Source organism: Triticum urartu, chromosome 2A (assembly GCF_056163025.1).
Source record: "Triticum urartu cultivar PI428250 chromosome 2A, HENAU_Tu73, whole genome shotgun sequence".
NCBI classification, from domain to species: Eukaryota; Viridiplantae; Streptophyta; class Magnoliopsida; order Poales; family Poaceae; genus Triticum; species Triticum urartu.
Genome location: NC_141874.1, coordinates 743627327 through 743771505, shown reverse-complemented (window position 1 = coordinate 743771505; position 144179 = coordinate 743627327). Strand labels below are relative to the sequence as shown.

The following is a 144179-nucleotide window of genomic DNA, read 5'->3' as shown; positions in this document are numbered from 1 at the left end:
CCAAATGTAGCGTAGTAGTTGCATCTACAAGATGACATAGAAATTTGCGAAGAACATACGGATCTGAATGTTGCAAACCCGTTGACTGAAACCTCTCTCACAAGCATAACATGATCAAACCCAGAACTCTTTGGGTGTTAGTCACATGGGGATGTGACCTTGAGTGTTAATCACATATCGATGTGAACTGGATTATTAACTCTAGTGCAAGTGGGAGACTGTTGGAAATATGCCCTAGAGGCAATAATAAATTGGTTATTATTATATTTCCTTGTTCATGATAATCGTTTATTATCCATGCTAGAATTGTATCGATGGGAAACTCAGATACATGTGTGGATACATAGACAACACCATGTCCCTAGTAAGCCTCTAGTTGACTAGCTCGTTGATCAATAGATGGTTACGGTTTCCTAACCATGGACATTGGATGTCGTTGATAACGGGATCACATCATTAGGAGAATGATGTGATGGACAAGACCCAATCCTAAGCCTAGCACAAAGATCGTGTAGTTCGTTTGCTAAAGCTTTTCTAATGTCAAGTATCATTTCCTTAGACCATGAGATTGTGCAACACCCGGATACTGTAGGAGTGCTTTGGGTGTGCCAAACGTCACAACGTAACTGGGTGGCTATAAAGGTTCACTACAGGTATCTCCAAAAGTGTCTGTTGGGTTGGCACGAATCGAGACTGGGATTTGTCACTCCGTGTGACGGAGAGGTATCTCTGGGCCCACTCGGTAGGACATCATCATAATGTGCACAATGTGATCAAGGAGTTGATCACGGGATGATGTGTTACGGAACGAGTAAAGAGACTTGCCGGTAACGAGATTGAACAAGGTATCGGGACACCGACGATCGAATCTCAGGCAAGTACAATACCGCTAGACAAAGGGAATTGTATACGGGATTGATCGAATCCTCGACATCGTGGTTCATCCGATGAGATCATCGTGGAACATGTGGGAACCAACATGGGTATCCAGATCCCGCTGTTGGTTATTGACCGGATGACGTCTCGGTCATCTCTGCATGGTTCCCGAACCCGTAGGGTCTACACACTTAAGGTTCGATGATGCTAGGGTTATAAAGGAAGTTTGTATGTGGTTACCGAATGTTGTTCGGAGTCCCGGATGAGATCCCGGACGTCACGAGGAGTTCCAGAATGGTCCGGAGGTAAAGATTTATATATGGGAAGTCCTGTTTTGGTCACCGGAAAAGTTTCGGGTTTTATCGGTAACGTACCGGGACCACCAGGAGGGTCCCGGGGGTCCACCAAGTGGGGCCACCGGCCCCGGAGGGCTGCATGGGCCAAGTGTGGGAGGGGACCAGCCCCAGGTGGGCTGGTGTGCCCCCCCACAAGGGCCCAAGGCGCCTAGTGTTTGGGGAGGGGGCGCCCCACCTAGCTTGGGGGGAAAGTTTCCCCTCTCCCCCCCCCTTGGCCGCCCCACCAGATGGGATCTGGGCTGGCCGCCGCCCCTAGGGTGGAACCCTAGGTGGGGGCGCAGCCCCCTCCCTCTCCCCTATATATAGTTGAGGTCTTTGGGGCTGCCAACAGATGAGTTTTGACCTCTCCCTGGCGCAGCCCTACCTCTCTCCCTCCTCGTCTCTTGCGGTGCTTGGCGAAGCCCTGCTGGAGTACCACGCTCCTCCACCACCACCACGCCGTCGTGCTGCTGCTGGATGGAATCTTCCCCAACCTCTCCTTCTCCCCTTGCTGGATCAAGGCGTAGGAGACGTCACCGGGCTGTACGTGTGTTGAACACGGAGGTGCCGTCCGTTCGGCACTAGGATCATCGGTGATTTGGATCACGACGAGTACGACTCCATCAACCCCGTTCACTTGAACGCTTCCGCTTAGCGATCTACAAGGGTATGTAGATGCACTCTCCTTCCCTCGTTGCTAGATTACTCCATAGATTGATCTTGGTGATGCGTAGAAAATTTTGAATTTCAGCTACGTTCCCAACAACTGTGCCACTAGGTGAATTTCTTGATGAACAACTTGCTAGGTTAGAGAGAATGAAATTATTGAAACTGATAATATTGTTGAAAGTGATGATGAAGATTCTCCCCCTAGATATGAATTTCCTGTTGTGCCTAAGGATTATGTTATGGATGAAGAAACTGCTAGAGACTTCTTAGCTTGAAATGATAGATCTGATCTTAAGAAATTATTAGCTAATCTTAAAGAAAAGTCTTTGAATGCTAGAATGAAATATGACCCTGCTTTTGCTACTTCACCTATCTTTATTACTGATAAGGATTATGATTTCTCTGTCGATCCTGAGTTAATTACTTTGCTTGAATCTGATCCTTTCTATGGCTATGAATCTGAAACTTTTGTGGCACATCTTACTAAATTAAATGATATAGCCACCTTGTTTACTCATGATGAGAAAACTCGCTATTACTTTATCCTTAAGTTGTTTCCATTCTCATTAAAGAGTGATGCTAAAACATGGTTTAATTCTCTTGATCCTGGTTGTGTGCGTAGTCCCTAGGATATGATTTATTACTTCTCTGCTAAATATTTCCCCGCTCATAAGAAACAAGCTGCTTTAAGGGAGATATATAATTTTGTGTAAATTGAAGAAGAGAGTCTCCCACAAGCTTGGGGGAGGCTTCTCCGATTACTTAATGCTTTGCCTGGTCATCCTCTCAAGAAAAATGAAATACTTGATATCTTTTATAATGGACTAACCGATGCTTCCAGAGACTACCTGGATAGTTGTGCTGGTAGTGTTTTAAGGGAAAGAATAGTTGATCAAGCTGAATTGCTATTGAATAATATGTTGAGTAATGAAAATGATTGGACACTTCCTGAACCAACTCCTAAGCTAACTCCGAAGAAAAGGGGTATTCTATTTCTCAGTCCTGAAGATATGCAAGAGGCAAACAAATCTATGAAAGAAAAAGGTATTAAAGCTGAAGATGTTAAGAATTTACCACCTATTGAAGAAATACATGGTCTTGATAACCCGACATAGGTAGTGAAGGTAAATTCTCTCTATAGATTTGATGAAGGTGATATTCCTCATTACAAGTCTGCTAACCAATGCTTAGATGAGTTTGATAATTTTATTGTTAAGCAAGAAAACTTCAATGCTTATGTTGGTAGACAATTGAAACGCAATGCTGATATGCTTGAACACTTGAGTGATTATATGGCTAGTGTTAAAGGTGAACTTAAACTTATTAGTAAACATGCTTCTATGGTTACCACTCAAGTAGAACAAGTACTTAAGGCTCAGAATGATTTGCTCAATGAATTAAATAATAAGAAAAATGATAATGTTGTTAGAGCTGTGACTAGAGGGGGTAAAATGACTCGGGAACATTTGTATCCTGAGGGCCACCCTAAGAGAATTGAGCAAGATTCTCAGAGAACTAATGTTGATGCACCTAGTTCTTCTATGAAGAAGAAAAAGAAAAATGATAGGACTTTGCATGCTTCTAGTGAACCTATTGTTGACACGGCTGAGAATACCAGTGATATTTCTATTTCTAATGCTGAAACACAATCTAGTAATGAACATGAACCTAGTGATAATGTTAATGATGATGTTCATGTTGATGCTCAACCTAGCAATGACAATCATGTAGGGATTGAACCTGCTATTGATCTTGATAACCCACAATTAAATAATCAACGTTATGATAAAATATATTTTATTGCTAGAAAGCGCGGTAAGGAAAAAGAACCATGGGTTCAGAAACCCATGCCTTTTCCTCCTAAACCATCCAAGAAAAAGGATGATGAGGATTTTGAGCGCTTTGCTGAAATGATTAGACCTATATTTTTGCGTAAGCGTTTGACTGATATGCTTAAAATGAATCCTTATGCTAAGTACATGAAAGAAATTGTTACAAATAAAAGAAAGATACCGAAAGCTGAAATTTCCACCATGCTTGCTAATTACACTTTTAAGGGTGGAATACCAAAGAAACTTGGAAATCCAGGAGTACCAACTATACCATGCTCCATTAAAAGAAACTATGTTAAAACTGCTTTATGTGATCTTAGAGCCGGTGTTAGTGTTATGCCTCTCTCTTTATATCATAGACTTGATTTGAATAAGTTGACACCTACTGAAATATCTTTGCAAATGGCTGACAAATCAGATGGAGTCGAAGAAGGGGGGAAGCAACTCATGCTGCCAAAGAGTGACCCCACTGCCGCCGCCACCACCGCCGGTTGGGCAGTTCTGAGTCGCTTCCACCCTCGGTGCCAAGAACAAAGGAAGGGCTTGTTCTAGAGCTAGGGGCGAGCGAGTAAATGGGGAGTGAGGCCATATTTCGCACTATCCCGTCTCCAATGATTTCCCTCTCCCACCATCTCTGCCCCGATTCCCCCTGCATTGCGGCGTACGCCGTGCTCCACTCTTGCGCCCGACTCAGCCTGGCTCACCGGAAACGACCGATTCGAGCGTTCCCAACAAGCCAGACTCTGGGCTGCTTTAAGGTTCATGCCCATGCGAGCTAGACCTCCCTATATGGAATCAAACAGACTTTTTTCTTTCCACATAGGACTGGTTGGGCTATATGCAGGTAACCAAATGCATCTTTAGATGTGCAATGACTAAGAGCATCTCCAACAGCGGCGGCAAAAACCCCGCGCACGCGGTAAATTGCCATTTTAGCGCGCGTGGGATGTTTTCGCACGCTCCAGCGGAGGCAGGAACCGATTGTGCGCGCGTGTGGGGGGGGAGCGGGAGGTCGCGCGCTAGATTTGACGCACCGCTTCCGGCGCGCCTATAAATTGATGCGCCCGCCACACGGCCTCCCATCGCTATCCACATTGCCACGCGCTCTCTCCCCGCTTCCTCTGCCACTTCCTCGCCCCGCCACTGACGCGCCACAACCACGCCACCATGCCGCCGCGCCGCCTGGGATCTTCGAGCTACCCCGGCGTCCGCCAGCGCCCCTCCGGCGCCTTCGACTCGGGCGATCCTCGTTGGGAAGACGCGTGGCTCGATACCTCAGACGACACCAGCGAGAATGACAATGATGACTCGGAGTAGGTTCTAGTTGCACCGTAGTTTTTATCTAGTTGCGCCATAGTTTTTATCTATCTATGCTATGATGAACTATGTGCGCATTGTGAAATATCTATGTATCATTTTTTATCTATTTTAATCTATGCATATGTTTTTTTATTAGTTCGGGGTTCATATGTTTGTGCGAGAGCGCGCACAGTATGTTTACAGTGGCCGCTGGAGCCAGCGCTCCGCGCCGCGCAAAAATAAGCGTTCGGCGCGCTGCAAACGCTTTTTTAGTGTGTCGCCGCCCTGTTAGAGATACTTTAAGAGCATCTCCAACAGAAGCACGATGTAAGCGACGCACGGTATAAAAACTACTTTTAGCGCACGCGGATCCAATTTGGAGTCTCCAGCAGCCGCACAAAAAGCTTATGCGCGCTATAACTAATGCACAGCGTGCGCGCTATAAGTAATGCAGCACGCGCATTAAAAAGACATCACGCGCAGCATATTTAGTGCGTCCAGTCGCGCGCGCTGCAAACTCTGTGCTGCTACAGATGGGACCGCTTGATTGGGACCGCTGGACTCGTGCGCGCAGTATATTTTACAGCGCGTGTTGGAGCAAACGTCTTCTAGCATCCTAAAAACCTACTTGCACGATGTAAATCCATTTTTTGGGCGCCGCGTATTGGGCGGCTGTTGAAGATGCTCCAATGCACATCTAGATATGTCCTATAAATTAACACGATGGCTAGATAGAGGCCAAACCATCCCAAGAGGGTGTACTCCTACTCTCTTCCTTTTCCTCGCGTACCGTACCGGCGTATGTAGCATCTTGAATCTTGTTTCTTGATCATGGACAATGGTATCGGATCGGTGGACCGGCCCAAGGCGGTAGGAAACGGCATGGTGGCGTGCCCCGCGGTCTTCCACACGTCATCACTGGCGCCCACGATCCCCTCCGCCGAGGCCACGCTGGGCAGTCACCTTGCACGGCGGCTGGTGGAGGTGGGCGTCAGCGACGTGTTCGCGGTGCCGGGCGACTTCAACCTGACCCTCCTCGACCACCTCATCGCCGAGCCCGGCCTGCGCCTCGTTAGCTGCTGCAACGAGCTCAACGCGGGCTATGCCGCCGACGGGTACGCGCGCGCCAAGGGCGTGGGCACCTGCGCCGTCACCTTCACCGTTGGCGGCCTCAGCGTGCTCAACGCCATCGCCGGCGCCTACAGCGAGAACCTTCCCGTGATCTGCGTCGTCGGCGGGCCCAACTCCAACGACCACGGCAGCAACCGCATCCTCCACCACACCATCGGCCTCCCCGACTTCTCCCAGGAGCTCCGCTGCTTCCAGCCCGTGACATGCCACCAGGTCGTCATCAACAACCTGGACGATGCTCACGAGCAGGTCGATAAGGCCATCGCGACGGCTCTCAAGGAGAGCAAGCCCGTCTACATCAGCGTCGCCTGCAACCTCCACGGCGTCTCCCACCCCACCTTCTTCGGCAACCCCATCCCCTACTGCATCGTCCCGAGGCAGAGTAGCCAGATGGGACTCGAGGCGGCGCTGGATGCGACGGTGGAGTTCCTCAGCAAGGCAGTGAAGCCGGTCATGGTGGCGGGGCCGAAGCTCCGGGTGGCCAAGGTGGCCGCGGCGTTCGCGGAGCTGGCGGACGCGAGCGGGTACGCGGTGGCGACGATGCCGTCGGCGAAGGGGCTGGTGCCGGAGACGCTGTCGCGGTTCATCGGGACCTACTGGGGCGCGGTCAGCACATGCTTCTGCGTGGAGATGGTGGAGTCGGCGGACGCGTACCTCATCGCCGGCCCCATCTTCAACGACCAGAGCTCCGTGGGGTACTCGTTCCTGCTCAACAAGGAGAAGGCGGTGATTGTGCAGCCCGAGCGCGTCACCGTCGGCAACGGCCCGACGTTCGGGTGCGTCATGATGAAGGACTTCCTGTCGGGGCTAGCCAAGCGCGTGAGCATGAAGAGGAACACCACGGCATTCGACAACTACAAGAGGATCTTTGTACCGCAGGGGCAGCCGCTGGAGACTGAGCCCGGCGAGCCGCTGCGCGTCAACGTGCTGTTCAAGCACATCCAGCAGATGTTCACCGGTGACAGCGCCGTGATCGCCGAGGCCGGCGACTCATGGTTCAACTGCCAGAAGCTCAAAAGCTCCCTGACGGCTGCGGGTAAGCATGCACGTTCTCCATCTGACTGACTGACACATCTCCACTGCCCGCTGAATTAACATGAGCTGTAGGTACGAGTTCCAGATGCAGTACGGGTCCATCGGGTGGTCCCTCGGGGCGTTGCTAGGGTACGCGCAGGCCGCCATGGACAAGCGCGTGATCGCCTGCATCGGCGACGGGAGCTTCCAGATGACGGCGCGGGAAGTGTCGACGATGCTGCGGTGCCAGCAGAAGAGCATCATCTTCCTCTCAAAGCAATGACATTCGAACCAAAATCATCATCTTCTGCATCATGCCTTATGGCAAAAGATGCTAAGGTAACTGAATACTATCTATCTGAATTCAGTGATGATGAATCTGGTGATGAATTTGGACCCAGCTATGCAAAACTTGCTTCCCTTGCCACTAAACAACAGAAAGCTATGGAACATATTCAAAAACTGTTAGACAAAAGCGATGACCTGTTGGACGCTGAAATGACTCGATCTCGGTCCTTAATTGAAGACATAAAAAATCTTCATGTTAAGTATGAGGAACTTGAAAGTCGTCATGAAACGCTCTCAACAACTCATGAAAATCTCTCCTATGATTATTTTCAAAAGAAACAAGAACTCGAGAAATTGAGAGCGGCTCATGAAGATCTTCAAAAGGAAAACGAGTCACTTCGCGCTGAACAGATCAGTCCCGCTCAGGAAGGATTTGAACCACCCTGTCTTAAATGCCTTGGGCGTGATGATGCTACTTCTGTTGCTGAATGTTCTACTGCTGCTACTGTTGCAATATCTTCAACTGTTGATGTGATAACTAACCCCTCTGTTGAGGATGCCACTTCTATTGCTGATGAGAATGCCAGGTTGAAGACATTGCTTGAAATAGGGATGTTCAAAAGTCTCAAAGGGCATCAGACACTATGTGATGTCCTCAAAAGGCAGATCCTGAACCGAAACCCTAGGAAAGAGGGTGTTGGGTTCAAAAGGAAAATGAATGCTGATGGCTCTTACTGGAAACCTGAGCAGTACCCCAAAACCACATGGGTTGCTGCAAAGGGACCTTCAGTGGATCCATCCACCCTATCTGGCTTCACTTGTGCTAATCCCATTGTTATTGATGAATCCTTTGATGCAAACTATAAACTGTTTAAGAATCAGAAGGGTGAAGTGTTTGCCAGGTATATTGGTACTAACTGCAGGAATGGACCACCTATGAAGAAGGTCTGGGTGCCGAAAAGGTGTTTGGAGAATCTTCCTGTGAATGTCATCATGACACCACAGGTGAAGAAGACAAACTCCAGACCACAGGCTTCATACGGTCCAAAGGCTTCATATAGACATAGGACGCACCTGAGTCGCACTAACGCAAATGTTTTGCAGGGAAGCCATACTCAGGCCTGTGAATATGAGCGTGTTTCATCAAACCGCCATGTTCATAAGACCAAGAACTATTCTGCTTATTCATATGAGTACTATTTGATGGGAACGTTGCAGAAAACAAAAATTTTCCTACGGTTTCACCAAGATCCATCTATGAGTTCATCTAGCAACGAGTGATTGGATTGCATCTACATACCTTTGTAGATCACGCGCGGAAGCGTTCAAAGAACGGGAATGAGGAAGGCGTACTCGACGTGATCCAAATCACCGGAGATCCTAGCGCCGAACGGACGGCACCTCTGCGTTCAACACACGTACAGTCAGCGTGACGTCTCCTTCTTCTTGATCCAGCAAGAGGGAAGGAGAGGTTGATGAAGATGGCTCCAGCAGCAGCACGACGGCGTGGTGGTGGTGGAGTTGCAGTACTCCGGCAGGGCTACGCCAAGCACTATGGAGGAGGAGGATGTGTTGGAGAGGGAGGCACCAAAGATCTGTCATGAGAGGCCCTCCTTCCCCACTATATATAGGGAGTCCAAGGGGGGGGGGGCGCCGGCCCTAGGAGATCTAATCTCCTAGGGGGGTGCGGCCAAGGGGAGGAATCCCTCCTCCCCAAGGCACCTAGGAGGTGCCTTCCCCCTTTGGGACTCTTCCCTTCTTGAACCCTAGGCGCATGGGCTTCTTGGGGCTGGTGCCCTTGGCCCATATAGGCCAAGGCGCACCCCCTACAGCCCATGTGGCCCCCGGGGCAGGTGGCCCCACCCGGTGGACCCCCGGGACCCTTCCGGTGGTCCCGGTACAATATCGGTGACCCCGAAACTTGTCCCGATGCCCGAAATAGCACTTCCTATATATAATTCTTTACCTCCGGACCATTCCGGAACTCCTCGTGACGTCCGGGATCTCATCCGGGACTCCGAACAACATTCGGGTTACTGCATATACATATCCCTACAACCCTAGCGTCACCGAACCTTAAGTGTGTAGACCCTACGGGTTCGGGAGACATGTAGACATGACCGAGATCGCTCTCCGGTCAATAACCAACAGCGGGATCTCGATACCCATGTTGGCTCCCACATGCTCCTCGATGATCTCATCGGATGAACCACGATGTCGAGGATTCAATCAATCCCGCATATAATTCCCTTCGTCAATCGGTATGTTACTTGCCCGAGATCCGATCGTCGGTATCCCAATACCTGGTTCAATCTCGTTACCGGCAAGTCACTTTACTCATACTGTAATGCATGATCCCGTGACCAGACACTTGATCACTTTGAGCTCATCATGATGATGCATTACCGAGTGGGCCCAGTGATACCTCTCCGTCATACGGAGTGACAAATCCCAGTCTTGATCCGTGTCAACCCAACAGACACTTTCGGAGATACCCGTAGCATACCTTTATAGTCACCCAGTTACGTTGTGACGTTTGGCACACCCAAAGCACTCCTACGGTATCCGGGAGTTACACGATCTCATGGTCTAAGGAAAAGATACTTGACATTGGAAAACTTTAGCAAACGAACTATACGATCTTGTGCTATGTTTAGGATTGGGTCTTGTCCATCACATCATTCTCCTAATGATGTGATCTCGTTATCAATGACATCCAATGTCCATAGTCAGGAAACCATGACTATCTGTTGATCAGCGAGCTAGTCAACTAGAGGCTTACTAGGGACATGTTGGTGTCTATTATTCACACATGTATTACGATTTCCGGATAACACAATTATAGCATGAATAAATACAATTATCATGAACAAGGAAATATAATAATAATGCTTTTATTATTGCCTGGCATATTTCCAACAGTCTCCCACTTGCACTAGAGTCAATAATCTAGTTACATGTGATGAATCGAACACCCATGGAATTCTGGTGTTGATCATGTTTTGCTCTAGGGAAAGGTTTAGTCAAGGATCTGCTAGATTCAGGTCCGTGTGTACTTTACAAATATCTATGTCTCCATCTTGAACATTTTCACGAATGGAGTTGAAGGGACGCTTGATGTGCCTTGTCTTCTTGTGAAACCTGGGCTCCTTGGCAAGAGCAATAGCTCCAGTGTTGTCACAGAAGAGCTTGATCGGCCCCGACGCATTGGGTATGACTCCTAGGTCGGTGATGAACTCCTTCACCCAAATTGCTTCATGTGCTACCTCCGAGGCTGCCATGTACTCTGCTTCACATGTAGATCCCGCCACGATGCTCTGCTTGCAACTGCACCAGCTTACTGCCCCACCATTCAAAATATACACGTATCCGGTTTGTGACTTTGAGTCATCCAGATCTGTGTCGAAGCTAGCGTCGACGTAACCTTTTACGATGAGCTCTTCGTCACCTCCATAAACGAGAAACATTTCCGTAGTCCTTTTCAGGTACTTCAGGATATTCTTGACTGCTGTCCGGTGTTCCTTGCCGGGATTACTTTGGTACCTACCTACCAAACTTACGGCAAGGTTTACATCAGGTCTGGTACACAGCATGGCATACATAATAGAACCTATGGCTGAGGCATAGGGGATGCCACTCATCTCTTCTATATCTTCTGCCGTGGTCGGACATTGAGCTGAGCTCAATTTCACACCTTGCAACACAGGCAAGAACCCCTTCTTAGACTGATCCATATTGAACTTCTTCAATATCTTATCAAGGTATGTGCTTTGTGAAAGACCTATGAGGCGTCTTGATCTATCTCTGTAGATCTTGATGCCTAATATATAAGCAGCTTCTCCAAGGTCCTTCATTGAAAAACTCTTATTCAAGTAGGCCTTTATGCTATCCAAGAGTTCTATATCATTTCCCATCAAAAGTATGTCATCTACATATAATATGAGAAATGCTACAGAGCTCCCACTCACTTTCTTGTAAACGCAGGCTTCTCCATAAGTCTGCGTAAACCCAAACACTTTGATCATCTCATCAAAGCGAATGTTCCAACTCCGAGATGCTTGCACCAGCCCATAAATCGAGCGTTGGAGCTTGCACACCTTGTTAGCATACTCAGGATCGACAAAACCTTCCGGCCGCATCATATACAATTCTTCCTTAAGGAAACCATTAAGGAATGCCGTTTTGACGTCCATTTGCCATATTTCATAATCATAGAATGCAGCAATTGCTAACATGATTCGGATGGACTTTAGCTTCGCTACCGGTGAGAAAGTCTCATCGTAGTCAACCCCTTGAACTAGTCCATAACCCTTAGCGACAAGCCGAGCTTTATAGATGGTCACATTACCATCCGCGTCTGTCTTCTTCTTAAAGATCCATTTATTTTCTATGGCTCGCCGCTCAACGGGCAAGTCAGTCAAAGTCCATACTTCGTTTTCATACATGGATCCTATCTCGGATTTCATGGCTTCTAGCCATTTGTCGGAATCCAGGCCTGCCATCGCTTCTTCATAGTTCGAAGGTTCACCATTGTCTAACAACATGATTTCCAAGACAGGGTTGCCGTACCACTCTGGTGCGGAACGTGTCCTTGTGGACCTTCGAATTTCAGTAGGAGCTTGATCAGAAGTATCTTGATCATCATCATTAACTTCCTCTCTAGTCGGTGCAGGCACCTCAGGAACATTTTCTTGAGTTGCGCCATTTTCCGGTTCAAGAGGTAATACTTCATCAAGTTCTACTTTCCTCCCACTTACTTCTTTCGAGAGAAACTCTTTCTCTAGAAAGGATCCATTCTTGGCAACAAAGATCTTGCCTTCGGATCTGAGGTAGAAGGTATACCCAATAGTTTCTTTAGGGTATCCTATGAAGACGCATTTTTCCGACTTGGGTTCGAGCTTTTCAGGTTGAAGTTTCTTGACATAAGCATCGCATCCCCAAACTTTTAGAAACGACAGCTTAGGTTTCTTCCCAAACCATAATTCATACGGTGTCGTCTCAACGGATTTCGACGGAGCCCTATTTAAAGTGAATGCGGCAGTCTCTAAAGCATAGCCCCAAAAAGATAGCGGTAAATCGGCAAGAGACATCATAGATCGCACCATATCTAATAGAGTGCGATTACGACGTTCGGACACACCATTACGCTGAGGTGTTCCAGGCGGCGTGAGTTGTGAAACTATTCCACATTTTCTTAAGTGTGTGCCAAACTTGTGACTCAAGTATTCTCCTCCACGATCTGATCGCAGGAACTTGATTTTCCTATCACGTTGATTCTCAACCTCACTCTGAAATTCTTTGAACCTTTCAAAGGTCTCAGACTTGTGTTTCATTAAGTAGACATACCCATATCTACTCAAGTCATCAGTGAGGGTGAGAACATAACGATAGCCACCGCGAGCCTCAACACTCATTGGACTGCACACATCAGTATGTATGATTTCCAATAAGTTGGTTGCTCGCTCCATTGTTCCTGAGAACGGAGTCTTGGTCATTTTACCCATGAGGCATGGTTCGCACGTGTCAAATGATTCGTAATCAAGAGACTCTAAAAGTCCATCAGCATGGAGCTTCTTCATGCGTTTGACACCTATGTGACCAAGGCGGCAGTGCCACAAGTATGTGGGACTATCATTATCAATCTTACATCTTTTGGTATTCACACTATGAATATGTGTAGCATTACGCTCGAGATTCATTAAGAATAAACCATTCACCATCGGAGCATGACCATAAAACATATCTCTCATATAAATAGAACAACCATTATTCTCGGATTTAAATGAGTAGCCATCTCGAATTAAACGAGATCCTGATACAATGTTCATGCTCAAACTTGGCACTAAATAACAATTATTAAGGTTCAAAACTAATCCCGTAGGTAAATGTAGAGGTAGCGTGCCGACGGCGATCACATCGACCTTGGAACCATTCCCGACGCGCATCGTCACCTCGTCCTTCGCCAGTCTCCGCTTATTCCGCAGCTCCTGCTTTGAGTTACAAATGTGAGCAACTGCACCGGTATCAAATACCCAGGAGCTACTACGAGTACTGGTAAGGTACACATCAATTACATGTATATCACATATACCTTTTGTTTTGCCGGCCTTCTTGTCCGCTAAGTATTTGGGGCAGTTCCGCTTCCAGTGACCACTTTCCTTGCAATAAAAGCACTCAGTCTCGGGCTTGGGTCCATTCTTTGGCTTCTTCCCGGCAGCTTGCTTGCCGGGCGCGGCAACTCCCTTGCCGTCTTTCTTGAAGGTTTTCTTACCCTTGCCTTTCTTGAACTTAGTGGTTTTATTCACCATCAACACTTGATGTTCCTTTTTGACTTCTACCTCTGCTGATTTCAGCATTGCAAATACTTCAAGAATGGTCTTTTCCATCCCCTGCATATTGAAGTTCATCACAAAGCTCTTGTAGCTCGGTGGAAGCGACTGAAGGATTCTGTCAATGACCGCGTCATCTGGGAGATTAACTCCCAGCTGAGTCAAGCGGTTATGCAACCCAGACATGGTGAGTATGTGCTCACTGACAGAACTGTTTTCCTCCATCTTCCAGCTGTAGAACTTGTCAGAGACTTGATATCCCTCAACCCGGGCATGAGCTTGGAAAACCATTTTCAGCTCTTCAAACATCTCATATGCTCCGTGTCCTTCAAAACGCTTTTGGAGCCCCGGCTCTAGGCTGTAAAGCATGCCGCACTGAACGAGGGAGTAGTCATCGGTACGTGCCTGCCAAGCGTTCATAACGTCTTGTTCTGCAGGGAGAATAGGTGCGTCACCTAGCGGTGCTTGTAGGGCATAATCTTTCTTGGCAGCTATGAGGATGATCCTCAGGTTCCGGACCTAGTCCGTGTAGTTGCTGCCATCGTCTTTCAGCTTGGTTTTCTCTAGGAACGCGTTGAAGTTGAGGACTACGTTGGCCATTTGGTCTACAAGACATATTGTAAATTTTTTAGACTAAGTTCATGATAATTAAGTTCATCTAATCAAATTATTCAATGAACTCCGACTTAGATAGACATCCCTCCTGTAATCTAAGTATAACATGATCCGAGTTAACTAGGCCGTGTCCGATCATCACGTGAGACGGACTAGTCAACGTCGGTGAACATCTTCATGTTGATCGTATCTTCTATATGACTCATGCTCGACCTTTCGGTCTTCTGTGTTCCGAGGCCATGTCTGTACATGCTAGGCTCGTCAAGTCAACCTAAGTGTTTTGCCTGTGTAAATCTGTCTTACACCCGTTGTATGTGAACGTTAGAATCTATCACACCCGATCATCACGTGGTGCTTCGAAACAACGAACTGTCGCAACGGTGCACAATTAGGGGGACACTTTCTTGAAATTATTATGAGGGATCATCTTATTTACTACCGTCGTTCTAAGCAAACAAGATGAAAAACATGATAAACATCACATGCAATCAAATAATAATAGTGACATGATATGGCCAATATCACATAGCTCCTTTGATCTCCATCTTGGGGCTCCATGATCATCTTGTCACCGGCATGACACCATGATCTCCATCATTGTGTCTCCATGAAGTTGCTCGCCAACTATTACTTCTACTACTATGGCTAACGCGTTTAGCAATAAAGTAAAGTAATTTACATGTCGTTTCTTAATGACACGCAGGTCATACAAAAAATAAAGACAACTCCTATGGCTCCTGCCGGTTGTCATACTCATCGTCATGCAAGTCGTGATTCCTATTACAATAGCATGAACATCTCATACATTACATATAGATCATTCATCATTCATCACAACTTTGGCCATATCATATCACAAAGCACTTGCTGCAAAAACAAGTTAGACGTCCTCTAATTGTTGTTGCAAGTTTTACGTGGCTGAAGTAGGGTTCTAGCAAGAACGTTTTCTTACCTACATGAAAGCCACAACGTGATTTGTCAACTTCTATTTACCCTTCATAAGGACCCTTTTCATCGAATCCGCTCCAACTAAAGTGGGAGAGACAGACACCCGCCAGCCACCTTATGCAACTTGTGCATGTTAGTCGATGGAACCGGTCTCACGTAAGCGTACGTGTAAGGTTGGTCCGGGCCGCTTCATCCCACAATACCGTTGAAGCAAGATAAGACTAGTAGCGGCAAGAAAGTTGACAACATCAACGCCCACAACAAATTGTGTTCTACTCGTGCAAGAGAACTACGCATAGACCTAGCTCAAGATGCCACTGATGGGAATGTTGCAGAAAACAAAAATTTTCCTACGGTTTCACCAAGATCCATCTATGAGTTCATCTAGCAACGAGTGATTGGATTGCATCTACATACCTTTGTAGATCACGCGCGGAAGCATTCAAAGAACGGGGATGAGGAAGGCGTACTCGACGTGATCCAAATCACCGGAGATTCTAGCGCCGAACGGACGGCACCTCCGTGTTCAACACACGTACGGTCAGCGTGACGTCTCCTTCTTCTTGATCTAGCAAGAGGGAAGGAGAGGTTGATGAAGATGGCTCCAGCAGCAGCACGACGGCATGGTGGTGGTGGAGCTGCAGTACTCCGACAGGGCTACGCCAAGCACTATGGAGGAGGAGGATGTGTTGGAGAGGGAGGCACCAAAGATCTGTCATGAGAGGCCCTCCTTCCCCACTATATATAGGGAGTCCAAGGGGGGGCGCCGGCCCTAGGAGATCCAATATCCTAGGAGGGTGCGGCCAAGGGGAGGAATCCCTCCTCCCCAAGGCACCTAGGAGGTGCCTTCCCCCTTTGGGACTCTTCCCTTCTTGAACCCTAGGTGCATGGGCTTCTTGGGGCTGGTGCCCTTGGCCCATATAGGCCAAGGCGCACCCCCTACAGCCCATGTGGCCCCCGGGGGCAGGTGGCCCCACCCAGTGGACCCCCGGGACCCTTCCGGTGGTCCCGGTACAATATCGGTGACCCCGAAACTTGTCCCGATGCCCGAAATAGCACTTCCTATATATAATTCTTTACCTCCGGACCATTCCGGAACTCCTCGTGACGTCCGGGATCTCATCCGGGACTCCGAACAACATTCGGGTTACTGCATATACATATCCCTACAACCCTAGCGTCACCGAACCTTAAGTGTGTAGACCCTACGGGTTCGGGAGACATGTAGACATGACCGAGATCGCTCTCCGGTCAATAACCAACAGTGGGATCTGGATACCCATGTTGGCTCCCACATGCTCCTCGATGATCTCATCGGATGAACCACGATGTCGAGGATTCAATCAATCCCGCATATAATTCCCTTCGTCAATCGGTATGTTACTTGCCCGAGATCCGATCGTCGGTATCCCAATACCTGGTTCAATCTCGTTACCGGCAAGTCACTTTACTCGTACTGTAATGCATGATCCCGTGACCAGACACTTGGTCACTTTGAGCTCATCATGATGATGCATTACCGAGTGGGCCCAGTGATACCTCTCCGTCATACGGAGTGACAAATCCCAGTCTTGATCCGTGTCAACCCAACAGACACTTTCGGAGATACCCGTAGCATACCTTTATAGTCACCCAGTTACGTTGTGACGTTTGGCACACCCAAAGCACTCCTACGGTATCCGGGAGTTACACGATCTCATGGTCTAAGGAAAAGATACTTGACATTGGAAAACTTTAGCAAATGAACTATACGATCTTGTGCTATGTTTAGGATTGGGTCTTGTCCATCACATCATTCTCCTAATGATGTGATCTCGTTATCAATGACATCCAATGTCCATAGTCAGGAAACCATGACTATCTGTTGATCAACGAGCTAGTCAACTAGAGGCTTACTAGGGACATGTTGGTGTCTATTATTCACACATGTATTACGATTTCCGGATAACACAATTATAGCATGAATAAAGACAAGTATCATGAACAAGGAAATATAATAATAATGCTTTTATTATTGCCTCTAGGGCATATTTCCAACACTATTGTCCACCTGCAAGACTTTTTGCTAGGGATCCAAAGCCAAAGTTCTCAGATGCTGCACTAGACTCATTGCTTCGAAGCCACCCTTGAAGATGTGGGTGGCTAAGAAAGCTTGACTCTCTTTTGCAGGAAAAGGTCTCCAGCCGGAAACCAAAATCCTCTGAAGCTATTGCTGGGGACCTTAAACATCTTGTTTTCCAACACTATTGTCCACCTGCAAGACTTTTTGCTAGGGATCCAAAGCCAAAGTTCTCAGATGCTGCACTAGACTCATTGCTTCGAAGCCACCCTTGAAGATGTGGGTGGCTAAGAAAGCTTGACTCTCTTTTGCAGGAAAAGGTCTCCAGCCGAAAACCAAAATCCTCTGAAGCTATTGCTGAGGACCTTAAACATCTTGTAGGGCGCAAGATCAAATGCCCAAATGGTCTTATTATGTACTTTGTTCCTAAGTCACTTGCTACTTTCCCTATCAGTCCTAATCTCGATCTAAGCTTTCATAATCCACTGGCTCGTCAAATGTTTTTGCTTCACAATTCTCTTCGTGAAGCCTATCCCCCTAACTGCACTGTAGGGTACGACACCAGCTGCTTCAGAATGGATTATTGATAGTGGGTGTACCAATCACATGACTGGCAAGCGAAGCCTTCTTATGGACTCAACCTTACGTCCATCTGACAAAAGTCACATCACATTTGCTGACACTGGTAAAAGTAAGTTATTGGGTCTAGGTAGAGTTGCAATCTCAAAGGATCAACACATGGATAAAGTCATGCTTATTGAATCCCTTGGTTTCAACTTAATGTCTGTCTCAATGCTTTGCGATTTAAACATGATTGTGATGTTTGGAAAATATCGTTGCCTTGTTTTAATGGAATCTGACAAGTCTCTAGTGTTTGAAGGGTATCGGAAAGATGATTTGTACGTGGTAGATTTCTCAGCAGGACCACAGCTTGTCGTATGTCTTCTAGCAAAAGCTTCAAAATGTTGGCTCTGGCATCGGAGGCTAGGCATGCTGGCATGAGGAACTTGCACACTCTTGCAAGAAAGAAGCATGTCATAGGCATCGAGGGCGTCAAGTTCAAGAAGGATCACTTATGCGGTGCCTGTGAAGCAGGAAAGATGACGAGGGCCAAGCATCTCTCGAAGACAATCATGACAACGACTCAACCCTTCGAACTGCTCCACATGGATCTTTTCAGTCCCACTCATTACTCAACTCTTACTACTACTGCTTTTCTCTATGGCTTTGTCATTGTTCATGATTATTCAAGATATACTTGGGTGCATATAATCCTCTACAAGACTGAAGTGCAGGATGTCTTCAGACGCTTCGCCAATCGAGCAATGAACAACTATGGCATCAAGATAAAGCACATCAGAAGTGACAATGGCACTGAATTCAAGAACACTGGCCTAGATACATATCTTGATACTTTAGGCATCACACATGAATTCTCCGCACCGTACACGCCATAGCAGAATGGCATCGTCGAACGCAAGAACAGAACACTTATTGAGATGGCTCGGACGATGCTTGATGAATACAAGACTCCAAGAAAATTCTGGCCTGAAGCCATTGATACTGCATGCCATATCATCAACCGTGTTTATCTTCACAAGCTTCTGAACAAGACATCCTATGAGCTCCTTACTGCCAAGAAGCCAAATGTCAGTTACTTCAGAGTATTTAGTGCCAGGTGCTGGATTAAGGATCCACATCACACTTCAAAATTTGCACCAAAAGCACATGAAGGTTTTATGCTTGGATATGGAAAGGATTCACACTCCTACAGAGTCTTCAACCTCTTTCACTATAAAGTGGTTGAAACTGTGGATGTGCGGTTCAATGAGACTAACGGCTCACAAAGAGAGCACCTGCCAAATGTGCTAGATGAAGTTCCATCCAGTGAATCAATCAAACTTATGGGAACTGGAGAAATCATACCTTCTGAAGCTCAGCCTGAAGAGGAACTTATCATCTCCGCACCTGATCAACCTGAAGACAATGCTCAGCCTGAAGACAATCCTTCTAACGATGACAATGATCAGCAAGAGCAAAATCTTTGTCTTGTACATCCTCGTGTTGCAAATGAAGTACAGATTGAGAGAATAATTGATAGCGTCAATGCACCAGGTCCACTCACTCGTTCAAGGGCAACACAGCTAGCAAATTTCTGTGGGCACTTTGCATTTGTCTCAATATCTGAACCCAAGAAAGTTGATGAAGCCTTCATGGAACCTGAATGGATTCAAGCTATGCAAGAAGAGCTTCAACAGTTTGAGCTGAATAATGTATGGGAACTGGTTAAGCATCCTGATCCTCGCAAGCACAATATAATAGGCACCAAATGGATATATCACAACAAGCAAGATGAGCATGGTCAAGTTGTCAGAAACAAAGCTCGTCTCGTTGCTCAAGGATATACTCAAGTTGAAGGGATTGACTTCGATGAGACATTTGCTCCTGTGGCTAGACTTGAAGCCATACGCATACTGCTGGCCTATGCAAATCATCATAACATTCTTCTGCATCAAATGGATGTGAAGAGCGCTTTTCTTAATGGCAAGATTGACGAAGAAGTGTATGTTGCACAACCGCCTGGCTTTGAAGATCCAAAACATCCTGATATGGTGTACAAGCTCAACAAGGCACTGTATGGCCTCAAACAAGCCCCTAGGGCTTGGTATGACACACTCAAAGACTTCCTGAAGAGCAAAGGCTTCAAACCTGGTTCCCTCGACCCCACTCTCTTCACGAAGACATATGATGGTGAACTATTTGTGTGCCAAATATATGTGGATGACATTATCTTCGGCTGCACCAATCAGAAATACACTGACGAGTTTGGATATATGATGCAAGAGCAATATCAGATGTCCATGATGGGTGAGCTGAAGTTCTTCCTTGGTCTTCAAATACGTCAGCAACGCAACGACATCTTTATATCTCAAGAGAAATACCTCAAATATTGCCTGAAGAAATTTGGAATGCAAGATTGCAAAGGCTACACGACGCCAATGCCAGCCAAACATCATCTGGGTCCCGACGACAATGGTAAAGAGTTCGATCAAAAGGTATACCGCTCCATGATTGGTTCCTTACTTTATTTATGTGCATCTAGGCCAGATATCATGCTTAGTGTTTGCATGTGTGCCCGGTTCCAAGCGGCACCAAAGGAATCGCATCACTTAGCTGTGAAGCGAATTCTCAGATATTTGGCTCACACCCCAACACTAGGATTATGGTATCCAAAGGGCTCAGAGTTTGATCTAGTTGGATTCTCGGATGCCGATTATGCTGGTGACAAGGTGGATCGCAAATCTACATCAGGCACATGTCATTTTCTGGGATGATCACTTGTATGTTGGTCTTCAAAGAAGCAGAACTGTGTATCTCTCTCCACTGCTGAATCTGAATACATTGCTGCTGGATCTTGCTGCGCTCAGCTTCTATGGATGAAGCAAACACTCAAAGACTATGGCATTCACCTGAAGCAAGTACCACTCTACTGCGACAACGAAAGCGCCATCAAGATTGCCAACAACCCAGTTCAGCACTCGAAGACAAAGCACATTGAAATTCGTCATCACTTTCTCAGAGATCATGTTGTGAAGGAAGATATTGATATCATACACGTCAACACTGAAGAGCAATTGGCAGATATCTTCACCAAGCCCTTGGATGAGAAGAGGTTTTGCAAGTTACGGTGTGAGCTAAATATCTTGGAATCCTCAAATGTCTTGTGATCAGGCACACATCCTAACACTTATACACGTTGATGACTTAGATGTGCAACACACGAAGTAAAGTATATCTTCAATCAATGAAGACTTACATTCTGAGTGTGAATACATTAACGTGGAATTTGACTTCGGAGCGCCACGATAATTGTGCGCCGTGTCTGGGTCTAATACTTCCTATACGGTGGGTAACGCCACCACCAAATTCTTCTGTTTGAAGTGTTTTACCCATGGCGTTACATGTGCTATGTCTTCACATTTTGTTTGTCTTCATTTTCAACTTGTCTTCATGATTATCTTCACTATGTTGACTTGATTATCTTCTGATATATACATACTAGTGTTCTATCCTCTACAGCATTCACTTATAGCTACGTCTTCCTTGTTGAATCTTTTGAACTAAGTGAATGTGATCGGACCCTAATCTCTCTATGCTTTCTATCTCAAACTCAATCTATCCAAATCATATGCATTCGATTGAAACTGTCGAATATCTTCTCTACGTCCTAGTCAGCAGAAGATACAGAGACAAACATTAAGTCCTTCACCTGAAACCCAGAGAAGTGGGAACGACCACCCGACAATCCAGGCGTGCGTGGGAACGTGGAATGTCGGGTGGTAGGTGCGACATATGCCAACGGGTGGCTTATCATTGTGGGAGCCAGTAAGACGTCGCCGGTGCCTGGAAACAGGAGGAGGCGAAGACATGCACGCCGGCGAATCTTACCCAGCTTCGGGGCTCTCCGTGGAGATAACACCCCTACTGCTGCTCTGCGGGGTCTCCGCATGATCACTTGATGAACAAGTAGCTACACAATGCTCCTTGAGCTGTTCGGTGGGAGGAGGAAGAAGGGCACGGCTGGCTTGCTTCCCCTCCCTGTGTGTGTCTAGATCTAGCTGAGGGTCGAGCCCTTTGCATGGGTGCCGCGGGGGGTTTATATAGGCCTACCCCCCAGGGGTACAATGGTAATCCGACTGGGCGCAGGGCCCAGCCGTCTGTGACCGCGCTCGCCGGCTTCTGCGCCGACTGTTGGGGCCCGCCGGCTGGTGGGTCCCGCCGGCTACCAACTCCTTGGCAACAGGCAGGCCCCACTGCCAAGGGTCTTGTCGATGGCTGGTTACTGTTGCCTCATCCTGATGACGAGGGCTTCGTCGAGGTAAGCGTGGCTACAGTGCCGCCGTCCGGCGGGCGATTACCGTAGCCTTACCGCGTCTTGTCTCCTTAATGGGGCGTCTTCTTCGAGGGGGGAAGTGAGCCGGCTGCGGGGAGCCGGCCCCGTCTCGGCCCGACTGGGGGAGGCCAGGCCGCCTTCGGGTCTCTCTGCCCGAAGGGGCCCACCGCCCGTGGGCCGTACTGGTAGCCCGTCGTGGATGACATCAGGGTCAACATGGCAACAGTGTCGCGTCGGACGGGTCATGGCCACTCCGTACGGCGCACTCTGCCAGGCGTGCTCCGGGATTCGGGGGTGGCAGGCTTTACTGTAGCCACGCCCCATCTCATTGCCGCTAGGTGGATGCAAACTTTGAGGGTACGGTCTCGACCGCTTTATGGGAGCCGGCTTCTTGGAGTCGGCCTCCTCATGGCCGGCTTCTTGGAGTCGGCATCTTGGAGCCGGCTTCTTCGAGTCGGCCTCCCATGGTTTTTTTCATGAGGGGTAAAGTCGGGCCGCCTTCTTCGAGCTGGCCTGGGTGACAGCCAGCAAGGGGAAGGCGGCCCCACGTCTTGGATTCCTGAGAGCCGGACGGGCTCGTAATTTTTTTAGAAGGGCCAGGGGAAGCCGGCTAGGCTACCCATGGCTATTTACTCCGACAGCAATCCCCGAAGCTGATCGAGCTTCGAGGCGGACAGAGGGAAAGAAGCTTGGTCAGCTTCCTATCCTGAAGAGCCGGCTTTGCTTGTGCACGCCGACTTCAGAGAGCTCTGGTTCTCATAGGCGGGAACGCGGACCACGCGGCCAGGAAATCCTGCCGACGCACGCGCGCAACGGGACGTCGCCGCAGGCTCGGGCCCTCCACTCGCAGGCCTCGGTCCGAGCGCGGATCTTCTGTGGCCCACATGGACCGCTCGCCTTCCCGCGGCGGTTTTATTCCGCCATCATGGCGTAGTAATCGCGGGACGTGGGGGAGTGGGCACGATCGATCCCCACGCTTCCCCACGCCGCGCCTCCTCGGTTCCGCCACGCGAGCCTATAAGTAGGGGGAAGAGGGGGAGCGACAGAGGTTCGCACGCTCTCTCTCGCTCCGCCCCTTCTCGTCCTCCTCTTTTCCTCTCGTTGCCGCCGCAACCTCCCGTCTCAGCGCCGCCGCGCCGCCACATCGTCTTGCTTCCATGGCGCTGTCGAGCTCATGGGACGGCTCCAACGTCCATGAGGACCATGTTGCGTTCCTCCACCAGACTCAGTGCCTGCCCGACGCCAACCTCGTGCGGGTCCGCCTGGCGCCGGAGACGGAGATCTCGCCGGCACTGGAGGAGGGCGAGCGGGTCGTCTTCCGCTCGCACTTCCTACGCGGCTTCGGCCTTCCTGCGAGCGGATTTATACGCTCCTTCCTCGAGTTCTACAACCTTCAGCCGCATCACCTCACGCCCAATGCGGTGATGCTGCTGTCGGCCTTCGTCTCCCTCTGCGAAGGCTTCTTGGGGCTGCTCCCCACACTGGAGCTCTGGGGGGAGTTCTTCCAGAGCAAACTCGGCACCGTCGTCGCCGGCGTGCCCGCCCCTTGCGGGGCCTTCATCGCCATGAGGAGGGCGGGCGAGAACAACCCGTTCCCGCCCATCCCCCTGATCCAGTCGGTGAACATCTGGCAGAAGTCATACTTCTACGTGAAGAACGTCGCCGAGCAAGGAGACCACGTCAACCTGCCGGCTTACGTAGCCGGCCCGCCGGCTGGGAGGCAGCCCTCATGGAGTTTCCGGTCCCGGTCACTGTCTCAGGCCGGGAATGCCGCCGTTTCCCGGCTTCGGGTGATGATCCAGTCGGAAGGTCTGAGCAGGGCCGACTTGGTGGCCGCCTTCGTGGAGCGCCGGATATCTCCTCTCCAAAGCCGGCCCCACATGATGTGCCAGATGAGCGGCCGGTTCGACCCATGCCGGCTGAGCACCAGGGAGATGCCTCATGCGGAGGTATCGTACATGGTAAACTACATCTCCAATTGCAAGCTCGCCGAGGACTGGCGATATGGCAAGGCGCCGTACTCTCGCGCCAACCCTCCGCCCGTGGTAAGTTTTCCTTTTCTTCTTCTTGTTGGTGGCCGGCTTTACGATGGCCGGCTCCTGATCAGTCGGTTATTCTTAGCAGAACCCTCTTCTCCTGCCGACGACCGGGGCAGCGGGGATAGAACGCCAGTATGCCCCCGACCGCACGACGGACGACGTCGACGACCCGGACTTGGGGGCGGCCGCCATGGAAGACACCGTCGTGGGGGACGACGCCGAACCCGGGGGCACAAGGCTCACCGCCAGCTTCGAGGACTGGCCGGATGATTTCGAAACCGAAGTTGCCCCGCGTCGCCAGCCGGCGGCCAACCATCAGGACGCGGGCTCGTCCATCGCGCCGGCTGCCGGCGGCGGTGCACAGAAGCGTCGGGCCGCTTCAGGCCTCTTCGGCAGTCGGCCGAAGAAGTCCAAAGCCTCCACCGCGGCAACCAAGCGAGACGAGGCGGCTGCGAAAGCGGCCCGCTTCCGCAAGGCGGTGAAGCAGCCTCAGGCGGTCTCAGCGTAAGTCGTCAATGCCTTGTCGAATGCTCTACATCATTCTCTTCTTGTTCGAGCATTCTTCTTAATTTCTTCCGCTTGCTGGACAGGGCGCCGCTTTCCCTTGAGCGTGGTCCGGGCGGCTCCGTAGTTGGGCCGGCTGGAGGTTCTTCAAGCTCCCACCGCGTGGACCCCCGCGCCGACCTCAGGGAGGCCACAGAGTGGAACGCCCGTGAAGCGCGGGAGGAGCGCGAGGCAGCGGAGAAAGCGGCCGCCCAGGCGGCGAGGGAGCAGGACGACGTGGCAGCCAAGGCCCGGATGGAGGCGGCGACCGCGGAGACGGAGGCGGAGGGTTCGCGCAACCAGCCTCCGCTGCTCGCCATTCCCCTCCGAGCCGTGGCCCCCGACACCCCATTGCCCTTGGCGGAGGAGATCGTCCAAGACCCGCCGCTGATGGAGAGGGGGGAGGACCCCGTGGCCTTTGCGAGGAAAGCGCCGCCAGCAGCGCCAACCGGAGCGGGCCAAGGCGGCCAATCGTCAGTGGCGCCAGAGGGGCCGACCGGGGACGAGCCGGGGAACAGAGCCGGCCTCGAGGTGCAGCCGGCGACGGGCCGGTGCGCAGGGGGAGGCGCCGCTCCGCTGGAGTTGCGCCGAGTCGCGGGCGCAGCCCAGTCGGCTGAATATCTGGAGGCAGCCAGCACCGCCACGTCCGAGTGGACTCCCAGCAGGGGGACTGGCGAGCTGAATGTGGCGGCTCAAGGGGTCCGGAGCCGGCTGCAAGCTCAGGCCGCCCTGCTGCAACAGTTCACCCAGGAGTTCCTATCGACGCGAGCCACCATCCGGGTGAATCCTTCATTCTTGGCCGCTTTGCTCTCTTAATTTCTTCCGTGGGGGCGCGTCAGCGCACCCACTGGGTGTAGTCCCCGAGATTCGGGCCGACTGCTGGGCAGTCGGGTCAGATCTTTCTTGACGGCTACCTTATTTTTGTCTCTTGTCTGAACTACCAGGAATATCACAACCTCCGTGCTGCCGCCTTCAACTCCCAGGCTCGGGAGTTGAGCCGGAGGACCGACGACCTGGCCGACAGTCGAAGTAAGTACTCGATCTTGTCTGTCTCCTGTGGGGGCGCGTCAGCGCACCCACTGGGTGTAGTCCCCGAGATTCGGGCCGACTGCTGAGCAGTCGGGTCGGATCTTTCTTGACGACTCTTTTCTTATTGGTTTTTCTTTTTCTTTGTCTTCAGGGGCCAACGCCGACTTGAGGAAGGAGCTCGGCGAAGTGAAAGCCGCCCTTCATACCAAGGATGTCGAGTACGCTGCCTTGGTCCAGGAGCGTGATCGCCTGGCCAAGAAGCTGGCCGACCAGGATAAGAGCCACAAGGCGGCCCTACAGGCGGCGCAGGATAGCGAAGCCGCCCTGAAGGCAGAGTATGAGACCGAGGCGGCGAGCTGGGCTGAGACCCGTTGAGCCCTGGATGGAGGCTTCGGCCGGATCGAGGATTTGATCGACGGTAAGCCGCCTTCCTCGCCCCTCTCCTGCTCCTTGCCGCCTGGGTCTTTGGCTTAACTTGAGCTGCTGCTTGTTTTTTGGTGCAGACTACTTCCCCGGCTACTCCGCCTTTGCCGCCCAAAGCATCGAGGACCATCGCGAGGCGCGCCGTCAGGCGGGGGCCAACATCGCGCCGGATGCAAACCGGACGCTTGAGGAGCAGCTCTTGGCTGTCCAGGCGCGGTTGCAGCCGGCTCATCGGATGCTTCGCCGGCTCCAACGTGTCGGGGCGCAAGTGTTGGCCGCCCTCTGGCCCGGCGAGACGATCCCCCGCACCCCAAGCCGGAATGCCAACTGGCTGGAGGTCGCAGTTGGTCGCTTTGAGGCTTGGAAGGCGTCGGTGGCCCGCCTCGGAGCCGGGCGGTCATTGGAGTTCGTTCAGGCTCGGTACCCAGGGCTGAGCCTGGACCAGCTGCGCACTTGGCGGATGGAGACCGACGCGGAGCTGGAAGAGGTGAGGCCGGCTATCGCCCAGCGGGCTTCAACGATCGCCGAGTGCACCGACATCAGCGTTTTTGCACCCGAGATCGATGATGACGGTGTTGCCCAGCCAGAGGAGTGGTTCGGGCTGAACCCGGTGGTGGGCGAGGACTCGGCGGAGGAGATCGCCTCCAGCGACGAGGGCGAGGATGACGAGGAGGAGGACGGCGAAGACGTCGAGCCGGCTGGTGGAACAACCGGCCGACCTCAGGCCGACCGTGCCTCCAGCAACGAGGCGCGTGGGAGCGCGCCTTCTGCGGGAGGCGGTGACCAAGCCGAGGTTCGCCAGCCGGTCGCTCCTTCAGCCGGCACAACCGTCTCCGCCAACCAGCCCGGCTCGTCGGTCGCTCCGCCGGCTTGACCTGTCGTCCTTATTTTTCCTGCTTGTTGTCTTTTGAACAATCTTCATTAAGTTTTCGCAGTTCCACCCACTGGGGGTGTATCCAAACTATGTTGAATGATGGCCTCTTGGAGGTCTTTTATGTAAATATTATTACGTGCATGTTTGGTTTCCATTCGCGTATGCTTTTTATCCTTAGGCTTTTTCCTTTGCCGCCTTCCCTCTTTGGGGAGGCAAGTACTTGAGCTTTCTTGGATTGAAGTGAAGTGAATGGAAACCGGCCGGCCGGCTACTCAGGTAGCCATTCGGCGGTGGGAGAAAAACCGGCTTTTGTTATATTAGTCCGTTAGTCCCTAGCCATTTTTCGTGTGGGCCCCCGTTCCTGCCTTTAACTCTTGCCAGTCGGACAGCCGGTTCTTCGAACTGCGACTTTTGGCAAGAAAAGCTTGGGAGCCGGCACACTACTTGTCTGACTGCGGGTAGGACTTCTAATATAACTCCAGTCGGCCAGTTCCCGGGCCGACTAGTCGAACCCGGTGCCGGACGGAACAAGTAAATGAAATGACAAAGTCATAAGCATGATATTTTTCATTCATAGATAAGAGATGGCATTCCCCGAGCCCTCCTCGGGGGGCCTATTGTCTCGTACTTAATACAAAAGTTAGCGTGATACATACTGCATTTCAACTGTAAAATCTTCGAAGGAGGTTGGCGTTCCATGGTCGTTCCGACTCCTTGCCGGAGTCGTCTCTCTTGCGTGCCTTCGGCTTCTGTGCGTCGATCAGGTAGTAGGAGTCGTTGCCTAGAGCTCTGCTAATGACGAAGGGGCCTTCCCAAGGGGCCGAGAGCTTGTGCTGGCCGGCTGTTCGCTGGATCAGCCGGAGCACAAGATCGCCCTCTTGAAAAGATCTTGGCCTGACCTTCCGGCTGTGGTAGCGGCGCAAACCCTGCTGGTAGATGGCAGACCGGCTGAGGGCTAACAGCCGGCTTTCCTCCAGCAGGTCTACGCCGTCTTCTCGTGCTTCCTTGGCCTCCGCTTCAGTGTACATGGTTACTCGAGGCGAGTCGAACTCGATGTCAGTTGGGATGACCGCCTCGGCACCATACACAAGGAAGAAAGGGGTGAAGCCGGTTGACTTGTTTGGTGTAGTGCGCAGACTCCAGAGGACAGCCGGCAGCTCATCGAGCCAACAGCCCACTGAACGCTCCAGAGGTACGACCAGTCGGGGCTTGATGCCGGAGAGGATGAGGCCGTTGGCTCGCTCGACCTGGCCGTTTGACTGCGGGTGGGCGACGGACGCTAAGTCCAGCCGAATACCTTGGGCTGCGCAGAAACGTGCCAAGGCTCCTTTGGCAAAATTCGTGCCATTGTCGGTGATGATGCTGTGTGGCACGCCGTACCGAGTTGTTATGTCTGCGATGAATGTTACAGCAGTCGGCCCATTTAGCTTCTTGATCGGCTTTGCCTCAATCCACTTGGTGAATTTGTCCACGGCGATGAGCAAATGCGTCATGCCGCCGCGCGCCCTCTTGAATGGGCCCACCATGTCCAGTCCCCAAACGGCGAAGAGCCAGGTGAGGGGAATGGTCTTGAGTGCCGAAGCCGGCATGTGTTGCTTGGAGCTGAAAAGTTGGCACCCTTTGCAATATTTAACTAATTCCTTGGCATCATCCAAGGCAGTCGGCCAAAAGAAACCATGGCGGAAGGCTTTGGCGACGAGTGATCTTGAGGCCGCATGGTGGCCGCATTCTCCTTGGTGAATGTCTCTGAGGATTGCAATGCCCTTCTCTTGCTCGACGCATCGCTGGAGAACTCCAGTGACACTGCGCTTGACGAGCTCTCTGTTGACGATTGTGTATGCTCCGGCTCGGCGTTGGACTTGTCTTGCCTCTGCTTCGTCAGCCGGCAGATCTTGGTTTACTAGGAAGTTGATGATGGACTGAGCCCATGACGGAGCAGCGACTTCTCCCACTGCCAATGTGGCTACAGCCACCAGGGTGGGCGGGCCGGGTGGTGAAATGCTGGAGTCGGCCGCAGGCTGTTGTGCTGGTGCAGTCCCCGGGCCGGCTACCGCAGTCCCCGAGCCAGCTACTGCAGTCCCCGAGCCGGTTGCCGAAGCCCCCGGGCCGACTACTGAAGTCCCGAGGTCGCCCGCTTGGTTCTTCGAGCCAGACCCGGCCGCGTCGGGGCCAGGCGGCACGAAGATGGAATCGGACTCTGGAGACGGCTTGATGGACGGCTTGAGGAGGCGTTGTAGAGCGACGCCGGTTGGTATTGCTTGCCGAGTGGAGCCTATTCGAGCCAGGGCATCGGCTGGCTCGTTGTCGGCTCGCGGTACGTGGAGGAACTCACATCCGTCAAAGTATCTGCTGAGTTGTTGGACCAGGAAGCGGTAGCTTGCCATATTTGCGTCCTTGGCGTCCCATTCGCTAGATGATTGCTGGACCACCAAGTCCGAGTCGCCATAACATAGGATCCGGCGGATGCTGAGTTCCTTGGCAAGCCGGAGCCCGTGTATGAGCGCCTCGTACTCGGCCACGTTGTTGGAGGTGGCAAAGTGAATTTGCAGCGTGTATCTGAGCTTGTCGCCCTTGGGAGAGGTAAGGACGATGCCGGCTCCCAAGCCGGTGCGCATCTTGGACCCATCAAAGTGCATGCGCCAATGGGTGGAGTCAGGAGCCGGCGGCAGGTACTGGGTCTCGGCCCAGTCGACGAGGAAGTCGGCCAATGCTTGGGACTTGATGGCGGTGCGGGGCTGGTAGAAGATCGTGTAAGGGGCCAGCTCGATGGCCCATTTCGCCACCCGGCTGGATGCGTCACGGCCGCCTATGATATCGGCCAGCGGGGCGGTGCATACGACCGTGACGGGGTGCTCTTGAAAGTAGGGCTTCAGCTTCTTGGCGGTGAAGTACACGCCGTAACACATCTTCTGGTAGTGCGGGTAGTTCTGCTTTGAAGTGGACAGCACCTCGCTCAAATAATACACCGGCCTCTGGACCGGCTGGGCTCGGCCTTCTTCTGGGCGTTGGACTACGATGACGGTGCTGACCACCCGGCTGGTTGCGGCAATGTAAAGGAGCATGGGCTCTTTCTCAGTCGGCGCCGCCAGGACGGGCGGCGTGGCCAGCATCTTCTTCAGCTCGTGAAAAGCTTGGTCGGCCTGGTCGTTCCACTCGAAGTGAGTGCTCTTCTTCATGAGGCGGTAGAGGGGGAGAGCCTTCTCTCCGAGCCGGCTGATGAAGCGGTTCAAGGAGGCCAAGCATCCGGTGAACTTTTGGATGTCTCGAAGCTTGGTGGGGATTGCCATCCTCTCGATGGCCTTGATCTTCACCGGGTTGCATTCGATGCCGCGTTCGGAGACCAGGAAGCCTAGGAGCTGGCCGGCTGGCACTCCGAACACGCATTTCTCGGGGTTGAGCTTGATTTGGAACCGGCGTAGGTTCTCAAACGTTTCCTTGAGGTCTTCCAGCAGAGTGCCGTGCTTCTCCGTCTTCACCACAATGTCGTCCATGTAGACGTGAGCGTTTTTGCCGAGTTGCTTGAGGAGGCACTTCTGCATGCAACGCTGAAAAGTGGCACCGGCATTTCTTAAGCCGAATGTCATAGTCAGGTAGCAGAAGGCTCCAAATGGCGTGATGAAGGCGGTCTTCAGGCGGTCGTCCGGATCTAGCTTTATCTGGTGATATCCTGTGTAAGCATCCAGGAAACTCAACAGCTCGCATCCGGTCGTGGAGTCTATCACTTGGTCAATCCTTGGTAGGGCAAAGGGATCTTTGGGGCAAGCCTTGTTGAGGCTCATGTAGTCTATACACATGCGCCACTTGTTATTCTTCTTTAGCACAAGGACCGGGTTGGCGAGCCATTCTGGAAAGAAAACTTCCATAATGAAGCCGGCTGCCAGAAGCCGGGCTATTTCCTCTCCCACAATCCTGCATTTCTCCTCCGACAGTCGGCGAAGGGGTTGTTTGACTGGCTTTGCGTCTTCTCGGACATGTAGTTTGTGCTCGGCGAATTTCCTCGGAACACCCGGCATGTCCTTGGGGGACCACGCAAAGATGTCCCAATTCTCACGGAGGAAATCGACGAGCTCGCCTTCCTATTTGCTGTTCAGGCTTGCCCCGATGACAGCAAACCTCTCTGGATGCTCAGGGTCAAGAGGTATCTTCTTCGTCTCCTTGGCCGGCTGGAAGGATCCTTGAGCATCGTGCTCCTTGGGGTCGGGGGACACGGCCGACTGCTTGCCGGCTATGGCCACGACTCGGTCCAGCATCTTCTTTTCTTCGGCAATCACAAGGGACTCGGCCAGCCGGCTGCTGGCTGCCGCGCACTCAGAGGACTTCTTGTAATCGCCGGCTACGGTGATGACGCCTTTGGTGCTCGGTATCTTCATCTTGAGGTATGCATAGTGGGGAACTGCCATGAATTTGGCCAAGGCAGGTCGGCCAAGCAATGCATGGTAAGGGCTCTCCAGGTCCACCACTTCAAACCAGATCGCCTCCCGGTGGAAATGCTCCTTGTCCCCAAAAAGTACATCAATCTTGATTTTGCCAATGGGGGCGCAGGACAGGCCGGGTACGATGCCATGGAACACTATTTGAGTAGGCATGAGCTGCTTCGTCTTGACATTTAGCTTCTCTCCAGGGTATCACGGTACAGGATGTTGATGCTGCTCCCGCCGTCTATCAGCACGCGGGAGAAGCGGGCAGCGCGTCTGTCCGTCGCGAGGGTGGCTTCCAGGACCAGCGCATAAGAGCCGGGAGACGGCATCACCTCTGGATGGTCGGCCCGGCTCCAGCTGATGGGCTTTTCTGACCAATGCATGTGTCCGGCGGGGTTGGCAGCGACCATGCTAACTTCCTGGTGCTCTCGGCGTTTGTTGCGCCGGTCTTCGGGCTGGCTCGTAAAGACGATGTAGGTTGCTTTCTCGTCAGGGAACTCGTCATGCACGGCTCCGACTACGGGCCGAGCCGCCGGAGGCGGCGGGCCGGCAGGCGGAGGCGGAGCGAGCCCCTCGCCTTTGGAAATTCGGGTGAGCCAATGGCACTTTCGGGTTGTGTGGTTGGACGGCTTCGCGCCGCTGTGGAACTTGCAGGGGGCGTCGAGAGTTTGCTCATAGGAGAAGGCCGGCTGCCAAGCCGGCCGGCCGCCCTTGGGTTTCTTGGGCATGGGCTGCCCTTCAGGCGGCACGTCTTCAACTGTGGCCACCTGCCGACTGGCGGAGGCGGCGCGGGGCCCTTGCGCTTGTGGTCATTCGGGTGTGTGCGTCGGCCGGGATCCCCAGCCGGCGTCTTGGGCGCCGGGTTGAGTACTTTTCCGGACGCGTCTACCTGAAGCTCGATCTTCATTGAGGAGTCGGCGGTCGCATATTTGTCCGCTATGTCCAGAAGCTCGTCGAGGGTAGCCGGCTCGTGGCAGAGAAGCTTGTGCTTGAGGAGGGTACCTTCTCGGCACCCGGCTGTGAAGTATTCTATGGCTTGCACCTCGTGCACCCCCTCGCAAGAATTGCGGAGCTCTGCCCAACGCGTGAGGTAGTCGCGAGTGGACTCGGCCGGGCCCTGTACGCACAGGGAGAGCTGCCTAGGCTTGGGGGCCCGCTTGTAGGTGCTGGTGAAGTTGCGGATGAAAGCTTCGGTGAAATCTAGCCAGCTGTTGATGCTGAGAGGCTTGAGGCTGTTGAGCCAGGTCCGCGTCGTGCCTTGCAGCATGAGAGGCACGTACTTCACGGCAACGCGCCGGTTGCCGTTGGCTATGCTGACCGCCGTGGAGTAGTCGATCAACCAATCTTCCGGCTTCACGGAGCCGTTGTACTTGGGCGTGTCTCTTGGGAGCGAGAACCCTTTGGGGAAAGGCTCGTCGCGGATGCGGGGGCCGAAACAAGGCGGGCCGACATCGTCTTCTTCTTCCAGTGCCAGGGATCGTGCTAGGCGGTCGATCCGATGGCGGGCGTCATTCTCGCCGACTCCTTCGCGGCGACCTAGTCGGCCGCTGAGAGTCGCGTGTGCCACTGGCGGCGGGGTGGGATATCTCTCTCCACGGGGTCGAGGCGGAGGCGGGTTGCCCCGCCATTCCATGGCTCGGGGATGGCCGTCCGCGTCTCGCTCGATGGAGATTCGGGTCCAGCTTCGGCTGGCCGCCGACTCTTTCTCGCGCCGCGCGCGGGTGTTGCTCGTAGTCGGTGTCCGGGACGTCGCGTCGTGATCTCGGCGCGGGGGAGGGCTTCCCGCGCGGGCGTCGGCTTCGTGCCGCTGTGCGGCTGCATCGATCAGCTGCTGGATGCGCCGGGTCATGTGGGGGAGGTCTTTGGCCTCCAAGCCGTCCAACTCGTCCACGGCCGCCTGGGCGGCGCGCAGGTTCTCGAGTGGAGTGGCGTAGACTGGGCGGTCGACTCCCAGCGTGTCGGCGATGACGGCGCCGCGTTGCTTGACAAGTCCGGCCCGGCTTGGCCCGCCCGGGGCCGGCGTGCCGAAGGCGGCGCGGTCAGCTTCGCGCTGGTAGGCCTCTGTGAGGCGTCTCACGGAAGCCAGCCTCCGGCCCTCTGCAAGGAGGGCGAGGCGGCGTGCCTCCAGTGCTTCATCATCGGCATTAGCCGGGAGTGGGGTGGACAAGTCGTGGGCCACCACGTGCGGGACGTCGTGGGCGCTCTCGCCGGCCGGGCCGCCGTGGCCGATGACCATCACTTCGGTGGTGACGGTATCGCGGCCGTCGGTCCGAGGAAGCGGGTGGTTGTAGATCGCGACGTTGGTGGGAAGGTGTCGAAGGAGGCCGTGTCGGAGTCGACAGGCATCGGGTCAGTGGAGCCAACCGACTCCAGATCCACAGCGGGCTCGCTGGAGACATGGAGCTGGCCGAGGAGGTTGGCGAGGTGATCGGTGCCCGCATCGGAGGCGAGCTCGTCGGAGATGAGGGTTTCGTCGGGGAGATCGGCGAGGCTGCTCGCCGCGCGGATGCTGGTGACGCCTCGCAGCGCGTCATGGCAAGCGCCATCGGGGGTGCCGGGCTGGCTACGCTCGCTGGGGAGGAAGAGGGTTCCCGTCCAGAACAGGTCTCCGGACGACGGTGCACCTGGCCCCACGGTGGGTGCCAAATGTCGGATGGTAGGTGCGACATATGCCAACGGGTGGCTTATCATTGTGGGAGCCAGTAAGACGTCGCCGGTGCCTGGAAACGGGAGGAGGCGAAGACATGCACGCCGGCGAATCTTAACCAGCTTCGGGGCTCTCCGTGGAGATAACACCCCTACTGCTGCTCTGCGGGGTCTCCGCATGATCACTTGATGAACAAGTAGCTACACAATGCTCCTTGAGCTGTTCGGTGGGAGGAGGAAGAAGGGCACGGCTGGCTTGCTTCCCCTCCCTGTGTGTGTCTAGATCTAGCTGAGGGTCGAACCCTTTGCATGGGTGCCCCGGGGGGTTTATATAGGCATACCCCCCGGGGGTACAATGGTAATCCGACTGGGCGCAGGGCCCAGCCGTCTGTGACCGCGCTCGCCGGCTTCTGCGCCGACTGTTGGGGCCCGCCGGCTGGTGGGTCCCGCCGGCTACCAACTCCTTGGCAACAGGCAGGCCCCACTGCCAAGGGTCTTGTCGATGGCTGGTTACTGTTGCCTCATCCTGATGACGAGGGCTTCATCGAGGTAAGCGTGGCTACAGTGCCGCCGTCCGGCGGGCGATTACCGTAGCCTTACCGCGTCTTGTCTCCTTAATGGGGCGTCTTCTTCGAGGGGGGAAGTGAGCCGGCTGCGGGGAGCCGGCCTCGTCTCGGGCCGACTGGGGGAGGCCAGGCCGCCTTCGGGTGTCTCTCTGCCCGAAGGGGCCCACCGCCCGTGGGCCGTACTGGTAGCCCGTCGTGGATGACATCAGGGTCAACATGGCAACAGTGCCGCGCGGGACGGTTCATGGCCACTCCGTACGGCGCACTGTGCCAGGCGTGCTCCGGGATTCGGGGGTGGCAGGCTTTACTGTAACCACGCCCCGTCTCATCGCCGCTAGGTGGATGCAAACTTTGAGGGTACGGTCTCGACCGCTTTATGGGAGCCGGCTTCTTGGAGTCGGCCTCCTCATCGCCGGCTTCTTGGAGTCGGCATCTTGGAGCCGGCTTCTTCGAGTCGGCCTCCCATGGTTTTCTTCATGAGGGGTAAAGTCGGGCCGCCTTCTTCGAGCTGGCCTGGGTGACAGCCAGCAAGGGGAAGGCGGCCCCACGTCTTGGATTCCTGAGAGCCGGACGGGCTCGTAATTTTTTCAGAAGGGCCAGGGGAAGCCGGCTAGGCTACCCATGGCTATTTACTCCGACATGGAACAACCTCCGATATGTTGCATGATGGCCACGTGTCCTTCAGATGTGAATCGCCAGGGGCACCTGTGTAATAACACTATGCCATCCCTGTCCCTATAAATACACGCCTCACCACAGTCATTATCCTTTCTTCCACTCGCACAAACCCTAGCGCCACCACTAGCCCTAGACAACGCCGGCGACGAAGCACTTAGCTGCCGTGACCTCACCGACACCGTCTTCACGCCGGCCGCGGACATCGTCTTCTCCGCCGTCTCCGTAGGTGTCCTCCGTCGCCAAGTTAGGGCAGGGACGATCGAACTGCTCGGCCTCCTCTCCCACTCCGTCCAGCAGTTCTTCGTGTGGTAAATAAAACTTCCTTTTTACGGCCCCTTTGATCCTATAGATTCATCACTTTCTACCACAAGAAGTTTCTATTCACACAAGTTGGATCTATTTCATACTGCATCTCATAATATGCCTAGTATGTTCACTTATGCTTCACAAAGAAGTTAGATTCCTCACTTGTACTTATTCGTGGATTCGTACAAATCTGGAACCAACTCTCTATCTATGAGTGAATGTCTTCGCACTATGAGGTCAATGTCTTCTAAACTGATTTATCTTCAAAATCTTCTGAGAATGCATATGACCTCTTCCCCTTCCCTCGCACCTTAATGCTGTCACAGGTACATGTCCGTGGGAGAATCCCTTGGTTCTCATAGTCTGCATTGCAGAATTCTTACAGCATCACATTAACTCTCGCGAAGCCAGTTCCTGTTTGACCAGAAAGTGGAAGCCTTTGAAGCCTTTAAACGTGTTGAAACCCTTCAGTTTAAGCTTCATGGCACCAGAGAAACCTACAAGAAAGGGTGGCAGATAGCGTCGTGGCAACACCTCAAGAGATTTGCCTCCTGACCTCTATGAGTTGTACAAGACAAATCCAGAGGAGGACTACAATCAGCGAAAAACTCGAATCCAATGGATTCGAAGATATTGGGCAGAACAGTGGTTCAAGTACAGGTTCGTGACCTAGGAGTATGCTGAGAAGAATGCCATCAAACGACTATGGGGAGACATTCTATACAGAAATCTTCAACCCAAGTCCAGAGCTGAAGCCATTGAACAAGGCTTCTATCCTTGCATGGTCCGTGGACCGCAGCCTACGGATGCAGACCCATCTTCATTACTGTGGTGCCGCGATGATAATCTGTTCAAGCGCAACCTTCAGTTTGCCAGGAACTCGGCCAAAGAGAACAAGAAGTCACGAGGCTTAGACTTCAATCCAGGCCCCTTTGCTCCTCGTGCTGATGGCACACGCGAAGCTGAACCCAATCTTGTTGGGCCCTTCTACAACCTGGAAGGTCTCATCACTCATATCATGGTTCAAGGGACAGTCGTGGATGAGCCTGCAGATGACGCTGAATCTGATGAAGCGCCTGCAACACCGAAGCCAAAGAAACTGAAGAAGCCTAAAGCTTCAAAGCCTGCTCTTGCACCAAAGGTCTTACAGGCGAAGCCTCTGGCCACTGCACCTCCTGAACATAGTGTGCAGTCTGAAGATTTGTCACGCATCTCCAAGCCCTCGAGAGTAAAGATGCCCTTGCAACCCACCAGCCAAGAACTGACTGCTGCTGCTATTCTGCACAACGACATCATTGATCTGTCCAGCGATGAAGATCTTGCAGATAACGCTCTTGAGCAACCGATCAAGAGCAAAGAAGAAGCAGAAATCTTCAATGAGTTGCCTCTCTTTGACGTAGCAATCCTTCACAACTTCATTGATGAGTGGTTTGAAACCCCCAATCTCAGCTTTGATGATCTGCAACTTCCAATTGGCCTCAGCGTCGCTTTCACTGGCGCCATTGCTTCTGAGCTAGCTCTAGCTCAGCGCATCGTTGAACTGAAGCAAAAGATCGACTATGAGAAAGCTCAGTTCAAGCAGCACATGGCAAAGCTCAGTGTGCAAGATGTCAAGAACTTCAAGACTATCCTGCACGAGCTCAAGGAAGCCTTCCTCAAGAAACGCGAAGAAGCTAAAGGTTCTCGTGAGCGCATGAAGAGTCTGGCTGACAAGTGCGTGCAAGCCTACAATGAAGCTGAAAAGCGCAAGGCTCTTGGGCGTCCTGGCATCGATCCCAGGATGGCTGCAACGAAGAAGAAGAAGCCAGCTGTGGCCGAACCCGAAGCAACAAGGCAAGAAGCACATCCCATTGTCTTCCCAGCCAGTATGACAGGCTCGAAGACTAAGGTCCCCACAGTGGCTTCAGAATTAAAGAAGACAAGGGCTGCCGAGGCTGAAGCCAGAAAGAGGAAACATCCTGGAGCTTCTGATGTCGCTCCCTCCAAGAAGAAGCGCAAAACCAAGAAAGATCAGGCTGCTCCCACAGAGCCCCTTATTGTTGAGCCCATCTCGGTTGCTCGTCCTGCCTCTTCGCATCAAGAACGACGGATGGTAATTCATGAGCCTGCTTCCACAGAGGCTCCTGAAGACATTCCAGCAGTTGACCCCACCGCTGCTGAAGACATTGGTCACCATGACAATGTTGAAGATGATGAAGTCCTTCCTCAGATCGAGCACCAACTGGTATCATCGCCTGTGCTCACGCATAGTGAACTCATCAGCATTGGTCGTCCTCTAACGCCAACTGCTCAGGATGCATCGTGGGCTGATCACCCACAGAGACAAGACACTCCAAGCTCTCCCCAACCGCAAACTACCCCAACAGTGCAAGATGATGATGACTTTGTGGCCCAGCACACTCCATCTCCACAAGCATCGTCCGCATTACGCAGGCTTCGCAAAGGACCAAGGCCCCAAGTCACTCCCACAATGCACGTGTCTGAATGCGAAGCCAAAATGGCTGAAGATGTTCCGGCTACATCAGCCGATGAAGAACAAGCCCCAAGAGTTGCTACACCCCCGTCTCACCAAGATGTTGTTCTCGAGGAGAACATGACCGACACTCCAGCTTCTGAAGTGGAGGTCAACAACCCTGAGGCGGCCACCAATATCGCCGCTGACGCCAATGACGTTGTCATGGCCGAAGCCAGTACGGCGCCAGAAGCCAATGTGGCACCAGAAGTCAATGCAGCACCTGAAGTCCACGCACGTGAAGCACATGTGGCCCCTGAAGCCCATGAAGACAACACCAATGCCCCGGTTCCCCCTCCAAGACCTCACACAATGGAACTGGCATTTGATCGTGGTCAGCCAGTTATGGTTCGATGGCCCATTCTGACTCCTCCGCCTGCTGCTGGTCCACAATTTGAGCACCACGTCGAGCACAGGCCTCAAGTCCAAAAGCCCAAGCCAAGACTTCCATGTTTCCCAGGCACTGCCACTTCACCTGGGGTCTTCAATGCGAATGGCTTCGTGGCACATAATACCTTCTTCAACAGCTCCAAGAACCCTTATACCAGACCGCGCATTTCCTCAGATCGGTTCTGGAGCTATCAGCAGTGCATCTACTATTCATGTGTCCTATACAATCAAGGGTGCATATTTCCACATATGTGCCTCGACTCTGAAGCTATAGCTGGTCTGCCCTGCCTCGAAGAAGCATTGGACTGTTTCAGAGATGCTGGTCTGTTGCAGTTCATCACTGACAAGGAGCACTAGAATGAAGAATTGCTACTTCAATTCTATGCCACTCTTCATATTCAAGGCTACAACAGGGATCCGAAGACTTGGGTCCTTGAGTGGATGACAGGCAATGTCCATCATAAAGCTAAAGCTCTTGATATCATTGAGCTCACAGGCCTGCACACTCCTGGTGAATACTATGAACAAGGTTGTCAACAACATCAAAATGCCTTGGAAAGCATCTTTCAGAAGCCAAAACCCAACATGAGTCAAATACTGAGCATGATGAAGCCTCTGCCTCACGATGCCGAATACCCATCTGAGTTCTTTGTTGAAGACCTAGAGTACCTGCCTTGCACCATTTACCACATCATCAGGAAGACTCTCTGGCCTATCAAAGGACACTCATCTGCAGCAAAGCTTGAAGGAGCAATGAAGACTTTGGTTTTCTATATCCTCAATGGCATCAGCTTCAATGCTCAAGACTTCTTCATCAGGCAGTTGGCTGCGTCTGGCTCTGACATCTTTGGGTTGAAATTCTATGCTCCATGGGTCATGCGTCTGATCAAGCGTCACTCAGCCTTCAACTATCAGCCGTCTGCGTGCAATCATCTTATATTCTTGCCCGAGGTTGATCTGTTAGTTGAAGCCATTTACCCAGAGCCTGCTAAGGATCCCATTTATCTTCACAATGTTGATCACCAAAACTTCACCCAGCCCATTGAAGGAATTCCAGCAGTGTCTCGTGTTTATCCCCTTGCTGGAAACACATGTGCCCCTCATGCTCAAACTGATGCCACTGGTAGCACCATTGCGAAAAGGCCTCAAAGACGATCTCATGTCCTCAATGACCGAGAGCTTCTCGTCGCGCTGCATCAGAAACATGACAAACATCACGACTGGCTTAAGCGTCAGATGCAAAGCCTCTTGGTGGGTGTCAACCGCATTCGCAATCTTGCCACCAAGAATGCCTTTGTCACTCATGAAACCTGTCGGAGGTCGTGGAAGAGTTTGACCCTACTGAGTGCTGAAGCTGATCTGCACGACGATGGCTTCACCGAATGCTTCAAGTTTGACTCAACTCCTCTCAGAAATGCTCACTTGCGTCGGACTCCCTCACTTCAAGACTCTGAATACTCGTCCTCAGCTGCGACCGTAAATGCCAGAGTCATCGATGACCAAGATGATGCAACTTCACCTCCTCCAACTTCAGCGTGTGACGACACTACACCAAGTTCCTCTGCACCACCGGATCTCATCGACGACCCTGCTGCCTCGCCTGCACCTCATGGGAACGAGTAGGAGCTCTATGTCTTCAAACCTTTTTGGTCCTCACTGACAAAAGGGGGAGAAGCATATGAGTTGATAGTCTTCAAGCGGGTCCATATGGGTGGTTGCTTTACTTTTTGCTACTTTTGCCAAGTGCTTACAACTCTCGTTTTCGATACATTTGGTTCTTTGAGTTGTAACACTTAAAATCGATGGTCGTCTGCTACTTATTTGCTATTCTGTGATGCGATGATAAATTCCGCATGTGCGATGATAAATTCTGCACTTAGATCATTTTGCAGACATCCATTTTTCATTATGCATGTCATTATCTTCACATACTTTTCTTGCATGATGAATTGTCATCATAAGTTGAAGAGGATCTCCACAAGTACAACCTGCCATGTGCATTTTCATACCAAAAGCAAATTACTTATATGCACATCTTCAGGGGGAGCCTTTGCCACTTATGATGACAATCCCCTATCCTTTACAATTTCACATATTTTATTCCCCATTGAAAACTTCAACTAGTTTGTCATCAATCACCAAAAAGGGGAAGATTGTAAGTGCATCTAGTGCCACCCCTAGTTGGTTTTGGAGTATTGATGACAAACCTAGTTGAGGGACTAATGTGTTTGTGAGAATTGCAGGATAACACAGGTAGAAGTCCCTCATTGATTCGGTTTTCCTACCAGAGATGACCCCTAAAAATGTAAGAAGACATTGAAGTCAAAGGTGGTATGTGAAGACATTCACATTGAAGACTATGACAAGAGAAGACATCGCATGAAGACTATGGAGCGCGAAGACTTAGTTCTTTCGTCGTTCTTTTTCTTCTTTATTGAGTCATAGGAACCACCGTACTGTTAAGTGGGGTCCAAGTGAACCAGTCAGAATGACTGAAGTGATGCTTAACCAAAATGCTATGTCTTCGAGTGAAGACTATGAGAGCAAATCTTGTCCAGAGTTGGATAAGTCAGCTTTGCTTGTAGCTCAAGTAAAGTTGTCATGTGTGTTTGAAATCTGACCGTTGGAACACGTGTCAGTTCCTTAGTGACCAAGAGTCATTTCGGACAAATCAGGTCGGGTTGCCTAGTGGCTATAAATAGCCCACCCCCTACAACCATAAACGGTTGGCTACTCAGAGTTAGTGCACGGCTTTTGTCGTTTGAGAGCAACCACCTCGAAGCCTTTGAGAGAGAATTCCTTGCGAGGATAAAGCCCTAAGCACCCAGAGCCAAAGAGTGTTAGGCATCACTTAAGTCTTCCTGTCTGTGTGATCTGAAGACTTATTACACTTGAGGACTGTGAATCCTCCAGCCGGTTAGGCGTCGCGTTCTGAGCATCCAAGAGTCATTGTGGATCGCCGGTGAATGAAGTCTGTGAAGGTTTGGAAGTCTACCTTGAAGACTTACCAGAGTGATTGGGCGAGGTCTGTGTGACCTTAGCTCAAGGGGAATACGGTGAGGACTGAGTGTCTTGAGCTGCGTGTTCAGGACTGGGTGTCCGGGACTGTGTGTCCTCAGGTTTAAATACCTAGCCGCCCTAACCAGACGTACAACTGTCACCGCAGTTGGAACTGGTCTACCAAACCTTTGTCTTCACCAAGCTCACTGGTTCTATCCTTCCCATCTCTTTATTTATAGTTGGTCCTGTTGGAAATATGCCCTAGAGGCAATAATAAAAGCATTATTATTATATTTCCTTGTTCATGATAATTGTCTTTATTCATGCTATAATTGTGTTATCCGGAAATCGTAATACATGTGTGAATAACAGACACCAACATGTCCCTAGTAAGCCTCTAGTTGACTAGCTCGTTGATCAACAGATAGTCATGGTTTCCTGACTATGGACATTGGATGTCATTGATAACGAGATCACATCATTAGGAGAATGATGTGATGGACAAGACCCAATCCTAAACATAGCACAAGATCGTATAGTTCGTTTGCTAGAGTTTTCCAATGTCAAAGTATCTTTCCTTAGACCATGAGATCGTGTAACTCCCGGATACCGTAGGAGTGCTTTGGGTATGCCAAACGTCACAACGTAACTGGGTGACTATAAAGGTATACTACGGGTATCTCCGAAAGTGTCTGTTGGGTTGACACGGATCAAGACTGGGATTTGTCACTCCGTATGACGGAGAGGTATCACTGGGCCCACTCGGTAATGCATCATCATAATGAGCTCAAAGTGACCAAGTGTCTGGTCACGGGATCATGCACTACGGTACGAGTAAAGTGACTTGCCGGTAATGAGATTGAACGAGGTATTGGGATACCGACGATCGAATCTCGGGCAAGTAACATATCGATTGACAAAGGGAATTGCATACGGGGTTGATTGAATCCTCGACATCGTGGTTCATCCAATGAAATCATCGTGGAGCATGTGGGAGCCAACATGGGTATCCAGATCCCGCTGTTGGTTATTGACCGGAGAGTCGTCTCGGTCATGTTTGCTTGTCTCCCGAACCCGTAGGGTCTACACACTTAAGGTTCGGTGACGCTAGGGTTGTGAAGATATGTATATGCAGAAATCCGAATGTTGTTCGGAGTCCCGGATGAGATCCCGGACGTCACGAGGAGTTCCGGAATGGTCCGGAGGTAAAGAATTATATATAGGAAATGCTGTTTCGGCCATCGGGACAAGTTTCGGGGTTATCGGTATTGTACCGGGACCACCGGATGGGTCCCGGGGGCCCACCGGGTGGGGCCACCTGTCCCGGGGGGGGGGCCACATGGGCTGTAGGGGGTGCTCCTTGGCCTACATGGGCCAAGGGCACCAGCCCCACTAGGCCCATGCGCCTAGGGTTTCCATGGGGAGGAGTCCAAGTGGTGGAAGGCACCTCTGGGTGCGTTGGGGGGGAGGGAATCCTCCCCCTGGCCGCCGCACCTAGGAGATCAGATCTCCTAGGCTGCGCACCACCCCCCCCCTTGGCCCTCCTATATATAGTGGGGGAGAGGAGGGACTTGATACACCAGCCCCTGGCGCCTCCCTCTCTCCCCGTTACGTCTCTCTCGCGTAGTATAGGCGAAGCCCTGCTACTGTGACGCCCTGCATCCACCACCACGCCGTCGTGCTGCTGGATCTTCACTAACCTCTCCTTCCCCCTTGCTGGATCAAGAAGTAGGAGACATCTCCCGTCCCGTACGTGTGTAGAACGCGGAGGTGCCGTCCGTTCGGCGCTTGGTCATCGGTGATTTGGATCACGTCGTGTTCGACTACATCATCACCGTTCTTTGAACGCTTCCGTGCGCGATCTACAAAGGTATGTAGATGCATCCAATGACTCGTTGCTAGATGAACTCCTAGATGATCTTGGTGAAACGAGTAGGAAAATTTTTGTTTTCTGCAACGTTCCCCAACAGTGGCATCATGAGCTAGGTCTATGCGTAGTTCTTCTTGCGCGAGTAGAACACAATTTGTTGTGGGCGTAGATTTGTCAACTTTCTTGCCGTTACTAGTCTTCTCTTGCTTCAGTGGTATTGTGGGATGAAGTGGCCCGGACCAACCTTACACGTACGCTTACGTGAGACCGGTTCCACCGACTAACATGCACTAGTTGCATAAGGTGGCTGGCGGGTGTCTGTCTCTCCCACTTTAGTTGGAGCGGATTCGATGAACAGGGTCCTTATGAAGGGTAAATAGAAGTTGACAAATCACGTTGTGGCTTTAACATAGGTAAGAAGACGTTCTTGCTAGAACCCTAATTCAGCCACGTAAAACTTGCAACAACAATTAGAGGACGTCTAACTTGTTTTTGCAGCAAGTGGTTTGTGATATGATATGGCCAAAGTTGTGATGAATGATGAATGATCTGTATGTGATGTATGATATGTTCATGCTATTGTAATAGGATTCACGACTTGCATGCCGATGAGTATGACAACCGGCAGGAGCCATAGGAGTTGTCTTTATTCTTTTATATGACCTGCGTATCATTGAGAAACGCCATGTAAATTACTTTACTTTATTGCTAAACGCGTTAGCCATAGTAGTAGAAGTAATAGTTGGCGAGCAACTTCATGGAGACACGATGACGGAGATCATGATGATGGAGATCATGGTGTCAAGCCGGAGACAAGATGATCATGGAGCCCCAAGATGGAGATCAAAGGAGCTATGTGATATTGGCCATATCATGTCACGTCTATTATTTGATTGCATGTGATGTTTATCATGTTTTTGCATCTTGTTTACTTAGAACGACGGTAGTAAATAAGATGATCTCTCATAACAATTTCAAGAAGTGTTCTCCCCTAACTGTGCACCGTTGCTAAAGTTCGTCGTTTCTAAGCACGCCATGATGATTGGGTGTGATGGATCCTTACGTTCACATACAACGGGTGTTGACGAGCCTAGCATGTACAGACATGGCCTCGGAACACATGCAAAACACTTAGGGTTAACTTGATGAGCCTAGCATGTATAGACATGGCCTCAGAACACAGAAGACCGAAAGGTCGAGCATGAGTCGTATAGAAGATACGATCAACATGAAGATGTTCACCGACGTTGACTAGTCCGTCTCACGTGATGATCGGACACGGTCTAGTTAACTCGGAACATGTAATACTTAAATGACTAGAGGGATGTCTAATCTAAGTGGGAGTTCATTAATAATTTGATTAGATGAACTTAATTATCATGAACTTAGTCTAAATATATTTTACACTATGTCTTGTAGATCAAATGGCCAACGTAGTCCTCAACTTCAACGCGTTCCTAGAGAAAACCAAGCTGAAAGACGATGGCAGCAATTATACGGACTGGGTCCGGAACCTGAGGATCATCCTCATAGCTTCCAAGAAAGATTATGTCCTACAAGCACCGCTAGGTGATCCACCCGTCCCACAGAACCAAGATGTTATGAACGCTTGGCAGACACGTGTTGACGACTACTCCCTCGTTCAGTGTGGCATGCTTTACAGCTTAGAGCCGGGGCTCCAAAAGCGTTTTGAGAGACATGGAGCATATGAGATGTTCGAAGAGCTGAAAATGGTTTTTCAAGCTCATGCCCGGATCGAGAGATATGAAGTCTCCGATAAGTTCTTCAGCTGTAAGATCGAGGAAAATAGTTCTGTCAGTGAGCACATACTCACTATGTATGGGTTACATAACCGCTTGTCTCGGCTGGGAGTTAATCTCCCGGATGATGCGGTCATTGACAGAATCCTCCAGTCGCTTCCACCTAGCTACAAGAGCTTTGTGATGAACTTCAACATGCAGGGGATGCAAAAGACCATTCCTGAGTTGTTCTCAATGCTGAAATCAGCGGAGGTAGAAGTCAAGAAGGAACATCAAGTGTTGATGGTCAATAAAACCACTAAGTTCAAGAAAGGCAAGGGTAAAAAGAACTCCAAGAAGGACGGCAAGGAAGTTGCCGCGCCCGGCAAGCAAGCTGCCGGGAAGAAGCCAAAGAATGGACCCAAGCCTGAGACAGAGTGCTTTTATTGCAAGGGAAGCGGTCACTGGAAGCGGAACTGCCCTAAGTACTTAGCATACAAGAAGGCCGGCAAAACAAAAGGTATATTTGATATACATGTAATTGATGTGTACCTTACCAGTACTCGTAGTGACTCCTGGGTATTTGATACCGGTGCCGTTGCTCATATTTGTAACTCACAACAGGAGCTGCGGAATAAACGGAGGCTGGCGAAGGACGAGGTGATGATGCGCGTCGGGAATGGTTCCAAGGTCGATGTGATCGCCGTCGGCACGCTGCCTCTACATTTACCTACGGGATTAGTTTTAAACCTCAATAATTGTTATTTAGTGCCAGCTTTGAGCATGAACATTGTATCGGGATCTCGTTTAATTCGAGATGGCTACTCATTTAAATCTGAGAATAATGGTTGTTCCATTTATATGAGAGATATGTTTTATGGTCATGCTCCTATGGTAAATGGTTTATTCTTAATGAATCTCGAGCGTATTGCTACACATATTCATAGTGTAAGTACCAAAAGATGTAAGATTGATAATGATAGTCCCACATACTTGTGGCACTGCCGCCTTGGTCACATAGGTGTCAAACGCATGAAGAAGCTCCATACAGATGCACTTTTGGAGTCTCTTGATTATGAATCATTTGACACGTGCGAACCATGCCTTATGGGTAAAATGACCAAGACTCCGTTCTCAGGAACAATGGAGCGAGCAACCGACTTATTGGAAATCATACATACTGATGTGTGCGGTCCAATGAGTGTTGAGGCTCGCGGTGGCTATCGTTATGTTCTCACCCTCACTGATGACTTGAGTAGATATGGGTATGTCTACTTGACGAAACACAAGTCTGAAACCTTTGAAAAGTTCAAGGAATTTCAGAGTGAGGTTGAAAATCAACGTGACAGGAAAATCAAGTTTCTACGATCAGATCGTGGAGGAGAATACTTGAGTCACGAATTTGGTGCACACTTAAGAAAATGTGGAATAGTTTCACAACTCACGCCGCCTGGAACACCTCAGCGTAACGGTGTGTCCGAATGTCGTAATCGCACTCTATTGGATATGGTGCGGTCTATGATGTCTCTTATTGATTTACCGCTATCTTTTTGGGGCTATGCTTTAGAGACTGCCGCATTCACTTTAAATAGGGCACCGTCGAAATCCGTTGAGACGACACCGTATGAATTATGGTTTGGGAAGAAACCTAAGCTGTCCTTTCTAAAAGTTTGGGGATGCGATGCTTATGTCAAGAAACTTCAACCTGAAAAGCTCGAACCCAAGTCGGAAAAATGCGTCTTCATAGGATACCCAAAAGAAACTATTGGGTACACCTTCTACCTCAGATCCGAAGGCAAGATCTTTGTTGCCAAGAATGGGTCCTTTCTAGAGAAAGAGTTTCTCTCGAAAGAAGTAAGTGGGAGGAAAGTAGAGCTTGATGAAGTATTACCTCTTGAACCGGAAAATGGCGCAACTCAAGAAAATGTTCCTGAGGTTCCTGCACCGACTAGAGAGGAAATTAATAAAAATGATCAAGCTCCTACTGAAATTCGAAGGTCCACAAGGACACGTTCCGCACCAGAGTGGTACGACAACCCTGTCTTGGAAATCATGTTGTTAGACAACGGTGAACCTTCGAACTATGAAGAAGCGATGGCGGGCCCGGATTCTGAAAAATGGCTAGAAGCCATGAAATCCGAGATAGGATCCATGTATGAAAACGAAGTATGGACTTTGACTGACTTGCCTGTTGAACGGCGAGCCATAGAAAATAAATGGATCTTTAAGAAGAAGACAGACGCGGATGGTAATGTGACCATCTATAAAGCTCGACTTGTTGCTAAGGGTTATCGACAAGTTCAAGGAGTTGACTACGATGAGACTTTCTCACCGGTAGCGAAGCTAAAGTCCGTCCGAATCATGTTAGCAATTGCCGCATTTTATGATTATGAAATTTGGCAAATGGACGTCAAAACGGCATTCCTTAATGGTTTCCTTAAGGAAGAATTGTATATGATGCAGCCGGAAGGTTTTGTCGATCCTAAGAATGCTGACAAGGTGTGCAAGCTCCAACGCTCGATTTATGGGCTGGTGCAAGCATCTCGGAGTTGGAACATTCGCTTTGATGAGATGATCAAAGCGTTTGCGTTTACGCAGACTTATGGAGAAGCCTGCGTTTACAAGAAAGTGAGTGGGAGCTCTGTAGCATTTCTCATATTATATGTGGATGACATACTTTTGATGGGAAATGATATAGAACTTTTGGACAGCATCAAGGCCTACTTGAATAAGAGTTTTTCAATGAAGGACCTTGGAGAAGCTGCTTATATATTAGGCATCAAAATCTATAGAGATAGATCAAGACGCCTCATAGGTCTTTCACAAAGCACATACCTTGATAAGATATTGAAGAAGTTCAATATGGATCATTCTAAGAAGGGGTTCTTACCTGTATTACAAGGTGTGAAATTGAGCTCAGCTCAATGTCCGACCACGGCGGAAGAAATAGAAGAGATGAGTGTCATCCCCTATGCCTCAGCCATAGGTTCTATTATGTATGCCATGCTGTGTACCAGACCTGATGTAAACCTTGCCGTAAGTTTGGTAGGAAGGTACCAAAGTAATCCCGGCAAGGAACACTGGACAGCGGTCAAGAATATCCTGAAGTACCTGAAAAGGACTAAGGAAATGTTTCTCGTTTATGGAGGTGACGAAGAGCTCGTCGTAAAGGGTTACGTCGACGCTAGCTTCGACAAATCTGGATGACTCTAAGTCACAAACCAGATACGTGTATATGTTGAATGGTGGAGCAGTGAGCTGGTGTAGCTGCAAGAAGAGCGTCGTGGCGGGATCTACATGTGAAGCGGAGTACATGGCAGCCTCGGAGGCAGCACATGAAGCAATATGGGTGAAGGAGTTCATCACCGACCTAGGAGTCATACCCAATGCGTCGGGGCCAATCAAACTCTTTTGTGACAACACTTGAGCTATTGCACTTGCCAAGGAGCCCAGGTTTCACAAGAAGACAAGGCACATCAAGCGTCGCTTCAACTCCATTCGTGAAAATGTTCAAAATGGAGACATAGAGATTTGTAAAGTACATACGGACCAGAATGTAGCGGATCCGTTGACTAAACCTCTCCCTAGAGCAAAACATGATCAACACCAGAATTCCATGGGTGTTCGATTCATCACAATGTAACTAGATTATTGACTCTAGTGCAAGTGGGAGACTGTTGGAAATATGCCCTAGAGGCAATAATAAAAGCATTATTATTATATTTCCTTGTTCATGATAATTGTCTTTATTCATGCTATAATTGTGTTATCCGGAAATCGTAATACATGTGTGAATAACAGACACCAACATGTCCCTAGTAAGCCTCTAGTTGACTAGCTCGTTGATCAACAGATAGTCATGGTTTCCTGACTATGGACATTGGATGTCATTGATAACGAGATCACATCATTAGGAGAATGATGTGATGGACAAGACCCAATCCTAAACATAGCACAAGATCGTATAGTTCGTTTGCTAGAGTTTTCCAATGTCAAAGTATCTTTCCTTAGACCATGAGATCATGTAACTCCCGGATACCGTAGGAGTGCTTTGGGTATGCCAAACGTCACAACGTAACTGGGTGACTATAAAGGTATACTACGGGTATCTCCGAAAGTGTCTGTTGGGTTGACACGGATCAAGACTGGGATTTGTCACTCCGTATGACGGAGAGGTATCACTGGGCCCACTCGGTAATGCATCATCATAATGAGCTCAAAGTGACCAAGTGTCTGGTCACGGGATCATGCACTACGGTACGAGTAAAGTGACTTGCCGGTAACGAGATTGAACGAGGTATTGGGATACCGACGATCGAATCTCGGGCAAGTAACATATCGATTGACAAAGGGAATTGCATACGGGGTTGATTGAATCCTCGACATCGTGGTTCATCCGATGAAATCATCGTGGAGCATGTGGGAGCCAACATGGGTATCCAGATCCCGCTGTTGGTTATTGACCGGAGAGTCGTCTCGGTCATGTCTGCTTGTCTCCCGAACCCGTAGGGTCTCACACTTAAGGTTCGGTGACGCTAGGGTTGTGAAGATATGTATATGCAGAAACCCGAATGTTGTTCGGAGTCCCGGATGAGATCCCGGACGTCACGAGGAGTTCCGGAATGGTCCGGAGGTAAAGAATTATATATAGGAAATGTTGTTTCGGCCGTCGGGACAAGTTTCGGGGTTATCGGTATTGTACCGGGACCACCGGAGGGGTCCCGGGGGCCCACCGGGTGGGGCCACCTGTCCTGGGGGGCCACATGGGCTGTAGGGGGTGCGCCTTGGCCTACATGGGCCAAGGGCACCAGCCCCACTAGGCCCATGCGCCTAGGGTTTCCATGGGGAGGAGTCCAAGTGGTGGTAGGCACCTCTGGGTGCCTTGGGGGGGAGGGAATCCTCCCCCTGGCCGCCGCACCTAGGAGATCAGATCTCCTAGGCTGCGCACCACCCCCCCTTGGCCCTCCTATATATAGTGGGGGAGAGGAGGGACTTGATACACCAGCCCCTGGCGCCTCCCTCTCTCCCCGTTACGTCTCTCTCGCGTAGTATAGGCGAAGCCCTGCTACTGTGACGCCCTGCATCCACCACCACGCCGTCGTGCTGCTGGATCTTCACCAACCTCTCCTTCCCCCTTGCTGGATCAAGAAGGAGGAGACGTCTCCCGTCCCGTACGTGTGTTGAACGCGGAGGTGCCGTCCGTTCAGCGCTTGGTCATCGGTGATTTGGATCACGTCGTGTTCGACTACATCATCACCGTTCTTTGAACGCTTCCGTGCGCGATCTACAAAGGTATGTAGATGCATCCAATGACTCGTTGCTAGATGAACTCCTAGATGATCTTGGTGAAACGAGTAGGAAAATTTTTGTTTTCTGCAACGTTCCCCAACAGGTCCTTGTGAAGTCATTGCTTATTTGCATTGTCCATTTGTCTTCACTGTGTGACTGTTTGTTCAGATTGATTTCATATTATCTTCCATCCTAATCCGTACTGCCTAGTTGTTGTTAGTCTTTGTGCTTTCACTTCATTGAATACTTGACTATGTCTTGTCTAGGGTAGTCTACCTTCCGCTGCATGGTTATAGGTTCGTTTCTATCGTTTGTCTTCAAAACTCCCATGTTTTGAAGACTTTCATAAAAATCGCCTATTCACCCCCCCCTCTAGTCGATATAACACACTTTCAATTATGTTCCGAGATTGATGTTGCTATGACTTTGCTATGCTTAATGCTTTGCACTAGGTCCCGAGTGCCATGATTTCAGATCTGAACCTATTATGTTTTCATGAATATATGTGAGTTCTTGATCCTATCTTCTAAGTCTATAGTCACCTATTATGTGTTATGATCTGTTAACCCCGAAGTGACAATAATCAGGATACTTTCCGGTGATGACCATAGTTTGAGGAGTTCATGTATTCACTATGTGTTAATGCTTTGGTCCGGTACTCTATTAAAAGGAGGCCTTAATATCCCTTAGTTTCCAATAGGACCCCGCTGCCACGGGAGGGTAGGACAAAAGATGGCATGCAAGTTCTTTTCCATAAGCACGCATGACTATATTCGAAATACATGCCTACATTACATTGATGAACTGGAGCTAGTTCCGTGTCACCCTATGTTATAACTGTTGCATGATTGATCGCATCCGACATAATTATCCATCACTGGTCCATTGCCTACGAGCTTTTCACATATTGTTCTTCGCTTATTTACTTTTCCGTTGCTACTATTACAATCACTATAAAAGCAAAACTGCTGTCGTTACTTTTGTCACCGTTACCACTACTATCATATTACTTTGCTACTAAATACCTTTTTGCAGATATTAAGTTATCCAGGTGTGGTTGAATTGACAACTCAGCTGCTAATACTTGAGAATATTCTTTGGCTCCCCTTGTGTCGAATCAATAAATTTGGGTTGAATACTCTACCCTCGAAAACAATTGCAATCCCCTATACTTGTGGGTTATCAAGACTATTTTCTGGTGCTGTTGCCGGGGAGCATAGCTCTATTCTTTAAGTCACTTGGGATTTATATCTGCTGATCACTATGAAGAACTTGAAAGATCAAAGAACCAAGATTTTTTTCCCCAACTACGAGGGGAGGTAAGGAACTGCCATCTAGCTCTGCACTTGATTCACCTTCTGTTTTGAGTAAACTTGCGACACCTACACCTGCTATTCATTCTGATATGTCGCATGTTATTGATGATGCCACTTCTGCTTTGCATGATACTTATGATGAAACTACTTCTATGCTTGATACTATTGTTGTTGGAAATATGCCCTAGAGGCAATAATAAATTGGTTATTATTATATTTCCTTGTTCATGATAATCGTTTATTATCCATGCTAGAATTGTATCGATAGGAAACTCAGATACATGTGTGGATACATAGACAACACCATGTCCCTAGTAAGCCTCTAGTTGACTAGCTCGTTGATCAATAGATGGTTACGGTTTCCTAACCATGGACATTGGATGTCGTTGATAACGGGATCACATCATTAGGAGAATGATGTGATGGACAAGACCCAATCCTAAGCCTAGCACAAAGATCGTGTAGTTCGTTTGCTAAAGCTTTTCTAATGTCAAGTATCATTTCCTTAGACCATGAGATTGTGCAACTCCCGGATACCGTAGGAGTGCTTTGGGTGTGCCAAACGTCACAACGTAACTGGGTGGCTATAAAGGTTCACTACAGGTATCTCCGAAAGTGTCTGTTGGGTTGGCACGAATCGAGACTGGGATTTGTCACTCCGTGTGACGGAGAGGTATCTCTGGGCCCACTCGGTAGGACATCATCATAATGTGCACAATGTGATCAAGGAGTTGATCATGGGATGATGTGTTACGGAACGAGTAAAGAGACTTGCCGGTAACGAGATTGAACAAGGTATTGGGACATCGACGATCGAATCTCAGACAAAGGGAATTGTATACGGGATTGATCGAATCCTCGACATCGTGGTTCATCCGATGAGATCATCGTGGAACATGTGGGAACCAACATGGGTATCCAGATCCCGCTGTTGGTTATTGACCGGATGACGTCTCGGTCATCTCTGCATGGTTCCCGAACCCGTAGGGTCTACACACTTAAGGTTCGATGACGCTAGGGTTATAAAGGAAGTTTGTATGTGGTTACCGAATGTTGTTCGGAGTCCTGGATGAGATCCCGGACGTCACGAGGAGTTCCAGAATGGTCCGGAGGTAAATATTTATATATGGGAAGTCCTGTTTTGGTCACCGGAAAAGTTTCGGGTTTTATCGGTAACGTACCGGGACCACCAGGAGGGTCCCGGGGGTCCACCAAGTGGGGCCACCGGCCCCGGAGGGCTGCATGGGCCAAGTGTGGGAGGGGACCAGCCCCAGGTGGGCTGGTGTGCCCCCCCCCCCACAAGGGCCCAAGGCGCCTAGGGTTTGGGGAGGGGGCGCCCCACCTAGCTTGGGGGCAAGTTTCCCCTCTCCCCCCCCTTGGCCGCCCCACCAGATGGGATCTGGGCTGGCGGCCGCCCTAGGGTGGAACCCTAGGTGGGGGCGCAGCCCCCTCCCTCTCCCCTATATATAGTTGAGGTCTTTGGGGCTGCCAACAGATGAATTTTGACCTCTCCCTGGCGCAGCCCTACCTCTCTCCCTCCTCGTCTCTTGCGGTGCTTGGCGAAGCCCTGCTGGAGTACCACGCTCCTCCACCACCACCACGCCGTCGTGCTGCTGCTGGATGGAGTCTTCCCCAACCTCTCCTTCTCCCCTTGCTGGATCAAGGCGTAGGATACGTCACCGGGCTGTACGTGTGTTGAACACGCAGGTGCTGTCCGTTCGGCACTAGGATCATCGGTGATTTGGATCACGACGAGTACGACTCCATCAACCCCGTTCACTTGAACGCTTCCGCTTAGCGATCTACAAGGGTATGTAGATGCACTCTCCTTCCCTCGTTGCTAGATTACTCCATAGATTGATCTTGGTGATGCGTAGAAAATTTTGAATTTCAGCTACGTTCCCCAACAGTGGCATCATGAGCTAGGTCTATGCGTAGTTACTATGCACGAGTAGAACACAAAGTAGTTGTGGGCGTCGATATTGTCAATTATCTTGCCGTTACTAGTCTTATCTTGATTCGGCGGCATCGTGGGATGAAGCGGCCCGGACCAACCTTACACGTACGCTTACGTGAGACTGGTTCCACCGACTGACATGCACTAGTTGCATAAGGTGGTTGGCGGGTGTCTGTCTCTCCCACTTTAGTCGGATCGGATTCGATGAACAGGGTCCTTATGAAGGGTAAATAGAAATTGGCAATTCACATTGTGGTTTTGGCGTAGGTAAGAAATGTTCTTGCTAGAAACCTATAGCAGCCACGTAAAAACTTGCAACAACAATTAGAGGACGTCTAACTTGTTTTTGCAGCAAGTGTTTTGTGATGTGATATGGCCAAAGGATGTGATGAATGATATATGTGATGTATGAGATTATCATGTTCTTGTAATAGGAATCACAACTTGCATGTCGATGAGTATGACAACCGGCAGGAGCCATAGGAGTTGTCTTAATTTATTTATGACCTGCGTGTCAATATAAACGTCATGTAATTACTTTACTTTATTGCTAACCGTTAGCTGTAGTAGTAGAAGTAATAGTTGGCGAGACAACTTCATGAAGACACGATGATGGAGATCATGATGATGGAGATCATGGTGTCATGCCGGTGACAGCGATGATCATGGAGCCCCGAAGATGGAGATCAAAAGGAGCAAAATGATATTGGCCATATCATGTCACTTTTTGATTGCATGTGATGTTTATCATGTTTTTGCATCTTATTTGCTTAGAACGACGGTAGTAAATAAGATGATCCCTCATTAAAATTTCAAGAAAGTGTTCCCCCTAACTGTGCACCGTTGCGAAGGTTCGTTGTTTCGAAGCACCACGTGATGATCGTGTGTGATAGATTCTAACGTTCGAATACAACGGGTGTTGACGAGCCTAGCATGTACCGACATGGCCTCGGGACACATGCGAAACACTTAGGTTGACTTGACGAGCCTAGCATGTACAGACATGGCCTCGGAACACAGAAGACCAAAAGGTCGAGCATGAGTCATATGGTAGATACGATCAACATGAAGATGTTCACCGATGATGACTAGTCCGTCTCACGTGATGATCGGACACGGCCTAGTTGACTCGGATCATGTAATCACTTAGATGACTAGAGGGATGTCTATCTGAGTGGGAGTTCATAAGATGAACTTAATTATCCTGAACATAGTCAAAAGTTCTTCGCAAATTATGTCGTGGCTCGCGCTTTAGTTCTACTGTTTAGATATGTTCCTAGAGAAAATTTAGTTGAAAGATGATAGTAGTGTTGGAAATATGCCCTAGAGGCAATAATAAATTGGTTATTATTATATTTCCTTGTTCATGATAATCGTTTATTATCCATGCTATAATTGTATTGATAGGAAACTCAGATACATGTGTGGATACATAGACAACACCATGTCCCTAGTAAGCCTCTAGTTGACTAGCTCGTTGATCAATAGATGGTTACGGTTTCCTAACCATGGACATTGGATGTCGTTGATAACGGGATCACATCATTAGGAGAATGATGTGATGGACAAGACCCAATCCTAAGCCTAGCACAAAGATCGTGTAGTTCGTATGCTAAAGCTTTTCTAATGTCAAGTATCATTTCCTTAGACCATGAGATTGTGCAACTCTCGGATACCGTAGGAATGCTTTGGGTGTATCAAACGTCACAACGTAACTGGGTGATTATAAAGGTGCACTACAGGTATCTCCGAAAGTGTCTGTTGGGTTGGCACGAATCGAGACTGGGATTTGTCACTCCGTGTAAGCGGAGAGGTATCTCTGGGCCCACTCGGTAGGACATCATCATATGCGCAATGTGACTAAGGAGTTGATCACGGGATGATGTGTTACGGAACGAGTAAAGAGACTTGCCGGTAACGAGATTGAACAAGGTATAGGGATACCGACGATCGAATCTCGGGCAAGTACAAATACCGCTAGACAAAGGGAATTGCATACGGGATTGATTAAGTCCTTGGCATCGTGGTTCATCCGATGAGATCATCGTGGAACATGTGGGAGCCAACATGGGTATCCAGATCCCACTGTTGGTTATTGACCGGAGAACGTCTCGGTCATGTCTGCATGTCTCCCGAACCCGTAGGGTCTACACACTTAAGGTTCGATGACGCTAGGGTTATAAAGGAAGCTTGTATGTGGTTACCGAATGTTGTTCGGAGTCCCGGATGAGATCCCGGACGTCACGAGGAGTTCCGGAATGGTCCGGAGGTAAAGATTTATATATAGGAAGTCCTATTTCGGCCATCGGGACAAGTTTCGGGGTCATCGGTATTGTGCCGGGACCACCGGAAGGGTCCCGAGGGCCCACCGGGTGGGGCCACCTATCCCGGAGGGTCCCATGGGCTGAAGTGGGAAGGGATCCAGCCCAAAGTGGGCTGGGGCGCCACTTCCCTTATGGCCCATGCGCCTAGGGTGAAGGGGGAACCCTAAGGAAGAGTCCCAAGGAGGGAAGGCACCTCGTAGGTGCCTTGGGGGGGAGGGAAACCTCCCCTGGCCGCCGCCCCTAGGAGATTGGATCTCCTAGGGCTGGCGCACCCCCCCCCCTTGGGCTCCCTATATATAGTGAGGGTAGGAGGGCCTCTTGAGACACCCCTTATGCCTTTTGTGCAGCCCTCTCCTCTCTCCCAAGTACTTCTCCTCTCCCGTGGTGCTTGGCGAAGCCCTGCAGGATTGCCACGCTCCTCCATCACCACCACGCCATTGTGCTGCTGCTGGATGGAGTCTTCCTCAACCTCTCCCTCTCTCCTTGCTGGATCAAGGCGTGGGAGACGTCACCGGGCTGTACGTGTGTTGAACGCGGAGGTGCCGTGCGTTCGGCACTTGGTCATCGGTGATTTGAATCACGACGAGTACGACTCCATCAACCCCGTTCACTTGAACGCTTCTGCTTAGCGATCTACAAGGGTATGTAGATGCACTCTCCTTCCCCTCGTTGCTGGTCTCTCCATAGATGGATCTTGGTGACACGTAGGAAAATTTTGAATTTATGTTACGTTCCCCGACAAGTAGCAATTATGCGGACTAGGTCCGTAAACTAAGGATTGTCCTCATTGCTTCACAGAAGGCTTATGTCCTTAATGCACCGCTCAGTGTGCTGAACCTCGAACGTTGTCTGTGGATGTTGCGAACATCTGACATACACATTTTGATAACTACGTGATAGTTCAGTTAAACGGTTTAGAGTTGAGGCACCGAAGACATTTTGAAACGTCGCGAAACATATGAGATGTTTCGAAGGCTGAAATTGGGATTTCAGGCTCGTGCCCACGTCAAGAGGTATAAAACCTCCGACGATTATCTTAGCCTGCAAACTAAGGGAGAAAAGCTCAATTGTTGAGCTTGTGCTCAGATTGTCTGAGTACAACAATCATTTGAATCGAGTGGGAGTTGATCTTCCAGATGAGATAGTGATGTTTCTCCGAAGTCATTACCACCAAGCTGCTAGAGCTTCATGACGAACTATGATATATCAGGGACATATATGATGATCCTTGAGATATTCGCGATGTTTGACACCGCGAAAGTAGAAATCAATAAGGAGCATCAATTGTTGATGGTTGGTGAAACCACTAGTTTCAAGAAGGGCAAGGGCAAGAAGGGATACTTCATGAAACGGCAAATCAGATGCTGCTCTAGTGAAGAAACCCAAGGTTGAACCCAAACCCGAGACTGAGTGCTTCTGTAATAAGGGGAACAGCCACTGGAGCAGAATTACCCTAGATACTTGGTAGATGAGAAGGCTGGCAAGGTCGATAGAAGTATATTGGATATACATTGTGTTAATGTGTACTTTACTAGTACTCCTAGTAGCACCATGGTATTAGATACCGGTTCGGCTGCTAAGTGTTAGTAAACTCGAAATAAAAGGTTGCGGAGTAAACGGAGACTAGCTAAAGGTGAGATGGTGATATGTGTTGGAAGTTTTTCCCAAGCTTGATGTGATCAAGCATCGCACGCTCCTCTACCATCGAGATTGGTGTTTGCATTGAGCATATACATGATTGGATTATGTCTATCGCAATACGGTTATTCATTTAAGGAGAATAATGGTTACTCTGTTTATTTGAATAATACCTTCAATGGTCTTGCACCTAAAATGAATGTTTTTTTTAATCTCGATCGTAGTGATACACATGTTCATGCCAAAAGATATAAGATAGTAATGATAGTACCACCTACTTGTGGCACTGCCACGTAAGTCATATCGGTATAAAACGCATGAAGAAGCTCCATGTTGATGGATCTTTGGGCTCACTCGTTTTTGAAAAATTTGAGACATGCGAACCATGTCTATTGGTGTATATGCATGAAGAAACTCCATGCAAATGGACCGTTTGGACTCACTTGATTTTGAATCACTTGAGACATGCAAATCATACCACATGGGCAAGATGACCGAAAGCCTCATTTTCAGTAAAATGGAACTAGAAAGCAACTTGTTGGAAGTAATACACTTTGATGTGTGCAGTCCAATGAGTGCTGAGGCGTGTAGTGGATATCGTTATGTTCTTACTTCACAGATGATTTGAGTAGATGTTGAGTATATTTACTTGATGAATCACGAGTCTGAATTATTGAAAGGTTCAAGTAATTTCAGGGTGAAGTTGAAAGATCGTCGTGACAAGAGGATAAAATATCTATGATATGATTATAGAGATGAATATCTGAATTACGAGTTTGGCACAGAATTAAGACATTGTGGAAATTGTTTCACAACTAATACAGTCTGGAACACCATAGTGTGATGGTGTGTCCGAACATCATAACTGCACCCTATTGGATATGATGCATACCATGATGTCTCTTATCGAATTACCACGATAGTTTATGGGTTAGGCATTAGAGACAACCACATTCACTTTAAATAGGGCACCACGTAATTCCGATGAGATGACACCGTATGAACTATGGTTTAGAGAAACCTAAGCTGTCATTTCTTAAAAGTTTGGGGCTGCGACGCTTATGTGAAAAAGGTTTCAGGCTGATAAGCTCGAACCCAAAGCGGATAAATGCATCTTCATAGGACACCCAAAACAGTTGGGTATACCTCCTGTCTCAGATCCGAAAGCAATAAGGTATTGTTTCTAGAATCGGGTCCTTTCTCGAGGAAAAGTTTCTCTCGAAAGAATTGAGTGGGAGGATGGTGGAGACTTGATGAGGTTATTGAACCGTCTCTTCAACTGGTGTGTGGCAGGGCACAGGGAGTTGTTCCTGTGGCACCTACACCAATTGAAGTGGAAGCTTATGATAGTGATCATGAAACTTCAGATCAAGTCACTACCAAACCTCGTGGGATGACAAGGATGCGTACTACTTCAGAGTGGTACGTAATCCTGTCTTGGAAGTCATGTTGCTAGACAACAATGAACCTACGAGCTATGGAGAAGCGATGGTGGGCCTGGATTCCAAAATGGCTCGAGGCCATATAATCCGAGAGAGGATCCATATATGAAAACAAAGTGTAGACTTTGGAAGAACTACTTGATGGTCGTAAGGCTGTTAGGTACATATGGATTTTAAAAGGAAGACGGACAATGATGGTAAGTATCACCATTAAGAAAGCTCGACTTGTCGTTAAGATGTTTTTCGACAAGTTCAAGGAGTTGACTATGATGAGACTTTATCACTTGTAGCGATGCTAAGAGTCTGTTGGAATTATATTAGAGATTACTGCATTATTTATGAAATCTTGCAGATAGGATGTCAAAACATTGTTTCCTCGACGATTTTCTTGAGGAAAGGTTGTATGTGATACAACCGGAAGGTTTTGTCAATCCTGAAAGATGCTAATAAGTATGCAAAGCTCCAGCAATCCTTCTAAGGACTGGAGTAAGCATCTCGGAGTTGGAATGTATGCTTTGATGAGATGATCAAAGATTTTGGGTGTATACAAAGTTTGTGAGAAACTTGTATTTCCAAAGAAGTGAGTGGGAGCACTATAGAATTTCTGATGAATATATGTTGTTGACATATTGTTGATCAGAAATGACGTAGAATTTCTGGAAAGCATATAGGGTTATTTGGAAAGTGTTTTTCAATGGAAAGCCTGGATTAAGCTACTTGAACATTGAGCATCAAGATCTATAAGGATAGATCAAAACGCTTAATGGTACTTTCAAATGAGCACATACCTTGACATGATCTTGAAGGTGTTCAAGATGGATCAGTCAAAGAAGGAGTTCTTGCCTGAGTTGTAAGGTATGAAGTTAAGACTTAAAGCTCGACCACGGCAGAAGAAAGAGGAAGGACGAAGGTCGTCCCCTATGCTTTTGTCATAGGCTCTATACGGTATGCCATGCTGAGTACCGCACCTGATGTGTGCCTTGCCACATATCTGGCAAGAGGGTACAAAGGTAATCTAGGAGTAGATCACCAAATAGCGGTCTAAATTATCCTTAGAGGAATAAGGATATGTTTCTCGGTTATGGAGGTGATAAAGAGTTCGACGTAAAGAGTTACGTCGATGCAAGCTTAACACCTATCCGGATAGCTCTGAGTAGAGATACCGGATACGTATAATGGAGCAACAATTTAGAATAGCTCCAAGTAGAACAGTTATTTGAAATGGCTCCAAATGTAGCGTAGTAGTTGCATCTACAAGATGACATAGAAATTTGCGAAGAACATACGGATCTGAATGTTGTAGACCCGTTGACTGAAACCTCTCTCACAAGCATAACATGATCAAACCCAGAACTCTTTGGGTGTTAGTCACATGGGGATGTGACCTTGAGTGTTAATCACATATCGATGTGAACTGGATTATTAACTCTAGTGCAAGTGGGAGACTGTTGGAAATATGCCCTAGAGGCAATAATAAATTGGTTATTATTATATTTCCTTGTTCATGATAATCGTTTATTATCCATGCTAGAATTGTATCGATGGGAAACTCAGATACATGTGTGGATACATAGACAACACCATGTCCCTAGTAAGCCTCTAGTTGACTAGCTCGTTGATCAATAGATGGTTACGGTTTCCTAACCATGGACATTGGATGTCGTTGATAACGGGATCACATCATTAGGAGAATGATGTGATGGACAAGACCCAATCCTAAGCCTAGCACAAAGATCGTGTAGTTCGTTTGCTAAAGCTTTTCTAATGTCAAGTATCATTTCCTTAGACCATGAGATTGTGCAACTCCCGGATACCGTAGGAGTGCTTTGGGTGTGCCAAACATCACAACGTAACTGGGTGGCTATAAAGGTTCACTACAGGTATCTCCAAAAGTGTCTGTTGAGTTGGCACGAATCGAGACTGGGATTTGTCACTCCGTGTGACGGAGAGGTATCTCTGGGCCCACTCGGTAGGACATCATCATAATGTGCACAATGTGATCAAGGAGTTGATCACGGGATGATGTGTTACGGAACGAGTAAAGAGACTTGCCGGTAACGAGATTGAACAAGGTATCGGGACACCGACGATCGAATCTCAGGCAAGTACAATACCGCTAGACAAAGGGAATTGTATACGGGATTGATCGAATCCTCGACATCGTGGTTCATCCGATGAGATCATCGTGGAACATGTGGGAACCAACATGGGTATCCAGATCCCGCTGTTGGTTATTGACCGGATGACGTCTCGGTCATCTCTGCATGGTTCCCGAACCCGTAGGGTCTACACACTTAAGGTTCGATGATGCTAGGGTTATAAAGGAAGTTTGTATGTGGTTACCGAATGTTGTTCGGAGTCCCAGATGAGATCCCGGACTTCACGAGGAGTTCCAGAATGGTCCGGAGGTAAAGATTTATATATGGGAAGTCCTGTTTTGGTCACCGGAAAAGTTTCGGGTTTTATCGGTAACGTACCGGGACCACCAGGAGGGTCCTGGGGGTCCACCAAGTGGGGCCACCGGCCCCGGAGGGCTGCATGGGCCAAGTGTGGGAGGGGACCAGCCCCAGGTGGGCTGGTGTGCCCCCCCACAAGGGCCCAAGGCGCCTAGGGTTTGGGGAGGGGGCGCCCCACCTAGCTTGGGGGGAAAGTTTCCCCTCTCCCCCCCCCCTTGGCCGCCCCACCAGATGGGATTTGGGCTGGCTGCCGCCCCTAGGGTGGAACCCTAGGTGGGGGCGCAGCCCCCTCCCTCTCCCCTCTATATAGTTGAGGTCTTTGGGGCTGCCAACAGATGAGTTTTGACCTCTCCCTGGCGCAGCCCTACCTCTCTCCCTCCTCTTCTCTTGCGGTGCTTGGCGAAGCCCTGCTGGAGTACCACGCTCCTCCACCACCACCACGCCGTCATGCTGCTGCTAGATGGAGTCTTCCCCAACCTCTCCTTCTCCCCTTGCTGGATCAAGGTGTAGGAGACGTCACTGGGCTGTACGTGTGTTGAACACGGAGGTGCCGTCCGTTCGGCACTAGGATCATCGGTGATTTGGATCACGACGAGTACGACTCCATCAACCCCGTTCACTTGAACGCTTCCGCTTAGCGATCTACAAGGGTATGTGGATGCACTCTCCTTCCCTCGTTGCTAGATTACTCCATAGATTGATCTTGGTGATGCGTAGAAAATTTTGAATTTCAGCTACGTTCCCAACAACTGTGCCACTAGGTGAATTTCTTGATGAACAACTTGCTAGGGTTAGAGAGAATGAAATTATTGAAACTGATAATATTGTTGAAAGTGATGATGAAGATTCTCCCCCTAGATATGAATTTCCTGTTGTGCCTGAGGATTATGTTATGGATGAAGAAACTGCTAGAGACTTCTTAGCTTGAAATGATAGATCTGATCTTAAGAAATTATTAGCTAAGCTTAAAGAAAAGTCTTTGAATGCTAGAATGAAATATGACCCTGCTTTTGCTACTTCACCTATCTTTATTACTGATAAGGATTATGATTTCTCTGTCGATCCTGAGTTAATTACTTTGCTTGAATCTGATCCTTTCTATGGCTATGAATCTGAAACTTTTGTGGCACATCTTACTAAATTAAATGATATAGCCACCTTGTTTACTCATGATGAGAAAACTCGCTATTACTTTATCCTTAAGTTGTTTCCATTCTCATTAAAGAGTGATGCTAAAACATGGTTTAATTCTCTTGATCCTGGTTGTGTGCGTAGTCCCCAGGATATGATTTATTACTTCTCTGCTAAATATTTCCCCGCTCATAAGAAACAAGCTGCTTTAAGGGAGATATATAATTTTGTGTAAATTGAAGAAGAGAGTCTCCCACAAGCTTGGGGGAGGCTTCTCCGATTACTTAATGCTTTGCCTGGGCATCCTCTCAAGAAAAATGAAATACTTGATATCTTTTATAATGGACTAACCGATGCTTCCAGAGACTACCTGGATAGTTGTGCTGGTTGTGTTTTCAGGGAAAGAATAGTTGATCAAGCTGAATTGCTATTGAATAATATGTTGAGTAATGAAAATGATTGGACACTTCCTGAACCAACTCCTAAGCTAACTCCGAAGAAAAGGGGTATTCTATTTCTCAGTCCTGAATATATGCAAGAGGCAAACAAATCTATGAAATAAAAAGGTATTAAAGCTGAAGATGTTAAGAATTTACCACCTATTGAAGAAATACATGGTCTTGATAACCCGACATAGGTAGTGAAGGTAAATTCTCTCTATAGATTTGATGAAGGTGATATTCCTCGTTACAAGTCTGCTAACCAATGCTTAGATGAGTTTGATAATTTTATTGTTAAGCAAGAAAACTTCAATGCTTATGTTGGTAGACAATTGAAACGCAATGCTGATATGCTTGAACACTTGAGTGATTATATGGCTAGTGTTAAAGGTGAACTTAAACTTATTAGTAAACATGCTTCTATGGTTACCACTCAAGTAGAACAAGTACTTAAGGCTCAGAATGATTTGCTCAATGAATTAAATAATAAGAAAAATGATAATGTTGTTAGAGCTATGACTAGAGGGGGTAAAATGACTCAGGAACATTTGTATCCTGAGGGCCACCCTAAGAGAATTGAGCAAGATTCTCAGAGAACTAATGTTGATGCACCTAGTTCTTCTATGAAGAAGAAAAAGAAAAATGATAGGACTTTGCATGCTTCTAGTGAACCTATTGTTGACACGGCTGAGAATCCAGTGATATTTCTATTTCTAATGCTGAAACACAATCTAGTAATGAACATGAACCTAGTGATAATGTTAATGATGATGTTCACGTTGATGCTCAACCTAGCAATGACAATCATGTAGAGATTGAACCTGCTATTGATCTTGATAACCCACAATTAAATAATCAACGTTATGATAAAAGTTATTTTATTTCTAGAAAGCACGGTAAGGAAAAAGAACCATGGGTTCAGAAACCCATGCCTTTTCCTCCTAAACCATCCAAGAAAAAGGATGATGAGAATTTTGAGCGCTTTGCTGAAATGATTAGACCTATATTTTTGCGTAAGCGTTTGACTGATATGCTTAAAATGAATCCTTATGCTAAGTACATGAAAGAAATTGTTACAAATAAAAGAAAGATACTGAAAGCTGAAATTTCCACCATGCTTGCTAATTACACTTTTAAGGGTGGAATACCAAAGAAACTTGGAAATCCAGGAGTACCAACTATACCATGCTCCATTAAAAGAAACTATGTTAAAACTGCTTTATGTGATCTTGGAGCCGGTGTTAGTGTTATGCCTCTCTCTTTATATCATAGACTTGATTTGAATAAGTTGACACCTACTGAAATATCTTTGCAAATGGCTGACAAATCAGATGGAGTCGAAGAAGGGGGAAGCAACTCATGCTGCCAAAGAGTGACCCCACTGCCGCCGCCACCACCGCCGGTTGGGCAGTTCTGAGTCGCTTCCACCCTCGGTGCCAAGAACAGAGGAAGGGCTTGTTCTAGAGCTAGGGGCGAGCGAGTAAATGGGGAGTGAGGCCATATTTCGCACTATCCCGTCTCCAATGATTTCCCTCTCCCACCATCTCTGCCCCGATTCCCCCTGCATTGCGGCGTACGCCGTGCTCCACTCTTGCGCCCGACTCAGCCTGGCTCACCGGAAACGACCGATTCGAGCGTTCCCAACAAGCCAGACTCTGGGCTGCTTTAAGGTTCATGCCCATGCGAGCTAGACCTCCCTATATGGAATCAAACAGACTTTTTTCTTTCCACACAGGACTGGTTGGGCTATATGCAGGTAACCAAACGCATCTTTAGATGTGCAATGACTAAGAGCATCTCCAACAGCGGCGGCAAAAACCCCACGCACGCGGTAAATTGCCATTTTAGCGCGCGTGGGACGTTTTTGCACGCTTCAGCGGAGGCAGGAACCGATTGTACGCGCGTGTGGGGGGGGAGCGGGAGGTCGCGCGCTAGATTTGACGCACCGCTTCCGGCGCGCCTATAAATTGATGCGCCCGCCACACGGCCTCCCATCGCTATCCACATTGCCACGCGCTCTCTCCCCGCTTCCTCTGCCACTTCCTCGCCCCGCCACTGACGCGCCACAACCACGCCACCATGCCGCCGCGCCGCCTGGGATCTTCGAGCTACCCCGGCGTCCGCCAGCGCCCCTCCGGCGCCTTCGACTCGGGCGATCCTCGTTGGGAAGACGCGTGGCTCGATACCTCAGACGACACCAGCGAGAATGACAATGACGACTCGGAGTAGGTTCTAGTTGCACCGTAGTTTTTATCTAGTTGCACCATAATTTTTATCTATCTATGCTATGATGAACTATGTGCGCATTGTGAAATATCTATGTATCATTTTTTATCTATTTTAATCTATGCATATGTTTTTTTATTAGTTCGGGGTTCATATGTTTGTGCGAGAGCGCGCGCAGTATGTTTACAGTGGCCGCTGGAGCCAGCGCTCCGCGCCGCGCCAAAATAGGTGTTCGGCGCGCTGCAAACGCTTTTTTAGTGTGCCGCCGCCCTGTTAGAGATACTTTAAGAGCATCTCCAACAGAAGCACGATGTAAGCGACGCACGGTATAAAAACTACTTTTAGCGCACGCGGATCCAATTTGGAGTCTCCAGCAGCCGCACAAAAAGCTTATGCGCGCTATAACTAATGCACAGCGTGCGCGCTATAAGTAATGCAGCGCGCGCATTAAAAAGACATCACGCGCAGCATATTTAGTGCGTCCAGTCGCGCGCGCTGCAAACTCTGTGCTGCTACAGATGGGACCGCTTGATTGGGACCGCTGGACTCGTGCGCACAGTATATTTTACAGCGCGTGTTGGAGCAAACGTCTTCTAGCATCCTAAAAACCTACTTGCACGATGTAAATCCGTTTTTTGGCGCCGCGTATTGGGCGGCTGTTGAAGATGCTCTAATGCACATCTAGATATGTCCTATAAATTAACACGACGGCTAGATAGAGGCCAAACCATCCCAAGAGGGTGTACTCCTACTCTCTTCCTTCTCCTCGCGTACCGTACCGGCGTATGTAGCATCTTGAATCTTGTTTCTTGATCATGGACAATGGTATCGGATCGGTGGACCGGCCCAAGGCGGTAGGAAACGGCATGGTGGCGTGCCCCGCGGTCTTCCACACGTCATCACTGGCGCCCACGATCCCCTCCGCCGAGGCCACGCTGGGCAGTCACCTTGCACGGCGGCTGGTGGAGGTGGGCGTCAGCGACGTGTTCGCGGTGCCGGGCGACTTCAACCTGACCCTCCTCGACCACCTCATCGCCGAGCCCGGCCTGCGCCTCGTCAGCTGCTGCAACGAGCTCAACGCGGGCTATGCCGCCGACGGGTACGCGCGCGCCAAGGGCGTGGGCACCTGCGCCGTCACCTTCACCGTTGGCGGCCTCAGCGTGCTCAACGCCATCGCCGGCGCCTACAGCGAGAACCTTCCCGTGATCTGCGTCGTCGGCGGGCCCAACTCCAACGACCACGGCAGCAACCGCATCCTCCACCACACCATCGGCCTCCCCGACTTCTCCCAGGAGCTCCGCTGCTTCCAGCCCGTGACATGCCACCAGGTCGTCATCAACAACCTGGACGACGCTCACGAGCAGGTCGATAAGGCCATCGCGACGGCTCTCAGGGAGAGCAAGCCCGTCTACATCAGCGTCGCCTGCAACCTCCACGGCATCTCCCACCCCACCTTCTTCGGCAACCCCATCCCCTACTGCATCGTCCCGAGGCAGAGTAGCCAGATGGGACTCGAGGCGGCGCTGGATGCGACGGTGGAGTTCCTCAGCAAGGCAGTGAAGCCGGTCATGGTGGCGGGGCCGAAGCTCCGGGTGGCCAAGGTGGCCGCGGCGTTCGCGGAGCTGGCGGACGCGAGCGGGTACGCGGTGGCGACGATGCCGTCGGCGAAGGGGCTGGTGCCGGAGACGCTGCCGCGGTTCATCGGGACCTACTGGGGCGCGGTCAGCACGTCCTTCTGCGTGGAGATGGTGGAGTCGGCGGACGCGTACCTCATCGCCGGCCCCATCTTCAACGACCAGAGCTCCGTGGGGTACTCGTTCCTGCTCAACAAGGAGAAGGCGGTGATTGTGCAGCCCGAGCGCGTCACCGTCGGCAACGGCCCGACGTTCGGGTGCGTCATGATGAAGGACTTCCTGTCGGGGCTAGCCAAGCGCGTGAGCATGAAGAGGAACACCACGGCATTCGACAACTACAAGAGGATCTTTGTACCGCAGGGGCAGCCGCTGGAGACTGAGCCCGGCGAGCCGCTGCGCGTCAACGTGCTGTTCAAGCACATCCAGCAGATGCTCACCGGTGACAGCGCCGTGATCGCCGAGGCCGGCGACTCATGGTTCAACTGCCAGAAGCTCAAAAGCTCCCTGACGGCTGCGGGTAAGCATGCACGTTCTCCATCTGACTGACTGACACATCTCCACTGCCCGCTGAATTAACATGAGCTGTAGGTACGAGTTCCAGATGCAGTACGGGTCCATCGGGTGCTCCGTCGGGGCGTTGCTAGGGTACGCGCAGGCCGCCATGGACAAGCGCGTGATCGCCTGCATCGGCGACGGGAGCTTCCAGATGACGGCGCGGGAAGTGTCGACGATGCTGCGGTGCCAGCAGAAGAGCATCATCTTCCTCATCAACAACGGCGGGTACAGCATTGAGGTGGCGATCCACGACGGGCCCTACAACGTCATCAAAAACTGGAACTACACGGGGCTCGTCGACGATATCCACAACGGCGAGGGCACGTGCTGGACCGCCAAGGTACGTATTCCAACGTTCGTGCATGGCAGCACCATGCACATGCATTGCATGAGAAAACTAGCTAGCTTGGTTGCTGATCAATCGATGCATGGATATGATGCTGTGGCATATGCGCAATACAGGCGACTTGCGAGGAGGAGCTGACAGCCGCGATAGAGACGGCGAAGGGGAAGCACGACTGCCTGTGCTTCATTGAGGTGGTCGTGCACAAGGACGACACCAGCAAGGAGCTACTGGAATGGGGATCCAGGGTCGGCACGGCCAACTCCAGGCCGCCCAATCCGCACTAGATGTGGATCAGTTTGAAACGGCGAATCATATTGATTACATACATGCCCATGGTTGCAAAACTTCACGTGTATTTCTTGGGCCAAATAATTATAATTAATTAATTAAGCTGGAAAATTCTATTTCCACATGAAGGTTTTGGTTACAGATCGATCACTAAATTCGGTTACTCACGGGTAACCGTGTTTCCCTAGCCCCATCGGAAAATAGAATTAGCAAATCCGTCGAATTATTGCACGAAAAATCTCAGATGATTCCAAATAGAAGTTTGAGTACAAATTTGTAAATGGCCGTTAAGGCTACTCATAGTGGGGAGTGTCATATACTAATATCGTGCATATAATACTAGTGTATGATATTACCTCCATAATGCATAGTATCATAAAATAGCATCATAAATGATTATATTTATTATCATACATGATACGGTATCTACCTATGTTACTCTAACCCTCTCTCTCTTCTTTAATTCTTTACCACATCAGCATGTTTGTTATTCCTGTGTGCATGATATCAACTATGATACCACCACTATGGCCAGCCTAAATACGGTCAGCACTAAAGTTGGTGCCTAACCATGTTTCCCAGCCCTCATCGGTGAATCAGTGGTGGAGCCAGGAAAAGAATGAATTAGGGGGGCCAAATGAGTGATAGTATTGATGAGGGCGGCGCGTCTTCGGCTCCCTCCGATGCTTGTAGCCGTCGCTGGGTGGTCAATGAATATTGATGCAATTTTTTGTTATTTCTAACACTACTAGGAAAAGGCCTACTAGTGGCGCACCTGTTTTGCCTACTAATGGCGCACTACATGTGTGCCACTAGTACCACGCCATTAGAATTTTTTTACTAATGGCGCACCACTGGTGTGCCATTAGTATAGACCACGGTGCGCCATTAGTATGCCTCCCAGAGGCCATATTTACCCATGTGCTTTGGCATACTAATGGCGCACTAGTGGATGATGCGTCATTAGAGTCCTTTTTGCAGTGCGCCATTAATGTGCTGAGTGGTGCGTCACTAGTATGAATATTAGGGATTTTTTTTCTTTTCTGATATTTGCACAAGTTACAAAACATATTACTGCACATAATATAGAGAGCACAACATATAAACAGCAGATTCATCGAATACAATAAAAGATTAGTCTCCGAATACAATTCATCATATTAGTCTCCGAATTCAAAAGACCGAACAAAGATAGAAGATTACAAGTCTCGAGACCGCGAGTAGCGAGTTTGTCGGAAGTAATACTAATCCTAACAAGTCCTACTAATCATCATCATACAACTTCTACTCGTTATTAATAACAAGTCATACGATCATCATCTTGATAGTCATCGAACCAACCCTACTTAATTGTTCTTAGCACATGATCATCAGTATTAGGCAGGACCTAAATACCCTATTTAAGGTAAAATAGTATAAAACAATATAGACCCTGACTCTCCATTATGGAGAATGGAGATCATCCTGTCCCCAATTCTTGCACTTCGCTTCATTTTGCTTCCAAGAACCTCCTTACGACTGTCCATACATTTTTTCCATCCTTTGATTTGCATGTCTCCACTTCTTTTAGAAATCTGGTATGGACAGTTGAGATTCGTAGGATGACCTGGCTGTATGTTCAAAACATTAAGGCTACCTTTCTGATACATCAAATGAGGCACACAATTATCTGGGATTATCTGTTGAAAAACATAGTAATAACTTCATAGTTAGCAATGATGTACTAGTTTTAGAAGTATGCAAAAGATGCACGGATGTTGTAATAGTAAAAAATCTTATCAGGGTATCTCCATGGTAGTTACCGTAGTTGAACACATGCACTAGTGGCACGTATTGGCCATAATGTTGAGGAGTTTGATTGTAGATATTGTAATTCTCAATGTCAGTACAAAATCCGACCAGATGATTTTTCTCCTTGTAAGTTGTTAATTCGGAGTCATCGGTGTAGTGGGTTTTGTCTACCATCTCCCGTACATTCTTTGAACAATGAAAATAAGCTGTCAATGGAAATAAGCTGTCAACTATTTTGAAATAAACAATATAAATTAGCTAATAACTATGTTTGAGAAACTCACATAGCGGTAGAATTGGAGGCGTATCAACAAGGACCCAAATGTCCATATTGTCTTGCTCGATTTTAGGATCACCAAGATCCATGGTGACAAGCATACCCTCATCAAAACCATACATCTTGCAAAATGCTTCCCAATTTTTGCAACCAAAATGGGTTACGCTCCCAGAATTATACAGATTTACTTCAAAATCCACATCGTGATGAGTCCTTAGGTGAATTTTCTTTGTTTCAGAAATTTCATGGTCTTCAAAATCCATCCTCTCCAAGACATAGCGTCTTGCATGGCATGGGATAAGCTATACTCGAATTGTAAAAGATGAAAATTACACGTTGAAATAGTTGAAGTCATGGTTTATTATGAAAATAACACTTGTCGTCGTTGTGTACCATTTCAACTTCGAAGGTCTCCTCGAGCTTAATGCTGAAGCGCCGATCATCGTCCAGGTGAGGCATGTCGCATAGACCTCGATCGTCGTGGCACCAGTCGCACTCCCCCGGGAGACTTTCGTCGTCCGATGACGACATATCCTACGTTCATAATTCAAAACTACATCATCTCTTGTGTTGGGTCCAATAAGATAATCCACAATGTGGTGAAAACACGCCCTTCGAACTGGTTTGAGCTATTGGTGAATGGAGATGGTCTAAGATTTTCAGTAGTAAGAAGTGAAGTGGTAATTTTGAGAGCAAATGGTTAGGATGAGTGGTTCCTATTTCCTGTTTAGCTTTACAATAGAATATTGTTAGTCATGCACACTTGTGCATTTTCAGCCAGGCCCAGTGGAGTTGGCCTAAAAACATTTCTTTCTTTAAGCCTTCTACATCCATCTCAAGTATTTATGGTCAAGGGTTAGCAGGGCCATCCAAATAGAATATGTGGTATGGGCTTTTTTAGTAGGTCATCCTACCAGATTAGAGTTTATCGATGACGAGCAACTAACATTAGTAATAACTATGAGTTGATATCACACTTCTATATGTATAACACAAGAGGCAGTTGATCCTACTTAATTAAGTACTAAGATACCCCGGCCCATGCATTAGTCGCAAGTACCCCATATGTCCTATTTTTAGCAAAGTCATGCTAAAATTCACGGAAAATTACAGCATGACCTTTGCTGAAAATAGGACATATGGAGTACCCGAATTTGCCGAAACGGAAGTTAATCGACATTCCGGCAAACTCAAGGGCCTCTCGGGGTACCTGCAAAATCATCACGACACGATGGTCGGAGACAAAACCTAGCAAACTAGCACCACAATGTGCCTCTACTTTCATATAGATGAAAAGGCCACAGACCATTTGGTCCTCTCCTTTCATATGGACAAAAATCAGCTCAACTTATGTGAGCTTCCATTCCAGATCTAATAGGTCACCCAACAAAAAATCATCAATAGTTTAGCAAGTCTGTACCCTCAAGAATGAACATATAGCAATATCTGTTGTCCCCCCATAACATACGGAAATCAAAATCAGCTCAACTTAGATGAAATTTGCCTTTGCTGCATGGAATAGAACATAACATAAGGACCCTAATTCGTATACAGTATTAGTGTGATGTATTCCAATGCAGGACAACAAATTATGCTATTATATGTTGACTGTGAGCAAACTACCTATTGAAGCAAAGGCAAATATCTCTGAAGTCTGAACTAAAGCACGGTTTCCTTGCTAATGATCCACAGTCCCACACTACTGAATGGGTTTTTGCAGAACCAAAACAGACATCACAGGAGAGAAGTCCCAGTGGACAAGTCAGAATGGCATAAAAACATGATTGCATACATTAGGGCAGATGTGATTTTGGTACGGCTACACTGCTGCAGGCTGCATACATTCAGTCATTCTAAAATTTATTTTAGTCTACTCCTAAAATTCAGCACTAGCAGATCTTCAACACTCCTAAAATACATACATTAGGGCAGATGTGAATAAGAACTCTGTCTAGCATGGCCACTGACCTGTGGATGGCATCTAGACAAAACACACACACACACACACACACACACACACACATACAGTTTACTTATCATCTTTTTTAAAACTTAACAAGGTTCATGATTCAGAAATTCCAATGGTTCAGAACTTAAATGATTCAGAACATGATTTAGTTACAAGGTTCAGAACTTAAATGTTGTCTCCAACTTAAATCCAGTAACAAGGGAGAGAAAAAACCTTTTGCTGCTGCTGGAGGAGAACGGAGAAGGCCGGTTGTTTGGTTGCAGAACGTGACCAAATCTCCAGGCCCGTGCTGCTGCAACTGCAACCGCAACTTCAATTTTCCAGTTTTACTCAAATTTTCAGTCAAACATTACAGTTTGGATCCTCACCTTTGTTGGGTGGCGAAGGCGGGGATGGTTGCTCCTGCCGACGGGGGAAAGTAGAGAGCTTCTGCTGGCTCGAGGGAGGTGCGCCGGAGAGCGAGGTGGACGAGGTTGGCGGCGAGGCAGGGCCGGCGGCGGCGCTGGAACCCTAGCTCGGGGAGGAAACGCACGATTCGGGGCGACGACGACAGTGGCTTGCGGTCCAGTGGAGGGTGGTGGATGGTTGGGAGGAGGGGGAGGGGGCGGCGCTGGTGGATGGTTGGTTGGGGGCGGCGGCGGTGGTGGTGGATGCTTGGGAGCGGCGGCGGCGGTGGATGCTCGGGGGTGACGGCGGGCTAGGGATTTGATCTGGCGCGGGGGCGAGGGGGAAAGGGATAGAGGGGGAAAGGCATAGCAATAACGCACCTCCAAGGGGTGCGCCATAAGTACATCCATAGCAATGGCGCACCACCGAGGGGTGCGCCATAAGTAACTTTTTTTATTGATAACAATGGCGCACCCTCTCCTGGTGCGCCATTAGTAACTTTTTTTTTATTTTTTCATTGATAACAATGGCGCACCTCATTTGTGAATTGGTAAAACATTTATGAATGTGAAAAAATATTAACAAATTCAATACTTTTTGTGAGTTAGAAATTCAATACCAGAATAAACACATAAATAAATATTCATGAGTTCAAAAATATAATTGTTACTAGTGGCGCACCTAGGTTGTCGTCGGCGGCGGTGGAACGGGGGAGGGTGCGGTGGATCGTCGGCGGCGGTGGAGCGAGGGAGGGTGCAGGGGGGGTGCTCGGCGGCGAGGGGGATCTGACGAGGGGGGATAGCGATCGAGATGGAGGGGGATCTGGTGCTCCAAGTCTCCGGCGGGGCGGCGCAGTGGGTCTGGGCTCCGAGGCTCCAAGTCTCCGGCGGGGCGGCGCAGTGGGTCTGGGCGCCGCGGGTTTCTAGGGTTTGGAGGGCTGGGAAGGCGAGGGATGGGGTGGGTGGGGGCGGCGGAGCCCGGGAGCGAGGTCGCCGGTGGGTGGAAGGGGATCGACGGCGGTGGTGGCGAGAGGCGAGGGGCGAGATGGGTCGGCGCAGTATGAGTGGGGGTGAGGGGATGGGGGAAGAAAGGGGGTTGGCGAGGGGGAGGCTTAGCAATGGCGCATCCCCTAACGGTGCGCCATTAGAATTTAATTTTTTGAATAGCAATGGCGCACCTCAGTAATCTTTTTTTGATAGCAATGGCGCACCATCTTGTGATGCGCCATTAGTAGTTTTGTAAAAAAAAAAGTAGTGGCGCACGTGGTGAGTGGTGCGCCATTACTAGTTTAACTAGTAATGGCGCACTGTTACTGGTGCGCCATTATTATTTTTGGAAAAAAATTATGTTAGTGATGGCGCATCATTAGTGTAGTGCGTCATTAGTGTGATAGACACTAATGGCGCACCAGTACATGGTGCACCACTGCTATATAGTAGTGGCGCACCACATGTCTGGTGCGTCATTAGTGTTCATATTATCTATAGCTCTTTTTCTAGTAGTCTGATTTTCTTCGTAGTGCCATGATGTTTGATGAAATAGATCGAAAGTCTTCACAATTTTTTTTGAGAACTTAAAGAAAACATGGATATTATACTATACTTGTTGGGTCATGGGGGGAGCCATGTCTCCCACACACACACATCCGGTACTTCGGTAAATAGGTTTATCGAAAAGAAAAATACTCAACATATTTGAGTAGAAGTTCAAGTACAAATTTGTAACAGGTAGCTAAGGATTGTAAATCCCAATAGTTCTGCAAAAATGCATTATGCGGATGTGACATAGTTCTTGATTATTATTTTATTTTTTGCTTCATCTCAAAAAAAAATCTGAGTTCAAAATTGATCTGAATTTTTCAGGTAGTAGCTATCGGTATATTCTGGCCCCTTGTGGTAACAGAGAATGTTATTCAGTAAGGAAATTTCTTCCACACAAAAATTGTAAGGAAATTTCTTTAACAATATTATAGGCTTTGATGTTGTAAAGATTTTATTATAGCCGCCTGTCAATCTGAATCTGTGATACTAATTTACGGAATCATCTGCTAGCCACCGGCGCATCGCGCCACGCCCATCTACCATCCATTTATTGTCCACCATCTAACAGCTAGTGTTTAAACACCATTAGCAAGCGTACTGCTCACTGGGAAACAAGTACAGGCGGCAAAAAATAAATAAATGGAAGTAGATGGAGATATCGGAGAATCTGTCGGAGATGGAGCCGACAGAGGTGCCGGAGGATCCGAGATCATGCTCGCCCGAAAGATCAGCTCTGCTACGCAGCAAACTCGTCACATCAAAGCCTAGTCATGTAGGGCCTTAGCACGACGATTTCCTGACTGACTACTACAACAAGGTTTGCCCTGCTCCCGTGGGGGAGGGGCGATGCCGACGGCGCGCATTCGGCTCGCTTCAGTGCTTTTAGTCGTCGCTAGGTGGTCTATGGACCTAGATGAATTTTTATTTTTGATATTCTTTACACTACTTTCACAGCTGATGAATAGATCAAAAGTTTTTTCAAAAAAAAAATAAAAAACATCTCATAGCTTCAAAATTTTATTCCCTGAGACCCCCCGCCTGTATCACTATTCAATAGTCATTTTCTTGCTTTTGGAAGAAGAACTCGTTCTTGTCATTATTATTATCTTGATTGTTACTTCCTAACTGGACTAGTTAGGACCTGTCATCCGATAGAGACAATATTCAGCCGATTGTTTGGCAAATTGGACTCGCAGCGTTGCCGGTATTTTGGCAAATTTATTTGGTTAAATTGATTTGTGAAATTAAATTCTCAAAATATGCAGGGAGCTTATAAATTAAAACTGACGAAGTAAAAAACTTAAGTATGTAGAGAGCTTATAAATCAAAACTGACGGAGTACCCCTTCGCTCCTGCCTCCTGCAACCTCCGAGTTAGGGTTTCCCTGCCTCTCGTTGGCGCCGCTGCCGGTCCGCCTCGTCTCCTATGGTCCTTCGATCATGGAGACGCGGTGGATCCCGGCCCTTGCCGGCGGGAGGGCTCCGTTTTTGAAATTTTTTTTGGGGGGGGGGGGGGGGGGGGTTGGAAATATGCCTTAGAGGCAATAATAAAATGATTATTATTATATTTCTTTGTTCATGATAATTGTCTATTGTTCATGTTATAATTGTGTTATCCGAAAATCGTAATACATGTGTGAATATATAGACCACAACACGTCCCTAGTGAGCCTCTAGTTGACTAGCTCGTTGATCAAAAGATAGTCATGGTTTCTTGACTATGGACATTCAATGTCATTGATAACGGGATCACATCATTAGGAGAATGATATGATGGACAATACCCAATCCTAAGCATAGCTCAAAGATCGTGTAGTTCGTTTGCTATAGCTTTTCCGAATGTCAAGTATCATTTCCCTAGACCATGAGATTGTGCAACTCCCGGATACCGTAGGGGTGCTTTGGGTGTGCCAAACGTCACAACATAACTGGGTGACTATAAAGGTACACTACAGGTATCTCCGAAAGTGTCTGTTGGGTTGGCACGAATCGAGACTGAGATTTGTCACTCCGTATGACGGAGAGGTATCTCTGGGCCCACTCGGTAATGCATCATCATAATCAGCTCAATGTGACCAAGTGGTTGATCACGGGATCATGCATTACGGTACGAGTAAAGTGACTTGCCGGTAACGAGATTGAACGAGGTATTGGGATACCACGATCGAGTCTCGGGCAAGTAACGTACCGATTGAGAAAGGGAATTGTATATGGATTGATTGAATCCTCGACATCGTGGTTCATTCGATGAGATCATCGAGGAGCATGTGGGAGCCAACATGGGTATCTAGATCCCGCTGTTGGTTATTGACCGGAGAGTCGTCTCGGTCATGTCTGCGTGTCTCCCGAACCCGTAGGGTCTACACACTTAAGGTTCGGTGACGCTAGGGTTGTTGAGATATTAGTATACGGTAACCCGAAAGTTGTTCAGAGTCCCGGATGAGATCCCGGACGTCACGAGGAGTTCCGGAATGGTCCGGAGGTGAAGATTTATATATAGGAAGTCAAGTTTCGGCCATCGGGAAAGTTTTGGGGGTAATCGGTATTGTACCAGGACCACCGGAAGGGTCCTGGGGGTCCACCGGGTGGGGCCACCTATCCCGGAGGGGCCCATGGGCTGAAGTGGGAGGGGAACCAGCCCCTAGTGGGCTGGTGCGCCCCCCTTGGGCCTCCCCCTGCGCCTAGGGTTGGAAACCCTAGGGGTGGGGGCGCCCCACTTGGCTTGGGGGGCAAGCCACCCCCTTGGCCGCCGCCCCCCCTTGGAGATTGGATCTCCTAGGGTCGGCGCCCCCCTAGGGACCCTATATATAGTGGGCGGGAGGGAGGGCAGCCGCACCCTAGCCCCTGGCATCTCCCTCTCCCTCCCGTGACACTCCTCCCTCTCCCTGTGCTTGGCGAAACCCTGCCGAGATCACCGTTGCTTCCACCACCACGCCGTCGTGCTGCTGGATCTTCATCAACCTCTCCTTCCCCCTTGCTGGATCAAGTTGGAGGAGACGTCTTCCCAACCGTACGTGTGTTGAACGCGGAGGTGCCATCCGTTCAGCGCTAGGTCATCGGTGATTTGGATCACGACGAGTACGACTCCATCAACCTCGTTCTCTTGAACGCTTCCGCGCGCGATCTACAAGGGTATGTAGATGCACTTCCCTCTCCCTCGTTGCTAGATGACTCCATAGATTGATCTTGGTGATGCGTAGAAAATTTTAAAATTCTGCTACGTTACCCAACATTGGCATCATGAGCTAGGTCTATGCGTAGTTTCTATGCACGAGTAGAACACAAAGCAGTTGTGGGCGTGGATATTGTCAATTTGCTTGCCGTTACTAGTCTTATCTTGATTCGGCGGCATCGTGGGCTGAAGCGGCCCGGACCGACTTTACACGTACGCTTATGTGAGACTGGTTTCACCGATTGACATGCACTAGTTGCATAAGGTGGCTGGCGGGTGTCTGTCTCTCCCACTTTAGTTGGATCGGATTCGATGAAAAGGGTCCTTATGAAGGGTAAATAGAAATTGGCATATCACGTTGTGGTTTTAGTGTAGGTAAGAAACGTTCTTGCTAGAAACCTATAGCAGCCACGTAAAAACTTGCAACAACAATTAGAGGACGTCTAACTTATTTTTGCAGCATGTGCCGTGTGATGTGATATGGCCAAAAGGATGTGATGAATGATATATGTGATGTATGAGATTGATCATGTTCTTGTAATAGGAATCACGACTTGCATGTCGATGAGTATGACAACCGGCAGGAGCCATAGGAGTTGTCTTTATTTATTTATAACCTGCGTGTCAACATAAACGTCATGTAATTACTTTAATTTATTGCTAAAGCGTTAGCCATAGTAGTAGAAGTAATAGATGACGAGACAACTTCAAGAAGACACGATGATGGAGATCATGATGATGGAGATCATGGTGTCATGCCGGTGACAACGATGATCATGGAGCCCCGAAGATGGAGATCAAAAGGAGCAAATGATATTGGCCATATCATGTCACTATTTGATTGCATGTGATGTTTATCATGTTTTACATCTTATTTTCTTAGAACGACGGTAGCTTAAATAAGATGATCCCTCGTAATAATTTTAAGAAAGTGTTCCCCCTAACTGTGCACCGTTGCGACGGTTCGCTGTTCGAAGCACCACGTGATGATCGAGTGTGATAGATTCTAACGTTCGAATATAACGGGTGTAAGCCAGATTTACACACGCAATACACTTAGGTTGACTTGACGAGCCTAGCATGTACAGACATGGCCTCGGAACACGGAAGACCGAAAGGTCGAGCATGAGTCGTATAGAAGATACGATCAACATGAAGATGTTCACCGATGTTGGCTAGTCCGTCTCACGTGATGATCGGACACGGCCTAGTTAACTCGGATCATGTTTCACTTAGATAACTAGAGGGATGTCTATCTAAGTGGGAGTTCATTGAGTAATTTGATTAGATGAACTTAATTATCATGAACTTAGACTAAAATCTTTACACTATGTCTTGTAGATCAAATGGCCCACGCTAATGTTGCCCTCAACTTCAACGCGTTCCTAGAGAAAACCAAGCTGAAAGACGATGGCAGCAACTATACGGACTGGGTCCGGAACCTGAGGATCATCCTCATAGCTGCCAAAAAAGATTATGTCCTAGAAGCACCGCTAGGTGACGCACCCATCCCAGAGAACCAAGACATTATGAATGCTTGGCAGTCACGTGCTGATGATTACTCCCTCATTCAGTGCGGCATGCTTTACAGCTTAGAACCGGGGCTCCAAAAGCGTTTTGAGAGACACGGAGCATATGAGATGTTCGAAGAGCTGAAAATGGTTTTCCAAGCTCATGCCCGGGTCGAGATATATGAAGTCTCCGACAAGTTCTTCAGCTGTAAGATGGAGGAAAATAGTTCTGTCAGTGAGCACATACTCAAAATGTCTGGGTTGCATAACCGCTTGACTCAGCTGGGAGTTAACCTCCCGGATGACGTGGTCATTGACAGAATCCTTCATTCGCTTCCACCGAGCTACAAGAGCTTTGTGATGAACTTCAATATAGAGGGGATGAAAAAGACCATTCCTGAGGTATATTCAATGCTGAAATCAGCAGAGGTGGAAATCAAAAAGGAACATCAAGTGTTGATGGTGAGTAAAACCACTAAGTTCAAGAAAGGCAAGGGTAAGAAGAACTTCAAGAAGGACGGCAAGGGAGTTGCCGCGCCCGGTAAGCAAGCTGCCGGGAAGAAGCCAAAGAATGGACCCAAGCCCGAGACTGAGTGTTTTTATTGTAAGGGAAGTGGTCACTGGAAGCGGAACTGCCCCAAATACTTGGCGGACAAGAAGGCCGACAACACTAAAGGTATATGTGATACACATGTAATTGATGTGTACCTTACCAGTACTCGTAGTAGCTCCTGGGTATTTGATACCGGTGCAGTTGCTCACATTTGTAACTCAAAGTAGGAGCTGCGGAATAAGCGGAGACTGGCGAAGGACGAGGTGACGATGCGCGTCGGGAATGGTTCCAAGGTCGATGTGATCGCCGTCGGCACGCTACCTCTACATTTACCTACGGGATTAGTTTCAAACCTCAATAATTGTTATTTAGTGCCAGCTTTGAGCATGAACATTGTATCAGGATCTCGTTTAATTCGAGATGGCTACTCATTTAAATCCGAGAATAATGGTTGTTCTATTTATATGAGAGATATGTTTTATGGTCATGCTCCGCTGGTGAATGGTTTATTCTTAATGAATCTCGAGCGTAATGTTACACATATTCATAGTGTGAGTACCAAAAGATGTAAGGTTGATAATGATAGTCCCACATACTTGTGGCACTGCCGCCTTGGTCACATAGGTGTCAAACGCATGAAGAAGCTCCATGCCGATGGACTTTTGGAGTCTCTTGATTACGAATCATTTGACACGTGCGAACCATGCCTCATGGGTAAAATGACCAAGACTCCGTTCTCAAGAACAGTGGAGCGAGCAACCAACTTATTGGAAATCATACATACTGATGTGTGTGGTCCAATGAGTGTTGAGGCTCGCGGTGGCTATCGTTATGTTCTCACCATCACTGATGACTTGAGTAGATATGGGTATGTCTACTTAATGAAACACAAGTCTGAGACCTTTGAAAAGTCCAAAGAATTTCAGAGTGAGGTTGAGAATCAACGTGACAGGAAAATCAAGTTCTTGCGATCAGATCGTGGGGGGGAATACTTGAGTCACGAATTTGGCACACACTTAAGAAAATGTGGAATAGTTTCACAACTCACGCCGCTTGGAACACCTCAGCGTAATGGTGTGTCCGAACGTCGTAATCGCACTCTATTGGATATGGTGCGATCTATGATGTCTCTTACCGATCTACCGCTGTCATTTTGGGGCTATGCTTTAGAGACTGCCGCGTTCACTTTAAATAGGGCTCCGTCAAAATCCGTTGGGACGACACCGTACGAATTATGGTTTGGGAAGAAACCTAAGCTGTCGTTTCTAAAAGTTTGGGGATGCGATGCTTATGTCAAGAAACTTCAACCTGAAAAGCTCGAACCCAAATCAAAAAAATGCGTCTTCATAGGATACCCTAAAGAAACTATTGGGTATACCTTCTACCTCAGATCCGAAGGCAAGATCTTTGTTGCCAAGAATGGGTCCTTTCTAGAGAAAGAGTTTCTCTCGAAAGAAATAAGTGGGAGGAAAGTATAACTTGATGAAGTATTACCTCTTGAACCGGTAAGTGGCGCAGCTCAAGAAAATGTTCCTGAGGTGCCTGCACCGACTAGAGAGGAAGTTAATGATGATGATCATGAAACTTCAGATCAAGTTGCTACTGAACTTCGTAGGTCCACAAGGACACGTTCCGCACCAGAGTGGTACGGCAACCCTATCTTGGAAATCATGTTGTTAGACAACGGTGAACCTTCGAACTATGAAGAAGCGATGGCGGGCCCAGATTCCGACAAATGGCTGGAAGCCATGAAATCCTAGATAGGATCCATGTATGAAAACGAAGTATGGACTTTGACTGACTTGCCCGATGATCGGCGAGCCATAGAAAATAAATGGATCTTTAAGAAGAAGACATACGCGGATGGTAACGTAACCATCTATAAAGCTCGGCTTGTCGCTAAGGGTTATCGACAAGTTCAAGGGGTTGATTACGATGAGAATTTCTCACCCGTAGCGAAGCTGAAGTCCGTCCGAATCATGTTAGCAATTGCCGCATTCTATGATTATGAGATATGGCAAATGGACGTCAAAACGGCATTCCTTAATGGTTTCCTTAAGGAAGAATTGTATATGATGCAGCTGGAAGGTTTTGTCGATCCTAAGAATGCTGACAAGGTGTGCAAGCTCCAACACTCGATTTATGGGCTGGTGCAAGCATCTCGGAGTTGGAACATTCGTTTTGATGAGATGATCAAAGCGTTTGGGTTTACGCAGACTTATAGAGAAGCCTGCATTTACAAGAAAGTGAGTGGGAGCTCTGTAGCATTTCTCATATTGTATGTGGATGACATACTGTTGATGGGAAATGATATAGAATTCTTGGAAAGCATAAAGGCCTACTTGAACAAGTGTTTTTCAATGAAGGATCTTGGAGAAGCTGCTTATATATTAGGCATCAAGATCTATAGAGATAGATCGAGACGCCTCATTGGTCTTTCACAGAGTACGTACCTTGACAAGATATCGAAGAAGTTCAAAATGGATCAGTCAAAGAAGGGGTTCTTGCCTGTATTGCAAGGTACGAGATTGAGCACGGCTCAATGCCCGACCACGGCAGAAGATAGATAAAAGATGAGTGTCGTCCCCTATGCCTCGGCCATAGGGTCTATCATGTATGCTATGCTGTGTACCAGACCTGATGTAAACCTTGCCGTAAGTTTGGTAGGAAGGTACCAAAGTAATCCCGGCATGGAACACTGGACAGCGGTCAAGAATATCCTGAAGTACCTGAAGAGGACTAAGGATATGTTTCTCATTTATGGAGGTGACAAAGAGCTCGTCGTAAAGGGTTACGTCGATGCTAGCTTCGACACAGATCTGGATGACTCTAAGTCACAAACCGGATACGTGTATATTTTGAATGGTGGGGCAGTAAGCTGGTGCAGTTGCAAGCAAAGCGTTGTGGCGGGATCTACATGTGAAGCGGAGTACATGGCAGCCTCGGAGGCAGCACAAGAGGCAATCTGGGTGAAGGAGTTCATTACCGACCTAGGAGTCATACCCAATGCGTCGGGCCCGATGACTCTCTTATGTGACAACACTGGAGCTATTGCCCTTGCCAAGGAGCCCAGGTTTCACAGGAAGACCAGGCATATCAAGCGTCGCTTCAACTCCATTCGTGAAAGTGTTCAAAATGGAGACATAGATATTTGTAAAGTACATACGGACCTGAATGTGGCAGATCCGTTGACTAAACCTCTCCCTAAAGCAAAACATGATCAACACCAGAACTGCATGGGTGTTTGATTCATCACAATGTAACTAGACTATTGACTCTAGTGCAAGTGGGAGACTGTTGGAAATATGCCCTAGAGGCAATAATAAAATGGTTATTATTATATTCTTTGTTCATGATAATTGTCTATTGTTCATGCTATAATTATGTTATCCGGAAATCGTAATACATGTGTGAATACATAGACCACAACATGTCCCTAGTGAGCCTCTAGTTGACTAGCTCGTTGATCAAAAGATAGTCATGGTTTCCTGACTATGGACATTGGATGTCATTGATAACGGGATCACATCATTAGGAGAATGATATGATGGACAATACCCAATCCTAAGCATAGCTCAAAGATCGTGTAGTTTGTTTGCTATAGCTTTTCTGAATGTCAAGTATCATTTCCTTAGACCATGAGATTGTGCAACTCCCGGATACCGTAGGAGTGCTTTGGGTGTGCCAAACGTCACAACGTAACTGGGTGACTATAAAGGTACACTATAGGTATCTCCGAAAGTGTCTGTTGGGTTGGCACGAATCGAGACTGGTATTTGTCACTCCGTATGACGGAGAGGTATCTCTGGGCCCACTCGGTAATGCATCATCATAATCAGCTCAATGTGACCAAGTGGTTGATCGCGGGATCATGCATTACGGTACGAGTAAAGTGACTTGCCGGTAACAAGATTGAACGAGGTATTGGGATACCGACGATCGAGTCTCGGGCAAGTAACGTACCGATTGAGAAAGGGAATTATATACGGATTGATTGAATCCTCGACATCGTGGTTCATCCGATGAGATCATCGAGGAGCATGTGGGAGCCAACATGGGTATCCAGATCCCGCTGTTGGTTATTGACCGGAGAGTCGTCTCGGTCATGTCTGCGTGTCTCCCGAACCCGTAGGGTCTACACACTTAAGGTTCGGTGACGCTAGGGTTGTTGAGATATTAGTATACGGTAACCCGAAAGTTGTTCGGAGTCCCGGATGAGATCCCGGACATCACGAGGAGTTCCGGAATGGTCCGGAGGTGAAGATTTATATATAGGAAGTCAAGTTTCGGCCATCGGGAAAGTTTCAGGAGTAATCGGTATTGTACCAGGACCACCGGAAGGGTCCCGGGGGTCCACCGGGTGGGGCCACCTATCCCGGAGGGCCCCATGGGCTGAAGTGGGAGGGGAACCAGCCCCTAGTGGGCTGGTGCGCCCCCCTTGGGCCTCCCCCTACGCCTAGGGTTGGAAACCCTAGGGGTGGGGGCGCCCCACTTGGCTTGGGGGGCAAGCCACCCCCTTGGCCACTGCCCCCCCTTGGAGATTGGATCTCCTAGGGCCGGCGCCCCCCCCCCCCTAGGGACCCTATATATAGTGGGGGGAGGGAGGGCAGCCGCACCCTAGCCCCTGGCCTCTCCCTCTCCCTCCCGTGACACTCCTTCCTCTCCCTGTGCTTGGCTAAGCCCTGCCGAGATCACCGTTACTTCCACCACCACGCCGTCGTGCTGCTGGATCTTCATCAACCTCTCCTTCCCCCTTGCTGGATCAAGTTGGAGGAGACGTCTTCCCAACCGTACGTGTGTTGAACGCGGAGGTGCCGTCCGTTCGGCGCTAGGTCATCGGTGATTTGGATCACGACGAGTGCGACTCCATCAACCCCGTTCTCTTGAACGCTTCCGCACGCGATCTACAAGGGTATGTAGATGCACTCCCCTCTCCCTTGTTGCTAGATGACTCCATAGATTGATCTTGGTGATGCGTAGAAAATTTTAAAATTCTGCTACGTTACCCAACAGGGGGGAGGGGGGAGTTTTGTTAGGGTTTGTGCCATGCTCAGGAAGACGAGGCGAAGGCGACTTCTCGAAGATGGAATAAGGTCCTCCCCGCCTAGCCCCGTCCCGGCGATGTTTCTAGCATTGTCGGAGGGCGTGTGGAGGTGTGTCTCCGGGGGATCTCATGGGATACGGTCGGCATTTGTCTTCAGTGGATCCGTTTGGATCCGGTGTTCGTTGATCTATGTGTCTGCAGGTTGAATCCTTCCGATCTAGAAGTCTCTTCATTGGCGGCGGCTGCTGTTTTGGTGTGTTGGTCTTATGGGGCCTTAGTACGACGACTTCTCGACTATCTACTGCAACAATGTTTGCCCGACCCCGATGAGGAAGGGTCGACTCAGATCTGAAATCATGGCACTCGGGCCCTAGTGACAAGCATTAAGCATAGCAAGTCTAGCAACATCAATCTCAGAACATAGTGGATACTAGGGATCAAACCCTAACAAATTGACTCAATTACATGATAAACCCCATCCAACTTCATCACCGTTCAGCAAGCCTACGAAGGAATTACTCACTTCCAGTGGTGAGCTTCATGGAATTGTTGATGAAGGATGGATGATGATGACGACGACGAATCCCCCTCTCCGAAGCCCCGAACAGACTCCAGAACAGCCCTCCCGATGAAGAACGGAAGGTGGTGGCAGCTTCGTATCGTGAAATGTGATGAAACTTTTTTTCTTTTTTTTTCTCGGGGAAACAGAATTTATAGAGTTGGAATTAGGTCAGACAGCCGCTTGTGGAACCCACAAGGCATTTGGGCACGCCCTGGGGGGTAGGCGTGCCCTGTTGCCTTGTGAGCAACTGGTGGCCCCACTCCAGTGGATCTTCGTTCTAGTATTTTTTATATATATTCAATAAAAAATCTCCAGAAAGTTTTGTTCATTTCAGAGAACTTTTATTTCTGCACAAAACAACACCATGGTAGTTCTGCTGAAAACAACGACAGTCCGGGTTAATTTCATTCAAATTGTGCTAATTAGAGTCCAAAACAAGAGCAAAAGTGTTTAGAAAAGTAGATACTATGGAGATGTATCAACTCCCCCAAACATAACGCATTGCTTGTGCTCAAGCATTTTAGTTAACAAATTGGAAGTGAAAAAGAAAAACTTTTACAAACTCTTTTATTCTTCTATCTGTATATAAGTTTAAATAGTAACCAAGTTTTCAGCAAAGATCATGAACTAACCATGTAAATGATGACACTTAGAATTCACATTTACTCATATCAATGGCATAATCAACTAGCGAGCAATAATAACATATCTCATATGGGAACAATTTGTCAAAATAATCATGATATAATATGATAACATGGTATCTCGTCAGCCTATTCTGAGACCGCAAAACATAAATGTAGAGCACCTCTAAAGTTCAAGAAGCGACTAAACATTGTAATTCAGGATATAAGAGATACAGTCATGGCCACATCCAACATCAACTAGACTCAATGCATGTTAAACTAAGAATGGCAATAGCACTCTCGAGGTTGGTGCTTGAATGACAAGGTGGTGACTCAACAACAAAAGTAAATAACATGGAACTAAATAGAAAGCCCTTCGTAGAGGGAAGCAAAGATTTGCAGTGGTGCCAGAGCTTAGAGCTTAAATCACAGATGAATACAATTTTGAGTGGTGTGTCTTGTCAAGACGAGGGATTTCAATATCTTTCATGCTAAACACACTATTGGCGGTTCCCATGTGGAAATGAAAAGATACTTCTCCTCAACCATGCAAACACAAGCCATGGCTAGCAGAATTCATGGGTGCCCTCCAAACGATCAACTTTCCAATGGGAGTTTGTTTTATTATATTTTCTTTATTTTTGGTTAGCAGGATTGGGCATCCCAGTTACCAGCCTCTCTCATGCAAGGACGGGTGAATAAACACACATCATGAGAATAACCCACTTATCATGGAAGATATTGACCGTCACGTCGCTCCATGAGCGGTACGGGCACACAAAACAGATGTTTATTTGAAAAGAGATGGCACATGCAAATTTACTTGGAACGGCAGGATAATAACGTATATAGGTAGATATGGTGGACTCTTTTAGAACAACTTTGGGTTTCAGGATTTTGGATACACAAGCAGTATTTCCGTTTTAGTATAGGCGAAGGCTAGCAAATAGATTGAGAAGCGACCAACTAGAGAGTGACAACGATCATAATCATGCATTGCGGATATTTAACATTGAACACGAGTATGAGTAGATATAAACACCATCAACATAAATATCATGAATGCTGCATTGGTTCTGAATCAACTACATGTCTGATCATGTGCCATGTCAAGCCACTTGAATTATTCAGAGGAGAATATCATACTAACATACTACATCATAATCATTTTAATGCATGTTGACACTCAAGATAAATCATTATCCACTCCTCGCTACTTAAGCATGGCATGAGCAACTATAATCTCTAATTGTCATTACAAACATGTTTACTCATAATATGTTGAATCAAGGATACTGAGTTAAACATATTATAAAAACAAAAACAAGAAGAGTTCATACCAAATTTTCTTTGCCACAGTCACTTCATCAAACCATAGTTATTATGCCTTTCACTTGCACAACTGAATGATGTGAAAATAATAATAGTGCAAGAGTGTCGTGGACTAAGCTAAAATCTGCAAACAATTTATTCAAAGCAGAAGACAAGAAAATATTGGACCTTCATTAGATTAGACTTCTCCTTACGACGATTGAAATGTTTTTAGAGTTTTAGGGTTTTTTTTAAGAAAGCGAGCTGAAGAAGAAAAATGGAACGCGAGAAAATTTATTCACATAGGAGAACTCCCAACAGAAAAAAGAAGAAACGAGAAATCTTTTTGGGTTTTCTTTTACCACTACGAACTAACTAAACAAGAAAGAAAACCAAAATGAAGCGAGCAATACTTTTGGATTTAAAAAAAATCAAACAAACTAAAGTGAAACATGGATATATAATGATAACGATGAGCAACGATGACTAGAATGAATGTGTGATACATGAATGTAATGTCGGTGAGAATACGTACTCCCCCAAGTTTAGGCTTTTGGTCTTTACTTGAGAATATTCATATTGGTATTAATGATATGTTGATGCTCAGCAAAACTCCTAAGGAACACAAAGAACACTTGAAAATAGTCCTGCAGTTTCTCCAGCAACATAAACTCTCTGCCAACATGCCCAAGTGTGTGTTTGAAGTACCTCAGGTGTCATACCTAGGATATATTATTCTGGCATTGGTGTTTCCACTTATCCTTCTAAAATCTCTGCTGTTGTTGATTGGGCAGTGCCTACAACACCCACTCAACTTAGGGGTTTCCTTGGACTTTGTGGGTATTACAGAGGTTTGTTAAGAATTTTGGTGCTATTGCCAAGCCCCTTCATGATATCCTGAGAAAAGACAGCTTATTTTGGACTCCGTCTCAAACAACAGCTTCCCAACAACTTAAGGAAGCACTCATGTCTTGAACTCCTAGATTTCTCTGCATTTTTTGTCTTAGAGACTGATGCTTCATGAATTGGTTTAGGAGCAGTAATGATGCAGCAAGGTCGGCCCATTGCTTATTATAGCTCTGCACTTTTCCCCAAAAATGCAACTATGTCCACTTATGAGAAGGAAACTCTAGCACTAATTATAGCCCTTAAAAGATCTCCACTAGCATTCAACATAAGCTTATGTAAAAATTACTGGAATTCGATTTCCAGTTAGAATACAAAAAGGGCAAAGAGAATATAGTTGCAGATGCTCTTTCCAGGAAGCATTCTTGCATGGCCTTGTCCTTAGCAACTCCCAAATGGATTCCTGGAGTGGAACAATCATATACTGAAGATAGTCACTGTCAGAAATTACTAGAGCAAATGCTCCTCACTCCAACTCACACTGTCAACAAGAACACACTCCAAGATGGAATTACCAGACACAATGGAAAGATTTATGTAAGGGGAGATACTACATTAAGGAATAGATTACTCCATGCCCTTCATTCATCTGTTGTAGGTGGACATCCAGGTATGAAGGCCTCTTAACAAAGGCTTAAACAAGTGTTTTATTGGCCAGGCATGAAGAAAGACATGGACATGTTTGTTCTGCTCTACCATGTTTGTCAGAAAAGCAAAGGGGAAAATTGCCCTTACCCTGGATTTCTGGACCCCTTCCACATTACTGATATGGTTTGGACACATGTTAGTATGGATTTTGTGGAGGGGCTTCCTAAATCCCAGGGCTATGATGTTATCTTTGTAGTGGTGGACAAACTCTCCAAATTTGCACATTTTATTCCATTAGCTCACCCATTTATTGTACAAACAGTAGCCAGAGCATTCATAGATAATGTTCTGAAACTACATGGTCCTCCTTTGGCAATTGTGTCTGGCAATTGTGTCTGACATGGACAAAATATCTACAAGCAAATCATGGCAGGACATCTTTACTGCTTTGGGAATTGAGCTGAGATACATTTCTACTTATCATCCGTAATTAGATGGACAAACGGAGAGGATTAATCAGTGTATTGAAAACTACTTAAGGTGCATGATTTCAACTGAACCCAAGAAGTGGGCCCTGCACTTATCAATGGCAAAATATTGGTATAAGACCTCTTTCCATTCATCCTTGCAAAAGACACCCTTTGAGGCTATGTTCATAGTAACAACAGTGAGGCTACTGACTTTGTTACTGACAGAAATACAATGTGGCAATAACTCAAGGCCAATCTGACTAGTTCACAAGCACGCATGAAGAAATATGCTGACCTAAAGAGAGTAGAGAGGACACTTACTGTGTGTGACATGGTCTATCTCAAAATGCAGCCCTACGGACTAAATGCCTTTGGCCTGCGCTCTCACATCAAACTACAAAGCAAGTTCTATGGCCCTTTCAGGGTAATAGCAAAAGTGGGCAATGTGGTGTACAAACTCCTCCTGACTTATACTACAAGCATCCATCCAGTGTTTCATGTCGGCCAGTTGAAGAGACACCTGGGACCAACAGCGGTACCTTGCACTGATCCGCCACTAATTGGCCCTTATGGCCGCATTCGAACAGAGCCTAGTCTGGTACTGGAAACTAGACAAATTCCTCCCATGGGAAAACCTTCCTCCTGATGATGCTTCTTGGGAAGACGCCGACTTCATCAAGCGCACATTTTCAGCATTCTTCAAGCAAATGGTTCAAGGTTGGTTCAATCATTAAGCTCCTTGAGATCAAGTTCGCTTTCAGGAGGGAGTATTGTCAGTACCAAGCTTCGTCGGATCAGACTGTCGCGAGATTCGGTTAAGGAACGACTAAGATGGACTATCGCGAGAAGATCTAACGGCTCGCTTCGGTCTCCTGTTACCAAACCGTTATTTTACCGCTCTGTAGCGTTTCACTATGTCGTTACTGTTCCCTTTCATTCTGTTGCCAGCTGAGCTATGTAAGCCAGCGTCTCCGTCTGTAGTAGCTAGCTGTTTTTCCAGAGAATTCTCTATCAAACACTTTACAGCTAAAACAAACATACATCCTTGCGTATACTCTGGTGTTCTCCAAACCGTAGTCACTTTCCCCCAAAACTAGATATCGATCTGAATATGGAGCATGACAACGCTCCGCGTGCAAGGATCTTGCCGGGACTCTGGCAAGACACGCCGCAGCAGCGCCGTGGTCGCGGCCCCCAGCATCGGCGATTCTCGGGGGTTTATTGAGAGAACTCGGGTAGTTTTGTTCGAGAACCGCCCGCTCCTCCGAGCTCTCGACTCTGCGCTTCACAAGGAGCAGAACAGCCGCGCCGGTAACGAGCGAGGGAGCTGCCGCTGGCGTGGAAAATGGCCCAGGGGAGAGGGGGAGGGGGAGGAGGAGGGAACGAAGCAGTGCGGCACGCCCAGACTGGTGTTTGTTTTTTTCAAACTTGCAAAACTTTATTTGACCAATTACGATGTTTTTTTAGCTCCACAAGTTATTTGACCAATTAATGTTCATAAGATCAACTTTGATGGTACTCCAATTTTCCAAAGTGAAGGCCAGCCGTAGAATCAGATGGTCCCTTGTTTCCCTCCAACCAGCTCTCGCTGCTGAACTTTGTTCTGACCAACATCTTATAAGCAGGTGGAGCAGAAAAAATGCCATCTTCATCTCCGTTGCCTATAGAACCCATGCTTATTTAGTGGGCTTACTTTGGAGATATATGCTCTCCATTAAGAATGGCACTAAACAAGAGAATTCTAACTAAATACTATTCCCAGGAACTGCTCCTGGTGTTGACTCTCTTTGCTCATAAACATGGAGTAGTCCAAAGAAAATTCTCAGATTGACCATTTTCATTTTTCCTGGACTACAAGGAGCTTAGTACTCCTTCTGTTTTTATTTACTTCGCGTATTAGATTTGTCTCCAGTCAAACTTTATAAACTTTGACCAAATGTATACAAAAAACTATTAAGAGCAACTCCAACGGGACGACCCAAACGGACGCGCGCTTTCTCCGCTTTTTGTCCATTTGGGTCGGCCAGGCGAACGCCGGTGTCCGCATTTTAAAATGGGTCGGCTTGACCGCCCAACGGGGAGGCCGACCCAAATGTGCCGGCGTGGGAAAAAAACAAGTTGCACGAAGTAAACATAATTAAACATAAAAGTGGCTGGTCAAACGCCGGCCAAAGTCCACATACATCTAATAAACATTAAATAAAACATTAAAAAAGTCTGCGCCCGCCTGCTGCCGCCCCGCACGCTGCCCTAGACGTCGTCGGCCTTGCCCTTGCCCTTGCCCTCGACGCCGCCGTCGTTGGTGAGGTCGATGAAGACCGGAGCAGGGCCAACCCACCCGAACGCCGCCTGGTACGCTGCCAGGGCAGCCTCCTCCGGCATCTGCTGGGGCGGCGGCATTGCGGCAAGCCGCGCGCGCTCCTCCTCCTCCTCCTCGAGCCGGAGCACCTCCGCGTCGCGTTGGAGCATGGCCTCGTAGCGTATCTGCTCCTCGCCGTCGACCTGCTCCTGGCGGAGCCAGTGCTCCTTCCATTGCTCGAGGTGGGCCGCCTCTTTCTCCGGCGTCGCGGCGAAGTGGACGGGAGGCGCGCTCACCCACTCGCGGTACTGGCCCGTCCATGAGTTGGCCTCCTCCGGCCAAGTGGGTGGAGGCGGGGAGCGCTTACGCGACGGCTCCGACTCCGGCTCCGGCTTGGGCTGTACAGGCGGCGACGGCGGAGGCGGCGGCACGAAGAGCGGGGTGTGGACGGAGTCCCCCGCCGCCGACAGGGCAAGGGCTTGCTCTAGCCCATCCCAGTGCGCGTCCTCCTCGATGCGGCTAGCCTGCAGCACGTGCTGCAGGGCCTCCTCAAGGGCGGCTTGATACTCCGCCTCCGCCTCCATGTCCTCCGACTCTACCTGCGGGGGCGGCGGTGGAACGGCGGCGGGACGACGTCGACACCCGAGCGTCGTTGCTCCTCGTGTTCGAGGGCAAACCAAGCCTCCCAGTTAGGAGAGTCGGCGGCGTACTCGGGCAGCCGACGCTGCTCCGGCGTGAGCAGCGCGCGGCGCCGGCGCACCTCGTCGTCGTGCGCCCGCTGGGTCCACGGAACCGCCGGCACCGGGATCCGGTTTGGATCCAAATGCCAATGGTGCGGCAGCGTCACGTCGGGGTAGGGGAGGGGCTGCTTGTACTCCCAGTGCCACCGCGCTTGGTGCACCGGGATGTGCAGGCGCCGGCGTCCAGGGCGGAAACGCGCCGGCGGTGGAGGGGGAGGGGGAGCACGGGATGACGAGGCGCCGGGGGTGCCCTTCCCCTTGCCATTGCTTTTGCCGAAGAGGCCCATGGCGCGCGCTAGGGTTTGCGGTCGCCGGCGAGGAAGCAAAGGAAGTGGTGGGGCAGATGTGGACGGGAGAAGTGGATGAGGCCGACCCCGCCGCAGGCGTGGTTAAAAAAGAACGCGCGCCTGGCTGACGCGTGGGCCCGCTGTCGGTGGTCATCATAAATAAGACGACCAGTGGCGGTTGGGTGGTCGCCAGATGGGGACGCGGCGGACGGTGAGGAGACGCGCGGCGCGTCATCTTCGCGTCCGCGCCGACGCATTTCAGGCGCAATTTTGGGCCGGAACTGGGTCGGCACGGACGCCGGACGGACACGATTTGAGTTTGGGTCGGCGCGCTGGGCCGCCACTTTTGTCCGCGCCGACCCAAACGGACGCGGGCGGACGAAATGGGTCGCCCCATTGGAGTTGCTCTAACATCCACAATACCAAATCAATACCATTAGAATCATCATTCGATATATTTTCATACCATATATATTTGTTATTGTGAAAGTTTAGATTGTTTTCGATAAGCTTGGTCAAAGTTTATAAAGTTTGACTAAGGTTAAAGCTAATATGCGGAGTAAAAAAACCGAGGGAGTAGTCAATAGCTAGGACATCAAAAATTAATGATTGCCATCTCATCTAGCCCACCGGGTTAATGGTATATAACCACAGCTGGTAGTTACATGTTTATCTCTCTCTCTCTCTCTCTGATTCCACAAGGGCAAGGCTATATATGGCATGAAACTAAAGCGGAACTAAAGGCTATCAACATGGAACTGAAGGGCAAAAACATAGAGCCCATGCTCAGGCCATCAACGCCTAACAATTGCGCGCCTTTACTTCTAGCCAGGTCTAGTCTCAATATATGGGATGGTTTTAGCCCTTGTGAAATTCGATAATAAACGATGATCAAGTTAGTTTGTCTACTATTATCAATATATTTCACATCAACTCTTCGGTGTTACAAGAACCAAGGAGATGATTGCAAATTTGCAATACAGATCTTTCCGTCTGCTTTCCAGAAAATCTACTTGTAGTACTGTTTCTTTTTACAAGGGTGTATGTAATTTTGTTTCGTTCCATTACTTGTGTTGACGAATATTTAGTCGGATTACACTTTAGAGATATACGCTCTCTTTAAGTATGGCACTAAACAAGAGAATTTCAACTAAATATTTCACGGGCACTGCTACTGGTGTTGACCCTCTTTGTTGATAAACATGTAGTCCACAGAAAATTCTCAGATTGCCCATTAAAGTTAGTACAAAGTTAAGACACTTATTTTGGGACGGATGGAATAGTTAGTAGCTTCAACATGAATAATTCTTGTTGCCATCTTCAACATGTATATAACCAGCTTGTAAGGAGAGTACATGTTTATCTCTGATGCCACAAGGGCAAGGCTATCAACATGAAACTAAAGGGGAACTAAAGACTATCAGCATGAAACTAAAGGGCAAAATCATAAAGCTCATGCTCAGGACATCAACGCCAAACAATTAAAGGGTGGGAAAGGTTGTTTCGACAACGGTGGGACGCAACAGCACGCCTTTGCTTCTAGCCAGGTCTAGTCTCAACCTGGTCTTCTTCCGTCCGGTGAATGATAGAGGATGGATTTGTTCTGCCTGCACCTACATAGGTCCGGGACAGGGCATCACGAGCATCTGCGTCGAGGCACTCCAGCTTCTCAAGGCACGCGCAGAACGACTCCATCCCATCCACATCCTTCGCCTCCTCGAAATGCTTCAGAAATCTCTTCACAAACTCTGGCCGCGGTGCCCAGTTTGGGGTATTGACTATCTTCTCTGCGTCCCTCCAGACCTGGAGCGCTGCATCGGTCCTGGATTTCTCCAGATAGGACTCAGCGAATATGTAGAAGGTCATAGGATCAGAACGGCCTTGGGCCATGGCTGCCTGGCGGAGAGCCTCGGCTTCGTCTGTCATGTCCTTGGCAAGGTAAGCTCGAATCATCACGTTTGGTATCCTCATGTCAAAGCTCTGTTGAGTGAATTCCCACTCCTGGAAAACCTGCTGCATGGAGTCGAAATCGTCTAGCTTTTTCAGAGATGAAAGCATCACTAGGTAACTTCTGTTTGAACATATCTTCAATTCTGACTTCAGAGATACCCAAAGCCTCTTGACCTCGGACAAGTTGCCGGAACTGGCATAGAGGGAGAGAAGATTATGCCAAGCAAACATCTCACCCTTGTCCATGACTTCCTCAGCTTTCTTTAGGGCCAATTCCGCCTTGTCAAACTGCCCCACTTTATTGTAGTTGTTAGCCAGCACAGTGTACAGGGACCAGTGAACTGGAATTGACTTCTCCAAATCTTCCAGGAACTTCTTGGTGGATTCTAGGCCATTAACCATAATATGGCTTTCTGTCAGGATGCAGTATGTAAAATTATCTGTTTGTATGCCATTTCCTCGCATTTCTTCAAATGTTTTGAGGACTTTCTCTGGCTGGCCTGCCTTCAGGTACAAGGACATCAAATTCTTGTACACCAGTGTATTCGGAACGATGTTCATGGTTCTCATCTTTTCATACAGTTCCAGACCTTTCTCTGGCTTGTGTTCTGCATAGCAGTTAAGCAGAGAGGAATATGTTTTCACTGATTTATGCATATCCGGAAGACTCGAGAAGTATTCTTCGGCAGCTTCTAGCCCATTCACTTTGCATACAAGGTCAAGCCGCAGCGCATGATCCCCAGGAAGCAAGTATGCCCCACGAGCTTCCATCCAGTCTATCAGCTGTAAACATACAACATGGTCAATCGTAATACAGTGAACATAAGTTCCCTTTGCTAGAAAGGGGGCTTCAGATAAATACTTAGATGTAAAAAGAGAAAAGGTCCATATGGAACTATTATATACAGAAGTACACACAACTCCAAGAGAAACACAACTGGCGATTTCTGATGACATACAAAGTTTAGAGGGGTTAAATATAAATAAAAGTAGACTTTCGCGATAGTTGAAGACATGGGTATTTTTTTTAATATAAAAATTCCGAATCCGATTTGCAGCATGATTCCGCATAAACCAAAGATGTAAAACTGATGCACTACTGGCATTTTTAACAACCCGACCATAAAAATAATTTCCATCATACTAGTCAGAAGATACACTCACCAAACTAAACTAAATAGATAAAATTCACAGATGAGAACTTTTAGCAGCAACTTTTGGCAAGAGTCATTCCATATGGGTGGTATCAAGCTGCGGATGACCGCAACTTTCCATCCACAGTTGGACATTCAAACTGAGGTGGTTAATCGTGTGATGACGATGTGATTTCGCTGCCTAACTGGAGAGCGCCCTCAGCATTGTGCTAAGTGAACCACCGACTCTTTTATTCAATGAACGAGGAAAGGCAAAGGTAACTGCTATTCATAATCAGACGAGGGGTAGGGATGAGTTTATCATGGAAATAAGGGAAAGATTACTGCAAGTTCAGGCTGTTATGAAAGACCAATATGACCAGAACCACTGTCAGGTTGACTATGCTGTAGGCCAGCGGGTTTGGTAGGGGCAACCATAGCAGGTGTCAAGGAGACAGTGCAACCTTTTATGGACCCTTAAAATTTTGGAACGAACTGATTCAGTGGTCTGTCATTTTCGATTTCTGTCTGTGCCAAGATACATGATGCCTTTCACGTGGCTCTGCTCAAGGAGTACCAAGGAGACCGTGCTAATGTGGTTGTGCCCCTCCCAGACATTCTGCATAGGCAAGTGCTTCCTACCCAGACAAGGTGGTGCATACAAAGTCGAACCATGGACAATGTGAGCTCCTGGTTCAGTGGAGAGGCACAGCAGCAGCTGACGCAATGCCGCTCCCAAACTCATTTCCCACTGAAACTGATAACACAACAAGATCCAGAGGGATACATCAGAGATGGCCTTACCCAAGCCTCCAGCTTGAAACCAAGGCTCTGCAACCAAAGCTACAAAAACATTACTTGCAACTTAAAAGTTCGTCTCCCAAACTTAAAAAAAAGCCAACAACTTACAGGGAAAACCGGCAGAACAAAGCAAGGTACCAAAGAAAGAAGGTAAAGACGCCGATCATAGCTCAGGATCCCCTGTTGCTCTCCACCAGTGGCACCCAACCCTGATGTCGCCCAAATCCCTCACTGAACAAAGCTGGGTATCGAATCAACAAGATAAAGGTGCAACGTGGGAACTGCTGGAAGAACTTTAATGTCAGTATCTGAACATCCAACTCGAGGATGAGTTGATTCAGAACGAGGGGACAAATGTTGTGGACACCTTTGGGGCAAGTCCTACCAGAGTCAGACTCATCAGCAAGGATCAGCGCTGGCAGCATCACAAGAATTGGAAGTGGCAGCAGGCGTGTAGCCATGTTAATTAGAGAGCGTGTCTTACTTAGAGTCCTAGTTAGAGTTTGCAAGTCTGACATATTGACTTGAGCCACCGAGTTGTACTAGTACTACTAGCTAGTCAGTTCCTACCCTTATTAGTGAAGGGTGTAGGTACTAATACAAATTCAAGTCCATATAATTGTAGGGCAAGAGAGAATAGTGTCCAAACACAGGAAAGTTTCAGAGCCTCCTAGATTAAGCCAGGACAACTCCCAAAAGCAGCCTGGAGGGTGAATCTTTGCCTCCATGCTACCCCCTGAGGTCTGATCCTCGTTCCCAAGATCATCGTCTACCTTCCTTTACCCAGTTTCGAAAGACATGCCATAACTGCGGGGTTGGGGTGGGGGTCAAGTGCCACAAAACAAGGCTTATCAGAAATCAGATTGAATTTTTATTGGGAGCATGTAAACTCAATGAAGTAGTGGTAACTGGATGAATAAATTACTGGGTACCTGCGCAGATTGCACAGGCAAAGAGACCAATGGTGAAGACAGACACTATAACCATTGTGATCCTCTCTGCAGTGAATGTTAGTTGTTGTTTATTGAACAGCACTTGAGCTAAAAGTAGCCCCGGGCATCAGCATTTTAAGGTAGCAGCTGAGAGACAGCTAATTTAGACTATCATCTTCAGAATATATTTCCTATACTCTGTCAAGGTGGCAGCTGAACCAGCAGTAATAACAGAATAAAGTTTCAGGTTTTCTGTCGCCAAAATCTAAAACCACACTTGTAGTCAGTCAAAACCCTTGCATTTCAATCACCAATCCACCTGTAGATAGCCGCGTCGCCTGTCCTGGATCCAGGAACCGGATGGAGGCGCGGCCACATTGGAAACGGGAGGGGGGGTCGGTCGGTCAGGCAGGCTTACCTCGAGGGCGCGCCTGTGCTGTCTGAAGTTGCGGAGCTTGCGGACGTAGAAGAGGAGCTGGTGCTCGCAGAGCGGCTGTCTCTCGCGGAGCCACCGGTCGAGCTCCGCCGCCACGCATCCCAGCGGCGCCGCTGGGGGCAGCTTCGACAGGCGTCTGTACAGGGGGACCCACGCCACCCGCAGTTCCGGGCCCCGGCGAAACTGCGCGTGCACGGATCTTGCCGGGGCCGGCGAGACGCGCCGCAGCGCCGCCTCGGCCGCCGCCCGCAGCATCGGCGATTCGGGGGAGAACTCGGGGAGTTCCGTTCGGAAACCGACCGCTCCTCCGGATTCTCGACCCTGCGCCGCACGAGGAGCGGAGGAGCCGCCGCCGGGTGGGGCCAAGGGAGCCGCCGCCGGCGAGGAAAATGGGCGGACGCGGGGCGGCGGGAAGGAACGGAGGAGTGCGGCACGCGCCATGGGCTTTCGGCCCACCAACCGACGGAAAACCTAGCGACCTCCGCCGCACGCGCACGCGGACGGGAGGGGACGATATGTCTCGCTTCCTTGTTTTTTTAACCCAACCTAAATACCTAATCAAGCATGACGGTCAATCCCATATTTTACGAGGTTGTCATCTTCGAAATGCGAGATTTCAAACTCATGAACAATATTACAAATAGTAAACGCCAAGGAGCGATATATAGTTTCATGTATAATAGCATCATACCTGGTTGAACTTCCCTGCTTCAAGCCATCCACCGCCACTTTGCAACCTGAGGCGGTAAGAATCCGCTGAACATATAATCAGCAACGAGAGCAATGCTTCTCTAACCGCAAGGGGGCGATACCTTACTCGTCATAAAATGCTGATTTATTGAAGCCTGCTATGAAACCTTCGGTTCATGAGGGCTTGCTTGGGCGCATCATAGACGGTGCATTCTAAATCTCAGCATCAATTAGAGGAGCACACAATCTCTCATTCATAGCCTCAGTCACCTTAATCTCAATTGCACAAGTGACCACGTATGGCCTAATGTCATCTTGGGCGGTGAAAATATATTTTTTATAGAAGTCGATAGCCAAGACCTCCATCTCTTTATGATCTGTCAAAATACCTCCATCCTCCCGAGCCAGAGACTTTTTGTTTGTTAATTCCATGACGTCCTTTTGCACGCGCATGAAAATATGTCGTATTGCGATATCCTTTCCAATTTAAACTGGATAAGAGCACGTGGCAGAGCTAATGCCTCTCCCCTGGATAATAACTCTGAGATTCTGCGCATCAAGTTTTTCTCCGTTCTCGACAGGCCACAACCCAAGGATTCTCCTCTTAAGTTTTCAAGCCTGCATCTCAGAGTTTTTAACTGTTTTGAGACAAGACCAAATTCAGTGCGGCTCCACTGCAAGCGATTCATGAACTTATGCCAGACCTCCGGTCTTAGGTACACATGCATTTGCCACCACACCATCATAAGTTCATAAACCATCATGTCTAGTCCATGCATTTTCTGGCTGTTTTGTTCTCTGTATGCCACTTTGAGTTCTGAACCGATATAAGCAGTGCACAATGGTCCGATTCTGTCATTTCGACGTGCGTTATTGGCGTACTATCAAAGGCCTCCTGGAACCTATCATACCCCAGTCCCATGTCAAGCCAAACCTTTATGTTGTTACTGGAGCGGCATCCTCGGCATGGTGGTTAGCTCAGACGTGACTGCTGTGGACCTTTGTTTCAGAAGAAACAAGGGAATTTCTGCCTCATTTCAACACTGAGATCTACTAGGATTATTATATTAAGTAAAGGTACGAGGTTCTCCATTTTGATACAAATGTGCCAAAAATGAAGCAACTGAATCAGACAAAAAAAATACGGTTGCAGCAAAATGTAGAAACCATCATGCAGAATATACTGGGGTCTAGTCGCGTTTGTCAATGTCGAGCAAATGTAGAAACCATCATACAAAATTATACTGATTCATAGTTTAAAACATAATGGATGAACATGTGTCAGCTCAGTGTAGTCTAGCTTTTGAAAAGAAAAAGAGAGATGAACATGATTGCGGCCTTCCCGGATGGACAGTGGTGTTCATGCTGTTTGCAGATAGTGCACACAAGACTAGTATAAATGTCTTTTTAAGGTTACTTCTGAGCATGAAGGTCTTGCCCTCTTCTCTGTACGTTGGAGATTGCACGGTTTATGAAGAAAGTAAATAATTCGGAACGAAGAACATCCATGATAGCCTGGTAACTCAGACGAGTGCATCAAATTATGAGTAAAAATCCTCTCGAAACGGTTGGCTGAATACCATCTTATACCTCCATCCCTCAAAAGAAGAAATACCATCCATCCCTCCACTGCTCTAGTTTGAAATTTACCAAGTTTATAGAAAAAAGGTACTCCATGGAATGGTATTCCTTTTGCCAAGTTCACAGAGAAAAGATACTCCGTGGAGTATCATCAATGTTCAAAAATACCAAATCAATATCACTAGATCCATCATGGAATGGTATTCTTTTCATAGTGTTATATTTATCTGGTATAGTAGATGTTGAAAATTTTCAATGTAAATTTGGTCAAACTGTACAGGCAGGACTAACACGCGAAGTAAAAAAAGAACAGAGGGAGTACTAATTCCTTCCGGGAAAATTTTGTTTTTGCCACTCTAGATTTTGCCAATTTTCCTTATGCCACTCTAGATTTTGACATTTCACTTTTGCCACTCTTAGTTTTTGACAATTATCTGAATTGCCATTCCGGTGGCAAAAGCAAAATTTTCGGAGTGGCGATTGTGATACATTTCAAAAGCTAAGAGTGGCAAAAATGAAATAAAATTATTCTGCTTTTGCCACGGAATGGCAATTGTGATAATTGTCAAAAGCTAAGAGTGGCAAAAGTGAAATGTCAAAATCTAGAGTGGCATAAGGAAAATTGGCAAAATCTAGAGTGGCAAAAACAAAATTTTCCCAATTCCTTCCAGCGCTTGAAATCGTCAAGTAATAATAATACTTGCACTGCCGATCAGTCATCTCGCAACAGTTGCACAGGACGATAGAAGCAAACAGGGGGCAAACGGTGAAAGCTTGAAGTCCCAGCTCAGCTGCCAGTCTTGCTCGTAACCAGCGAGTGACCAACACGCAGCACAAACCAAGAGACCAGCACAACACATCAGGCAAATGAATGAACTTACAAAAGGATCTGAGACTAGCTATCACATCCAAAAAGGCAAGCAGCCCCTCCAGCTGAAGGACTTGTTGCCCTTGGCCGCAGCCGTCCTCCTCGACACCCTGGTACCGGCACGTCCCTCGCCTCCTTGCACGCCTTCTCGAGCTACGCCACCCGCCCCTGCACCCTCCGGAGGTCCATCCCCAGCGCCTCCTCGCCCACCACAACCCGCCTCAGCATCGTTGCCGCCGGCGAACAAGGGGTTTGGAGTTTGGGTGGCCGCTGCGAGGACGTGCGCTTCCACGCCTCCAGGGTCGGCTTCTTGTAGTTCAGGCACCCGCACAGCGCCCCCCTCTCCCCGGACGTCAGCATGGGGTTTGGCTGCATTGCACAGGGTCACACCATTACATTGACACAAGCCAATGCTATTTTTCACTTGTCTGACAGTTTCACTTAAAGTTGCGCACTACCAAGGCTGAAATCACTCTATTTTATGGTGTACAACTATTAGTCTTTAGGTTAAAATATCTTATATATGAAGTGACCTTGAGATTCGAATGGTTCTATGTTGATTGAAAAACAATAGTAATGTGATCAAGGTTTAATAATGAAATTGCAGGTAACTTATGAATAGAGAACCTGGTATCAAATCCAGCAATTCTGTACTCACAAATTCAACCAAGTTCTGTAAAAAAAGAATCTTAATGGTCTCAATCATGCAGCAACCAAGGGCAATTGTGTAGTACTCTAATTTGTGTGTTTCCATGCTTCAAAGGAAGGACGCGCATGGGAAAGAAATTACAGGAAGCACAGACAAAAAGGATAGGAAGATGATTAAAGGAGGAAAAAATAAATAACATTTGCACATAGAAAGCACCAATGGCAATCCGGTAGAAGGTTACTAGGTTCCATTGCAACAGTAGGCTAAACAAAGGTGATATCTTGGTTGTAAAATTATCAGAGTTCAATACCAAAGAGGATACATTCTAAAGACTAATGGCAGCATGAATCACAAAAGTGCACTGCCAACAGGGGAAGATGCAAAAAGGTTTACATTAGTGTGCAGGCAAACAAAGTTGGGTTTTTGACAGAAAGTACTGATGTAAATCACTACGGGTGAATTTGCTTTTTGTGCGGAACCTTAGTAACTTACTATAGATGAAATAAAGTGCCCCAACATGTGGAGCTGTAACTCAAGATAGATGTCATGAAGAGGAGATAAACATATGCGTGAACTGAAAATAAATTGGGATTTCAAAAGAAAGGAGGTACGTATTATTTTGCGTGACAAATATTTTGTTTAGAGGAGATAAATGTTGTGATCATTTGAACCGTAAGCTGTGTGACAGTGATATGAAGGGAAGCAGGTTTCTGGCATTCAACAGAAGGCTTACCACTTGACACTGTCGGTGACGCTAAGGGCATCTACAATAGAGGCGCTTAGAGCAGACGCTAAGGAATAAAATCCTAGCCAATCTGGCAACCATCTGTTTCAATCCCAGCATCGGTCGGCATCAGGCTGGCATCGCTGCCATAAGAGGAGTCGGGCGCCTAGGCCAACTTGTTGTGCACTGTTGATTTTTTTTAATAATCCAAGCGTCTATTTTAAGCGGTTGCGTGTTGGAAGCTTAGGCTTTTGCGCTAGGTGCTTAATGAGATCCCATTCTTTTCCCTTTTAAGCGCCTGGTTAAGAGGCTGTGCATTGTAGATGCCCTAATAACGACGGTGGGAAGTTGCAATATATGTGCGATGGTTTGGGCAAAGAAGCGCACACCCTCTCACACTGTAATGTGTTGACGTCCAGCGTGAAACCACCTGACTTGACCAACGAGCTTCCACACTGATATAGGAGCAAGTGCCTCCCCACTGCACCCGTGAGCAAGGACCCGGAATCCAGCGAGAATGTCCTCTTCTCCATCTGCCACTGGGTAGAAATCCCAGCATTGTTTCGCCAAACGTTATATTTAAGGCGAGATGTGTCGGGCTTAGAGCATCTATAACAGCCGTGTTAAGCGCCATGCGTAAAAAACTTGTTTACCGCGCGCGTTGCAGCTGGTTTTGCGCACCCGTTTGCGCTGGCTCCAGTAGCCGTGCTATAATGCAGCACGCGCGCGCCGCTCCAGTAGAGCGCAAAAATACAGCGCGCGCGACTCGCCGGACATTTTGCATATATGATATTTTAAAAAAAAAATAAACATGTGAAATTTGACACAAACAAGTTGATGAATAAAAGTTCATACCCACAAGTTCAAAATCATGCCCATAAGTTCATCCAACCAAGTTCAAATGCAAACTAAAGTTCAAGACATGAAAGACACATCAATCTTCATCTTCCTCGTCTTCGTCTTCGTCCTCATCTTCCGAAGACGACTCTTCCACCTCCGAAGATGAATCTTCCTCCCTCTCCTCATCACGCACCGCATCACGCACCACATCATGTGAAGCTTCGACGGTGTTGGCAAGATTTTCAACGGCATCTTCATGGGAATGTGTGTGAGAAGGCACATCGAAAGACATTGCACCCATGGCGGCCGGAGGTGCACCCATGCCTCCCATGAGAGAAGCAAAACTCATGCCTCCCATGGCGGCCATAGCGTCGGAGGGTGCTCCAAAGCCACCCATGCCTCCCATGGCGGCCGGAGGTGCACCCATGCCTCCCATGGCGGCCGGAGGTGCACCCATACCTCCCGTGGCTCCAAAGCCACCCATGCCTCCCATGGCGCCGAGGCCACCGCCACCCATGGCGCCGAGGCCACCGCCACCCACGACGCCGAGGCCACCGCCACCCATTGCACGAACCAAGGCTCTTTTTTGGATTAAGACTTCTTGTTGGGCAAGATTGACATACTCTTTTTGCGCCGCATTGAGGTTAGATGTGTCCAAGAAAAATAAGTGCTTCTCCCATTCCAACAACTTAGCTCGCTCCTCGTTGCTCACTTTCCTCTTCTCCAAAGCCACCTTTCTCTCCTCGGCCGCCACCCTTCTCTCCTCGGCCACCAACCTCCTCTCCTCAGCCACGACATCTTGGTTCTTTGCCATTTTCCTCACCTCATTGGCTTCGACCTTGCCTTCACAATAGCTTCCATAGCATTTTTGAGCTCATCATCTTCTTTCCTCTTCTTCTTTTCGGTGTGCGCGTCCATGGGTGGGTGGCAGGGCGCCGGCGCCGGCGCGCGCGGGGCGTAGGACGAGGAGAGGAGAGAGTGCGGCGCGAGCGCTCGAGTGTGCCGCGCGCTGTAGCTGGCGCCCGAAATACGCCGCGCGGGTAAGTGTTTTCAACCGCGCGCCCAACCCGTTATAGCGCGCGCGCTAAAACGGCCTAATTTGCGGCGCGGCGCTAGTTTAGCGCGGCTGTTGGAGACGCTCTTAGGCACAAACATCCGGATCATGCCTTGGCCTGCCTCCACGATGGCCACATCATCGCCCGAATGTCTGGCACCGGGTGGGTGGTCGGCCATGGAGAATTCCATCCTCTGAATGTCAAGCACCAGCAATTTTTCAGTTGAACCTGAAACCCAGTAGAAGCAGCCATGGGCGTAATGGCGCGACACGAAGAGAACCATCCATGTCGATAACACGAAGCCCGGCAACAACTCGCTTGAAAAGGCTCGCCATTTCCCTGTGCCGGAAGAGAAGACAGCGGCCACGAGTTTAGCTTCAAACAGCACCATCCAGATCACCCTGAATGATGTCCCCTCCTCCTCCGTGGCAGCTGCTGCCTCCTCGTCGCCGTTGCTGGGAGGGACGAGGAAGGTCTCGGCGAAGCAATGCCCTTCTATCAGGAGTTGGTCAACGACCGAAGCGGCTAGGTCATCGGGGATTGGGGGAAGCAGGAGACACCGCCGGTGCAAGGGGTCGCACACCACCATCTCCTTGAAGAGGGCTTCCAGCCCATCACCGGCGTCACGAAGGCGGGATCTGTCGAGGAGGACGCGGCCGTCGCGGACTTCCCGCACGGACCAGTTCCGGGCGGGGGCGGGGAGGAAGGCGAAGGAGAAGTCGGCCGCGAGCGCGACGGCGCTGGCCGCCGGCGCGGAGGGGTGAGGCCGGACGGCGGGGTGGAAGCGGTGCTGCCCTGGGTAGAGGAAGCCGAGGAGGGGCGGGGGATGGATCTTGCGGAAGCGCCGGAGGAAGGAGCGGTCGGCGACGAGGCGACGGAAGGAGGCGCAGGCGGCGGAGGCGCGGATGAGGTCACCTGGGGTGGGGAGGCGGAGGAAGATGTCTACCAGGAGCTCGTCGGGGATCGCCGGCAAGGCCATCTTCCGGCCGCTCTCCGGCGTCGGTGCTGGCGGTGGCTGTGTCTCACGAGGCTGTGTGGGCTCAGCTCATCTGCTCGGTGTGTGCTGCTGGGGAAGTAAGCCCACGCACGGTACAAATGGGCTGCAGAATACTAGTTTGTCGCCGGCCGAAAGTAAATGGATTAGTTTATTTTTCAAAAAAAACGTGAATAAACATAGAGGACAGAGATTGAAATTTCAGAAAATATCGATAATAATTATTATTATTATTATTGGCACCAAAGATGCACACGTTTTCTATGTGTATGCAAAATTTCGTGGTGATTTGACAATGAAGGAGCTCTTGGCCAAAAAAGGGTTTTGAGAAAAGTTCAAGATTTTTGATTTTGGACCGTTGATTTTGTTATTTACTCCCAAGATCCTCCGATGTCAAATCACCACTATATTTGCACGCCCATAGAAAACTTGTTCAATGTTTATGTAAAAAAAATCAGATTTTTATATTTTGCTTTGCTTTCTGATTTTACTATTCGCCCGAGAGCACATGAGCTTGTAATCAGCTATGGGTTACCAGTAAGTATAGCACTTCACTATTCATTTACCCAATTAGATAAAAAAACTACCATATATCTTCAATTAAGAATTAATTTTTTGGTTGCTTAACTATGACGTGATGACGAGTGGAGCAGCAAAAACTTCGGGCATGTACCGCGTGATATTGAGAGGTTGCAAACTAAGGTATCAAGTTTGCAACAAGGTAATGCCAAAAGGTTGTTAATTAACCAGAAAATGAACGAGCTTGATGAGGGACGGAGAGAGGGAGGGAGGGAGGGACCTAGGAGAGAAGGAGAGCCAAAGAGGGGATACACCTAAAATACCCCACGCGACGTGGCTCCAGGATACGTGGCGCTGGGAAGCCGACAATGACGAAGAGGGAAGACCACACACGACCGTCTATAATATTGAGCCAGTTATGGCTAGATGCACCGGAACGCCCAGACTCGACGCCCATCTTTTGGAGTCCTCACGTCGTCGTCGTTGTATATGAGCGCGCAGCCCAAGCGCCGCCTGCGGCACCACGCCTTGATGGCTCGTCATCAGTCACTTTCTCGGTGACGAGATAGCGACATGGATGCCAAGGACAATGGAAAGGATCAAGGAGAAGATGGTTGTGCTGCCGGGTAACCAGGTGCGCTCTCTCTCGACGGCAGCGCACCTAGACCTAGATTACCCATGCTCACACTAGGAGGGGTGGGGTACTAGATTGTGCTTCTACATGGGCTGCATTCGGCTGCCAGGCCCGATTAACCAGAATCCTCGGGTTTTTCTACCGGAATAGCGTTCCTCAAAGACAGTCGGTCAATTATCCATAGAACAACCAGTGATAGTCAGATCATTTGATCGAACGGTGGGAAAGTCACATGGCGTGAGATGACTCGACAGTGCTCCAGTTTTGCTGTCCTTAATTGGCATATTGGGGCTAGAATTGCCTAAACTAGCTCACCTTTTTTAAAATATGGATATATCCATTTCCATTTCTATATTTTTTTGTCTAAATCTCGTGCCATATTTGTTTTGTGTTTGCAAAATAAATTTGTATACCTTCTATTTCATTTTAGTTCAGATGCGGATGTTTTGAATGCAAACAGGCATTTTCTCGAATACGAATGTCAGATATTTCCTGATCATTCATCACGACTTTCCGCCATTTGTCTCGTGGGAGATGCTTTTACAGCGGCAAATTTGAAAAAAAAATCAGTGTCAAATAAGGAAGCAGATTTTAAGATAGTGTCAAATAAGGAATTCTCTATAAGAGATAAGAGATGATGGTGTTCTTCGTTGCTCCTCGTCCCTGGCTTGGCTTGTGGGGTCCGTTTGGATGGTGCCTAAAACCCATACTCTGATTTAATAACGTGGTCAGCTCTTCTTTTACAAAGATCGTCGGATCGCGAGCCCGTTGGATTTACCGTGCGTGCAATAGACAACGTCCGACGCAAAATGATGAGTGTGCGACATGGGCCATGGCTGCCTCAGAAGTTTGCAGCATAAATAAATCATGTAGCTTGCGCCTCGAGGTTTGCAACATGACCTCATATTGCAACAAGCTTTTATGTACTAGCAACACAGATCATGTTTTGCTCCGTCTGAAATTGTCATGGCACTAGCGCATGGTAGCAGGATGGCCGACCACACGAGTCACGCAGCGGTGTACCTCGTCGGCGCCATAGCTCCACGACCCATATCACGCCAGCCACGCGTGTCCCCTCTCCCAGTTTCCCTTCGTTGACGTGATCGTGGGACAGAGACGCGGCCCTGCCTGCCTACCTCTCGCTTGCTTGAACACCCCGGGCATGGGACGAGACGCGGTCGTTGGAGCCGGGCCGGCGCCGCGCGAGCCTCCGTGGCCACGAGCAGCGACCGCGACGTGGCCTCCTTGTCGGCGCCCGCACCGCCCGGATCACGTATTACGTTTTGAAACGGTGGGCGGCCACGCGCGCGCCGGTGCCGGATGATGGGTGGAGCAGAGCAGGTTGTCCCGAGGCCGGGGCCAAGAGGAAGAAGCCGAACGCACAAGCGCGCGATTCCGCTCGACATAATCCAGCACCAATCATTTGAACAGTATTCATCACGGGGCCAGTGCCGGCGTGCGTCCACGAGCTACAACAGACGGAGTAGTAATCAACCACAGCGCCGGTTACCAAAAGGGCAGTGATCTGCGCCGGTGCACCGTCTAGCCCCAACTGTTAGATCCAGTGCGTTCCAACCGTTTGATCTGCCTGTTGACTTTCATCTCCTTCGTCCTCTTCGTGCGCTGCGCAGGCGCCGCCCCCTGCTCGCGTGGATGTCATCCCGGCCGCCGATCGCCACCCCCTCGCCTGGAACTCCTCCCTCCGCCGGTCCCTGCCCTCGTCGCCGGTGCTCGCCGCCCTCGTCGCTGGTGCTTGTCGTCACAGCACACCGTCTTCACTGGTTCCAGCAGGACAGCGTCGCCATCACGCCCAACGTCCTCTATCCTTGCAACACCTAGCCGTCGCGGCCATATCACGCCCGTCGCAGCATCATCGTGTCGCCGGCCGCAACTCTGACCGCCGTCGTCGATGCTCACTGCCCCGAGGTTGCACGAACAAAGGCCGCCCAATCGACGCCATTTAGATGGATGTAGCGAAAACTTCGCCGCTGGTAGCAAAAAATAGCGACGGGTGCAGCAAAATCATTGTCGCCGTCGTCCAGCGTCACATCTGCGCCATTAATGGATGTACCAAATTTTCTCGTTGGTCGTAGCAAAAGCCAATGATCGTTGCAGCAAAATAACCTCCGTCGTCGCGGGGATGTAGCTCCGTCAACGAAACATACAGCCGGATGCAGCTTTCCATGGTAGCAAAAATGTGTCGTTGAATGGATGTAGCAAAAAATGACATCATCGTCGCCGCCGGCACGAGGTCACAACTCCGCCATGATGGATGTAGCAAAAACCCTCGCCGGCAGTAGCAAAATCTATCTACTCCTATGGTTGAAGTTTTTTTAGTTGGGCAGTGCCTATTGAAGCTTTTCTATCTATGGTTGAAGCTTTTTTAGATCACGGATGCAACACTGTATACACGCGGTTCCGGCCATGGCAACAGGTAGTTGTGGCATCTCTGCTCTCCTAGTAGCAGGCGGTCGTTGCAGTTTGATGACGACAGCAGTGTCAGCACCGCCAGTCATCTTTACGTCGGCCCCGATCCATGCCGTTTGAAGCACCGGTGCAAGCAGCTGGTAGCAAAAACATCAAAGCTTCATCATTCGTGGCGACCAAGAAAGAAGGCTGCAAGGGGAAGAAAGGAGAGGATGCAGGGAAGAAGATAAGGTTGTTTGAAAAAAAAATAATGTGTGGGGCTGTTTGTGTCCAGCTCGGGAGATCGCTAGACCCACGATCGAAAGGGATCGCACGATCCGCACGGGTCCGGCCGAAGCTGCCGGCTGGAAATATTTCCCTTGCCAAAATGTATGTCGTCTTGTGTGTTAACGTTTCCCTTTTTTTTAAAAAAAAAAGTTGAGTGTTAGCGTTTCCTAGTGTACGTCGATTCAGTCTAAAACATGGTCACGTTCAAATTTTGCTCCATCCGTATCAAAATATATAAGACATTTTGTAAGTTAGTTCAGCCTACCAAAACATCTTATAACCAATCACATACATTTGACCGGCGCAATTTAGAAAAGATATAGGAGACATGGTTGCATGCATGTACAAATAGAGACTCAAAATAGGCGTGCCCGATGTTCTGGCACACTCACGAACGTTTTAGATCAAAATTAGCCAATCCTGGTTGTACAAGCTCTTAAGTGTCTGGCATTTCCTTTGGAGCTCTTTATTTCTTTCTTCTCCCTCGTTGTTTGGGCTGCCGGACGACTCCTTAAACCGTGCTTCCCCCCCTCTAGTTCTAGGTGCTTGTAGTGTGGCTTGTATTGTAAGCCATGTTCTCATCACCTTTGTATTTTTTTGGTTGCTGGTGTTTCTTTGTGCTTTGTCAGTGACATTGGATATTATCCCGTTGGCTGAATCCTACAGTTTCTTTAACTCAAATATGATTTCGTATCGAGTCTTTATTTCTAGAACATTCTCTTTTTTTATTAACATCTCACAACTTCCTTCACTTTGGTCCACCTCGACAAATATGTTAGGGACAACCACTCTCTAGGCATTGATGGCAGATCCAGAGCTTGATGATTGCCGAGCGATGAAGCTTGATCACGCCGTGCCCGCCTGTCACAAGGCAGGGGAAGCAGACTGCACCCTCGCAGACATGAGACGATTGTTGTGCTCGTGCTGGTAGTGGATTTGCCATTGCCTCTAATAACTTTTAGATCGATATTTGCATAAGTTACTCTTAGTCTCTTATGGCCTTCTCTCCTCTCTCCTGCCAACGTCGTCACTCTCGCTCTTGCTCCGCCGCCTCTCATCTCTCTTCCACTCCACCTCCTGCTCTTGCTTCGTTATCTCGTCACCTCACTCTTTGTTCATTCTTCCTCCTTCACTACCTGCAAAACTAGGCCAAAATCACTGTTTTGATCTTGTCGGAAAACTTTAGCACTATGTGAACCCTTTAGGCCTTATATAATGCTAGATGCTTATAGAAAAGTAAAGCGGATTTTCTTAAAAGTACGGATGCCTATTTCTACAGAAGAGACGCCTAACTAAGCATCTATCCTATACAAATAAGTATCGGTGCTTAAAAAAAATCTGGTCTCTAAGCATCTTGCATTGTATAAGGCCTTAGGGCTCGACAGCTACGACGGCACTCTTACACATAAATAGGATCCATCCAACTAAACATCCACGGTGAGTCGTAAGCAGGACACAGCTACAAGCCTGCCTGTCCGTGTCCATATCAGCGTATTAATTTCAGCCCGGATCGCCATCGCCAATGGCCACGCTTCCAATCTACTCCGAATCCACTGACCACTGGACGCGGCCCGAACTCGACACCGGCTCGAGCCCGACTCGACCGTTCTCCCTTTTTGTCTACCGGACCGCTTCGGTTCGGAACTTCGGATTATCGAAGTCAAGGCCGTAACGACAAGCCGATAGACGGACGCCAATCCAAGCACGAGCCAGCATTTTTTACGGTTTCAACCCTCACCTTTTCGCGAATTCCACCTCCCCGAACGAGGGATCTCGCCGCCGCCGTGATCCCCCCGCGCGGCGAGGAGGGAGGAGGATGTCGTCCGCCGCGCGGCGCGCCAGCCACCCGGCGCTGGTGAACGGGGACGGGGAGTACGGGCGGGAGGACGAGGATGAGGAGGAGGAGGAGGGGGAGGAGGGGGACGAGCCGGAGGAGGAGCCGCGGCTCAAGTACCAGCGGCTGGGCGGGAGCGTGCCGGCGATCCTCTCCACCGACGCCGCCGCCGCCATCGCCGTCACCGACCGCGCCGTCCTGCTCGGCACCCACGACGGCACCCTCCACATCCTCGACTTCCAGGGCAACCAGGTACGCCACGGCCACGCTCGCTTGCTGTTGCGGAATTGGGGGCGCCCTGAGAGCCCGCTCTTATTATCTACATGCGCTCGTAGCATTGGCCTGCCGCTGCACAACTATACTCCTAGCCAATTGCCCAAGAGACGTTTCAGAGAGCGGAATTTTGGGGGGCGATTGTAAGCTTCTGCTGCGGAGATTTATGGATGCAGATAGCGTTTGGGCGGGCGGAATTTTGAGGGATTACTTGTGATGACTATGCTGAAATTCTACCCTATGAGGCAGAGTCGACATGGTTAAACGAGCTAAATAGAAGTAACTGTCTGCATCAAAACCTTTTGCACCTTTACAGATGACGAAACACAGCTGCTACTAGCTTCACCATGGGTTGTTATCTGAAAAACAAACTTCATTATTGGTTGAATCCATGCTAGATAACATTGGTTGTAATGATCATGTTGCAAGTCTTAATATAGCTCCACCGTTTCTGTCAAAAGAAAGGGTTCATGGAAATCATATAGGGAAAAAGTGGTATGTGATATGTGAAGTGAAGCCTGTGTTCTGATGCCTTCGTCATCCACATATATGCTTTCTCTACAAGTGCCATATCCTTTATGTTGGCACGCCTACTAATCTGTCGTCAAATGCCTTATTGTTTATGTTGATACTAATCTATTGTCATCTATTTGTTTCAATATGTGTTTTCCAGTCAAAGGAAATCAAGGCTCACACAGCAACCATTAATGACATCAGTTTTGAAGATCGTGAATATATAGGAAGCTGCTCAGATGACGGCACAGTAGTAATAAGCAACCTCTTCACTGATGAGAAACTCAAGTTTGAGTATCATCGGCCCATGAAAGCAATTGCTTTAGACCCTCAGTATTCCCGGAGCAACAATAGATTTGCTACAGGTGGCTTAGCAGGTCAAGTACTTGTGTTGACAAAGAAGAGTTGGGTGTCAGGCTATAACAAAAAGGTGCGCTTTGCATTCTTGGGATAAAAATACGATCTGATTGATCAATTAGCTCTCATGGCTGTTATCTCGTATCCTTATCTTAGGTTCTGCGTGAGGGTGAAGGACCGATCCATTCTATGAAGTGGAGGACAGATCTTCTTGCCTGGGCTAATGATGCAGGGGTGAAAGTGCATGATATGAAAACGGACAGAGGAATTGCATTCATAGAGAAACCAAAAGGAATTCCTCGGCCAGAAGTTTTACTTCCTCACTTGGTCTGGCAGGTAAATAATGTTTTGATTCAAGATATATAGTTTATTTCAATCAGCTCAGTTTCAACATCTCAATCTGGTTAGCAGAAAAATACTACTACTTAGGTTGCAAAAGGAATCAGAAAACATGTAATTTTTCCGCTGATGTGTGCAATAAGGGTTCATCGTTTCCTTACTCTGTAATCTGGGTCACACAGTGTAAGACAAAGGATGTTGACCAAAACAAGAGGAATAGCATATGGTGCACATTAGTTTCTGAAATGGGTGGAACATACTGTTTGTTATGTTTAGGAGCATAATACATGCTTTGTTCTATGAGGAACAAGGATATATGCACCATGGAAACTGTACATACATGGTTGCATACTGATTGATTTTTCCATATGTAGGACGACACAGTTTTAGTTATTGGGTGGGGAACAAGTGTCAAGATTGCTGCAATTCGAACAGATTCATCCCAAGGACTCAATGGAATGCAAAGGAGTATTTCCGCAGCAAGTTCTGAGAAGTATGTTGATATTGTGGGCTCTTTCCAAACTGGCTACCACATATCTGGAATTGCTCCGTTTGGCGATCTTTTGGTTATGCTTGCTTATATCCCCGAAGAGGATGATGGAGATAAAAAAATTAGTACTTCTGTTTCTTCACGCCAGGTAAACACCACTGCTTGTCTTCGGATTACCCTTTACCACATTGATATATTTCCATTATGTCTGAACATTTTGTAGGGAACAGCGCAGCGTCCAGAAATTCATCTTGTTTCATGGAAAAATGATGTGCTTACTACTGATGCCCTGCCCATTCATGGTTATGAGCACTATAAGGCAAAGGATTATACTCTCGCTCATGCACCTTTCTCAGGTTTGGTGGACTTCTCAACAGTGAATGGACATTTCTTCACTCTTCACTGGAATTTCTATAATGAGGGAACACTTGTTTTATGATCCAGGAAGTAGCAATGCGGGTGGACAGTGGGCTGCTGGCGATGAACCGCTGTATTACATCGTGTCTCCTAAGGATATTGTGGTAGCAAAGCCAAGGTTCGTTAAAATGTTACAGACCTAGAGTGCATATTAGCCCCTTATTCTACAATTGTTAATTAAACAAGGCAATGGTAATTTATACAGCGTTATTCTTTCTGAAATTGTGGTGATCTTCATTGGCAATTTTTCTCTGATTGCACGTGCCTTCTAATTAGAGATACTGAAGACCATATTGCGTGGCTTCTTCAACATGGTTGGCATGAAAAGGCATTGGCTGCAGTTGAAGCAGGACAAGGGAGGACCGAGCTTCTTGACGAGGTAAAGTAGCAATGTCAAGATTGAATAGTAAATGGAGTACAGTGCATCAGCATTATTTGTCTGATGACGAGGATGCTTTTTTCTAGAAACCTAGGAATTGGCACCTTTAAGGAGCCAGTATTATGTTGGTTGGTGTTCACTGTATTGTTGACTTCATGTACAACTTAGCCATCCCATCTGAAAATAATGAGACCTCTGTCACTGAGCAATACGTCTATTCAAAATAATCCATCTTTAGACATTATTTTAGAAAACCTTTAGACCTTTGAGTGTCATGAGCTAAGGTGACCATAACATTGGAAGTGATAAATGAGACGCTGAAATACATGTTCTCTTCTTAAATCCCATATATATGCATTCTTCTTTTCAATTCATTTTTCAGAAAGTTATAAGTGTGTTATGTTTAACCGCGTAATTGGTCTATCGTATGTGGGGCAGTTTTTACGAAGGGTGGCTCTAACTATGAAAAGGAGATCTAACCACACAAGGAATAGTTGAACTATTATTAAATTTTGTTCATTCAATCTTGTAGGTGGGCACACGATACCTTGATCACTTGATCATTGAAAGAAAATATGCTGAAGCAGCACAACTCTGTCCAAAGTTACTGCGAGGATCTCCTTCAGCATGGGAGAGGTGAGATAATTATGTAGACACATTTCAAACCCAGAGGAGTTGTTTTCCATGGGCACTATCTGTGTTAATCATACATGTTTTACATCTAATAACAATAATTTACCTGCCACAGGTGGGTCTTTCACTTTGCTCATCTCCGCCAGCTTCCTGTGTTGATCCCTTACATACCCATAGAGAATCCACAGCTGAGTGATACTGCTTATGAGGTACCTGTACTAGTTTTTGTTAGCTGTAATCCTTGTGTTATATTTTACTTAGCTAGGGAGTAGTAGTACAGGCCAGCTAGAGCTTCCTTAGGGCTACTTTGATTCATAGGATTCTTACAGGATTTTCAAAGGATTGTGATTCTATGGAATTGGAATTTTTTCTATAGATGTTGTTTGATTCATATGAATGCAATCCTTAGGAATCATTCCTATGGAACTTTCCTTTTTCTATTTGGTAGGAAATTTTGCATGAGTTCCAAGCTCTTGGAAAATTCCTACGCTTCCATCAAACACACACTTGCCCCAATTCTTTTGTCTTGCAATTTCATTGGATCCAGATGGGCAGGGCATATTAATCCTCCATTTTTCCTATACCATGAATCAAGGGAGTCCTTAGTCAGTAAGATAGTGTATGCAGCTGGACAGCTAGTAGTAGTCAATTTGCCTTTTGCATGTACTAGCAACTGCTAGAGCTGCATGGTCAGTTCAGCATTAGCAACCGACTTGCCCTGTACTGTTTATATGCCTCAAGGCAACAATACAAGTAGCAGCTCCAGAAAAACACTATCCTGTGTTTGGCCCCGGCTCCTCTCTGCTTCTAACAGTTTTTTGCTTGTTCTTTCCAAACCTATCTATTTGTAATGATATTCTAATGTGGTCTATGTAGGTTGCTCTTGTAGCTTTAACTACCAATGCGTCTTTTCACGAACTTCTCTTGACTACAATAAAAAGTTGGCCACCTACATTATACTCTGCTTCACCAGTCATATCTGCTATTGAGCCACAGCTCAATTCCTCATCGATGACTAACTCATTAAAAGAGGTGGGTCGGAACATTGTTTACTGGATGTCGAAAGACTGTAATTTATTTATTTGAGCTAGAGGTTGGTATCTTGATCTTGTCTGCTTTGTAGGCTTTAGCTGAGTTGTACGTGATCAACAGTCAATATGAAAAGGCCCTTTCTCTCTTCGCTGAAGTAAGTACACCCTAGATTGTAACAGTTAAGAGCTCCATTCTACAATTGAGTTATAAAAGGAGCAGTTCCTGTAGTTTTGTTTCTAGGGCATGTTTTTATTGCTAAAACCTTATTTTGTTCAGCTGCTGAAGCCTGAAGTATTTGAGTTTATCGAGAAGCACAATTTGCATGATGCCATTCATGATAAGGTACGGTGTAAGGATTCCCAATTGGATGATAAAATTATCACAAGCATTTGATATTGTATTCGTGACTGAATTTTGTGGAATTTAATGTGGCCATAAATCCTAGTCTGTGGTCTAATTTGAGTTCCTTATATATAGTTACATTCTACCAAAACATAACCTAGGAAGACAAAGTCTTTCACATGCTCCACTTATTTATTGTTCTTTACGTTCTGCAGGTTGTCAATCTTATGCTATTGGATTGTAAAAGGGCAGTCCATCTATTGATCCAACATCGTGATATCATTCCCCCGTATGAAGTCGTGGAGCAACTGTTGCATGCAAGTAAAAGTTGCGACAAAAAATATCTGTTGCATCAGTATTTGCATGCTTTGTTTGAGGTGGACATACATGCTGGAAAAGATTACCATGATATGCAGGTATGTGGATTCTCATTGGACATACTATCCCTATATATTGTCTACTTGCTCATTCTACCCGTCTCCCCTATTTCTGTACCCTCTTATCTCGTGTTTTGACACAAACTAGTAACTCCAAACTTTCTGTGTTGTAGCTGGAGCTTTATGCGGATTATGAGCCAAGGATGTTACTACCCTTCCTTCGTACCAGCCAACATTACAGGCTTGACAAGGTCCTAGTCCTAATACTTGAAAAAAAATGTTATTCATTCATTATAGTTAACAATGGCGTATGGTATTTCAGGCATATGAAATATTTGCACAAAAAGAATTTGTCAAGGAGCAAGTTTTTGTTCTTGGTCGTATGGGAAATGCTAAGGAAGCGCTTTCTACAATTATAAACAAACTGGAAGATATACAGGAGGTCCTAACCTGGCTATCCTCATTTTCCTATGATATCTTATGCTGTGTTACCCAACTTGAGTCTATGGGTTTGGATTAGAATAACATAATTTTTGGACTGTATGCAGGCCGTTGAATTTGTTACGGAGCAACATGATGATGAATTATGGGACGAACTGATAAGACAGTGCCTCCAAAAGCCTGAAATGGTAATTGAATGAGATGTCTGCTTACTCGTCATGAGATTGATACCATTATATTATATGTCTTACATTATTTGTTGTGACTGTTGAGCAGGTTGGGATGCTGTTGGAACATACTGTCGGCAATCTTGACCCTCTGTACATTGTCAGTTTGGTTCCAGATGGGCTAGAAATACCCAAGTATGTTTCCCTGGAAGTCTATTTCGCCCAAAGATCACAAGATTGATCCTAGGAAATATTATACATGACAAAAACCTTACAAAACCAATTTCTTTCGTCATAATTCACCAACAATTTGTGAAAAACTGACAAAGACACCTCTTAACCCATTCCGTTCCTGGTCAAAGTATTTACTGATTATTCACGCTTTGACAGATTGCGGGATCGCCTTGTGAAGATTGTGACAGACTATCGAACAGAAACTTCACTGAGACATGGATGCAACGATATACTAAAGGTCAGCCATCTCCATTTCACTACCCTGGTTTATCTGTCATCCATCTTACATGTTTGCTGACTCTGCCTTCTGTAGGCCGATTGTGTTAATCTTTTGGTCAAATACTACCATGAGGCTCGGCGTGGGGTCTGCATGGCAAGCATGGACGAGGAGGCACAAGGAGCCAGAGTCAATGAAGGATCTTCGCGAACAGGCGACAGATCATCGACCTTACGTAATCTAGAGATGAAATCCAGAACGAGATGTGGCGCTCGATGCTGCCTGTGCTTCGACCCTTTGTCCATCCAGGACATGTCATTCATCGTGTTCTATTGCTGCCACGCGTATCATCAGTCTTGCCTCGAAGGCGGGCTGGACTCGATGAAATCAAACAGCAACGTCCGGGACAGCGACGATGGGTCGGAGGACGACGACGGTTCCCCCTCGGGCGAGTCTAGAATGCGGTGTGTGCTGTGCACCACAGCCGCCGCATAAGTTATATTCCTCATTGAGCTGTCCATATTCTGATGTGTTGTGTTGTAAGTTTTGAGCCCTGTAATTATTGCATTGCGCTCTTCTGGGGTTGATACATATGTAACAACAATAGGTTGTTGATTCTTTGAGGGGGAGCTGTGTGCGTCCTCGGCATGGGTTTTCTGTAAATTTGGCGCGCTACCTGAGTTTGAGCAAGGTTGTAACGGCATTTTTTTTCTCAATGCCACGCTTGCCAGATCATGCAATGTTCATGAAGACTAGTTGTTTTGAAGAAAGTGGGATGATCAATTTTATTTTTGGTGTAATATATATTTGTTTTCTGATTTGTAAACAACATTTTTCTCCTTGCTTCAAGCTTTAGTACGACTCTGGTGTATCTGAGATTCAGCCATTTTACATTGACACCGAGATTCAACCATCAGAAGTGTAATACACTGATTCAAAATTACAATATAGAATAGTATAAGGGGTCGAGCAAACCGTGAAGATATATCATATAAGTAGTTTGCGGTCAACATTGCATATTACCTCACGAAGCAACATCCAACAGCTACCATACCCTATTTACCTGTTAACATATCAGCAGCACAATTCATGGTATCACTCACAAAGAGAAACTGACAACAAGCAAGGCTGAAAAAACCAAGATACAGACGCTTTCATGCAAAATGCACTGGCCTAAAGTCTAAGCACTGCTTGTCGCCTTGGGATCCGGGCATGGCACGATCCCCCAGCTCCTCCTCACCTCCTCCAGATCTTCATGGAAGTGCTTCTCATAGTACACGGACATCAGATCAGTAGCCTTGACACCTGCCTTGGTCGCCCATGGGAAATAGTGCTGGAAGAACAGCCTCCTCTGCTTCTCGCTGAACCTCGCGGAGCCCCCAACGACAGAGAGCATGCACATCGGGAGGAACATCTGCTCGAACTCGATCACCTTGAGAGCAGTCTCGCCGATCAGGTTGGTTGGGAGGCCGAACAACACGTGCCAGAAGTCGTGCACCTCACGGGCACGGGTTGCGACGAAGGCGAGGTCGTCGGTTTCCATGAAGCGAACAGGTGGGCGGTCGTCTGGTGAGAAGTTCCTTGATCCCATGAACTGAGCGTAGGCAGCACCGAACGTGTTCTCAGGCATGTCCCAGGCGTGTGAAACCCGAGTGGATATAACCCGAGGACGCTCCAAAAGAATTTCCTGTAGGAACATGCTATTTTAGTTAGACTGGAAAGAACTCCGTAGACAAATGGATATAACTGTATCTTCAGTTTGCCATGTATATACAAATTGCATCGAACAGTGAGCAGTTGCCTCAGATAACAATAACAAACGGATATTCAAGTTGATCAGAAAGTTAAGGAGTTAAGACTCCAGCCAAACAGGAGCAATAATTCAGAAATTTATAATCCAATGAACAGTTGAGCAATAAAAGAAAAAAGAAACCAGTGTACAACAAATGCTAATATAAATGCTGTATTCATGTCCAGTCTTTTGTGGAATATGTCCAGTCTCCAAAACAAACCACATAAATAGGAAAAAAAAGTATTCTACAACAATTCTAGCATGGGTGAATCATCAGTTGTCAATCACTCTCAGTTTTGACATGAGAAATTACGGTGTTTCAACAATTGAACAATCACACTAATAAAAATCTATAGAAAATTGATAGAACTTTATCTTCAGTTTGCCATGTATATGCAAATTGCATCCAACTGGTAAAAGACAGTGGGCCTCAGATAACAATAAAAATGGATATTCAAGCTAAGAAGCTTAGACTCGAGCTAAAAAGGAACAATAATTTAAAATTTCAATCCAATGAAGGGTACAACAATATAAAAGTAAAAGGAACCAATGTACAACAACTGCTTAATATAAACCCTGTATTTCTATCCAATCCTCTGCAGATTATGTCCACTGTCCAGAAGAGCACTTTCGATATTCGACAACACTTCTAGCAAGCGAGTAATCATACCAATAAAAGTCTACAAAATACTACTCAAAGTGATTGTCCAAGGCGGCAACGGCAAATGTCCAAACATAACGGCACACCCGACTATGATGTGAGATGGTATAGTGTGGGCTTACCCTGCCTTCGGCGCTGTTCTTCATGCGCTGGAGCACCCGCTCGAATGCAGGCTTCCCGGTAGTCTCCCCAAGCGCAGCTATCAGATCAGCTCTCTTCGGATCAAGCAAGGCCCCGAACGCCGAACCAACTGCAACTGCCGCCTGCTGCCAGCCCTTGAGGTTCACACGCGCGGCCAACATGACGCTGCAAACACCAATACGCAGAAGATAAGAACTCTACAGTCTGATGAATTTTTACAACAGCATCATACGATTACGGCAGCTAGTGGCTAGTAGTTAAACAGTGTCAGTGATGGGCGCGGCGCGCCGCTGAGGCGTTTCATCAAACAGCTAGAGGGCGTGATCCCAAACGCGGCACCGCGTGGCCTGCGGAGGCGGTCGTCGGGCTCAGCGACGATCCAGGCCGAGAAGCGCACGCGCGAAGAAGAGGCCACCGAATCGCTGGCAGATTATGAGCACCCGGGGGAATCGCCGCCGCTCCTCCGTTCACCACACTCCGTCCCCGTCCCGCTAAAGTGAAATAGAGAGCAGAAACTCGGACGAGAGCCGAGAGGAATGCGGGTGAAGGTGTACCTTGCGAGGAATATCGGGCTGCCGTCGCGCCGCGGGTCGGAGAACGACCGTCGTCTCGTCGGAGTCGTCGCCGGAGGAGGAGACGGCGGCGTGGAGAGAGTCCCGAGTTGTTGTTTATGCCTGGATGGCGTGGACGGGAGGGTGTTTTTCGCAAAAGCGCCCACCGCTTCGACGCGAGCGGCCGGGCCCAGCGCCACGTCGACCTGTGCAAAATTGCAAAAACCACCCTATATGTATTTATTTGCCAGCCTCGTCCACTGTCCAAGCCATTCCATCATCTTACTGTACTTACATGGCGACGGCGATGGCCGTGGCGGGAGCAGCCTGCGCCTCCCGGCCGCCGCGCCCACCGCGCCGGAGAGGGACCGCGCCGCCGCGCGCCGCGGCGGGGGCTGTGGAGATACGGGTCTGCACGAACCGCACGTGCGCGCGGCAGGGCGGGCGCGAGGTGCTCGCGGCGCTCGAGGGGCTCTCGCCGCCCCCGCCGCGCGTCGACGTGGCTTCCTGCGGGTGCCTGGGCCGCTGCGGGGCCGGGCCCAACGTCGGCGCCTCCGTCCCGGGCCGCGGCAACGCTATATTCGGCCACGTGGGCACGGCGGCCCGCGCCGCGCAGCTCCTGGAGCACCTCCTCGGCGCCGCCGAGTTCGACGCCGCCGCGGGGCTCGCCGCGCTGGCCCTACGGGAGAAGGCCGAGGCCGCCCTCGCCGACGGGGACGCCGCCCAGGCGGAGGCCCTCTTCACCGAGGTGCGTGCGTGCTCTGCTCTGCTGTCTGTCTCCTTTCTCTTCAGAAGAATGCCACGGACAGAGCTGCATGCAGTTCTCGGCTTAGTGTTCTGATTCAGTAATTACCATGGCTTGTATGTACTTAGAGCATCGCAATGGATGCTCCCGGTGGACTGCATCTGGCCTACGGAGGCAGGTCTGCTCTGCTCTGCTCTGCTGAATTTGCTTGCAGAATCAGCGTCTGTCAGTGTAAATGTGTACTCTGATCTGATGAGCTTCGCATGTGATGGTTTGGTGGCAATTGTGCAGGTGTAAGGCGAGACTGGCGATTGGTGATACCGCCGGTGCACTCGCAGATGCCGAGGAGGCGATAAGGGTAGCTCCCAAATTTCCTCAGGTATCACTTGTAGATTGAGCTATTTTGCTTGTTCATGATACTACATCCTTAGTTAGCTATGGTGTATTGTTTATGAATTGGATGGCTCAGAGTGGCCATTCTCCGTCACAAACTTGTGCCGGTAGCTTTGCGTTAACTAGCCAGTTCAGGTTGGGGAAAGCCAGGGTGGGTACCTATGACAGTAAAGTGAACTGAAAAAACCATTTAGTATGCCTGACCATGAGCCCATGAATTACAAAATCGAGAGTGGTGATTACGAGATGAATCTGATGATTAACTTATCTGTGCACATAGTGTGAGATCATGTCCACTTGTACGATATCAAAGGCACTGTAATTTCATACATACGTCTGCGAGGCTGCACTATGTACCGATAAATGTGGTGGCCCTGATAACACAACTGTAATCATGGACCTAGGTTAGTAAGCTCCATTTGAAGCTTTCAGATATCGCAGATTTAATGCTTTCGCAAAAAAAAAAAACCCTGCCTACTTGAGTGTCCTGTCTTTTTTCTCCTTATCTTGCAGACTATTTGGAAAACATCTTTGTGCATAGCCTTCGTTCGGAACATGAAATATTTCCATGTTGTTCTTTTTTATGGCTGTTTATTGGACAATTAAACACTTATAGTTTGATGCTTGGCTTTCTCAATAAAGAAGCATGCAACCTTCTTGCTTCTGAAGCATCAAGTCCTGTGGGCATACTGTCTTCATAAGGTCTTATGTATCATGGCTATGCAGTCTCACTTGTTGCGAGGGGATGCACTATTCGCACTGGGAGAGTACCACTCCGCAGAGGATGCGTATGCACGTGCCTTAGATCTTGACCCATCTATTCGCCGGTCCAAGTCTTTCAAGGTTAGTGTTGAACAATGCACTGTAGTTTTGGCATTTCATGGTTCCAATTGCAGTCGCGTGATTTAGCGCTGCGGACTTTCTATTCTGACACTCCCTTCTCCAGGCCCGCTTGGAAAAGCTACGGGAGAAGCTTGTCACTGTCAGCAGTAGTTCATCATAGTTGAGACTGAAAAAACTGCACTTGTAAGATGAGATGAAAAGGTTCATCCAGCAAGAAATGTATGTATAGCTTGTGGGTTCATCAGTCTATATAATTCTCAATGCAACCTCTGCAAGTGTCACATCTAGCTAGCTTTGCTCGTTCATTTTAACATTATGCGGTGTACAGTGATCTTCCGTTGACTCCTTAGAAGAAAGAGACGATATATATGTTGACCATCCTTGTTGTGTCCATGTACTTTTGAACTCGATATATCCTATTTGAAATAAATATAGCAAATTCGAAGTAGGCTATTGAGTTCTTTATTGGGTTAATCTTTATTGCTTCCCTTGAGTGAGGTGGATGCCGTACGTCCCAGACCAGCTGGTACTTCTCCGGGCCGCCGCACTCGCTCGCTCCGGCCATGCCGCACCTCTTCCCGTTTTAGTTGTAGTTCATCGTGGGCGAGTTCGGCGGCAACCAAGTCAAACTGCATAATTTCACATTTCTGCACTATTTGTTCATAGGGGCCTTAAGATAACTGTTAACCAAGTCAAACTGAATGGCACATCTTTCTTCCGTTTTTCTGCTTGAAGCAACACCTATATCTTCTAGCCATTCCACCGACATTCGAATTTGGTCATGTTACTCATGTATAGTATAAATTATGTTTAATGTCAATATTATTTAATGTACATTCTAACTAATCTATGACTCGTAAAAATATATTAATCCAGGACTACCATGGCGCACATATCCTTCATAATATCTTTGTCGGTGACCATCTGACACAACTCTCACGTGTCTCAGTTTTCACCAATCAATCTAGATACTTGTCCCCAAGAATGCCGCAGGTAACTCGATTGTTTGTCACGCAACACGAAGGGTTGGGATGCATGAATTTTACATTGTAAATATGTATCTCGGTTGATTGATGGAACAAAAGGACAAAGAAATACATGTGTCATCTGGTGGAAGGTCTGGTAAAGGTAATGCAAACCGTCCATAAAACTGAGGGTCATGCACCTACCTCGGAAGGAGAATTGATTCAAGACCACTCCCTCTGCTTGATCTTTGCTCATCCTCTCATTACCTCCCAATGTGAACTATATATAGCCCAACTCACTAAATCGCTAGCCACAACGAGGAGAAAGCAGACCTTGCATATTCCATCAATCATGGCAATGAAGAAACTCTCGTTGTTCATGGGGCTGCTCATACTTGTGTTGTTTCCAGTGCTGTCGCGACAAGACGGTTTTGATCAACGGGTGGCATTGCAAGAGACTAAGAGTAGTGTAGCCACATTGACACTTGACGCCAAGCTCTCCATAGCAGAAGCCTCAAGGCTCGGTACGTAATAGCATTGACCCAGACACTATCTTTGGTGGTGAAGATGGCTTGTACAAGAACATCAGTGAGTGCATTTCCAACATCCCCGATGATAACATTAAATGATACTTCCTCAAATGGATGTATCTAACACCAAGTTAGTGCTAGATATTCCCTCTGTCCGAAAAAGTTTGTCCCTCAAATGGATGACGAAGAGCTTACCTTTTCCAATGAACACCTTCTCATGGAACACTGTTCCGGTCTTTAGGCTAAGCACATACTCCCTCCGTCCGAAAAAGCTGTATTATGTGAGAAGGTGTTCATTGGAAAAGGCAAGCCCTTCGTCACACTAAAATCTGATCCCTCCAACCCTGCTGTTATCGTGTGGAATGATACCTCCATGACCAAGGGCAAGGATGGCATGCTCCTCGGCTGTAGAGGTAGTAGCACTGTTACCATAGAGTCTGACTATTTCATTGCCTATGGTATTATCATCAAGAGTGATGCACTTCCTGCCCATGCACACGTTGCATATTGCATCAATCATGCGGATGAAGAAACTCTCGTTGTTCATGGGGCTGGCTCATGCTTCCGTTGTTTCCAGTGTCGTCGCGACAAGACGATTTAGATCAATGGGTGGCATTGCAAGAGACTAAGGGTAGTGTAGCCACATTGACACTTGACGCCAAGTTCTCCATGGCAGAAGCCTCAAGGCTCAGAAATAGCATTGACCCAGACACTATCTTTGGTGGTGAAGATGGCTTGTACAAGAACATCGGTGAGTACATTTCCAACATCCTGATGATAACACTAAATGATATGTGCTTAGCCAAAAGCCCGGAATAGTGTTCCGTGAGAAGGTGTTCATTGGAAAAGGTAAGCCCTTCGTCACGCTAAAGTCTGATCCCTCACCCTGCTGTTATCGTGTGGAATGATACCTCCATGACCAAGGGTAAGGATGGCATGCTCCTCGGCTCCAATGGTAGTAGCACTGTTTCCATAGAGTCTGACTATTTCATTGCCTATGGTATTATCATCAAGAATGATGCACTTCCTGCCAAGGCGGGGGGCAAACAAGTGTAGGCCACTGCATTTCATGTCATGGGCACAAAGGCAATTTTCTATAACCGCACCATCGAGGCCGGCCAGGGAGCCTTGTATAACCATGAGGGGCTCCACTACTTCAAGGCCTCTGCAATCAAGGGAAGTGTTGACTTTATCTTCAGATCCGCATGATCGTTGTATGAAGACTGTAGTATCATCTCTACTAACAAGGATATCACCAACATGAAAGTGGCACAAGAGGGGCAGGCCAGCGAGAGCTGTATCAACAGTGAGAGCGATTTCTCCATCAAGATCTGTACCATCAAGGGTGAGGGGAAACCAATATTCTTAGGAAGGGCATGGGGGAACTTCTTGCAAGTTGTGTACTCCACTGAGATGGACAGCGAAATCGTTCCCATCAGATGGAGAAAGGGGAATATGCAAAAGACATGATAAGTACCTCTTAGGCTTTTGCATATTCCCCTTTTCCCATCTGACGACGGGCGCGAGTACGTTTTTGCTTTTGTTTCTCCGCCCTCGACGTTCGCACCGAGCCCCTCTCCCTCGACCATCTCTTCGCCCTCATGTCCAACTTCGATCAGAGGGTTGAACTATTCCAAGGCGTTGATGGCAAATCGTACGCTAATGCCGCTGCTTGTGGTGGTCGTGGTCCACCCAAGGGCTACTGTGGCCAACCGCGAAGTAACTCCGAAGGACCGCGCGACGGCGGCGGCGCTGATTCTAACCAGCTGGGAGGAGGTGGCGGCTACAACAGGCCATGACAAGGTATTGACGTTAAACCAAATCTCACAATTCCTTGATAACTTTATAACACTTGTTGAGTATGATGTGGCGACTATAAAGTTAACTTAATATTCTAGCAAACGGAATCACAATGCCAACTTGGCATAACTGTAAATTATATTATCTCACTGACACTAGCAAATTAAATGACAACACATAATAACCTAATAACTGAAGAGTATAACAAATTAAATCCATTAATCTCAGAACATAGCGTAATAGTACTACATAGTACATCAAGTTCAGTCTTGCTCTCTTGTCTGTACGTTGAGGTAGAGGATTGCTCAGTTTACGAAGAGAGCAAATAATTCAGAAAGAAGCACATCCATTATATATAGCCTGACAACTCAGCTCAACACCTAAAACTATGAGTGAATATCCATGCTCTCGAAACAAACAGTTGATACGACAACAAAATCCACAATGCTCTACTTTGTTGCCAAGTAATAATGGGTTTGCCGACCGAAAGAAAAGAAAGACACCAGACTGTCAAGCAGTCATCCAGCAACAGTTGCACATGACAACTGTTTTTTTGTCTTTCAGAAAACAGCTGCAGAGGACAAGAGCAACCAGGGGCCGTCACGCATCACGGCACAGATCAAACAAATAATCTTCTTTCTTACAAAAGGGAGCCATTAGTAATTTTCGGTTGTATGAACATTTTCACTTGATGTTGCAAGCTACTAAGGCTGAACTTACTTTTTTTATTTGTTGCAGAAGGCTGAACTTACTCTCTTTTATGGTGTGCAGCTAAGTCTGTAACTAGGTTATATATGAAAACCTCCCGATGAGAATGGTTGGATGCTGGTGGTTGACGTGGCGACCGAGGAGCATCACATGCATCGTTTCCCGGTCGAGGACAACGAGTACTTCCTGGCCTCCGATCTGCTGGTGAACTTGTGTCGTGCCCTGCATATGGTGGGCCCTCGCTCGAAACTCCAGTTCTGGGTTATGTCACTGCCACCGGAGAACCAGTGGGCGAGTACGACGACAACAAGCTATGCTGGGATTTGAGCTACAGCTTCTACACGGACGACGATCGGTGGGTCACCTCGACAAGCACCTAGTTTGACGACGGTAAGAATGTGTTGTGCTTCAGATGTGGGGATGTCTTGTTCAAGCATGGCACGAGAGGACGCTCACCAGAGCCGTCCCCGGACGCTGATTGTCCTTCATGCGACCAACAACTCAAGCTGCCGCCAACGCCGCCGAACTGCAAATGGAACGTTTTCAGTGGTTATCGCCCGAGCCTGCTCTCACCTCTCACCTTGGCAACGTTGCCATCGCCATCATATGCCGAATCGACGAGACAACATTTCGAGCATAAATTGTTTCTCACACTATGCTAGCAGGAATCAAAACATCACGCATACGCTGCGCTAAGTCAAATTTGTTGACAAGCTTCAACAGATCTTGAATGATAACATGACTCGCTAGCCATTGAGCCCGGAGGTTCTCCCAGCATCAACACATCTCACAGCATGGGCCATACTCGCCATAAACATTCTACGGTTGCATTACTGTAACTTAAAGCTTTCCTATTGGTAATAGTATATTTGTTTTAGGAGTTCTCTCTATTAGTAGAGCTCATGGGGGAATTGTCTTTCCCTTTCGATGATATTAGTGTGTATACATGGTTTCCACGATTATTACTCCATGGAAATGTTGTTAAGTGTCAATGATAACCATTTGCCATTTCCTGTTGTTGTGGCCGATCATCTGGTGTCACTAATATCAGTGTATTGAAAGGTGTTTATATCTCCTTAAAATGTTTAAATAACCTATCGAGCCAGCTCGAAGCCCAAATAGAACAATTGTTCTACGTCCGGGGCTTAAAAAAAGTGCGATTGGTGCCTACTTATCGACATGGCGCATTTAGCAAATTTAGCGTCGAAGCATTTCCCAAACAGTGGTCAACACCAATTCCGCTGGATTCAGGTTAACTTAGCGCCAATCAAGTGATCAATGGAGTGAATCCTTAGCTGGTTGCTAACAACCATGGACCCGTCTGCGTTCTCCCATCTATTGAAATTCCATCCATTTGCTCCCATGTTTTGAAAAGTCAGGTCTTAATTTTTCTGTCCAGATTTCATGCACAGGTCCTCGTATGACCCACGGCCTGCTTTCTTTGTCTGACCAGATTGCAAGGTTCAAACCTTTGTCCCGTGGCCAAGGAAAAGGGTGCATGATACTCTAAAACATGCAAGTTATTTCTCAATCACTACATAGGGGCAGGGGACATGAAATCAGCGCTGGACTGGTTCGAGAACATGACGAAGCTCCCCACGAAAGCAGGGGAGCTAGATTGTGCCAATTTCTCCAAGTACTTGAAAAAACAGAAGGATGTGGAAGGTCCTGAGGTGCATCGATGGCCAAGCATACATGTGTGTCCCTCCTACGGACTCATCTAGCACCAGGTCCCTCCGGCAGCAGATCAAAGACGGCAAGATTGAGATATGCTACAACAAGGGAAGTTGCTCAAGAGGCTGGAATCGAGATAACTTACGTCAGTTATTTCTTCTGATTGAAGGAATAGTAGAAAGCAGATATTGTAAGTGAGAAGTGTTGTCGGCCCTTGTTCTGGCTCATCGTCCACGGTAGGTGCTTTTGCAAGAAGCAGAACCAGGTCGGAGCAGTTTTTTCTTTACACTAGTGCAATTTGTAGTCTTTGTCTGAGGGGACGCGGCTGTTCTGATCCCGAGCTCATGTGAGCTCGGGTGAAACAGTAAAAACACACGGGCACCCCACTCAAGCTAGCAAGGAAGTTTTGATCAAATCCATTACACAACCCATCCCTACTTTCCTCATGAGTGTATTTAGGGCATGTATAATGGTGCTATCTTAGAAGTGCCACGTAGAACAAATACTGAGGTGGAGGAGAGAGCATTCATAAGAAAAGACTTGTCTTCTCTTATTTAAGAGATCATCTCTTAGCATCATATGTCTCACCACGTTTTTAGGGATAGCCAGTTATTGCAGATAGTGTTAAGAGATAATTCATTGTAGACATGTTTTCATTGTCATCTCTAAATTACATGCAAGCCTTAAAATAAGACTATCTTATCAATCACTATACATGCCCTTAAAATTTCGTTGGCTGTGTGTGATAATCTTAACCGTATGATTAGTAATTATTATTGGGGTGCCAAGGAGGAAAACCCACTGTTATACATGGCATTAGATGACCAGGTCCAAGTCTTAGGGTGGTCTTGGTTTTAGGTATTTTCGTTTGTTTAACCAGGCTCTGCTAGCTAGGCAAGTGTGGCGAGTGCTAGCTTTCCCAAACTGCTTATGTGCGTGTCTATTAAAGGAAAGCATTACCCAATTGGTAGATTGGAGGACACCGTATTTTCTGGAAATCCATCACCAACATGGCAAGCTATTAGTCATGGTCCGGAGTTGTTGAAAAAGGGCATTGTATGGAGGATTGCTAACGGGCAAAATGCGCGAATATGGAGGGACTGCTGGTTGGTACGTGAACCTATTGGTGTTTTTTTTGATAAACTTCTTCTCCTTTATTCATTCATAAGTAAAGTAGCATCGTTTACAAGTAAAGGGATAACCTCATTAGGGCCATTATCCATCCAAACACTCAGAGAAGAAAACCTAGCTAACCTTGCTAGTTCATGAGCTACTCAATTATATTTCCTATTACAATGATCATAAATGATATGGGAAAAACCTAATGACATGAAATAACAGTCGTCTATAATGGATGAAGCGACTGAAGAAGAGTAGCCTTGGCTCAACGCATTCACCACCTCCACGCTATCCGAATTCACTTCAATCTTACTACATCCGACGGTATTAGCAAGATTCAAACCAAACCTCACTGCAATTGCTTCTGCTGTGAACGAGTCGAAGCAAAGGTCCATCTTTTTATTAGCAGCCGCTATAAATTTCCCCCTATGGTCCCGGATAACTGCTCCGAATGTTGCCGCGAGTGTGTCACTATCAAATCCCGCATCAACATTTAATTTCACATAACCATACTTTGGTTTCAACCAAGCATCTGAACGGACGTGAGCCTTTGGGCCGTAAGAGATGGTATAATTTGCTACTAAGCCTCTCACTGACATATTGATTTGATATGCACTTTGAGTTTCTTCGTCATGTGTCAATTTTCGTCTTTCATACCACAAATACCAAACCTTCGTTGCCATCGTTTCTCTGAACTTCGGCAAACCCAACACTTGGATTTGTTGTTCTGGAAGGCACAGAAAATGTGCCAACACAAGCTCACCTGCCTTGTCAACTTTCAGTGCCTGTTTGATAACAAGCTCAAGACCGAGCATCTTCCACACGTCCATTGCCAATTTGCATTCGAACAACATTATGTCTTATGTCATCAGGCCCCTGGTTACAGGCTGGGCAACTCGGATTTATTTTCAAGTGCTTATTAGCCAGGATAGATCGACAAGGAATAGCACTCTGGAGCGCGCGCCACATAAATATTTTTATCTTTGCTGGACAGACTAAGTTCCATACCGAGTCCCATGTATAAGATGGGTTTGAAGCTCCAGCCGTTGATTCCAACTTGTGCCCAAATTGAAATTCCCATTCTGTATGGTATGCAGATCGCACCGTGAAAGTCCCTGACTTTGTCATGTTCCATGCCAGGAAATCTGTCATCTCATGTAATTGTAGTGGAATGGCCAAAATCCTTCGAACATCCACTTGCCAGAACGTTTTGTTAACCAGCTGCTCATCCCAACTCCCTGTCACCGGATCAATGAGGTCAGAAACTCTAAAAAGAAGATTGTTGCCCCTTGGTGAAATCACCTTTCTTGTTGGGCTATGAGGTATCCAGGGATCATCCCATATGCTAATTTTCTCACCATCACCAACTCTCCAAATATACCCACGTCTGAGCGTATCAACTCCGGCCATAATACTCCGCAATGTATATGAAGCCTTCTTTTTTAAAGTTGCATTCATGAGATCTCCATCAGGAAAATATTCCGCCTTAAGGATCAACACACACAAAGAGTCCGTGTAAGGACATATTTATCCCTAAGTATTTTGGTGATTGATGACAACGCATTTGCGGACTAATCGTGTGCCATGAGTTTTCCAGACACTTCTTTGCTAGGCACAAGACGATTGGGTGCCCCTCGAAGACTGACGAAGACGGCGTCTTTTCTACGTTTCTTTTTGGTGGATTTGAGTCGTAGGAAAGCCGTACTATTAAGAGGGGGTCCGCGTTGGAAAGGTTTGGGTGGAATCATCACGTACACGTCTCCTTTTATCCCCTCCTTCTTCCTTGGAGCTTCCTCCGTTTTTCCTGCCTCCTTTGACTGGCTGCTATTGTGGTTGCGGTAGTACCGCTCCTGGATCAACGGTAGTACCGTAGGCATCCACGGTAGTACCGCTGGTGCTCACGGTAGTACCGCTCCCCTGGAGCCGCACTACCGCTGCCCACCAGGCTAGTGCCGCCCCTTTGCGGTAGTAGGAGCGGATGTAATTTTTTACATCCGCACCTGCCGCGGTAGTACCGCTTTCGCCGTGCGGTAGTACCGCGCTATGCGGTCAGGCAGTAGTACCACCCCTCGGCAGTACTACTGTGTCGGGTTTTTGCTACTTCCATTTATTTGCGGAAGTAGGCACGGTAGTTCCCCTTCCCCCTGGCTGGGACTTTTGCGTTGCGGTAGTACCGCATGGGGGGCGCGGTAGTACCGCGCGTGCGGAAGTACCGTCCCCAGCTTGCATCTGTTTCTGTGCTGGGGTCGCGGCAGTACTGTGGGACGGTACAGTTGTACCGCACTGCCGTGCGGTAGTACCGCTTGGTTGCAAGCAGTAGTACCGCGCGGCCTTGCGGTAGTACCGCTGGCCAGGCGCGGTAGTACCGCTGGCCGCGGGCTGGTTGGTGGGTAACGGTTGGATCTTTTCCACACACTATATAAAAGGGTCTCCTTCTTCCCCGTTGACTCACCTCTTCCACCATTAAAGCTCCATTATTGCTCCAAGCTCCATTTTCGCCCGATCTCACTCCCTAGCCAACCAAACTTGTTGATTTGCTCGGGAGTGGTTGAGAAGGCCCCGATCTACACTTCCACCAAGAGATATTTGATTCCCCCTACTAATCCCTTGCGGATCTTATTACTCTTGGGTGTTTGAGCATCCTAGACGGTTGAGGTCACCGCGAAGCCATAGTCCATTGTGGTGAAGCTTCGTGGTATCGTTGGGAGCCTCCAATTGAGTTGTGGAGATAGCCCCAACCTCCTTTTTAAAGGTTCGGTCGCTGCCTCCAAGGGCACCAATAGTGGAATCATGGCATCTCGCATTGTGTGAGGGCGTGAGGAGATTACGGTGGCCCTAGTGGCTTCTTGGGGAGCATTGTGCCTCCACACCGCTCCAACGGAGACGTACTTCCTCTCAAAGGGAAGGAACTTCGGCAACACATCCTCGTCTCCACCGTCTCCACTCTTGGTTATCTCGTGCCTTTACTTGTGTAGATTATTTGTTTCATATATCTTGCTTGCTTGTGTTCCTATTCGTGTTGCATCATATAGGTTGCTCATCTAGTTGCATATCTAGACAACCTACTTTGATGCAAAGTTTAAATTGCTAAAGAAAAGCTAAAAATTGTTAGTTGCCTATTCACCCCCCGTCTAGTCAACCATATCGATCCTTTCAATTGGTATCAGAGTCTCGTCTCTTTATTAAGGACTTTACCGTCCAAAGAGTATGGTTGATACCGTAGACGGTGCGGAGGAACACTCCGGTGTGAATCCTATCTCGTCTACGGGCGATGGGGGAACTTCGGTCTCTCGTGAAGAGTTCAATGTGGCCTTGGAGACATTGAAAACCTCCATGACGACCGAAGTTGAAAGCATGTTTACTAAATTTCTTGAGGGGCTTAAACTATCCACCGCACCGTTGAAAGTGGGTGATCCCGCCATCAAGGTGTCGGATGCTATCCCCGAAAAGGGGGAAGCTAGTAGTGAAAAGGCTCCTTCTTCTAGTGGCAAGAATGGCACCGGCATCTTTTCCCATGTGGAACCATCACTTGTTTATGGTAGACCGGTTCCTTCCACTCATTTGAATCATGCCGGTCCTCCCCCTAAGATTGTGAAAATGAGGATTTTGATTCTTGGGTTTACCGCTTTAAACGTCATTTAAATCATGTGAACACTAACCTTTGGAGAATCATTGAAGAAGGTTTCTATCCACATGATCCAAGCAACTTCACTCCTCGAGAAGCCGCGGACAATCAATTCAATGAGAATGCTCTCTTCATCATTCAAGATGCAATTCCACCCGAAGACCTACCTCATCTTCGTCCCTTCGCCTTGGCCAAAGATGCATGGCATTGTGTCGTGTCTCTCTACCGGGGAAGCGCAAGCATTCAACGCTCCAACTATGAAGTGGTACAAGATGAGGCCGATGAGTTTGCAATGAAGGAAGATGAAGAACCTCGTGAGCTTTATCGGAGAGTAACCAAACTCGCGGTCTCACTACGAGATCACGGGAGCAAGGACACGGATGACAATTGGATCAAGCGCAAATCCCTCAAGGCAATGATGCCCTACCACAAGGCCATGTCTTCCGTCATTCGTCAAAGACCGGACTTCCACACTTTGACCTCAAGCGAAGTGTTGGATGAGTTTGTGGCCATGAACATTTTGGATAAGACTGCCGACAATGCGGTGCTCCGTTCTCAACGGGCAAAGAAGCCTAACCTTGCATTGAAGGCCAAGCTCACCATGGAAGAAGAAGAAGAGGAAGAAGATGAGAGCAACCCCGAAGATACGAAGTATGCATATCATGAACACATGGCACTTGCTTCAAGGCAATTTTGGAGCAAGAAAAACTCGAGGCCCAATTTTAGCAAAAACAACTCGAGTGGCACAAGGGGCAAGCAACGTGTAAGGACTTGCTACAATTGCGGCAACGTGAGTCATTTCATTGCGGAATGCCCGTATGAGAAGAGGGAAGACAATGGTGGCAAACTCATCCGAAAGGACAATGCCAAGTCGTTCCCCAACAAGAACAACTTCACCAAGAAGACTCCTCCCAAGGCTTTGGTTGTGCAAGAAGAGTACAATGAGGATGATGATGATGATGAAGATGATGAGTCGGTTGCCATGGCCTCCGTTGCCATTGCAACAACGTCACGGGTGTCTCTCTTCGACTCACCCAATGAGAGCATCACTGCCAAGTGCCTCATGGCTAAAGCCACCAACAAGGTAACCTCCAACATCAAAACTACCATCATTAATCATCCTTCCCCAACGGATAGCATTAATGAACTTGAGGGAGCTAATGTGGAGGCTAACGAGTTTGAGGTCTTTATGGGCAAACTCAAGGGAAAATCCAAGAAGCACTTTGTTGCTCTCTTGGAACAACTGGGTGAGGCCAATGACATGATTGAGGCTCACGAAGACACCATCTCTAAGATGGAAGGGCATAGTCGTGACTATGCCGATGAGATTTCGAATCTTTCCAATACTCTTGAGGAAGAGCGTGGTCTTAGTTTGGCTCTTGAGGAGTCACACAATGTTGATCATGCTAAGTTAAAGAAAGATTATGATCATGCCCTCATTATTTCTCGTGTGCTAAATTCCGAGAAGGCCAAACTCGGGGTTGATCTTACTAGACTCGAAGAGGAGTTTGATATACTTGACAAGGCCCACAAGGCCTTGAATGGTATTCACGCTAGTCTCAAGGAGTCTCATGATCAACTCCAAGTGAAGCTAACTAAGGAGAAAGCAACTTTTCCTCATATGGTTTTAATTGATAGTGCAAATGCTACTAACCCGTGTTGTGAGCATATACATCTTGTTGAGGAAAATGCGAAGTTGAAGGAGCAACTTGAGAGAGGTCTTGCGACTTGCATACAAGGCAAGAAGAACCTCAACATCTCTTGATCAACCAAAAGGGAGGTGTGGCCAAGGAAGGGGTTGGGTATGTGCCCGACTCCAAGAACAAGAAGAAGAATGACAAGACCAAACGACCTCCTCCCCTCATGCAAACCTTTTTGAGGGAGGGAGAGAGTGCCCCTGAGGAGAATAAGAAGAACAATGTCAAGAAGGGCACTGCCATCCCTCTCAACAAAGCCGGCGATTTTAACCCTTCTTATGTGTTATGCCGTGCTAGTGATGGGCATGTTTATGCCAAATTTGTTGGTTCTCTTCATGAATACATTGAATGGTCTATTTGGGTTCCAAAAACCCTTGTTACTAACATCAAAGGACCCATTACAAAATGGGTACCTAAAACCAAGCATTGATCTCTTGTAGGTGTTTGCTTCCGGTGGGGGATCATGGTTGCTCGATAGCGGAGCTACAAATCATATGACCGGAAGCAAGGACTTGGTGGTGGACGTGCACAAGGTTCCATCTATGCCCACCAATGTCGAGTGGGGTGACGCCTCATCTTCTAAGGTATTGGGACTTGGCAAGGTGGTCATCTCTCATGATCTCACGATCGAGAAGATCGTGCTTGTTGAGTCCCTTGCATACAATTTACTTTCTGTTCGTCAACTTGCTATCATGGGCTTTGCCACTTTCTTTGATATCGATACCGTGGCCCTCTTGTGGAGCAAGACTCTTAAAGTAGCCTTTGTTGGGCATGTCGAGAATGGTCTATATGTGATTAACTTTTCGGAGCGACCCACTAAGACCGCGACCTGCCTAATGGCTAAAGTTGATGTGGGATGGCTTTGGCATCGCCGTTTAGCCCATGTCAATATGAGATCTTTGCAAAGTCTCCTCAAGGGGGACCATGTCCGTGGACTAATGAATGTTAGTTTTGCTAAAGATCGTGCTTGCAGTGCCTGTATCTAAGGAAAGCTACATGAGAAGGCTCACCCTCCCACGACTATCATTTATTCAAAGAGGCCTTTGGAGCTCCTTCACATGGATCTCTTTGGGCCTCCATCCTTCGATAGTCTTGGAGGTAGGAAGTATTGCTTGGTGATTGTGGATGACTACTCAAGGTACACGTGGGTGTACTTCTTCAAGAGGAAGAGCGAGACCCAACAAACCGTCATTGACTTTGCAAATGAAGCACAACGTCAACACAATGCAAAGATCTTGACAATAAGAAGTGACAACGGCACCGAGTTCAAGAACTACACCTTGGATGAGTTTCTTAGTGACGAGGGAATCAAGCATCAATATTCCACACCCTACACCCCTCAACAAAACGGTGTTGTGGAGAGGAAGAACCGGACGTTGATGGATGCGGCAAGGACCATGATGGCGGAGTTCAAGTCTCCGTACAACTTTTGGGCCGAAGCCATCAACACCGCGTGTCATGCATCAAATCGGCTCTACCTCCGCAAGGGCTTGAACAAGACTCCATATGAAATACTCACCGGTAACAAGCCCAACCTCAAGTACTTCCGGGTATTCGGGTGTAAGTGTTTCATTCTCAAGAAAGGTGTTCGGTTGTCTAAATTTGAGGCTAGAGCTTATGAGGGCATATTTGTTGGTTATGCTACAAACTCTCATGCTTACCGCGTCCTCAATAAATCCACGGGACTTATTGAGGAGACGTGTAACGTGGAGTTTGATGAGAATAACGGCTCCCAAGTGGAGCAAAGTGGCACTTGTGATGTAGGTGATGAAATTCCTCCTCAAGCCATAAGAAGAATGGGCGTTGGTTTCATCCTACCCATTGAGGAACCCCTTGTGGCCGAAGGAGAAGGACAATGCTCCACTCAAGTGGAGCCATCACCAACCCAAGGCCCACACGCTTCCGAAGAACAAAGTGATGGCCCTCAACCTCATGAACAAGACCAAGGGCAAGATCATACTCAAGACGGTGTGGACACACCAAGTGATTCCCAAGGTCAAGTTCTCTCCCCCGAGCAAGTTCAAGATCAAGAACAAGTTCATGACGGCGCTCAAGATGATCAAGTAACCTCTCCTCAACTCACCACCGAGGAGGAATTAGAGCGTCGTGCCGCCAAGGTTGCTTCCAAGCTCTCCACCAAGGATCATCTCATGACGAATGTGCTTGGAAGCTTAAGAAAGGGGGTAAGCACTCGTAGACAATTAGCAAATTATTGTGAGTATCACGCGTTTGTCTCTTGTGTGGAACCCCACAAGGTCTATGAGGCGCTAGAAGATCCGGATTGGCTCAATGCCATGCACGAAGAACTCAACAACTTCGAGCGCAACAAAGTGTGGAGATTGGTGCCAAGGCCAACGGGGAACCACAATGTCATTGGAACCAAGTGGATATTCAAGAACAAGCAAGATGCCCATGGGATTATCATTCGCAACAAGGCTCGTTTGGTAGCACAAGGCTACTCCCAAGTCGAGGGTATCGACTACGGTGAAACCTTTGCTCCCGTTGCTCGTCTTGAATCCATTCGCATGTTGATTGCATATGCTTCTCATCATAACTTTAAGTTACAACAAATGGATGTGAAGAGTGCTTTTATTAATGGTCCCATTAATGAATTGGTGTACGTCAAGCAACCCCCCGGGTTCGAGGATCCCTACTTTCCCGATCATGTGTATCAACTCGATAAGGCACTCTATGGCCTTAAACCAGCCCCACGTGCGTGGTATGACCACCTTACCGAGTTGTTACAAGACCGTGGTTTTGAAGTTGGGCTAATCGATCCCACTCTTTTTACTAAGAAGGTCAAAGGGGAGTTGTTTGTGTGCCAATTATGTGTTGATGATATTATCTTTGGTTCTCCTAACAAAGCTTTCAATGAGGAATTTGCCGCTCTCATGACCTCAAAGTTCGAGATGTCCTCCATGGGAGAGTTGAAGTTCTTTCTAGGGTTCAAAGTGAAGCAAAGAAGAGAAGGAACCTTCATCAATCAATCCAAATACACTCAAGACATGCTCAAGAGATTCAAGCTAAGTGACGTCAATCCGGCTTCCACTCCAATGCCCACCAAGTGCCAACTTGACTTAGATCCCAATGGTAAAGTGGTGGATCAAAAGGTATATCGTTCCATGATTGGTTCCTTGCTTTACCTTTGTGCATCTAGACCGGACATCATGTTGAGTGTGGGAATTTGTGCATGGTTTCAAGCCGCACCTAAGGAAAGTCACTATGTGGCAGTCAAACGAATCTTTCGATATTTGGCTCATACCCCAAACTTTGGCTTATGGTACCCAAGAGGATCAAACTTCAAGCTTGTAGGGTACTCGGATTCCGATTGGGCGGGAGACAAAGTGGATAGGAAGTCCACTTCCGGAGGGTGCCAATTCCTTGGTTGCTCTTTGGTAAGTTGGTCTTCCAAAAAGCAAAGTTGTGTGTCTCTCTCGTCCACCGAAGCGGAGTATGTGGCGGCCGGTAGTTGTTGTGCACAACTCTTATGGATGAGGCAAACTTTAAAGGATTATGGTGTCACTTGTGACAAAGTGCCTCTTTGGTGTGACAATGAAAGTGCCATCAAGATCTCTCTCAACCCGGTGCAACACTTCAAGACGAAGCATATTGAGATCCGGTATCACTTCATCCGGGATCACATTAGGCGAGGAGAGATCGAGCTCAACTACGTCAACACTCATGATAACCTTGCAGATATCTTCACGAAGCCCTTGGATGAAGCAAGATTTCGCGAGTTAAGGCATGAGCTAAATATCATCGATTCGAGCAATGTTGCTTGAACCCTTGCACACCCCACCATACTCAACGTGTTTTCCTATTTAGATGTAGGCATGGACATAGGGGGAGTGATGTTCTCTCAATGAACTCTCCCTCCCCCCATTATGCATAAATCAATCAAGTCTTTCACATTAGCCATGTTTGATGGTACTTGTGCTTCAAAGACGAGTTGTGGTCATGGACCCAAGGATAATTCTTCGCGGTGCCATACCAATTGACTCAAACATAGGTGGCTACGGCCACCGCCCTCTCTTTTGGAGAGGTGGTGTCTCGTGGTTGGTTCGTTTGTCGTGTGCCTTTCTGGTTTTGTGTGTTGCCTGGTCTTGTGGTGTCGTGTTGGCTCGGAGTGGTTTGTGCAAAGATCCAGTTTTTCGCGCTCGAAATGTGCATCTTCTTGAGCCCACGGTACTACCGCATCTGGGCGCGGTACTACCGCTTTGGGAGGCACGGTACTACCGCGCCACAGCACGGTACTACCGCTCTGGTGTGGTACCTTAGAAGTACCGCACCGTGCGGTACTACCATGTCTGGGCACGGTACTACCGCGCCGTCAAGGGCGCATGGGGGTTATGACTCGGGCAAGGGAGTTCCAACTCCCCATACCCATTCATTGTCTCTCTCTCCACGTCTCCCCCTCTCAAGAACGGCGCCGGAGGCCCTCGCCGGATCTCCGTCTCCGGCCACTCTCCTCGGATTCCGACCGGTGGGATCGTTCCCCACCACTTCCTCTTGCCATGAACCAAGGTTTTTCCCCAAATCCCTCTTTTTTCTTGGTTGTTCTCTTGCTTCTAGGCTTTTGGGGAGAAACTTGTCGTTCTTGAGATTTTAGGCCAAATCTATGCAAGAGTAGGATGTAGGAGAATCGTGATGCGTAGGAAACATACTTGATATGCTGTCTTGTGGTAGCTTTGTCCAACCGTAGTACCGCCGTGGTTTCGCGGGCTTTCTCAGATTTGAACCAGTTCAGATCTGACGCGGCGCGGTACTACCGTGCCCGATGTGCGGTACTACCGCTCTTGCGGTACTACCGCCCGTCAGGTGCGGTACTACCGTACCGTGCGGTACTACCGCGCCGGCCGCGGCGCTAAGGTCGTACTACCGCTCCTACACCCGGTACTACCGTGATCTTGCACGGTACTACCGCGTCTAAGAGCCGTACTACTCTCTTAGCTCCGCAGCTCTTGGCAGTACTACCATAGGGATCAAATCTCTCTCTAGGCATTTATCATGTGTGCTTTCTACTTGTTTCACTTGCTTTGTTATGGTCTTTGCATTAATCTCTCTTGGCTGTTGTGGGTGTTTTTGCGTTCTGTGTCTCAGGTGGTGGCTCTCGCCGTTCCAATCCCAGTCGTGACACTGGCTCCAAGCGTCTGCACAACCCCCAAGATGAAGCCCCAGAGGGCTCCAATGCCCCCAAGCGCAATGTCAAGACCACTGCTAGCAAGCAAAAGGAACCAGCTAAGGGCATGGACGAGATTTCAACCACTGAGTATGTCGAGCACCGAAAGATCAATCCCTATGTGAATCCTCGGGCTATCCTTAGAGGCACCGAATTGTTCTGGACCAAGCAACAGACTCTCATCTATCTGGATGTGATCAAGAACAAGCAGAATACCTTCGTGGATGTCAAGTGGATAGACATGCATCACCTGCGGAAAGACAAGTTTTGTGACTATTTTGGAGAGGCTCTGGACTTGGTGGAGCAGTTTGCTGTTGAGCCGGTGATCTTCATTCACCTTGACTATGACCCTGAGCTTATCTGTCAGTTCTTTGCCTCAATGTACTTTCATCCCGGGGAGGAGCGGAGGATGACCTGGATGACCAATGGCTGTCAGCTGTCTGCTACATGGAAAGAGTTCATGGATCTGCCGCACATTCCCGATGACGGGCTTCACACCCCCGTTGGCGTTCGCCCCCATGCCAATTCTGAGTCTGCCAACAAGAACCAGCTTCAGCCCTTCCTTGTTGAGAAGGTACTCCCCAATGGCAAGTCATCTTGGGTGTTGAACTCCTTTCTGGATATCATGCATCGCATCTTCCGCAACACTCTGTTCCCACGCATTGACGACAAGGACAAAGTTCATGCATATCTAGTGGACATGTTGCTCTTATGTGCAGAGGCACGTACTTCTCAAACTCAGCCACTTGATGTCTCACACATCATGTGGTGTGAGCTTCGGTTTACGGTGTTCACTCGCAAGGTACCTATCTATGGACCGTACCTGTTTCTGCTGCTCTCCACCACTTGGGAGAAGACGTATCCAGGTGATGAGTTCCTTGCTCCAGACTGGATTCGCTATGAGTCCATCAGCCTCCGCGTCAAGCCCAACTGGGCCAACACCACTACCCGCGCTGAGGCATCTTCTGCTAGGAGGGCTGTTGGTGAGGGGGAGGCTACTGCTCCTGAGACTGCTGCTGAGGACCGTGCTGCTAGGTCCACCACTTCTTCCTCTGAGCCGTCATGGGCCAAGAAGCTGAAGGACAAGATGAAGACTCTCTTCTGCATGCAGGCGAAGGGATAGTACAGGGCTCACGTGACTGACAAGGAGAGTCGCCGCCGTGACAAGAAGGTGATGAGGCTCTTTGGAGAGGATGTGTCTGGCGGGTCTGAGGACGTCATCACACCTGAGGCTTCCTGAATGTCAAAGCAGGGCTACAAGTGGACCAGTTCAGAGGATGACATCGAGGAGACTATCCCCGCCGCTGAGTCTGACAAGGAGAACGAGGAGCAGTGGGACGACTTCTCTGCCTGAGCCACCCCGTGTGTGTAGGTGTTCTCTCTGACTTTTTGGCGTCTCGATGCCAAAGGGGGAGAGAGTGTAGGGATTTGCGTTGTGTCGTGCTTGGTGTGTTTGTTTGCTTTGTCGTTTGGACCTCGTTTGCCTCGTTTGCTTTTGTTCGGTTTGTGCCTTCGAGACCTTTCCTCCATATGGTGTAAGACATATGCACTCTATCTATCTTAGTTATCTTATGTTTGTACTATCTTGTCTAGTGATAAATTTGCCTTGTCTCTATAATATAGGGGGAGCTCTGTTCCTAGTATTCATGCTCATCTAGGTGGCACACATTTAGGGGGAGCCCGTCTATATTATACAGAGGAGGGGTTTGCTTTTACTTAATAGTATTTTTCCTTGTGCAAATCCCGTTTTGTCATCAATCCATCAAAAAGGGGGAGATTGTAAGGACATATTTATCCCTAAGTGTTTTGGTGATTGATGACAACGCATTTGCGGACTAATCGTGTGCCATGAGTTTTCCAGACACTTCTTTGCTAGGCACAAGACGATTGGGTGCCCCTCGAAGACTGACGAAGACGGCGTCTTTTCTACGTTTCTTTTTGGTGGATTTGAGTCGTAGGAAAGCCGTACTATTAAGAGGGGGTCCGCGTTGGAAAGGTTTGGGTGGAATCATCACTTACACGTCTCCTTTTATCCCCTCCTTCTTCCTTGGAGCTTCCTCCATTTTTCCTGCCTCCTTTGACTGGCTGCTATTGTGGTTGCGGTAGTACCGCTCCTGGATCAACGGTAGTACCGTAGGCATCCACGGTAGTACCGCGCGGTGGCACGGTAGTACCGCTGGTGCTCACGGTAGTACCGCTCCCCTGGAGCCGCACTACCGCTGCCCACCAGGTTAGTGCCGCCCCTTTGCGGTAGTAGGAGCGGATGTAATTTTTTACATCCGCACCTGCCGCGGTAGTACCGCTTTCGCCGTGCGGTAGTACCGCGCTATGCGGTCAGGCAGTAGTACCGCCCCTCGGCAGTACTACTGTGTCGGGTTTTTGCTACTTCCGTTTATTTGCGGAAGTAGGCACGGTAGTTCCCCTTCCCCCTGGCTGGGACTTTTGCGTTGCGGTAGTACCGCATGGGGGGCGCGCTAGTACCGCGCGTGCGGAAGTACCGCCCCCAGCTTGCGTCTGTTTCTATGCTGGGGTCGCGGCAGTACCGTGGGACGGTACAGTTGTACCGCACTACCGTGCGGTAGTACCGCTTGGTTGCAAGCAGTAGTACCGCGCGGCCTTGCGGTAGTACCGCTGGCCAGGCGCGGTAGTACCACTGGCCGCGTGCTGGTTGGTGGGTAACGGTTGGATCTTTTCCACACACTATATAAAGGGTCTCCTTCTTCCCCGTTGACTCACCTCTTCCACCATTAAAGCTCCATTATTGCTCCAAGCTCCATTTTCGCCCGATCTCACTCCCTAGCCAACCAAACTTGTTGATTTGCTCGGGAGTGGTTGAGAAGGCCCCGATCTACACTTCCACCAAGAGATATTTGATTCCCCCCTACTAATCCCTTGCGGATCTTGTTACTCTTGGGTGTTTGAGCATCCTAGACGGTTGAGGTCACCGCGAAGCCATAGTCCATTGTGGTGAAACTTCGTGGTGTCGTTGGGAGCCTCCAATTGAGTTGTGGAGATAGCCCCAACCTCGTTTTTAAAGGTTCGGTCGCCGCCTCCAAGGGCACCAATAGTGAAATCACGGCATCTCGCATTGTGTGAGGGCGTGAGGAGATTACGGTGGCCCTAGTGGCTTCTTGGGGAGCATTGTGCCTCCACACCGCTCCAACGGAGACGTACTTCCTCTCAAAGGGAAGGAACTTCGGCAACACATCCTCGTCTCCACCGTCTCCACTCTTGGTTATCTCGTGCCTTTACTTGTGTAGATTATTTGTTTCATATATCTTGCTTGCTTGTGTTCCTATTCGTGTTGCATCATATAGGTTGCTCATCTAGTTGCATATCTAGACAACCTACTTTGATGCAAAGTTTAAATTGCTAAAGAAAAGCTAAAAATTGTTAGTTGCATATTCACCCCCCCTCTAGTCAACCATATCGATCCTTTCAGTCCGGGTTGTCAATAAGGCGCCATGCCTGTTTTGCCAAAAGTGCAAGATTAAAGCAGTGAATATCTCTGAAGCCCATACCCCCTTCTTTCTTGGGAATACACATCTTCCACCATGCAAACCAGTGCATCCTCTTATGAGTTGCGTCATCACCCCACCAAAAACGAGATATCGCATCTGTGATTCCTTTACAAATTTTCTTAGGAATTTGAAAGACCGACATCGCATAAGTTGGTATTGCTTGAGCAACAGACTTAATAAGAACTTCTTTCCCTCCTGAAGAGAGACACTTCTCCTTCCACCCCGTAAGCTTCATAATTAACCGATCTATTAGATATTGAAAACTGTCACTTTTATCAAGTCCAGATACTTGTCATTTAAGGCCTCGGTCATGATATTCAGATAAGAGCAAATCTGAGCCTTCATATTTACCTCGGTGCTGGGGCTAATTTGATAACACAAAAGGGGAGGTGCCGATTTAAATGGGTCTCTCAGTTGCTTAATCACAATGGTGCTTGGATATTGTAAAGCTTCAACCGTTTTTTCTTCCCATTGACATTTGTGAGATCACAAAGATCCGGACTTCACCTACAGTGGGGGAAGATTTCATCGCTTGGGCGCCAGAAATGTCAGGAGTATTTTTTGAGAAGTGCATACCGGCTAGCAGCGGATGAGCAATATAATGCGTTAATTGTCTCCTCTAGTACTCATCCTGACAGAGTTCGAGATGGATGGAACGCAATAGGGTCAAGCCCAGCCCCTCCAAAAGTTCTTACCTTTGCGTGGCGTTTGGCAAAAAACTGTCTTCCAACAAGGAGTAATAAGCAAAGAAGAAATCTAGAGGTTGTTGGCACGTGCCCTGTGTGCGGTACCACAAATGAGGACACTTTTCATGCATTCTGTACTTGCATCAACACTCGATGCCTATGGCATGCTACGACTATTGCATGAGAGCTTCCCCACATAATGAAAACTAGTGGTTGGGGCCCGCCAATGGCGGGCCTCCTAAGGCCTGCTTGTGACGCACTTGCCTTCTAAAGCACCTCTTTGCGCCCCTATGTGGCCATTTTCATGAGTTCACACACATTGTCCAGTAACTACTAACTAACGATTGTTATCCTAAACTTTTTCTTGACGAGTACAAAGAATCACCATCAGTTAGCAAAGCACCATAATGTTTCAGCATAAGAGATCCTGAGACTAGGACCAAGCAACACAATCAATCTTGCATCCTAAAGGTTTGCAAAACAATATTGTGCATATCATCTAAGCAACAACAAAAGCATTAGCTAAACATGAACCTAATCTCTAGAAGGCACCGGCATGATCCTGAAAAATCAACATGTAAAATTCTAAAAATCAAATTAACGATTA

The 144179-nt window shown here is 48.2% G+C and overlaps 5 protein-coding genes and 3 pseudogenes across 6 annotated transcripts; 5 read left to right on the top strand and 3 right to left on the bottom strand.

The window, feature by feature from the left end:
* Positions 1–5842: 5842 nt before the first annotated feature.
* Positions 5843–7439, top strand: LOC125538359 (pyruvate decarboxylase 2-like; annotated as a pseudogene).
* Positions 7440–66356: 58917 nt separating this feature from the next.
* Positions 66357–68360, top strand: LOC125538338 (pyruvate decarboxylase 2-like; annotated as a pseudogene).
* A 25320-nt stretch (positions 68361–93680) lies between these two features.
* LOC125540275 (pentatricopeptide repeat-containing protein At4g01990, mitochondrial-like) lies at positions 93681–98173 on the bottom strand. The gene is made up of 2 exons (XM_048703869.2): positions 97632–98173; positions 93681–95130 (listed from the first exon to the last, which is right to left on the bottom strand). The coding sequence occupies exons 1-2, from the start codon at positions 98088–98090 to the stop codon at positions 93937–93939; spliced, it is 1653 nt and encodes a 550-aa protein (XP_048559826.1). The 5' UTR covers positions 98091–98173; the 3' UTR covers positions 93681–93936.
* Positions 98174–100822: 2649 nt separating this feature from the next.
* On the bottom strand, positions 100823–105326 carry LOC125534478 (uncharacterized). The gene is made up of 4 exons (XM_048697690.2): positions 104139–105326; positions 102494–102760; positions 102171–102195; positions 100823–101157 (listed from the first exon to the last, which is right to left on the bottom strand). The coding sequence occupies exons 1-4, from the start codon at positions 105033–105035 to the stop codon at positions 100823–100825; spliced, it is 1524 nt and encodes a 507-aa protein (XP_048553647.2). The 5' UTR covers positions 105036–105326.
* A 5086-nt stretch (positions 105327–110412) lies between these two features.
* On the top strand, positions 110413–117730 carry VPS41 (vacuolar protein sorting 41). The gene is made up of 19 exons (XM_048703865.2): positions 110413–110983; positions 111678–111947; positions 112031–112210; positions 112588–112851; positions 112927–113059; positions 113148–113238; positions 113397–113499; positions 114032–114135; positions 114248–114341; positions 115009–115164; positions 115256–115318; positions 115441–115506; positions 115722–115922; positions 116057–116134; positions 116206–116325; positions 116432–116512; positions 116601–116686; positions 116882–116963; positions 117039–117730. Exons 1-19 carry the CDS (start codon positions 110714–110716, stop codon positions 117435–117437), a joined length of 2841 nt encoding a protein of 946 aa, XP_048559822.1. The 5' UTR covers positions 110413–110713; the 3' UTR covers positions 117438–117730.
* A 117-nt stretch (positions 117731–117847) lies between these two features.
* LOC125540274 (coenzyme Q biosynthesis Coq4 family protein / ubiquinone biosynthesis Coq4 family protein) lies at positions 117848–120249 on the bottom strand. Its single transcript, XM_048703868.2, has 3 exons — positions 120091–120249; positions 119518–119701; positions 117848–118629 (listed from the first exon to the last, which is right to left on the bottom strand). The coding sequence occupies exons 2-3, from the start codon at positions 119695–119697 to the stop codon at positions 118123–118125; spliced, it is 687 nt and encodes a 228-aa protein (XP_048559825.1). The 5' UTR covers positions 119698–119701; positions 120091–120249; the 3' UTR covers positions 117848–118122.
* Positions 120250–120382: 133 nt separating this feature from the next.
* Positions 120383–122533, top strand: LOC125540273 (tetratricopeptide repeat (TPR)-containing protein). Its single transcript, XM_048703866.2, has 5 exons — positions 120383–120835; positions 120961–121010; positions 121124–121211; positions 121952–122068; positions 122172–122533. Exons 1-5 carry the CDS (start codon positions 120383–120385, stop codon positions 122226–122228), a joined length of 765 nt encoding a protein of 254 aa, XP_048559823.1. The 3' UTR covers positions 122229–122533.
* Positions 122534–123353: 820 nt separating this feature from the next.
* LOC147987563 (pectinesterase QRT1-like) lies at positions 123354–127125 on the top strand (annotated as a pseudogene). The gene is made up of 2 exons (XR_015615300.1): positions 123354–125366; positions 125928–127125. The product of XR_015615300.1 is annotated as a pectinesterase QRT1-like (transcript).
* Positions 127126–144179: the final 17054 nt, after the last annotated feature.

Excerpts from the sequence above, each read along its gene's own strand:
- LOC125540275 (XM_048703869.2), bottom strand. The coding sequence starts at position 98,090 with ATGGCGCGTGCCGCACTCCTCCGTTCCTTCCCGCCGCCCCGCGTCCGC. Across the intron at positions 95,131-97,631 it reads AGCACAGGCGCGCCCTCGAG|CTGATAGACTGGATGGAAGC; the intron begins GTAAGCCTGCCT and ends GTATGTTTACAG.
- LOC125534478 (XM_048697690.2), bottom strand. The coding sequence starts at position 105,035 with ATGGCCTTGCCGGCGATCCCCGACGAGCTCCTGGTAGACATCTTCCTC. Across the intron at positions 102,761-104,138 it reads GGATGTTTGTGCCTAAGAGC|CCCGACACATCTCGCCTTAA; the intron begins GTCTCCAACAGC and ends AGATGCTCTAAG. Across the intron at positions 101,158-102,170 it reads GTCACCGACAGTGTCAAGTG|CCAAACCCCATGCTGACGTC; the intron begins GTAAGCCTTCTG and ends TGTGCAATGCAG.
- LOC125540273 (XM_048703866.2), top strand. The coding sequence starts at position 120,383 with ATGGCGACGGCGATGGCCGTGGCGGGAGCAGCCTGCGCCTCCCGGCCG. Across the intron at positions 121,011-121,123 it reads CATCTGGCCTACGGAGGCAG|GTGTAAGGCGAGACTGGCGA; the intron begins GTCTGCTCTGCT and ends GCAATTGTGCAG. Across the intron at positions 122,069-122,171 it reads GCCGGTCCAAGTCTTTCAAG|GCCCGCTTGGAAAAGCTACG; the intron begins GTTAGTGTTGAA and ends TCCCTTCTCCAG.
- LOC125540274 (XM_048703868.2), bottom strand. The coding sequence starts at position 119,697 with ATGTTGGCCGCGCGTGTGAACCTCAAGGGCTGGCAGCAGGCGGCAGTT. Across the intron at positions 118,630-119,517 it reads AGAACAGCGCCGAAGGCAGG|GAAATTCTTTTGGAGCGTCC; the intron begins GTAAGCCCACAC and ends ATGTTCCTACAG.
- VPS41 (XM_048703865.2), top strand. The coding sequence starts at position 110,714 with ATGTCGTCCGCCGCGCGGCGCGCCAGCCACCCGGCGCTGGTGAACGGG. Across the intron at positions 114,342-115,008 it reads TGAGTGATACTGCTTATGAG|GTTGCTCTTGTAGCTTTAAC; the intron begins GTACCTGTACTA and ends TGGTCTATGTAG. Across the intron at positions 116,964-117,038 it reads GATGCAACGATATACTAAAG|GCCGATTGTGTTAATCTTTT; the intron begins GTCAGCCATCTC and ends TGCCTTCTGTAG.